The sequence below is a fragment of the Caloenas nicobarica genome, chromosome 18 (genome assembly GCF_036013445.1).
Source record: "Caloenas nicobarica isolate bCalNic1 chromosome 18, bCalNic1.hap1, whole genome shotgun sequence".
NCBI classification, from domain to species: domain Eukaryota; kingdom Metazoa; phylum Chordata; class Aves; order Columbiformes; family Columbidae; genus Caloenas; species Caloenas nicobarica.
The window spans coordinates 1,575,502-1,718,039 of NC_088262.1; the positions used below are offsets into that span (position 1 = coordinate 1,575,502).

Here is a 142,538-nt window from a genome sequence, read left to right on the forward strand (position 1 = left end):
GGGCGTTTTAACTTGTTTCCTTTCGGCGGAGGAAACATGACTCTTCCCATTGATGGAATTCATGTCCCGCTCCGATCGTGCCATCGCTCTGGCCTGGGCTGGGTAGCCCTTTTTGGGGCCATCTGCATGACAATGCGCCGGTCTGTGCTACCATTAGGTGCCCTTTTGCTATTAGTACCTAATGAAAATGTAACCATATTTAACCCCCCACGGTCCGAGATTAGCGAGAAAGGGGCCTAAGTGGATTTAACTCTTTTGTATGGCGAGCATCAAACTCTCCATTTTGGTTGCTCTGTCCCCTCTTCCCCTCTCCAGCGGGAGAGGGAGGTAGGAAAGCTGTGTAAGGCTAACTCTATCCTCTCAGCTGTCCCCGGCACAATGGGCAAAGTATCTTTTGTGGCATTAACGGCTTTGGCGGGGGCTGGGGGGAGCCGGGGAGGAGAACAATGTGTGAGAAGCTGAGACTGTGGGTTTCCCACACGGCCCAATATGTCTCCCCGCACCCCCCTCTGGGACAAGCAGACCTGCAGCAGCCCAGCCCACAGCTGATCCCGCCTTGATTGGCTTTTTTTTCCCTTTTTTTTATTTTTTCTCTCTTTTTTTTTTTCCCCTCCTTCCTTCCCCCCTCATTGTGCTCTCGAGAGATGAAAATCCTTTCCTGGCGTGAAAGGAGAGGCGTGCCTTAAATCCCCTCCCTCGGACGGACCGGCCATGTCATATGATGGCCAAATCCCCCGGATTAGTGTGTGTGTGTGTCTGCGTGCGTGTCCTGCCGGAGCCGGGGGGCGGGATGCCCGATATCTATATTCCTTCCCTTCCCCCCTCTCCCCATCCTGATTTCTGCCGGGATATTTATTCATTGCACCTGCTGGCCGCCCGCCTCCCGCTGCCCCGCGGCATTTTGCTGCGGTTCTGAGGATCCAACCTTGGGGCAGGGGAGCAAAGTTAAATTCTTGACCCTTTTCTCGTCTCCCATCCCCTTGTGTTTTCCCAAATCTGAAGCTGGGGGTGGGATGAAGGAGCCATCGCTTTGGCTCTGTGCAATGGAAGGGTCTTTGTGTGAAGGGATGGGACCTCTCCAAGGAAGGGTGGTGGGGCTGGGGGAATGGGCTTGGGGCTGGGTGGATATTAGGAACGATTTCTTCCCCGAAGGGCTGTCGGGCATTGGAACAGGCTGCCCAGGGCAGTGCTGGAGCCACCATCCCTGGAGGGGTTGGACAGACGGACATGAGGTTCTCAGGGGCATGGGGCAGTGCCAGGGGTGGGGAATGCTTGGACTCCATGATCTTGAGGGTCTTTTCCGATAAAACCATTCAGTGATGGCACAGCCCATGGGCAGGTGTTGGGCTTTGGGCCGGGGGCTTGTTCTGCTCTACCTGGAGGCTCTGCAGGAGCAGGACCACAGCCTGGCCCCCAACCCCACCTTGGTGGAGACCCCCAGGTCCTCCAGCCGGTCACAGCTCCGGACGAGCCGGGTGCGGTGGGAGGATGGTCCCATCACGTTTGTCATTTCTTGTGGGAACCCTGATGGGAAGGATTTGTGCTTGTGGGAAGTGACCACTCACAGGGTCACCTCCTCCTCCTGCACGGGAAGAACTGAGGCAGAGAGCTCTTAATCGACAAAGCCAACGTCATGAGCAAAGTCATATGCAGAGCCAAGAACAGCATTTACTACCATTTAATTCCTGCCTCTGCGTTTTTCATGTCCCAAATCCACAACCGTCTTGGTTTCCCTTCAGGTTTTTTGACTTGCACTGCGTCACTTTGTGCTGGAATTCCTGCTTTTTTTCCAAGAAACAAGTTTTTTACAGACCCCACCAGCCAAACCAACATCTCCATCCCACCCGCAGCGTGAGAACTTGTGTCCTCGTGGAGGAAACCTGCCTTGCTTGAGCAGAGTTTAGCAACTGGGTTTGCAGCCTCTAATCTGTTTCTGTGTGCACAAAGTCTGGCTTAAGTAGGGAAGTAAAACCTCTGTGGAGCAAGCACAGGGCTGAGGGTGTGGGTGATGCTTGGGGTCAGTGTCGGGGGGTCCAGCAAGTGTCAGTGTCTTTGTAACTAAAGTGCAATGGTGCAAGAACTTGGTGGCCCCTCCTCGCAGGTGTTTAGGTCTTGCTGCAGGTGAGGTTTGCTCTATGGGTTGTTGGGCATTGGAACAGGCTGCCCAGGGCAGTGGTGGAGTCACCATCCCTGGAGGGGTTGAACAGACGGAGATGAGGCTCTCAGGGACATGGGGCAATGCCAGGGCTGGGGGAACGGTTGGACTTGATGATTTTGAGGGTCTCTTCCAACCAAATGATTCTATGTGCCTGCCGCCTCCACGCCAGGGATGCTGTGGTCCCCAGCGGGATGCAGAGGTGACGTGCTGCAGGCTGGGGCGCGAGGAGGAGCGTGCGAGTGGTGGGGGATGGAGGGGGCTGCTGCTTGTGTGAATGTGCCCCCGCTCATTGTTCTGCGGCTTTATTCTCCGGGCCTCGATGGGACTGATTTAGAAATCCTAATCAGGGAGCAGTCTCCGTGCCTCCCGAGTGTGACACAACTCGAGCTGCTCCGGGGTGCCTTTGTTCCCTAATGACAGCTGACTTCATGCAGCAGTGGGAACAGTTTGAGCATAACTCTGCACTGCCGGGCTGGCAGCTGCGGCATTAACTCTTTCTTGCCCACCTGCACGGCACTGCAGGACGGGGACGGGGGGTCCTGGGAGGATGCGCAGCCAAAATGAACGTAACCCGTGCAAGGATGCTCGGCTTCATCTCTGGCATCTCTCCTGAGAGTGACTGCGGCGAAGGGGGACTGGAGAGGATAAAGCTGCAGGTGGGGTGGAAGAACCAAGGTCATTTTCCAGGGGTTGTTGCTGCTGCGTGGCTATTTGGAGTGTCTGCTGCAGATATTAATTGGGAAACAACTCAAACCCAAGCCAGGGTACCGTTTGCCGCTGCCTTAGAGGCTGAATTTCAGAAACTGCGCATCCAGTTCTGTTAATGCATTGAGTGTTGCAGAATGTCTGCAGCCCCGGGTGACCGTGAAGCTCTTCCACGCTGGCTGCGGGGCATTTACATCACTCGCATTGAAAGTAAAAGGCATTGAGTCACTCCAAGATGTTCCCGGAAGAGATTTCTGGCTCTGCCAGCAAAGGGCTCGCGAGCAAGCATCATTCTCCCTCTCTTGGCCTTGGTTTCTTCCCTGGCGAAGTGGGGCTCGTGATACAATGTCCAGCACAGAGCTGTGTTATTTAGCATTGGAAATGTCCTTGGTGATGCTTGTTGGGCCAGTGCTAGCAACAGCTAAACCCTTTCCCCCCCGCCTGTCTGTTTGTTGTCAAACCACTGCTCGGACTTGGGAAAATACTTCTGGAAAATGACCTTTATTAAAGGGGGACAACCCGGGAGGGGCAGAGCTGCTGGGTGGCAGTCGGGGCTGGGTGAGCCCAGGGCGGCTCTGCCCTCATCAGCAGGTGCAATTAGCAGATGGGTCCGGACTGGTTTCCCAGCACCTGTGTCCCCTCCGCTGTCCCCGAATCGCGGCTGCCCATGCTTGGCCAGGGTCTCCCTGGCAACGGGGCCACGGGATGCTGTGCAGTCCATTTGTCACCAATTGTCACTGTTTTGTTCTGCCTTGTATGCGCGCTCGATTGTGTCACGGGGGAGGTGAGGAGGAGCAATCAGGCCTTGTCTAATGGGCTGTGGGCTCCCGCTGCGGGGAAAAGCCGAGGCCCTGCTGGTCGAGGGAAGGGAAGGGGACAGGGAGAGGCGGACGCTGCTGGGAGCATCCCGGGTACCACCGGGATGGCTGCGGGGCAGGCAAAGATCCCTGGATCGAGTGGGTGAGAATTTAGGTGAAGGATAAATTTGTCTTTTTGCTGTGTGGCTGTATCCCTGCAAAGGGGGTGTCAGCCCCCCTTCTCCTTATAGTGCTGGCAGGGCAGCCCAATGCCCCCCGTCACCTGCCATGGGGACGTTCACCCCCTGCCACACTTGTGTGTGGTTTTGGGATGGGGTTTGCTCTCCCTGGGCCTCTCCTCATCCGAAAGGAGTTGGGTTTCTTCTGGGACAAGCCCACCCAAGGGTACCCCAACCAGTGAGGCTTGGGAGCTGCAGTGCCCGGGGGGTCTGGCTTCCCAGGTGAGGCTCTGGTATGATTCGGATGGATTAACATCTCGTTCAGACCCAGCTTTTGAGCAACTCTTATTTCCCACAAGTGCGTTGCTGAAAGGGGTTTGATGTATTACGGATTTTGGTACACCTCTGTTAGCATATGTCAGTTTTTGGCTGAAGAAGTGACCTCATACTAAACTATATACGTTTATTTTTTTTCTCTGCCCTGTCATCCCCAGCTTACTCAAAGTGACATGATTCATCTCTCCCTACTTGGCTCCATCAGCCCCATTTTTATTTTTTTTTCTTTTTAGTCTTCCAACTTGAAGAGCCACCAGGACAAGCCCAAAGCAGAGCCACAGCCAACCCCAAGCCTCAGCACCCACACTCAGGTTTTTCTCTAACCCCTTAATTCAGACCAGACTGACCAGAACATTTATGGGAATTCAGAGAAGCTGTTCAGCACAGCCATGAGCAGGCTGGAAAAACTTGAGTAGTTAACCCCAAACCAGGCGAGCTGAGGCAGTTCCAGTTTGGCTTCCAGGCCTGGAGCTCGGAGTGAAATACCGCAGAGGGAAGGGAAGAGGGGGTGTCCTTGGCAAAGCATCAGTGAGGCGGCTGCAACTGCTGAGCTTTTCCAGCCCGTGGTGCTTGGCTGGTTTCTCTCCTTGCTCCCTGGTGTCCATCGGTCCACGTCTCCAAACCACCGTGTGGTTCAGCTCACTTGGCTACACGAGTCAGGGGAGACTTGGGGATGGCTGTACGGTGGTACCATGGATCCCTGCGCTGCTTTTGGGTGGTTTTTGGGGGGTTTTGTGCCAGTCGCCCACCCAGCCTTTGCCATCGCTGAGCCTGGCAGGAAGCTGCTGCTTGAACAGCCCTTTGTGGTGGTTGGGTACGGCTGAGATGCGGCCAGGAGAGCGGGTTCTGGCCGGGAAAATTGGTGCCAGTGCTGCTGACAGAGGAGAGGATACGCAGGGAAGGGTTAGGAGGCTAAGGTGAGGTTGGCTGAAGGGTCAGGGGGAGGCTTGTGAGATTTTTAGGGATCCCCCTGACCTCCCCGTCCACCACCACAGCGGTGCGGTGAGAGCACCACGGGGCAGCCCCTCATCGCAGAGCTGCTGCGGTCCCTGTGCTGGCAACGGGCACAAAGGTCCAGGAGCCTCTGCAGAAAACCAGTATTTTCTCTTTTATGTTGTAACTGCACAAAGCAGCAGAACAAGTCAGGGAAGGATGTCCAAGCAGGGAGCATTAGAGTCCCAAGCAACTGTATTTCTTTAGTCCTGGGCTTCTCCCTGAAGGAACTGGGGTGGGATTGCTCCCCAGGAAGAGGTTTTTGGGAGGTTGACGCTTGCCTGGGAGGGGTTTTATCAGCCTGCTTTGCAGTGACAGTCCCCACATCCATCTGTCTTGCCAATGCACCCACCCTCACCCCATCCCCACACCCTGAAATTCACCCCCGCACGGCAGAGCTTTTCCTTCAGAGCACAAACCACGGACCCTGGTGCATGCGCCGTCTCCAGGGAGTTGTTTTTAGCATTTATTTCTCGCAGGGGAGGGCACGGGGAGCTGCTCCTTTCCTGCACCCAGCTGTGGTGGAAGGGGAAAGAGCACGTAACCCTCTGCCCCAGGGGAGGTTTATCTCCCTTTTGCTCTGGGGTGAGCAAGGTGTGGGGCAGGAGAAAACCAGGCTCCATCTCTCCTCCCTATCTAAACCATCGCTGAATGGGAACAGCTCTGCAAGCGGAAAGTCGAGCTGAGAGGTGTGACTTGTCAGTAAGTGCATCGGTGTCTCCAGGGTGTCTGGAAGGTCCCCAGATCTGAGTTACAGCACGGGTGTTGTATTAATTGCGTACTTTGGGGTGTCCTCTGGTTGCTCGGGATGGAAGGACCCTCTCCTCCCCGCTGCTTTGTCCTCTGGCATATTGCAAATGTGACTTGGGGCCTTTTTCTTTAACGTTTTGGACAGTTTGGGGAAAGTGGAGTTTGGCTGTGGTCAGGTTCAACAGGGAGAAAACAGGATTCATGTGGGCTTTTAAAATTTATTATTTTAACAAAGGGAACAATGCTGATGGTGAGCCATGCCAGCCTGGCAACCCAGGCTGAAATTTCTAGCAGGCGGGTCTTCTTTTTCAGCCCTTTTTTCTCCCAGGTGCAGAACTGGGACACTTGCTGCTCCCTTCCCCGCGGTACCTGGCTCCCCGCTGCTTTCCAGGATCCCCAAAAGCCCCGGGTGATGCCTGTCCCACGGCCGGCATGGCTCTCCATCCCTCTGGGCTCGCTGTTTCTGCCAAAGATGGCTGTTTGTCAAATTCCTCCTCCGAGCACGGGCGGGTCCGTTCTCACAATACCTCGTCTGCGAGAGGAAGCGTCGGAGATGATGCAAATGGTTTTTTGTCGAAATATTTTTGGAGGGAATAAAAATAGCTCTTAGACTCAAATCTATATCTCTTCCCAGGAAGGGAGGGCTTGTCATGACTGTTTTCTGCAGGTGCTGTCAGAGCAGGGCTGGAACCTGGAAATGCTCGGTTCTGCCTTGCTTTTCGGATGAAAATCAGTTGGTTTCCCACAATGGCAGAAAAAGTGTAGCCAGCTCACAGAAAAGATTCTCGGCATGGGCTGATTCAGGGGAGGCTGAAGCTCTGTGTGACCATAGTCCCAGCTCTACAACATCCTGAGATGGGGTCTGGTGGAGACAAACAGGCTGCGATGTCTGTTTGGGGGAGCTGGACAAGTGGCTTGGCCAGAGGTCTGAGAATCACTTTTATGCCACAAGTGTATTACCCTGAAATATATTGACCTTTGGGACAGAACGCAGATGTTTTCTGCCCATTACGGAGCACGAAGTGAAGGAGGAGGTAATATTAGGGTTTGGGGAGCTCACAACAGATCGATGCTTCACAAGAACCAATATTTCCCTCGATGCCATGAGGGTTTGCAGCTGGGGCGGAGGGAGGTTTGAGGCTGGAGGAGATGGATTTGCATTTCCAGCTGTGGGTTTTATGTGCAAGTGGGAACCCGGCTCTGGAGCACACGGGTGCTGCCGGGAGAGCCCGGGTCTGTGCACGGGAATGATGGCAAAAGGGGGTCCCAAGGAACGGGGGTCCTGCAGGACGGGGGCTGCCAGCTTTGTGCAGCTGCTCTCCGGAGCGCCGGCTCCAGGGATCTGTGTTTGCTTTGGCCATGCAATTTGCGCAGGAACGGTAGTAACGCCGTGCTCCGGGAGGAAGGAGGGGAGAGAGAGGAGGAGAGGTCCTGCCTCTTTCCAAACACCATAAAGCACGTCAGCCACGTGGAGCCGGAGCTTTTGGGCCGCCCTCCCGCAGGGACGCAGCTCGGGATGTGGACCTTGTGGACCATCCTTGAGCAAAAGGCTTGCACCTTATTTTAATCGACCTGGTTGGATTTTTTTCAGCTTAATTATTTCTTTCCTAAAACCTAATTTTTTGTGTGTGTGTGTGGAGAAAAGTTTGGATTTAAATTTTCTGATTTTTCTGCTGTGAAAATGGTTTGTCCTCCATCCTTCCCTCTTCCTTGTGGTTTCCCTTTTACTTCTTCATTCCTTTTCCCTTCTGTCATCTCAGTAAAGGGGAAAAATAATCCCAAGAACTGAAAAGCAAAAACCAAGAAGCTAGAGAGGTTTGAAATTTATGTGGTTTCTTATCGAAGATGAGAAATATTCCTTCATTTGAAGATCTGGCAGAGTTTGATTCCTGTGCAGAACAACCCCGACCTGTTGCTGCTCCTGGTTTTGCTCAACAGTCCGGTGGACCTGGCAAAGTGGGTGCAGCTGGGCTGAAGCAACCCCAGCCTGGGTTAAGCCCGGTTCTGGGAGTCTGCACATCGCAAAAGTATTAAAACTGGTAATTGAACCCAGTTTGTTGTCTTGATTTCCAACCTCCTGACTCCTCCGTGGCATCATTCTTCCCTTGGAGACTCCTTGGGCTGGGCTTAGCTGGTTGCTGACCCCTCCAGCCACTTTCCTTGTTCGGTGCCAGTCTCCAGGAGCAAGAAAGGAGGGAAACCGTAAATGAAATAGGGAAAGCTTTTACTCCTCGTTTTTCAATGGTATTTTTATGTCTGGTGCCCTGTAGGAGCAAAGAAAATGGTGGCCCATCTGTTTCTAGCACCATTAAAGGCATTTGACTGCATGTGGCCCTCAAAAATAAAATAAAAATAGGACCCTTTGGTCTAAAAATGTCAAACGCTCTTTCATCTTAGATGACCCCCAACCGAGACCATATCCTCCCAAAGCTGAGAAGCAGGAGTGGGTTCCCACCGGTCTTCATCCCAGCAAAGGCATCTGCCCCCTTCCCCTCCCCGCTCTGGTTTTTTTTTGCAAGAGAAGGAAGTTGAGCACTTGGGGTTCACGCTGGTGGTGACCTCTGAGGGCCTGGGCCTCTTCTCCAGCTTCTTCCCTACTCAGCAGACTTCTTCAGGACTCGGGAGCGAAGAGGTTAAAGCCTCTTTAACAAGCATTCGGAGGAGGGAAGAGCGTTTGACGTGTTTGAGGACCAGACTAGGAGAGGGCTGTGCCAGCAGGACGGGATTAATGGCTGGGAAGAAGGGATCGCTACAACCTGGGGCTGCTTTCTCCTCACCCCTGTCTTTCTCGCCACTCAGATCCGTAGTCTGCAATGGGAGCCCGCGTGGACTGAGGGAGACTCGGCTCCCCAGGATGTGCTGTAAGAAATCAGGATGGTGTTACCGCGGCTAATTCGGCAACGGTGCACCCACGTGAAGGAAGCTCGGGTGTAACTTCAGGCTTTGGAAACTCTTGCTAATTAAAAGAACATTTTAAAGGTTGCTCGAGATACCTGCATAAATACACAGCCTTTTTTGAGATGAAAGCTCTTTTTATGTATCAGACTTGGGGACGGTGTAAGCCCTGCTGTGTTGGAAAAGGGGAGAAAAGGACTTTAATGTTAGAGAAAAAGGCTCATTATTGCCTTCATAAAATCTTTGAAGTTTTTCTGTATAATTTTTGCCATCCACTGGGGGTTAATGTTGACAGGAGGTACTTTGGCTCGGGCTGTTTCCAAGGCGTGCGGAGGAGCTGGATCGCTGCGGGGGGCGGGTGCCGCGGTGACGGCTTTTGGGACAGAACCGGGGCCAGGTGTGCCAACCTGCCCCGGTCCGAGGGACGAGCCGGGGCTGCAGGTGACGACTTGGGGACAGGGTGGGGCAGCTCCAGCTTCTCTGGGCAGAGGACCTGGGGAGGAAGGTGTCAGAGGTGACTCTGTCAGTGGAAACCCTTGAGAGAAGATTTTTCGAGTGTCTTTGTGTCTCATCTGCAGAGGATTCGGGTCTCTTCCCTGAAGCCAGGTCAGAACCATTTGGCAGCTCGCTGTATTAATTCTGGAGGTATTCAGACCGTTATTTGGGGTTACCAGCTAAGGTGACAACCATGACATTACCAGGACATGATGCTCTTGCAGAAGAGTGGGGATGGTTGTTGTGTCGCCCCCGTCAAAAAGTGCAAACCCAGAGACCTGTTTCTGATGCTTTTCCTATCCAAAAAGGTGCAGATGTGTTGGGTGAAATGGCTCCTGGCCCAGCGTTGGCTTGGTGGGACGCGGAGACCCTCGGAAGGCAGCTGTGTAGGTAGCTGTGTTTCTCCAACCTAATTTTTAAGTAGGAAGAGCAAGTCAACTGCTTCAGGTATAACAAAAATTGTTATAATTAAGTTATTCTCCCCAATATTTGCAGCAGAACACTTTGAGGGCTTGTGAAGTTCGGAGGAGCTTTGCCTGCCCCTTCATCCAGCTTGTGTGTGCGCTCCCCTGCTCCTGGGTCCCGTCCAGCTCTCAAACCAGCTCTTGGACCGCGGGGCCGGTTCCAGCTGAGGACTCGTGCAGGGTGCACGTGTGGCCCGTGTGCCGGGGCTGCCGTTCTGTTGGGCTCCTTACCTCATGCCTTGGTTTGGCCCCGGTGCACGGCTGGGCGGGTGGGTCCGGGAAGCGTGGCCGCAGCCGGGGAGGCACCGGGAGCCGCTCCCCCGGGATGCTCCGGCTGATTGGAAACAGCCCTTTGAGCCGGGGAAGCGCGTTCTCCTGCTTTGAGCATTCAGACTTGGAGATTTAGGTCCAGCTGAGCCACGGCCACCCATTATGGCACCGGGGGGCTCGTTTGGCTGCTCTGTGCTGCACCTCCCAGCCTGAGGAGGACAGTCCTTCCTCCTCCTCCTCCTCCTCCCTGTGCTCCCGCGGGGCTGGGCGGCTCCTGTCCCTCCATGTGGGGCTGGTATGTCCAGGGCTTGATCTTGGTAAAATCCCTTGGTGCTATTGGCGGTGTATAAATAAGTGGAAAAACCACTTGTTCTCCCTGGAGATGTGCTTCGGGTAGGTTTGTTGGTTTTTTGGGTTTTTTTTTTTTTTTTGGCTAACCAGGCCTACACAACAGCTGTTGAGCAATCGTTCGTCCTCTAAAAACAAATAAGGAGCAAGTCTGGTGGCCAAATGTTGCAGGCGCGTTGTAATGACTGTTGGCAAATTGTGTTTACAGCCTGGGGCTGCTGAACAAAACAGCTGCTGGGTTTGATTCTCCTTCTTCTGTGTCACATTAGTTGGTGCTGAACGGGGAGAGGGGGCTATTGCGGAGCAGGATGACGCTTGTGGTACAAAGACATCGTGTTGGCCACCATGTTCTTTAATGCTAAAGGTTCAAGTTTTGTATCCCGTGAGTGGAGGCTGCTTTGCTCCCACCCCATCTTCATGCAGCTTAATGGCTCCTGGGGTTTCTGCATCTGGCGAGTGGCAGCGAAGTGTCTGTGTCCTGTCCCAGTCCCCGTGCTGGAGGTGACACAGGGACAGCTGCACCGTGTCACGTCTCCTCCTCCTCACCTGCCTGAGCATCGCTCTGAGCTTCAGCTCTCTGCTTACATGAAGTGCTTCCCAGGGTAGCCAGTTTGAGTGTTGCTCACTGCTGCTACGAAACAATCCTCTATTTGCTGGTTCACTCCAAAATAAAAATAAAATCCCCACCAAAGTTTGAAAATGAGCCTGGGTCTCATGAGAATTCTTGGTGTAACACCTGACATCTGGGTTGAGATGGAAAGTCTTTCCCAAGATAACTCTGCTACATGTGGTTATGAAAATGTCCTTAGCCATTTTCCCCTGGTTATTTTCATTCTTGTTATTATTTACTGGCATTTTTTCAGCTGGGATAATGGAGAAAAGCTGGTTTCACTGTTGTAATTTGTAGCCCACTGTGCTGTTTTGGTCCAGCCTGCTAACAAGATGCTTCGTGGCTTTGCAGATCTGCAGGAGATACAGGATTGGTAGTGAAAACAGTTTCTGCTAGTTAGATCTGCTGGAAGCCCTTCTCAGTTGTGAAAACTACTTGATTACAGTGTTTACAAACATTTTTACTATTCAGTAAAAAAAAAAAAAAAAAAGGAGGAAAATAAATGCAAAAAAATCCATCTTTCAGTCCCCTTCCCTGGCTGGGGTGCATCCCTTAAGCTCTCCAAGTGCGTTCTCCGCCTGTCGGATTTGTTCCACACCCTTTATCCATTTTGCTTATTTAGACTGGAAAATAGTTAAAAACTGAATGTTGCTTCCCAGATCCCAGTTTTCAGCTTGTCCGTGCTGGGTGTGCTGCTCGTGCAAAATGCCATCAGTAGCAAAGCAAATGATTTCGTGCACCGAAGAGGAGCTTGGAGAGGTCCTTGCGGGCTGGTCTTTCTCCAGGAACGAGCAGTGTTCCGAGGTCTCCTGGTGGATGTTCCTCTCGGGGGTTGCAGCTAATTTCCCTCATAATAATGCTTTGCATGAGCCTCCCACGTGATGCTAATTAGCGCCAAGCCTGTCTCGGTACAAGCAGCATTATAGGTAATGATGATTGCAGCCGCTCAATCTCTCGGTGTAATTATTCAGCTCCCAGCAGCGATTTATTTTGGAGCGATCCACAGCCGGGACCTTGTGCAGGAGCAAGTTATGGAATCATGGAGTCATTTTGGTTGGAAGAGACACTCAAGATCAAGTTGTGAGAGGGGAGCGATTGTACAAGCGTGGGCTGATGCTGGGCGTTTGACTCGTGTGGTGGCTGGTCACCTCCAGAGGTGAGGTGGGAATGACTCCAGGTCACCCACCAATAAAGGGGGACACGGCATCACTGTGGTACCCAGCGCCAGGGGCTTGCTGGAGGAGGAGGTGGTGGCTCTTGGCTCCCAACCTGAGCGCTGGGTACCTGCAACGGGACATCCATTGCTCGGAGGTGTTGGCCTGAGCTTGGATCCTTTGAGTCTCGTGGCCCGTGTTCAATCCGGTGATGCAGACGCGTGTTTGCCCATCTCCGTCTCCAAACACTTCTCTTACGCAAGGCGGGTTCTCCGCGTTTCCGCCCTGGGCAGGAGCAGCTCTGCCAAGCCTGACCTAACTAACCCAGGTCCTGGAGACTGGGAGGTTGGAGCTGAAACATTGCGTTGCTGCAGCCAGGGACAGTATCACGGTGGCATTTGTTTAGGCTTTTGCTACTAATCTTAATACTGAGGTTTGGTTTTTTCCTCTTCAAATTATTCCTTTGACTGTTGCTTGGTTTCTTGCAAACGATGACGTTAGAAGCCCCAAATTGTCCTGTTTTTGGTTGTCCAATTTCCAGCAAGCCTTCAGCATGCTGTGATGAGAACACCCTTAGTCAGGTGCCCATCATTTCTAGGCCAGCACAATTTTTTTTAAGCTCAACGTGAGGCTTGCATAAGGCTCTTAAAATTAGTGTTGCCTTTCAAGCCAAAGGGCCGGAATAAGGTTTACAAGCCATAAAAGCCTCTTATCAAAGTTGATTTCCTCCAACGCACCTTTCATCTTTTATAGTATTTACTTTTCAAATCCTTGAACTTAAAAGGATTAAACAGGTTAAAAGAAAAAAGGAGGGGGGAGAGAAAACAAATAAGAAGGAAGATGGATTGAGTATGGATTATGAGAGGCCCATATAAAATATGAATTAGGAGAAAGTCTAAACAAAGAGTTGTCATTTTCTGAACTGCTGAAAGTTAAAGTGTGCTGGAGGTTTAACTGTAGGGAATATTTAATTTCTTTGGGTTATTTTTTTCACTTAACCAAAATTAGTGGAGAGCAGCTGACTGGGAGGATGTGGGGAATTTGTGGCGTTCTGCTCTGTCCTCCAGCCTCTTTCTGTGCTGCGCTGGGATGACCGTGTGTGATCTACCCCAGTGAGCTCATGTCCTGCTGCACAGAAACCTCGCAGGAAGAAAATCCGAAGATTTTGCTGGCAAACTGCTGCTAAAATAGCACAAGTTGTGGAAGGGATCAGCGATCTCTTCTCCCGTCAGGGAGCTGGGAAAGCGTCCGGCTGAACTGGAGACATTTCCAGGACAATTCCCCGGCCCCCATCTCCCCTGGGGAACCGGGACGTCTGGGCAGCAAACCTGGCTCTGCTCCGTGGCTTTGCTGCCGGCTTGTCTTTAGTCTCCATCCCCAGAGAGGTGTGTGACCCCGGTCCCCAGCGTGGCCTTGTCCCCTCCGTTGTCACTCCGTGCCCCTTCCCCAGCTGTCGGCAATGCCCCCATGCCGGGCTGCCGCGCTGGCTGAATTCACACCTAGAAAACGCTCCGAGGTTTGCACCCGGACACCGTGCCCCTCTGCGCCACCGTTCTTTCCGTGGCTTCGCAGAAGGATCTTGTCAACCAAACCCCCCAGACCCAGAGGGGCAGCGCTGCTGGCAGCTCCTCTTGGCGTGCCCCCCATCCCCGAGGAGACTGTTAAACCTGCCGCCCCTCCAGACGGTTGCGATCAGGGTCGGGCTGGTTCTGGGTCAGCGGCCGGGTCGGCCGCGGCTCTGCCGGCCTGGCCGGGGCAGCTTTGGGGGCAGGCAAAGCAAACACGCCGGGGAGCGGGGCCTGGAGCGCCGCCCGACCCCCGGCATCGCCGAGCTGGGGGTTCCCGTGGCGCCGTGGGCACCGCGGTGCTGCCTGCGTGTGGCGAGCGGAGCACAAAGCTGCTGGAGACGGCCGAGCCGAACGATGCCCCCTTCAAAGCTGGTCTGTCTCTCTCTGTTTTGTCGGTGCATTGTGGCTGAGGCGGTTTCCGTGCCGCTGCTCTAGTACCGTGTCCAACGTGTGCATCAACCCAGCGGCTCCGCTGTCGGCCCCGCCATTCACCCGTCAATCAGCATTAGGCTGGTCACAGCGTCCCCTCGGCTGAGCTCTCGTTGGTTTAGGGTGGGTGGGAGCAGGAGAGGACACGGGGAGGGACACACGGGTGTTTGTACCACCCTCGGCTCCTGCGCTGCAGTTTTCCCTCAGTTCCCTGTCGGGGTCACACGGGGGGAGGTTACACGGACACACACGCAGCCCTGCGGGACTGTTAATGGGAACCAGATCCTTTAATGACCCACCGATGTACAGGGTGGCCCTCAGATGTATTTTTGGTTGAAATCACGCGTTTCGTGGCTGGGTCAGCCAGCCAGAATGGGGGTGTTGGCATCCCCGTCCTCCCGCAGCTGCATTTTAAATGCTGCTGCTTTGGGCTCTGCTTTAGGGGAGGGTGAATTCCCAGGGTGAAACCAAAGAGCAGAGCTTGGAGTGTAATGGTTTAACCCCGAACACCTCAGAAATGTCCCCGGTACCTCCCGCAGGACCACAACTGCTGGGAGCCAACCTGCTGCAGGGGGATGCTGAGCCAGGGCTGGAGGGTCCTTGGCATCACGAGGGAAGCTCTGGGATGCTGGAGTAGAGCAGGGTCCTGTCTGTCATGTCTTGGGAAGCCTCCTGGGGTGTGTATGTATGAGGCTGGCAACCCTGTCCTTCGCTGAGCAGTGCTTAGTGTGAGGAAAGGCGAAGAACGGCAAAAATAATAACCAGAAGCGGTTCACAGCAGATGCTGGCCTTCCCCGCAGCCCCCGTTTCCCACGGGTTTTCTCCAAAATTTCTGTATCTAAAACATTTTTGTTACTGTTACGGAAGATGTTGGCAAGGCACGTCAAGGGATATGAAAAGACATTGAGGCCTCGGTGCCAAAACGCAGGTCAGGCGGTGGAGGAGCTGGCGGTCGGGAGGAACGCGCTCGCAGGGTGCTGCTCCCAGCGAGGATTAGACCTGCCAGGCGTGTTAATCTCCGACCTTCCCAGGAGCGTCCCAAATTGTTTCAACACATTTCAATTACCCGGCTGCGCTGCCCAGAACTGCTCTGAGCTCAGCTGCTTCTTCACCTTTTGGTGGCTCTTTGTTGGTGTGGGGTTTTTTTGTGGTTTTGGTTGTTTTTTTTTTAATAAGATCTCAAGGAAGCAGCAGGAAACCCAGTCTGGGATGTATTTACCTGCTTCTGATCAGCCCCTGTTATGACATGGTCCCCCCAAACCCCTATGAGCCGCGGTGCTCACTGGAGGTGTGGACGCTCCAGGGCAAATTACTGATGCTTTGGGAGCAGATGCAGAGCCAGGATTTTGGGCTTGCTTTGTTCCGTTTCATGGGTCTGGAGGAGCCCCTTTGCCACTTCGGTGGCTGTCGATCTGGCAGGGGGATGAGCAGTTTGGGACCCTGGGTGCTGTCCCGGACAAACAGAAACAAGGGATTCCTGGCTGGAGGCATGGCCTGTGCGGCAGGAGGGAGCAGACACGGTGTGTTTTTGCAGTGAATGTTTTGGGGGGGTGATTAAATGCTTCTAAATGTTCTCCCTTGGAGCAAAGTCCTCCAACTGGAGGCTCTTAAACTCTTTGCAAAAGTGACTGCTGCATGTGGCGTGCAAATCCCGCTGCGAGTGAATGGGACTTTGCCCGTTAGGAAGTTAAATCCCTTCTGAAAAATGGGACTTAGGTATTTCTTAGAGCCTGCTTATAATTTTACCTTTATTCTCCCTTTATGAGCTGATCTTGTGCTCATATAGTGAATGTGGCGGCTTTCCATGGCGTAGGTGGATAGGGATGTTTTCCCCCCGCTCTGCTGAAGGTATTTGAAAACCTGCTCATGATTTATAGCATTTCTGACCCTTGGGAACATGCGGCTCCTCTGTCCTCGTGCCTTTTACATGCGCCCACCAGCTCACATCTGCTGCCCAAGGAGCAGAGGCAGGTTTGGCTGAGCAGGGCTCAGCATCATCCCGTCTCCTCCGCTGAGTTGTCCTGGACCAGCTCACCCACCTTCCCCCAACCATTGTTACGCTGCATGAACTCACCCAAGGGACACCCCCAGTGTCCAGCTAGAGCAAGCTGACCCATGGAGCCAGAAGAAGACCCCTGAAGAGGCTGACATAGCAGCAGAAAAAGCTTTTGGAGCCGTTTTGGCTGCACGGGGAGAGCAGTGAGGACAGAGCCCGTCAGACACGTTGCTGTGGTGGAAATGCTGATTGAGTCGTCCCTTGTGGCTGGTGGGAAATTATTCTGTGGCTGCCTGGGGTGGGGCTTTTAATTTCTTTTAATGAGCTAACAGTATTGCACAGCCGCGTGAAGCCCTTGGCTGGATGGGTGCACCCATGGGTGGCTGGGGCGCTTTCCTCGTGCGGCAGCGGGAGCCCAGCACCCATCGGTTAATTAAAATCTCAAACCCGTCCGCAGTCCAGTTTGCCTTGGCTAAAACCAGTGTGAGAAACTTCCTCGCTGCATTTCTGCGTCGTCCGGGCTGAAGTGTTGTCATCCGAGGCTGCTTTGCATGACAATGCCTTGGGCTCTAATTATGCACAAGGATGCTAATGGGCACGGAGCGGGCTGGATCTCCATGGGAAAACTATCTGTTTGTGAGGGGTGGGAGGAGAAAAGAAAAAGCAAATCCACCCAAACAAAATAAACCATGACAGTTCAGGAAGGGAGGAGGACTTGGGGGCGAGGAAAGAGGACGGGAGGCAGCAGAGGGGTTGGGGAAGGCAAGTGTGAAGTAAATAAGGTTCAGTTTTGGCTTTTTACTGGGGTCTTTTCTCAGTGGTAAGAGACGCGCCTGTGCTGAACCTCGGTGGATTCTGGTGACTGAAATTGCTTCTGCAGTGCCGGTATCTGCACCGATCTTGTGCAAAATCACCTCTCTCTGATTTCCAAGCGTTAAATGAGAGCAGTTCTCTGCAGCTGGATCTTGGGTGGGCAAGTGGGGAGAAACTGAGGCACAGAAGAGGCTGGATTTGCCTGGATGCCAGACGTGTGCATGGGAAGGTTTGGGGGACCCAGTCTTGCTTTTCTTGTGTTCCCAGAGCCGTGTGCTCCAGCACTCCCTTGTCCTCCTTGTTTTATTGCTCTTGCACAGCTACGAGGAGCATTCGCTATTTCACAGCTGAAGAAAAGGCAGCTGGAAATGAAGGTTTTTGCCCACATCTGTGTTCAGAGGCTGATCTTGCCAAGTGTAGTTGGGTTCTTTTCCAGGGTGCCCTGTTGGCTTTTCCTTCCTATGTCTGCTGAGAGCATTTCATGAAGAGGGGATATGGGAGGAAGACAGCATAATTTTCTACTTTTCTCTCCTACTTTGAGAAGGATGAGGTGGCTTTGCAATGAGGAATGTTTGAAACATTGGGTTTCCAGGTCTATAAAGTGACATGGATGCTAACTGTCCATCCAAGGGAGTGTGGGACCTAGAAACCCACATTTTACATTGGGGTCTGTTGCCAGCTCGTGGTAGGACCAACTGGGTCATGAGGCACTTGGTTTGGCATTTTCAGAAAAGCAGACAGAATTCCTGGTGCTCTGAAGGTGACCGGGCACCTGGCACCTGCTCGGGGTTGTGAGAGAATGTGTGACAGACACATGGATGGAGGCTGCTCAGTGTCCTAATTAACCCTCATTGAAACGCTCTCTCACTTAGGGGAAATGAAGAACATTAAAGAGCCAGGTGCAGGAGTCTTAGGAGCTTAAACCTTTCCCTCCCTGGCTTTAATGATGCTGGCGTTACCTGCTCTGTTGGTGTTTAGAACGGGGGATGTATTTTTAATACCTAGCTTGCAGGAATTACTTCTGCATTGTTTCTTTCTAACCTGGGCCAAGCAACTGTCTGCTGAGTGTGGCAGGGGCGGACCAGCATGAACCACGCTGGCTCTGCCAGGGCAGGACTCCCGGGGCGTTTCTGCTCCTCGTGCCGATGGCTCAGGCCATCAGAGCTGGATCTGGAGGTTTTTCCCCTGCTTTGACGTGCAGGTGTCCCTCCTTGCTTCAGACACATGGGGTTTGTCTTCCCTGTCCTTCAGCATGGTCTCCAAACGCTGTTGACACTGGTGCTGCTTGTTCCCATGAGACATCTCACTGGGGAAGGGCTGGAGCGATGGGATTGCCCAGGTGCTGGGACAGGTAACGGGGATGACAAACATCTGCCCACCCTCACCCAGTTCAGACCAGTAGGATCTGCTGGCTGGGAGGGACTCTGGGCCATCAAGTGTTCCCCGTGCCATCACAGGGATGCTGGGCCGAGAGGAGCCACCTGCTTCTTCAAAATCACCCTCCTGCTATCAGTACCAGCACATAATCCTTCCCCCCTGCTAAACTGAGTGCATGCCAGCCCAATGCTAATGAGCTTAATTGCTCCCCCTTGTTTTACATTGCGTCACCCAGAGGAAAATCTGAGCCTGGTTTGCTCCAAATCGTTGGGGTTTTGGGGGAGGGAGAGGAGGATGTAAACATCCAGGGTGGAAAAATAATCATCCGCGAATGAAAAACTCTGGGGTTTACCCTGAGAAAAAGGGGGATAGACAGACTGACAGACCTGATGACAGACCAAGCCCGAAAGCACCCTGGCCCCACAGTGCGGAGAGATGCCTTATTGTTTGATCTGGCTGTGAGACAGATTAGCAGCCCCAGGTGGAAAGTCATAATCTGCATTTAAATGGGCCGGTTATAAAAGGTAGGGAGCCCAGGAGCCCGCAGCATTATGCTGTGTCTTTAGGACTCCGTAATCTCTCTTTATTTTCTCCGCAGTCTGACCTGGGGGCACAGTTTCTAATTACCAGGTCACCCTGCTAATATTGTCATTTCCAGCCAGTGGGTGTGAAACCATAGCAACGCCACATTTGCTTCCAAGTTTCTAGAGGAATAAAATTTGCCTTTTAATCACAGAAAATGACTGGGTGTCTCCCTACACCCCTAACTTACTCCTTACTAATGCAATTCACTATCGGGGTGGCGGGGGGGGCGGAGGGAGGTTAAAAGATATTTCAGATGGGACCTTTTTGAAACAACTTCGCCTCGTGGCTGTCGCCAAAGACAAGGGATCTGTATCTTGGTCTGTGAGGCGGTAGGCTCCAAGTAGGCTGTTTGGATGCCAAAGCTTCACTAAATGCCGTTCACCAAAGAAACTCTGTACTTTGTTCATAGTATGCTTTTTATCTTTAAAGAGTTGTAAGTGAGCTGTTGAAACAGGGAGAAGAGGGCACCAGACACAAGTGAGTCGCAGGGATGTGGCCCGTTGTTGCGCTGTTGGGATGTCCATGTGTACCTGGTTAGCTTGGCTCTCTTGGGAGGCCACCACGAGGATGGTGGCTCCAGCTCATGGATTTCACCTCCCAGTTTGGACACCTTGGAAAAAGCCCCTGGAGAATCAGGAGGCGCCAGGGCTGGTGTGGTGGGCACGTCAGATGCTCCGTGGCACAATGATGTTGGGTCATCTTCCCCTATGCATCTCTGGTAGCTTGGGGCTTCAACAAGTACATTGTCTTCTCGCTCACCTGCATCGCTAGTGCAAAACCAAAGGTGTGTTGAGCCAAGTTTTTGTGCTCTTGGAGCAGGTGATAGAAACTTGACTGAGATGAGTCCAAAGAGTTTCAGAACTTGGGGAGGTTGGTTTCCAGCTTCCAAGGGCTGCGCTGCCGAAAATCTGCCCCAACGTTGGGAGAAATCCAGGTCAGGTCTGTGCTGACACTGTCCCTCGGACCTGCCTCCCAGCTCTGCATGGTGCGTTTACTGGGTTTCAGAAGCCATTTCTAACTCGAAGTGAGTCAGACGTGAACTGGAATCACATTGTAAGGTGATTTTCCAGCTGACAGGAGTAGGTTAATTGTAAACTGTCTACTGAAGCTTTAAAACTCCTGTCCAGCCTTATTATTAGCAGTTTAAAATTTATGGAGTGAGACTTTGCTTGGTGATAGTTGGTTTGTGCCCAGACGACGTGTGTAATTAACCCCACGGTGGGGGAAGGAAAATCGAATGTAAAGCTTTTTTTTTTTTTTCCTCTTTTTTTCTTTTTTTTTTTTTTTTTTTCTTTTCCCCCCACTTTCCCTCTGACAGATTTCAGGGTGTGCAGGAGACCCGAGGGGCGGCTGGGCAGAAACACTGTCCTACTCGTGCTGAGCTGGATGGTGACATCCAAGTTGTCACCTCGAGCACCGAGGGTTAAATCCTTTCCAGTAGTGAGAAACTTCGCTTTGTCTTGAAGGAAACTCCAGGCTGGGGACCGACCCAGTCCCCTGAAACACTGGGGAATCGCACTGCGGATCTGGAGTCTGCGGCTGGAGATCCCAACGGGATTTTTAAGGAGGATGATGGAGGCGATGCCAGATGCAGGGGATGGGGCCGGGTTGCTCTCACCGGTACCTCTGCAGCTCCGGCTCTGCGCGCGTGTTTTCTGCACGTGGTCGTCTTGGGACAGCCACATGTTATTCACCCTGTGGGTTTCCTCAAGTCACAGCTCAGACCTTGTTAAAAATTGACTTATTTCCAGGCTTAATAGCTGCGTCTGTCTGGGCTGGGCAGCCCTTGGACCCGGGGCCGCCCGTCTGTGTCGGGCTGCGGGGCTGTTATTGCGTCTGCGTGCCCGGACGCGGCGGTCGTGGTGCTCCTGAGCTGCACAGACCCAGCTCAGAACTTCTCCCCGTAAAATGCTTTAGTCACTGAAAACTGAGAGCAGCTCCCAGGCAGGTAATTAATTAGAAATGTGAATTTGGAGGCTTGTTTCCTTTCCCTGTGTATAGTTGCTGTTATTTCTTATTTCAGGAGATTTTTATTGAGCCTCTTATGAACGTGACTCTGTTTTAATGAAGAAATAGCTCCCTGCCCCAGCTTGACAAATAACGCGTCTCAAAGCTCAAGCTGCTCGCCATGGATGGTCTCAGCCTCTCTGTGCACACACGTACACACGCAGGAGCACTCGAACACGCACACATGCAGAATTAAAGGGGAATTTCCCGGCCGCGGGGTCGGCCAAGCAGCTCTGATCCCGCTCCCCGCGCGTGGGCCAAGCTCCTGTTGGCTTCAGGAGAGTCTTGCCCGGTTTATGAGCCTTGCAAGCGCAGCCCCGAGCAGGGGCCGCTTGTATAACGGCTATTGCGTGATTACTGTTCGTATTACAATAGCGCTTCAGGACCCCAGTTGCAGCTCAGCGCCCCATTAGAGTAGTCCTTGTACAAACACGTTGTAAAGAGGTGGGCTCTGACCCAAAGAACTAACAATCGAGGTCTTTATGGGCCCCGAGGCACCTTAGGATCAATTATTTATATTACAGTAGCACTTACGGCATGTCTGTGCCCGCGCTGATGTGGGTGGCTGTGGTGGCTGTGGTCTGTTCTTGGGAATTTTGGGGTCTGCGGGACGGGTGGGTGACACTGGGCTTTGCTGCCGGAGCCATGAATGGCCACTTGATGATGACTTGTTCCTGCTCCGGAGGGTTAATTCTGCAACGGGGGTGGCTTTGCCTTTAATTCTGCAATGGGGGTGGCTCTGCCTTCCCCTCTGGAGGCAGATTGCTGGGGAGCAGGGCGTCCTGCGGGACCCTTTATCCTCCCCATGCCATGCGATGGATGCTGTGCAACCGCTTGCTCCGGCTGCATCCAGCCGTCTGCCCTCGCGCCGTTGGAGCTGGTGCCGCAAACCCGGGGCGTGTGGGTGCAGGAGCAATCCTGGGGGTGGGTGCAGCCCCTGGGCGACGGGGAGCAGCCTGGCTGGGGCCAGCGGTGGCTCGCTGACCTGCAGCATCGCACGGTGCATCCTCGGCACCCGCATCCCGAGCCGCGAGCTGCTCCGATCCCACTTGGGTATCCCCATCCGGCCCTGTTCTGATCATGCGAGAGGCAGGAGGCTTGTGCTAGACAGATGTTTAAAGAGTTTTTCAAATCTTCTCTGATTCCTTGGACCTGTTGGTGTTTGCGTCTCTAAGCTCTCCTCTCTCCCCACCCTTTCCGGATGGGTTTATCTGTGTGGCATCGAATCCAAGCATCATAGTCAAATTTTGCTGGTGTCAGCAGAGAAAGGGGGACTTGTGTTCGTCCCCCCATTCGTGAGACACCTCTCGTGGGGTGGCAGCGATTCCCTGCCGGGGGCCAGGGTGTCCCAGCTGAGCGTGTCTGGGCGGGAGCCCAACGCTGGGATGTGGGGGGAACCCGGCTTGCTCTTTTCACTTTGACATATAAATCTCCATTTCATTTAACCACCTGACTCCTGGAACTGGGCCCTGAAAAAGGAAAAGAGAAACCCTAGCAAATCTCCCTTGACTCGCAGCGAGCCCGGCTCTGCTGTGATATATTGTTGTTACACATCCCAAGCGCGGCAGCTGGGCAGGAGCCGCAGCCGATCCCAGGATCCCGGCGCACAGCTGGCTGCGATCTTGCTGCCTCTCTTGGAGAAAGCCCCGGCTTTAATAAGATGTCAACATGAACAGCTGGCTGAGGAAATGCAAATTGAAGCTAAATTTCGGAGCAGCTGCCACCGCTGCAGGCGGCCGGTGCGCAGAGCTGTGTGTGGCTGGAGCCGGGCGCAGAGCCCCGCGCGACGGGGCGTTACAGGGACCCGGGTGGGAGACGGGCTGCGCCGCTGGCTTTCCAGGGCTGCTTTGGAAATTTCTCACCCATTCCTTTAAAAAAAAAAAAAAAAAAAAAATCGGTGATTTTTTTTCTAAACTGTGTCACGGCAGCCCTGGTGCACATCTGTCCCTGCACCCGCGCTTATCTGCACCACCTCAAACCTGCCCTGCAGCATTGTCAGAGTTCCCTTCAATTCTTTTTTTTTTTTTTTTTTCCCCAGCCCTCCTGCTCTGCTTTCTAGCACAAGGTGCCCTGAAGCTTTGCAGATTTTTCAGCATTTTTTTCTCTCTCTTAGTGTCCCCTTCTCCTCCCCGAGCAGAGCGCAGAGCAGGAATCTCGGAGCTGCCCGGGGACCCGCGTCCAGCTCGCTTTTCCCGAATGGAGGCCAAGAGCATTAAAGCCCACACCATAAGTAAACAGTGCAGAAATCATAGGTCCAGGGTTGGGTCAGGAGGTTTGCTCTTTTGGTTTCTTGCGGGGAAGATATCCCCGAGATGCTTCCGGCTGGAAGGTGGAGCCGGTGGGGAGCTGAGCACGGCTGCTTTGGGGCAGAAACGGCACCGCAGAGCCCGGGAGCAGCCGGGGCTGAGCCCCGGTTCACGGCAGCGCCGCTTTATCGGGATCATCCCAGCCCTGCCCCGCTCCCACCCGCCGCTTCTCGCTGCGCAAAGTGCAAACTGGGGGGGATGCGGAGGGTCCCTCCCTGCCCAGACCCCCGGAGAGGCAGGCGGGCAAAGGCTGTCCCGTTTTTGGGATGTTTTCCAGCTTGTTGCTGGGTAACAGCCCAACCCACCCACACGAGCATCAGGAAGACATGAAGCGGTTTATTGAATTGTTTGTCTGCAGCCGCGGCGCTCGGCGGTGCCGTGCCAGCCCTGGGCCAAGCGCTCGCTGGGGCTGCCGGGCGCTTCCTCGCCATAACGCCGGTAGCTGCGTTTGTTCTTCTCTCCAAAGGAGCAGCAAAGCCAGAACTTGCAGCGGGCAAAGTCCGATCGGGGCAGGGGAGACCCACCACGTGCTGCGGGAAGATGGCTGGGACCGAAGCGTTCCCACCAGCCGCGGTGGCTGACTGCACAGGGAAATAGTGACAGTGACCCTAAGTAATGCACAAAGTGAATGAATCCCTTTCAGTTAATTGGCTTAAGTGTTACTTGTAGTGAGAGTAAATATTTTACAACCCGTGTGGAGGCTTTGCAGGGCAGTGGTGAGCTCTTTGTGCTCTGTCTGGGGCTGCAGCGTCCCTGCCCCGAGGTGCCCGTGCTGGGTGCACCTCCGGGGGTCAGAGGTGGGTTTTTTGGCCAGGGAAAGAGTCTGGAGATAAGAAACTGTTGGCAAAATAGTGTTTGATCAGATGAGTCTCTGTGCTGTGCCCGGGGGGCACCCTGAGCTGCCCCGCGATGCTCTCGGTTCGCAGCGTGGGGCTGCTGGGTGCTGAGCCTGGGTCAAGTTGTGGTGTTTTTGCAGTTTTCCGATGTGAATAACTGTGCCCTTGGAGGGGAGGGGACCCGCGGCCCCTGCGGTGATGCCAGCAGTGGGTGCGCGCTTCTCGGTGTCAGGAGCCAGCGGGGCAGGGAACGCACACGGCTCGTCGCAGCCGTGCCCAGGGCGGGGTGGGATGGGGTGGGATTGCCCAGAACACCGTGAGCTGCTCCCGAGGAGCCGCGGGTCAGAAACCATGAGCTTGGAGCAGAGATTGACCCTGGGATGGGTTCGATAGGAAAAGCGATGCCGGGCTGGCGGGTCTGTCCTTGCCGAGGTGCTCGTGCTGCATCTCTGGGGCTGTAGGAGAGCAGGGGACGAGCAGTGACACGGCTCTTTGGGGGTGACACGCGCCCCGCTTGGTTGTTTAGGGGATTTCAGCTCTTTTGGGAGAATTTCAGTGGTTTGGGGAGAATGGCCTGAAAGCCCAAACCCCCTCGGCAGCTCCTCTTCCCGATTCGCACTTGTTGTCCCCAAAAACTCGGGGCAGCTGACCCGCGGGTGACAGCGCGGAGTTCACACCCTGAATTGCCGCCTGGTTTGGTCCCATCTCTGAATCCCGTGGTTTCCCCAGCTCCGCTGTCTCTTTTGGGGAGGACACCCCAAACCCCGCCAGTGAAACCAAAACCACCCCGGGGGCTTCAGCGTGACCCTGGCGTGGCTTGGAGGCTCTTAATGAATCAGAGACCGGTGGGGCGTTTAACTTTTAATACAATGTATATTTATTGCAAACAATAATATACAAAAAAAAAAAGGTAAGTTTCACAAAGAGAAGGATCTTGCAAACAAAACAAAACAAAAACTTACCTAAAGACAAAATATGATTTAAATGACAGGTCTTTTAAGTTACAGAAATACTTTAAAAAGATCTGCTTTTATACAGAAATAGAAAGATGCCATATTATAAGAGTGCTTTAAGATTTTTTTTCTTCTACTGAATCCCTAAAAAAAAAAAAAAAAAAATTGTTAACAAATATATCATTTTTTTTTTAAATAAAAAAAGTTTGCTGTCTTTTTTAAAAAGCAATCCTTAACTGTTCAGCCACAGCCTCACCCAGGCCGGTTTTGGGGGTGGAAGCCTGAAAACGGTGCCAGGGCGCTGGGTCTCGTCCTCGCACGAGCTCGTGTGTCCCCGAGAGCTGAGGCACAAAACAAGGCAAATGATTCAGTGATACGCTACATTTGCAATCTTTAGTTTGTACAATTTTTTTTTCCAGTTTATCCTTAAGACAAAAGAAAAAAAAAAAAAAGGAAGAGCACAAGTTTGTGCAAACCCAGGACACAGATTCCAAAAAGAATAATAATAATAATAATAAAAAAGAATTAAAGAGATAAATAAAGGACTGGTTACAGTTTAGACCATAATTTAACAGGCACGGTTACCTTCCAAATAATGCTCCAAATGCAAATGCTTTTGAAAGGACTTAAAATAGAAGGGAGACTCAAAAAAAAAAAAAAAAAAGAAAAAAAAAAAGGTGATTAAAAACTGCTCTTCTCACGAAATAAATAATTTAAAGTATCTGTGATGTCCCGCAAGCAGAGAGGAGCCTCTGGGTGGGTTTTGCATCAGGCCTGGGGCAGATGGGGGGGGTTGATCGGAGGGGGTCGAGCTCCCCCCCAGCCCCAGGGATGGGCAGAGCTGGGGACAGGGGATTATCACAGGGCTGCTCTTAAGGCTTCTCAACAGCACTTTGGGCTGTTCTTATTTCTTTTTTTTTTTAAAAAAAAAAACTTTTTGTTTTTCTTTCTTAAGGCTTGAGGTTATTAAAAAATAAAATTAAAAATCTCCTCCTGGCTGGTTTTGCTATTAGTTAGAAAAATAAAGCCTCTCCCGTGCTCGCTCCCCGCTCAATCCCGCGCTGCGGAGCTGACCTGACGCCGGCCACTAACAGAGCGTCATGCCCAGTTAAAACCACGCTGGGTTGCTGCTTTATTTTTAGAGAAAAAGACACTTATCTATACAAAAATATCTCTGGCTGCAAGAAAACCTAGGACTGCTCCACTAAGTGTCAGGTTTTTTTTTTTTTTAGCTGTTGGAAAAATAAGAGCATTTTAAAAAATCTCTAAAAAATATGTATAAATCCCCTCGAATTGGTGATGGATCATACACAGTACATACTAAAAAATATTTAAAATAGAGAATATTCCTCACAGAGGACTCTTGAGTTTTCTCTTCCCCACCCCCCATTTTTTTTTTTTTAATTACTGCTAAAAAAAAAAAATCATTACAAAAGTCCAGAGAACAAGACAGCTGAGCTGGTTGGTTAGAAGTGTCATTTCCACGCTGCGCCTTGGAAGTGGATTAAAGTCCAGTCCTTGGCAAAGCCCGTCCCGAGTTCTGGGGTGCTCTGGAGGGCGCCCCAGTGCAGGAGGCTCCAGGCGCCCTCTTCTCCCTGCCAGCTTCAAATGTAGCGTCTTTGTTTTTTTTTTTTTTTAATATTTTAATTTCAAAGAAGGAAAATAGTCTGAGGGAGTTCTCCGTTCTTGCTGCTGCTTCTGTGATTTTTTTTTTTTCTTTTTTCGTTGTCGATTTTTTAAAATTTATTTTTTATTATTATTTTTTTTTTTTTTTAAATGGCTTTAGGGCCTGGTGAGCTGCGTGTAGACGGGCTGTTCCCAGTGCTGCGGGCTGTGGGTCTGGGGGATGGAGGGCACCCCCGAAGTGTCTGCAATGGGGGTGTACATGGGGCGCTGCGTGGGGCTCATGTAGCTGAAGGTGGAGTAGAGGCCGCCGCTCTGCCCCCCGGCGTGGCTGTAGTAGGAGCCGGAGTTCTGGTGGTCGCTGTAGTCGTACTGGGAGCGGGTGATGGGGGGGTAGGAGGAGCCGTAGTGCTGGAGGTTGAAGGAGCCGTAGCCGAGCTGCTGCGGGGAGTGCTGCTGCTGCTCGCTGTAGTGGCTGGGGCTGAGCTGCTCCGTCTTGATGTGCGGCCGCTGCTGCTGCGCGGGGCCCTGCTCGCCGCTCAGCGCCGCCAGCCCGTGCTGCGGCTGCGCCGGCGGCTGCGGCGGCGGCTGCGGCTGCTGCTTCGACATCCAGACGTGGCCGGCGCCGCTCGGCGAACCCGACGTGCTGCTGATGCCGTAGCTGCCGGTGTAGGTGACCTGGCCGGGCTGGCCGTGGGTGGCCGGGACCCCCGGGTGGCCGTTGGGGGGCAGGTACTGGTCGAACTCGTTGACGTCGAAGGTCTCGATGTTGGAGATGACGTCGCTGCTGAGCTCGCCGATGTCCACGTCTCGGAAGTCGATGTGGGGCGGCTGCCGGCCGCCTTCTTGCAGGGGGCGACCCCCCTCGCGCTTCAGGTCCTGCTTGCCCGGCTGCGCGTCCGTCTTGGGGGTGGTGGGTGGCGTGGGGGGGCCCTGCGATTGCCCTGCGGAAGGAAGGGAGAGGCACGGGCGTGACGGGGGTGTCGCTCGTGGGGCGGCGGGCAGTGCCGCGGGGCGCGATACGGCGGTTAATGGTTAACCCGCGGGCGCAGAGCGGCGCGGCGCTTCTGAACGCGGTTGCGTAGGGCAACACAAACATCGCCAGGTGCGAGGAACACGGACGAGCCCTATCGGTACCCATCTATCGCGCCGGGTAACATAACCCAGCCTTCAGACGTGAGCTGCGAGAGCGGGGCTGTCTTTTGGTTTATTTTAAAAAAAAGTATGAATTAGTGTTTCTCACAGGGTGGAAGTGGCCGCAGGGCCGGCACGCACGGGTGAGCGTTTGCGGGCAGCTCCCCTGGTGCAGCCGACCCCTTCTCACCGCGTTTCTGGGTCCCTCTCCTGTTTCCCCCCACCTTACCCAATCCCAGTGCCAGACTAGTTTGGGAGGCAACTTTTCTTAGGTGGTTGTGACTTAACCTCCCCGCCCCATAACACCTCGTGGGGCCGTGAGTACCTACCCGAGTGCTCCCCGGGGGAGTGCACCTCGCTGATGCTGGAGGACGACTGCGGCGAGTCCGCCTGCAGCGCCTTGAAGATGGCGTTGGGGGAGATGTGGGTTTGCTCGGAGCCCTCCTCCTGCTCCGACTGCCCGTTCTTCACCGACTTTCTCCTCCGCGGCTGGTACTTGTAGTCGGGATGGTCCTTCTTGTGCTGCACCCGCAGCCGCTCGGCCTCCTCCACGAAGGGACGTTTCTCACTCTCGTTCAGCAGCCTGGGGGGGGATGTGAGGGTTGAGAGGCTGCAGCTCCTGGGGGGCAATACCGGCTCCCCCCACTATGGCGTTAACAGCAGCACAAACCTCTCGTCTCTGTCCCCCGAGTGGCCGTGCAAAGCCCCTCGCGATGTTGAACCCCTCATCTGGGGCACACGCTGGTTGTCAACCCCTTCCTGTCCCCTCCAGCCAAATAGCCAGATTGCTTTGGTGGCTGAACAGGAGGTGGGAAACTGGTGATGGGGTCTGGCCCTTGTCCCCCCCCCAGCCACCCCTGCAAGGGTGTACATCCTGCACCCAGGGTGCTATAGGTGACGGCCCCGTCACTGCCTGCCAGGGCCAGGTTTGCTCGCTGCTTTCTCCTCCTGCCATAAGAGTAGCCACAAATTTAGGATTCATCCCCCACCCCTTCTGCAGTCACAGAGGCAGCCAGGTGACTCACTTTCCTTCTGTTTTTCTCCCCTCCCTGCCTTATTTTGGCAGTCGGAGGGCACCCAGCCACGCAGCACTCATCGCACCCACCCCCCAGCCGGGGCTTGGCACAGCGTGGCCAGCGCTCGCCCTGCGCCGGCTCCTGCCGCCCCCTCCTCTCGCATCGCTTCTCCTCCCGGGCCAAGCTGATGCAATCCAGAAAACCATCATTTCCTCTGGACAAGAGCACAAACAAACGCCAAGGCAGGCCCCGCTCGCCCAGCCGCGGGGGGCTCTGCCAGTCCCCCCCAACCCGGCGGGTCCAGCTTCCATCCAGGGCATTGCTCAAGAAACCACTTGCAAAACCCAGAAGGCAGCCTTGGGGAAGTACTTTCCCTGCTTTTCCCCTATTATTCTGGCTTCTCCCACGCCAAACAAGTTTGCCAGCACATGCAAAAGTTTTCAGTGAGTTTTCCAGGCTTGAGACCATCCTCTCCCTCCTCTTCCACCTCTTCTGAGTGCTGGTACAGGCTCGAGCGGACTTTGCAGGCTGCAGCCTCCCCCCAGCATCCCCCCGCTGCCCCGTCCCGGGCTTCGCACTCACCTCCAGAGCTTGCCCAGGGTTTTGCTGAGCTCTGCGTTGTGCAGATGCGGGTACTGGTCAGCCAGCTTCCTCCGGGCCGCCTGCGCCCACACCATGAACGCGTTCATGGGTCTCTTCACGTGGGGCTTGTTTTTGCTGGATCCGTTCACCCGGACCGGCATAGGCACCAAGGTCCAGTCGTAGCCCTTGAGCACTTGGCTCACCGCCTCTCGGATGCACACCGGGAACTTGTCCTCGTCGCTCTCCTTCTTCAGGTCTGTGTCACCCTTGGGGAAGGTGTTTTCTTGGGGTCTGGTGTTCTCCGTGTCCGAGCCGGATCCAGAGGGGCAGGGGGACCCGGCGGAGTCATCCGACATGGTGGGGCTGGGGGCATCGGAGATACATTTGTCCTGTTCTTCTGTCATTTTCATGAAGGGGTCTAGGAGATTCATGCGAGAAAGTGGCAGAGGGGGTACAGGGGGCGAAAAAATAGAAATTAAAAAAAAAAAATCAGGTGGCTAAGGGGCAGGGAAGACTTAAAAAAGTAAAAATAGGAGAGACAAAGTCTCCACCGGCTTGGAAGAGCAGGGAGAAAGCTGGAAAAAAGTTTGCAAAAGTTTATTATTATTTTACCCTACCCTTCAAAGTAAAAAAAAAAAAAAAAAAAAAAAAAAAGAGGGCGAGGGGAGAAACTTTTGCAAGTTGGAGGAGAGAAAGGACGGGAGCAAGGGGGGAGGCCGGGGTGGCCGTGGGTGGCAGCGCGGGGCCGTGGGTGGCGGACGGGCCCGGGTGCCCCGCCGGTCTCCAGCGCGGCTCTGCGGCCCGCGCCGCGGCGCGGGAATAAATACCCTCCGCGGCGATTTCGGCTCGGGAGCGCTCCGCCAATGGGAGGGCGGCCCCCGGGGGCTGGCGCGCACGCCATTGGCTGAGCCGCCGCCGCGGGGCGGGGCCGGCGGGCGCGCAGCGCCGCTCAGCGCCGCGCTGGGGGCGGGCGGACGGGGCGCTGCGGGCGGGGCGCGGTGCACGGAGCCCCTTGCGCGGGTGCGGAGCGGCGGTGGGTCCCGCACTCCGTTCCCCTCGGCGCCGTTCCGCCCGCCGCGGCGCCTTCTGCTTTGCCGGGAGTTGAGGAATGAGCGTTGCGAGCGCGGGGGGAGGTTCGCTGCGAGTTTCCCCCACGGGCTGCTCTCCGCGGCCGCGGAGCGGCGATGGAGGAGCGCGGCGGCGCCCGGGGGCCCCGCGGGTCAGAGCGCGGCGCGGCGGGACCCGCGGCCGGTGCGCGCCGCCGTCCAGAGGGGGCGCCAAAGGCCCAGGAACGGCGCGGGGAGCGCGGGGGCGGGGAGCGCTGCGCACCCGCGGGGTGGGGGGGTGTCCGCGCCCCCCGCGCTGGGGCTGTGCGGGGGCGGACACGGGGGGTGCGTGGAACCCAAAATATCCCAAATCTTTTTTTTTTTTTTTTTTTCGGGGGGGGGGGCGGTGCACCGGCGCGTCCCCCGCGCCCATCCCGCCGCGCTGTAAATCCGCCCCCTTATCACCCCCTTTTATTTCTCTAACATTATGTTTCGGCTCCGCTGCGTCTGGTGAAGCTGCTGCTGCAGCTCTGCAAGGGGAAGGAGCTGACCCCCCCGTATCCACCTCCCCAGAAAGTTTTGCCGGGTTTACCAACTCTTACCATCAAAACAAAACAACAAAGTAGCAAACAAATAAGCACTGGGAGCTTTCCAGGGTTATCCCCAGATAAACGCAGATATTTCTCTTTATAGCAAACCATACTGTGTTTGCTTTTTTTTATCAGCAAACTGCTTTCCGTACACATAAGAATTAAATATCAGGGATGCTGGCGGGAGAGTCGTCATTATCAGAAAAAAAAAGCAGATTTCATGGTGCAAGGTTTAAAGGAGAGGGGGTGTTTGCTGAGAACCGAATTTCCAGCCACACTCTTTCCCCTGCATGCTGGGCTCCACCAGCGGGTTTTGGGGGGAGACGTTTCGCCAGTTCTGCCTTCACCAAACTCGCACGGGGTGATTTTTCATCTCAACTCCAGCATTAAAGTTGGTGCTTTATGCTTTATTTGCTGCCTTGTCCTGCCGGACAGTCTGTGGGGCAGCGGCCGCTCGGGAGCCGTGGATCCCTTATCGCCATTGTCACCGTTCCGTTAAATAAGTGTGTTTTAAAGGTATTGGAAATGGCACATGAAAAAAAAGTTTAAAAAAAAAAAAGGGGGGGAAAAGGCAGCGGGGGAAGGAGCTCTGAATAAATGCGATTGAAAGCAACCTCACTGGTAGACCCTGCTTCTCTTTTGCTATCTTTCCCTGCGACTTTTGTTGTTTTGTTGGGGTTTTTTTTTCCACTTGCAAACTTCTGGAAAGTAGTTTTCTTTGGGGGAGTTGAAAGGTAAGTGTCCGTCCTGTTTCCAGAGCCTTTGTCTGACAGAACAGGGGGGCTGAGAGCAGAGGGGACTTTACTTCATGAGCATTTGGGGTTTCTCGTGCCTGTGACACCGAACGCGGTTTTCACAGCATTACGTAGCTTTACTTTGCTAAGCGTGCAGTAGTCCAAGAGAAGATACGCTGCATTTCTTATCATTATTTGCAGTGGAAAAGGTAAACTTATAGTAAATGTTAAAGGAGATAATTTTGAAATATTTTCCCTTGGCAATTTCGGCTCTAGGCTGGTGCACGAGTGGAATTTAGCTCAACAAATCTCTTTTAATATATGTATTTGTTATAGGAGCATCAAAGAAAACTCAGGCACTAGATTGTTCTTATCTCAGCTGGAGCTGCTGTAGCAAAAATCTGAACAAATGTACCTGGAGGAGAAAAATATGGTGACAACAGATTGTTCCGTGGCTTTACTGCTGATTGGCAGAGATAAACACAAAAACAATTTGGGAGGATAATTGATTTAATGAAAAGTGTAATAATTAGAGCATTTTTCATTCTGAAAGTCCATCTGCTGAAAGGGGCTCTGCCTTTTCGCTGCAAAAGAATCTGTTTTAACAAAAGAAAGTGGTTTGACAAGTTTGAACAATAAACAAAAGAGAAATGGAAAAGAGCTTTCCAGTTATGTTATCATGTGTAATTTTATAATTTTTGAATTATTATTTCTAATTCCTGCTCTATGGACTATTTGGACAATATGGACAAGTTGATTAATCACAGTCATTTTGCGAGGTTGAAAGTTTCCTTTAAAGTGACAAGCTGTTGCTGCTTTTATGTCAGGATGGAAGTTTTCTTTTCTTTTGAGAGAATTAACATTGTTTTACAGTAAGCGGCAAGCTCAGATATCAGGAAAGGTTTTTAGAAGCAGCGTGTGGATTGTAGCCCTCGTTCGGTGATTTTTTCTGCCTTGTGCTAAATCAAACCACCGGTTTTTAGGCAACTCCCTGAGCAGAGAGCGAAGGAGGCAGGAGCTTTGGTAGCAAAGGGAATAGCACCCGTGTCAGGAATTTGGGGAGATTTTTCTCTCAAATACAGTATTTATGTGTATCAGAGCGGTTGTACTGAAATAAATTGTATTTTACGGGTGTTCTGTGGGAGCTGGAGGGGGTCGATCCAGCTCCCCCTTTGTGCCCGGTGAGGTTTGCTCTGTCCTAAAGCGTCCGTGTGTTGGGGTGTGATGTCACCAGGGATGCTGTGACGTCACCAGGGATGCTGTGATGTCACCTGTCCCCTCTGACATCATGCTGGGACGGTGGCGCCTCCTGCTCCAGCACCAATGGGTCCCTCCGCTTGGTGACAAACCCAAGGAGGAGCTGGCGCCGCCTCCCCATCCACAGAAACGCTTTCCTGCTCGTGTTTGCCACGGTGCAAAATAGGGGCAAAACTGGGGGATTTGGGTTCTAGCGGAATTCTCTAAAAACAAAGGTGTTCCCGCACCAGATCTCTTAAATTTGATATCAAAACTGTATCGATCGTTGATCGATGGCACAAAACGTGAATGCCAGCTACGATCGTGCCTTTGAATTTATCGGGCATCGTCTGCTCCGGTGTTTTTTGGATGGCAGCTTTTGGCGGGCAGGTCCTGGGGGTGGTGCAGGGTGGTTAATTGCAATGTAATTATCGCTCGCCTCCTATAAAAATTCTTCCGTTATTAAAAATGAGAGTTGTGGTGCATCCCACCAAGCACAAAACAACTCCAGCAGCCGAGCAGGCTCTCGGGGTTTTCCAAAAACCCTTGGTCCTTGGTCCATTTTCCTGCACAGCACAAGATGTTGACACTTTAGTTAATCTTTTGTCCATCACCTTTTGTCAGCCGTGGTCGGTCTGCAGGGTGCACATCCTACACCTTTCCAATCTGGGTGTTCTTGTGTAAAGCGACGTGTATTTCCCGTCTCAAAAGCGTTTCTGGTGCAGGGATGGAACTTGTGCGTTGGTTTATTGTCACCTGCCCCAGAGCTGGGGGACCAGCCGCGCGCTCCTTTTGTACTAGATTTTTTTAATTTTTTCAATAAACAGCATTTCTCAGGCACATTCTGATGTGTCCTTATCAGGAGGTCGTTGTACAGTTAAAAAAAAAGGTGGTAGCTGAGTGGTGATGTACTGGGGGCAGAATTGCCGTTAATTTTGTAAATTTAGGTCAGAATTCCTTAATATGGTTTATTTACTTTGTTGTATTAATTTTAAAAAATCTGTTTCTCTAGCCTGTTGTGATAACATGCCACCCTCCAACATTGCTACGGGTTGAGCTGGAGACAACACTGGGCGTTGATTTAAGTTTGGCAAACGCTGACCTGGGAATGGGTGAGAAACCTGGAGGAAAAGTATTTTTTCCCCCTTTTTCAGCGTGTAAGATAACAGGGAGCTTGAAGACTCCAAGGCGAGTGCCTGAGAGATATTTGCTTTTACTGTGTTTTAATTCGTGCCTGAAAATATCACCTTGCTGGACTTTCTACATAGAATAAAATGAAAGAAATTCAGAAGTTTCAGAAGAATAGTCTTAGTGCCCCAGTGAAATTATTCTGATTATTTCCAAGGGCCGAGCAGTGTTAATTTGGCCACGTCTGTCTGTTTTAGCTATTAAATAACTGCACACTCATTATGGCTGGTGAAATAGCATCACTTTAAATAGCGTTGAGATTTTACCGCTTAAAAAATAACCCTGGGAACTCAAAGTTGCCGGGGGCCAGATCCTGCCGGGGGCAGTGGGGATTAGGCTGAGTAAAGGCGTTACGGTCTTTCGGATCAGAGAAAAGCTTTTTCCCCGTGGAAAAGACCTTTTTAAGTGCTAAAAATATCAAGAATCTGCGAAGAGGAGAGGGAAAGATGGGGATTTTTCACTAATAAGAAATACCGGTGCTGATCGGCAGCTCCCCGGTTTGCGGAGCTGCTCCCCCGCAGGAAGATGCAGCCGCGGGTTTGTGATACTGTTCCGTTTCGGAGTCGGGATCCCGAGCGGAGGGGTTTGGGCAGCGCCAGCCCTGCCGTGCTCCATGGCCACAACTTGCCGGCCTTTCCTGCTCTCGCTCCCACAGTTGGAAACCGCCGCGCAGAACCTCGTCCTTCACAAACGCTCTTTTCTGGAGATGAAAGCGCTACGTTTTCGGGTCGGTTATTTATTTATTTGCTCGCAGCGTTTGGCTCGAAGCTCTGCAAACTTGGGTAAACGGAAAATTTATCAGGCTCAGCTAAAGTGGAATGGAAATACCCTCCTGAAAGTGCTGAGTTTTTCCTCGTAGGAGAAAAGAGATTTTTTTTTTTTTTAATTTCCAAGGTGCACCTCTAGCTGCTGCGCTGCGTTCGGCCTGCTCAGCAGTATCTGCTGCTCGGGGTTGTGGATTTGCCGTGTTTGCTGCTCACAGCATCTTCTGAGCATCCCCTGGAGCTGGACGCAGTTCTCCATCCCACACTGATACACATCAATCTGGTTCCAATCTCTCGGGGTAAAGTGATCAAAGCCAACAGCAGAGCTCCGGTAACGAGGGCAGAAGACGTAGTTTTCATTCGTAACAATACCGAGCTCTCCAGAAACGGAAAGGTGCCCTCGAGCGAATGCTGGCAACAAGTGCTCAGCATCATCTTTTGTTTTTTTCCGTTTTTGTTATAAAAGGGTGGCTGCCCTGCTGTCGGTGTCACTGTCTGCGGTCGCCGCGGCTTCAGCCACACCGCGCGTCCCCACATTGCTCAGCCTGGCTCTCTGAGCGAGGTTAAAGAGAAGTCGGATTGCTTTGGGAGATATAAAAGCTGCTTATAAATCATAATTAAAAAAAAAATCTCTGAACTCTATTATAAGTCCTGGTGGACTCTAGTTAGTATATTTTTTTTTATTTTTTATTTTGATCCATTTGTTCCGTACAGAACGCTCCTAGAAATGGGAGTTTGGTTCTAGTGTGGAGGTGAACTAACACGCTGTGCAGATCGTACACGGTGTTTCATAGTCACATACACATAAATAAATGGCCGTAACTTTAAACCGGCCCTATTATGTTTTCCAAGCAATAGTTCAAATTACACAGCCCAGCAACAGCTTACAAGAAATCCATCAGAACTGGAAGGGGGAATAAAACTGCTATTCTCTCTACCTGTTTGTGCAGCTCCTCGCTAAGGCAGGGAGAGCCCGACTGTTTATTTGGAGAAGTAAAGTTGTGGAAATATCCTTGGAGGGTGTAATGTGGCCAGCACGTGTTGCTGGAGCTACCTGAAGTCTGTGTCCTAATGGCTTGCAGATGTCCCCGGGTCACCGCTTTCCTCTGGGCCAGCGAGCTCAGCACCGCCCGCCCCTCCGCCCTTCAAATTAAAAAAAAAAATTAAAAAAAGAAGGATGGTGGATGTAGGATGGGGGCGTTCGGCTTCTGGAACTTGTAAAATTGTTTGTTTGGGTTGTTTCCAGCTCCCGTCCCACCGCTGCTCCTGAGCGAGTTGGAAATCGTAGCTGCCAGGTCCATGTTCGGGTGGAACGATGATTTATTTGAAAAATAGAGAAATCTGCTATGGGATCGCTTTTAGTTTGCACAGGGTGGGGAGTTTATTTACACTGGGATTATTTATGTAAAAAACCTGCAGTTTTCTCTACTGAGTAATAAACAGGGATTTGTTTTAGTTTTTTATATATATCTAAACACAGACTCACGTATGCATGTGCTCATATATACTGAAAATATGTATATCTGTGTCTTGCTGTTCCTCTTTTATGCCAAGTGCACAGCTATGTGCCCCAGCACTATATAAATATTTTATTTTACGTATAACATAAATCTTAAGATGTGTCCTAAGAACGTAGATAAAAAGTATTTTGTGTTTTGCATTATATTTTCTTTTCTGAGTTATGCGAAGCAGGAAAAGCAAAGGGTGTGCTCAGCATCCCCAGAAGATGCTGAGACCGAAGTGATCTGGGGTTTCTTGCTTAAATTTGGGCACTTTTTGCCCCAGTCTCTGTGCCATGGGATGCGGCTCTGTGTCGGAGCGGGATGTGACCGGGAGCGAGCGCTGAGTGTTTTCCAAGCCCCGAGGATGCTGCTGAGCCCAGGACGTGGTTTTCCTGGTCCCCATGGATGCTGAGGGTGCTCTGTCCCAGGAAGCACCGATCTTTCCCGTGGAAAAAGCATTTAGAGGCATTGTTAAGTGCCTGTTTGTGGCGGCTGGTCAGCGTTGCCGGGTACCCGGGACTCGGCGCTGGCGCGATGCTCCTGCCAGCCCTGCATCCCTGAGATGCTCATGGTGCCTTCACACATTTCCTCCCTTTTTTGCCCGATGCTGATAATTAAGGGAGTTTCCTGGGGCAGGGCGAAGACTGTGCGCCTTCTCCAAAAGGTGCTGAAGTTAAAGGCTGATTTTAAATCCCTGCCCTGGGGCTGAACCGAGGTCCAGGTCTCTGTATGGAGCCTCCAATGGGCAGGACAGCCCGGCAGCCAAGCCAGAGGTGCTGCTGCCAGTTCTCTCTGCATCACTACTTACTCCATTAACAGAATTGCTTATTATTTATGTATTTATTTATTTACATTTAACAATGAAACTTTGCAGAGGGCTATCATTTATTCAGTTTTCCTTTTATTTTTGTTTACCTAATCTACGTACCAAAACAGAAGGAATGGCTGTTGCAGGAGCAGCGTGATTATAATTGAAAAAAAAAAAGTAGCACAACACTCATCGCATTAAAAGTAATATAGAAAAGCGGAGTATGATAGAAAACCAAGGATCAGGAGGGCAGGGAGTACTGGTTTTCCTGCGTCTGTCTATCTGCCTCTCCTATCTGTGACAGATTAGAAATGTGCACTGGCCATTTAGCTTGGCAAAAGTCATACTTTTTTTGCATGAACACGAGAAAAAAAATCATCCTGCTGCTAAGTGGGAAAAGCTTATTCGGAGAATAACACCATCCAGCTCCCAGTTTTTTACCGAGAAATGTTTGCTGTGTCTTAATAATAACACAGAAAGTCTCAGACTCCGTGACAGAATATCATTATATTTTCTGGTTTTAGGAAAAAACGTATTATAAATATGTCTCCGAATGGTGTATATATACCTTGGCTTGCAGTTTAATTTGCTGTCAGTCTGAAACCACTCTTTATCGTAATCCTGGGTTCCTACTCATAACATACAAAACGATTTTTGACTTTGAAGAAAAGGATAAAAACAGGTGCTGCCTTCAGAAAAGAGACAAGACGCCACTTTCCCAGCTGGGGTGAGATTCTGCAGCTCTCTGGGAAACCCCAGCAAAAAAAGACATCCCCAATTTTATTTTATTTTATTTTTTTTAACATTTAATTCTGAAACCCACACTTGAGAATTTAGGGCTACAAATTCTACTCGCCGCACTTCTCCAAAATAAACTCTGGCTGAAGAATAATATTTTAGTGGAGTAAATGAAACAGCCGCAAAAGAAGCGTCGTGAAAACGTACCTTGGTGTGGAGCATGAGTGTCGGCTTAGTCCCGCCTGGCTAAGCGCTGTCTTTTACAGCCACTTAGGCTGGAGAGACTCTACTGGGCGTTCAGGGGGGTCCGGGGAGGGAGGTGAGTTTTAATGGGGTGGTTTTAAATGTAGCCCAGGTGCTCAAAGCGACTGTTGGGATCCCCCCCCCGGCCCGTCCTCAGGTAGTTCGCATTCACCAAAATGTTGCTGGCGGTTCCTCTCCCGCCAGCTCTTATCTGAGTGGGCTCGAGCGGGACTTTGGCAGCGCCTGAAAGGAGGTATTGTTACCTTACAGAAAGAAAAGAGAAAAAAAAAAAAAGGAAAAAAAGAAAAGAAAGGAAAAAGGAAAAAAAAAACCCAACCCCAAAGCAAAGAAAACTCAAAGAGCCAAGTTGAGAAACAAAGGAAGGTTTTGGATCAGCTCTGGGATGGGACCATCCTCCGACCAGCGGCCCCAGGGCCTGGCAGTGGGGAGTGTTTGCTCTTCGTAAAACAGTTGCTTTTTTCTTTTTTTTTTTTTTTTTCCCCCAATCTCCTCTTAACGAAGTTTCTCAGCATCCCTGTAGTGTGCCTGAACTCAGAGCAAACATAATACGTGGATGTATACGTGTGTCTCCTCCTCCCTCACCAGTGCCCTGCGTCCTGCTTTGGAACTCCTGCTCCGATTTCAGCCCAGCTCGACAATGAGGACGTTGAAGAAATCAGAGGTTTTGGTAATTTGGGAAGATAGAGTAAAACAGTGCTGAGAAAATGAACAGCAACATGAGCTTGCCCTGTATGAGACCTCAGGGAACGCACAGATGCTGAGGACAAGCCCTGGGAAGGCAGGTTCCTTCTGCTGCCCATACGACTCCTCACGGCTTTTTATTTAGTTATTTCCTTGTCTGTCACCTTATCATTTGTCCTAAGTTGGCTCGAAGAATGACCTTCAGGTCCAGAATCAGATTCTAAATCTTTTGGGGTCTAACAGTCCAGGTTTGGTGTCCAAACCAAATCGTTTCCAAGAGATCTGTTTCTCTGAGAAGGTGACAAATCTGAGCTCTCCAAAATACCCGAAACTACATAGGTAACACCCACATTTTTTCTGTATTACTGGGGTAGGAGGGATATATTTTGGGACAGGGAAAAAAAAAAAAAAATGCCCCGAAGAAAATCAAATCCAGTCTTACTGGTCTGGCAGCATTTGTGAAAGAAAAATCCAACAACTGGGCTGACCGGGGAGCATGTCCGTGTGTGAGAGGAGACCCCTCTGGCTGCATGGGGCTGTTAGGGCAGGAATATGTAATATCAGGAGTTATTGGGTTGTTTCAGGGGAATCTGATGAATTGGGCTAAGGAAGCTCTGGCCCGTTAACTCCCTGTTCGGTGCTGCCACCCTCCATCGCAGCCCTTGGGGGAATCGGTGCGTCCCTCCTGTGCAGTCAGCAGGATCAACCTCGTACGACAATTAGCCCTCGGAGCTTGGGCTGCAGGACGCCGGGTGCTTTTGGCTGATGCCGCGGCGGGTCGTGACCGCTCGGGGCTCCGTGGGACCTTCTGCCGTGGGTCGTGGTGGCTCCGGGAACGTTTTTTTTTTTTGCAGAGCATTCGGGGTCCTCGCTTCAGCAGAGAGAACGAGGCCGTTCGCTCCCACCACGTGCCACATCCCCCATCGAGCAGTTCCCTGTCAACGCCAGGCGCTGGTGAATTTTCAGCGTCTTGTGCCTGACTTGCCTGATCTCAGCCCGTCGACTCAGAAGACAGGAAAGGTCAGTTTGATTTAAGGTCCAACGCAAACAGGCGCGGGGCGGGATGCGGGCTGGCCGGGGATGGTTCCCGCGTGGAGACAGGGCAGGTCTGGGCGCTGTGTCACCCTGGTGACATCCCAGGGCTGTCACCCCGTCCGACAGCGGGAGGGGAAAGGCGTGGAAACCCTCACGGGTTGAAAAACCAGGGACCTTTTTTTTTGCAGAGGGGTTGTTTCGGTTAATTAGAAAAGGGAGGGAGAGCGTGATCTGCTGAAATCCAGAAGGAAAGCCGTGTTGTTTGCAGTGAAAGATTCTGGTTTCTCCTCTCCTTTGCACGAGGTGGGACAAGACCCGTGGCTGTGGCTTGGGGAGTGTTTTCTGTCCCAGCACAGCATGGCTGGCGATGGGCTTGCAGGTCTGCAGAAAAAAGGGGTTTTTTCCCGATGCAACTGCTAATGCAGTGCCTCGGAAAGGATTGCAGCGTTGCACAGCCGCGTTTGACCCGGTGCAGAAAAGGGCTGGAGGAAAAAATACATCCACGTTCCTTGGGTTGGGAACTTGGCCATGGCCTGGTGAACACGGAGGTGACCGAGTCGCTGCCGTAACTGTGTGGTGTTCGGATGTGGAAAGGGATCCTGCGTTTCCACAGTAATTCCAGTTAGCGCTCCCCTGTGCCTCCCACCACCTCCAGATTATATTTCTAAATGATCTAGGACTTTAGAGCAAAATCAGTAGCTGATTAGCCAGGCTACTTGGCTGCAATCACACCTTTCAATATTAATTACCCGCTCTTTGAATCTGACGACGTTGGGCGGCCGCAGTGAGGGCTGCTCGGTGTTTGGTGTCGTTGGCCAAAGACATGGATTTAAAGGGACAAAGTGCCCGCGCTCGCCCGGCCAGCGGGAAATGAGCGCTCGTTTGCAAACGTGATTGAGGAACATAATCAGCTCTTCTGGTGGTCTTATTTTTTTTTTAAAAATTGTAAATTTAAATTTAGAGTACCATGTTGGAAGGGACCTCAAGGATCACCTGGTCCAACCTTTCCTAGCCCGGAGGCAGCCGTTCTGCTCACAGCGATCTGGCTGTGCACGCTGGAGACCACGAGGGAGGTTTTGCGTTGCAAGGAGAGACAGAGGAGAAGCAAAGTGTTCCACCGAGGGGTTGGGGCCGGGCTCCGAGCAGTTGGCGTTGCAGAAACGCTGCTCGTCTGGGTGCTTTTCTATGGAACACAGAGGTGTTTGTGGGTGTGAAGATGGTCAGTGGATCCACTGGAGCCCCAGGGGCCCAATGGGTGAGGCACTGGGCTCCTAAACCAGGTGTTGCGGGTTCGAGTCCCAGCTGCGGTGACTCCCCGCCCTCCTCGCAGGTGCCTATGAGGCCCCGCATGGGAAATGCAGCAACTTGAGCAGCAGGAGGCACTGGCAGCACCTGCTGCCCAGCCTAGGAGGAGGAGGAGGAGGAGGAGGAGGGTCCCTGATTGGACTTGAACCTCCTGCATAGGTGCAAGGCCTGGCCAGCAGAACCAAACTGCAACATTGAGGGAGGTGGTAAGAGGTGACACGGTCACCCTGCATCAAAAACAGCTACTGCAAAGCAAAAAAAAAAGTGACAACAAAAAGGGTCATCCTGCATCAAAACCAGCTCCTGCAAAGCAAAAAAGAAAAGAAAAAAAAAAAGGTGGGTTGTAGCAGGTGACTCCTTTCTAAAGGGAGCAGAAGGCTTAACCGACTTGCTGCTTTGCTGGGGCCAAGGTTAAAGATGTAAAACACTTACCGCCCTGGTTAAAGCCTCCAACCATTTAGGACGTGGTTTAGTGCTAGGGTTAGGTTGTGGTTGGCCTCGATGATCCTGAGGGTCGCTTCCAACCAAAATGATTCCATGATGCTGAAGCTGGTGCTTCTGTTGGAAGTCAGGTTGGAAAGAGAAGCTCCGGTGGGTCCTCTCCAGGCTCCAGCCTTTCTTCTTTCTTTTGTAGGCCAAAGCAACATCTTATTTTTGTGCTATTTTGGTCCTTCTGCTACTAAACAAGCTGCAAAAATCGGGCAGCGTAAGAAGAAGAGCTAAACAACCCATATTCGCAAAGTTTTTCCCCAAAGCCCAACAAGATTGGCATAGGCAGACTGGAGCTAGCGTGGGCTGAGCTGAATTGATTTGGTGTCCGACCTTCTGGCTGGTGAAATTTCTTCCCTTGCAGAAGACCAAGAGCCAGCCCTGGGCTCGTGGCCACCGCAGGGGACGAGCCCGGCCGGCGGTGCTCACGGCAAAGGTGCAGGAGGCTGAGCTGCTGGTTTTGTGCAGCCGGGAGGGGGGATTTGAGGTGAATTCCTGCAGTCTTGGGCCAGAGGCTGGTGCGTTTGTCTGCCAAACCTGCACGTGGTGTGTTCCACCATGGAGTTCAGGCAGAGTTTGGCGCTGGACACAATGCAAATCCCACCTGCTCCTCCAGCTGCGCGTCCCGTCCTGGTCTAACCGCTCGTCTGCCTATCACAATGAGCCTCAGAGCTCCCGCATAAAAATAACACTTTATTATTATTATTAATAACAATAAGTAGAGGTAATTTGTGATTCTTGAAACTAGCCCAAGCCACCAAACTCAGATCGAGATCTGAGTTTAACCTCCTGAATGTGGGGGTTTGGGCTGGTCCCCGTGTGCGCGCGGGACCGGTTGTGCAATCCAGCGTTGGGATCCTCGTCCTCCTGCCCCTGAGCTCCCAGAGCTGCGGTCTGGCTCCAGGCCAGCCTTCAACCATTATGAGAACCTCTCTAGGTAAGGGTGTGCCACCCGTCTCTCTCTTTTTTTTTTGAAATTATGATCTTCAGGAGGGTGAATTGCCTTAATGAGATCTGCCGGTAGCTGCCGAGCGATGGGTCGGGTTTGCTGCGGTGGAGAAAACTGTAGGGGCTGGTGAGTCTATGTGAAGGGCACGGTGTGACCTCCTTGGTCTTTATGGCTGTTTTTGATGCTTTGCCTGCCGGAGAGTCCCAGAGTCCCAGATTTGCAGCGGCAAACAGCAAGTGGAAGAGGTTACAGCTCTTTGGGGGAGCTGAGCGCTGGGTGCAGCACAGACCGTGCTCCGGTGCTGTTGCACATCTGGCTCATGAGGACCAGAAGTAAATTGCTCCCGTCCTATAAATCTTGTTCCAAAGGTAGGGTGAAGGTAGGAGAAACTCTTATTCTGTTAGCAGGACAGATGGGTGGAGGCTTTTCCCATTACTGAGGCATTCACAAAAGCGTTCTCTGGGTAAATTCTCTGATGCCCAATGCATCTGTGTGACAGTCACCACATCCACAGGCTTCCCTGCTCTCCCTGGCCACCTTCTGCCACATTGCTCCATCCTTTAATTAAATAACTTTTGAAGCTGTCAGGCTGACAGATCCACAGATAGAGGGAAATTACGTAACTGTCCTTTAGGAAAAACAAGTGAAAATTAGAGATGCTGAGGTTGCACTTTTGTGTGTGGCAGCTCTCGGGTTGGGTATCCGGCACACTTCTTGGGTCATCTTGGGTTTTTTTAAGATGAAAGCAGAAACAGGCCAGGAGAGAGCTGAAAGGGGCTCTTGGGGTCATGCAGCAGGTCTGTCCTGGGGGCAGCCCAGCGAGTTCTCCATCCTCACCCAAAACCCGGGCAGACCATGGGTCAGTCCTCTGCAGAAAGCAAACTCCGCTGCTTGCAAAACCGACCGGTGGTAGATGACTTTTTTGTAACACAGGAGGGTTTGTGTCATACAAAACCAATTTTTTTTTTTTTTTTTTTTTTAAAAAAAAGCTCTGACTAGCCGATTGGCATTTTTATTAATAGTTTTTAAAGCTGCAGGCGTACAGCCTCTCCCTTGTTCCAACAAGGGTGGGTGGGAGAGGCTTTGCAGCCCAGGTGGGCGAGCGGCTGCGGCTGGTGCTGGCCGGGCCCCGGCCGCCCTCCAGCTCCGCTTCCCGGGCCGAGGACACGCCAAGCCAGTGGGAACGCTCCCCAGCATCGTTTTCTGTCATTCGCAGTAACTTTTATTTATATGTTTGCTTTTTTTCACATGCAGATGGCCAGCATCGGTGGCTCAGAGCGGTGGTTTGCATTGCGGAGCCAAGCAAGTCGTTTTGTCCTGGCTCAGCCTCCAAGCGAGCTGGCTCGCCCAGCTCTACCTGGGCTGTTGCTATCTGCGAAGTGGGTAGTTTGTTCCACAAGCTTCCAGCAGTAGGTTTGCATCATAAACCGGTGTTTAAAGTGTGGTTATGGTCAGAGAAGAGCCAGAGAGCAACTGTAAAACTGACATCCTAGTCTTTTTTTTTTTTTTTTTTAAGTATTTATCCCTTGTCAATGGCTGTCCGTATCGAATTTGCTCCGTTTATGAGTCGCGGTGAGATTTCCCCCTCTCAAATTCAGTGTGGCAGCTGGAAGCTGCTTTTAGTCTTTGCTTTGGAGAGCATTGGAAAGCAAAGGGACATGCAGCCAGCGTTGCCCCGAGTCACACGGGCTTCCAGGGCGTGCGCTGGACCCAGCTTAGAGCGACGCACACTCAACCGTGCCTGGTCTCCGTTTATGTGGACTAAGTGACCGGGAGGACGTTGCCTGTGTGTGGACTTGATCTTTGAATGAGCAGGGTTCTGGGCAGCCCTTGAGGGGGCTACAAGGTGGTGGGTGCCCTAAAAGAAGACTTAAACCCGCCCTGAGCTGGCAGCAGAGATCTGCCCATCGTGTTTCCAGAGAGAAGTGGCTTTTCCCCAGGAGGAATCCGGCCGGTGAACATCCCGCAGCAGGGACGGTCCAACCACGAGGGCTCTGCTGTGGGAGCTCTGGCTCGGAGCAGCGGAGACTTGGACTCCGCTCCACCATCAATGGATTTTATTGTCCTGCGAGGTTTTGCTCCAGCACTTAATTCAGCAGCTCCATTCATTTGGATTGGTACGTACGTATATACCTTGGCACTTGCCTGCCAGGACAGGCCAAACGGTATTAGGCAGCCCCGGCCAAAAAGCACAGGGTGAGGTAGGGAGGTTGCAGAAAAATTCCTCCCTTGCTTGGGTGAAGTTCCTAGAATCTGCAGGGAGGTACAGGGCGCGGGTTGGCACCGGCGTGACGGCCCCGCCGCCTTGGACAAGGGCTTGAGAAACTTCTCAGCTTGACTTCGAACCACTCCGTAAAAAATTCAGAGCAAACGTTGGAGGTAAACTGCTAAATCATGTCTTAAATCCCTTCCTCCGGAGTCAGATTCCACTCCCGGCCGCTTGCCCCGCACATCTGGAGAGGGGATGAGAAAGTCTGAAATTCCCTCTGAACACCCCTCCTTTCCCTTCCCACCTCCTCCCCCTGACCCGAGACCTCCTTGAGGGACGGGGGGGACACCCGGTGTAATTACTGTCCCAAACGCGGGTGAGTGACGGCCGCCGAGCACACGGGGCCGGGTTTGTGTGCAGCGGGGTGTGGGCATCGCTCTTTCCTCACAAAGGTGAGACCTCCAGGTTTTGAAGCTGGAAAAAGCCCCAGTCCAGCTCCTGAGCTCCTCCCTTAGATTTTTTCCCCCTAAGGTTTGTATTTTTGTAATGGAAGGATTTGTACAGAGGAAATCGCTAGGTGGGCGTTGGGTGGTGGTGGGACCACGTGGCTGAATTTGGCGTCTGCCTGGGACCAGCGCTGTGCAGAAGAGCTCTGGTAAAGAAGTGAGTTTGGCATTTGGTGCTAATCAGGGCAAAACCGGTGACAGAAATGCCATATCTGGTGAAACCTTGTCGGTGGTGCACGTTTGCATAGTTTTGGTGGGTTTTCCTCGTGTAGCGGTGCTGGATGTGCGCAGGTGAGGGACGTCCAAGCGTCTTGTTTGCAGTTCGCTTTTAGGCTGGTGCCTAAACTTGAAACGTGCGCCCAACCGTCTTGGACAGAACTGGGGGGAGATGGAGGTTCAGCCTGGGCCGGTGTCACCTCCGGCCAAGGACCGACCATGGGCATCTCTGGTGCGGCGAGATCAGCTTCTCTCTGCAAAGATCACAGGCTTTATCATTTTCCCAGTTCGGTTTGGAAGAGACCTTGGGAAATCACAAAAGAAAAGCAACTCCTTGTGCAGTTAAGAGTGCTCAGAAATCCAAGGAATCCTTATTTTCCGTCTCTTTAGAAACTGGAATTTTTCGGCGCCGTTGCCCGTGCTGTTTCACACACGCAGTGATGCAATGAGGTTCCCGAGGACCTGCCATCTCGTCTCTAGACAGAAAAAAAAAGAATCACAGATACAGCATTGCTCTGTGGGGAAGGAGCAGATGGGCAAAGCGCTTTCTGCAGGTTTCTCTCTGTGACTGTGAAGAGAAAGTGGTTCGTTATTGTAGGTCTGCAAAAAATTAGATCCATCATATTTCCTAGTCTGCCCGAGGTTCTGAAGTCACAAATTAATTTTTCTTTGGTGTAGGGCGAATTGTTGGCCTCCCGGGGCTCCCTTTGGACAGGCTACTGATGGGGACAGTAACCGAATATGACAGGGCCGCATGTTGCATTTCCATTTTCTTTACTGAGCCCCACTTCCTTAAAATTAGCTAAGATTGATGATTTCTTCTTTGATGCACCAGCCAATAAGGAAAAGTATCTTTAGCCCAACTTAAAAAAAAAAAAAAATAAAGAAAGAAAATATATTTTTTTAGTAGAGAAGTTCCACTTTATATAGTATGTCTGTACTGAAGAGCGCACTGAGGGTGGGATGTCCTGGCCTCCGTGTCCTGGGGAGTGAAGAAAAAGGTTTTGGGGACCTTCCTCTCTGTCCGTAGGACGGCAGAATCTCTCCAGTGCCACCCCACGAGGCCAGAGAGGCACCTTTGGCACCGTTAGAACGTCCTTGACGTCTCTTGTCACAACACTGATAAAAAAGGATCACGGAAAGCGTGGGAAAGTCAGCAGGGTTGGCCGAGCCCGCCCATGTGCCCCCCAGCACCGCCACCCCCCGGCTCCCCTGTTTGCTTCCAGCGGTGAAAGTCCACGTGAAAAATGAGAGGAATCCGGCGGGTTTGGGTCCCGGGATCCAGTGGGGTTTTGGATCCTCCCGCGCTGCCCAGGGCAGGAGCACCCGGGGCGCGTGGTTGTTTTGGGGTCACATCTTCAAAAACTCCGTTTTTCACCAGTTCCCTGAAGGGCTGTAAGGTTGGTGGCTTGAAAATGGAAGCACCCTCTATCGTGTGTTACTGAAAAATATCTTTATTTATAAGCCTTCTCTCTGTTCTTGGTCCAGAACAGTTTGTCCATCTCATCAGGGTCTTAAAAGTACTAGGCAGGAATCCCAAATGAATGGCAAAAAGCTGTGAAGTCCAGGTGCAAGGCGTCTTATTTTGGGGCTATATGTTTTTAAATCAAAGTTCTTTCAATGTTCGTATCTGCCCGTGGTTAATGGGTTACAGATGCAAATTGGCACTTCCAGCTCCTGACCCGAGGTGACCCGGCCGGGTCTCATGGCTGAATCAAACAGGGCCAAGAAATATCGACAGGCTGGAAAAGCAGCGGGCTCCCCAGGCTGAGGAGATTTTCCTTAAAACTCCAGCTCCCAGAACCGCATCAATCCTGGCTTTTCCCACCCGAAAGCTAAATTTCGGTGGAGGGAGCCACTTTCCTTAGTGAACATGAACGACGTGAAAGCCAAATGCCCTTTTTGTTTGTTTATTTATTTCTTTCCATTTAATGAGTAATTTAATTATCATTTGAAGAGACTGATTGATGAAGTTTGGGGACTCTTCTTGCTTGTAACAGCTGGTTTGCGTCGCCTCCAGCCCTGCAGCACCAGCCCGAGCCCAAATCCTTGGCACTGTTTATCCATCCGCATCCCACGAGGGGATGCTCAATGTCTCGAATTGCCCAGGGCTGTGTCCCACTGCGGGGTACAAGGTAAAGTTCCTTCTGAAAACAGGTGCAGTGAATCTCATGTATTTTGAAGGGGATGCTGGGCAGGGCACGGTTGGGGTGTGCCGTGTCCCTGCTGCATCGTCTCCATGTCGCATGGCTTTGCAGAGAACAGGTTGTGGAGGAGCTAAAGGTCGTCCATGGGGTTTAGCAGGAAACAATGTGAAAACGCGAGATTTTTTTTCCTCCTGATTTTACCAAAGTCAATCCAAGATGGGGTCTGTTAGCTTTACAGCAGACCAAAGCAAGCTTGCATCCATGTGCAAACTCATTCTTGTCTAACTAAAGTGACCAAATGGGCATAAACTCCCAAGCCACTTGTTCTTTGTGAGCAGCTTATTTCAGTTTGGCTTCAGCCCGATCCCAGCCAGGCGATGCCGAGGAGCATCCCCGGAGCCGGTGGCACCAGCTCACCCCGCACGGGTCAGCGTCACAGGCGGGTTTAGTGTGCTCTGACGCTTCTGTGTTCAGACCGGTGTAAACCATCACGTTTTGGGGCACGGTTGCGAGGATCATGTCTAGCTGGAGCACTCGGTACCTGGCTGGCGGTGGCAGCGATTTCCACCCCCTGATCCCCACCTGCCCCTTCCTTCCCCTCCCTTTGAGCAGAACTCGGGCTCCCCCATGCAAACCTTTGCCGGCTCCTCTTGTAACCGTGCTCACAAGGAAATCTTCAAAGGCTCAGTCCTATCAATTTTCCCAGCCACATGTTCTCATTAAAAAATTTATTGTGCACTTTATCTTAGGATTATTCGCCATCAATTAATAAAACATGTTGCAAGCTTCAAATGAACATTCTCCCCTCCCCACTTGCCTTTAACGAGGAAAAGACAGAGAAATATGAAAAAAAAATTGCAGTCACAGATGGCGGTTTTTACCCTTTGTTTTGCCTAATCTGGAAAAAAAATAAGTCCTCAGAATATTGACATGGGTTTTTAGTTATGAGTTACATTGCTTGAAGGCCTAATCTGAAGCTTAGTGAGCTCAGAGGACAGACTGCCAGCCCGAAATACGTTCGGATGTTAAGGCGTGTGGATGCTGACACTCCAGAGCGGGGTGCCGGGGTTTGGGACCGTGGGGTGACAATGTGTGTGGCTCGGGAGCGGGTCCCCCCTCTCCTCCCAGCGCCGGGACGGGCAGGGAAAGCTGCAGAACCCGCTCCTGGACACGGCCGGTGGGGAAGTGCTGCGGCCAGCAGAGCATCGCTTGTTGGCAGCCAAAATGTCACGCTGTCCTTGGCGGGAGGTGTCTGGCCGTGTCGGTAACGGTGGGCTGTGGCCGAGGTTTCACAAAGAGGCACGTTGGGGTTTTTAAAGAGTTCCCGAAAGGAGAGCACCTCCGTGCCGTGCCCATTCTCCTGGGGAGTGTCATCCCCGATTTAAGGGTAGGAAGGTGACGTGGAGGGACCCCGAGGAGCCCCCAAGCCAACGCGTGACCCTCCCTCTCCTTTCCCACTCGATGCGATCAGGACTGTGGGTTTTTTTCCTCCTGTTATTTGCATTTTTGGGCCAGCTGAGAGGAGCCCATTCCCGGGGCTGGTGGGGGGGAGATGGGGAGGGAGGAAAAGCAAATAAAACATGCAGCAGCCGTCCCTGCGGATGCTGCGGGGCTGGGACACCCCGTACCCTGCCCAGCGTTTGCTTTATGTCTGTGCCTGCCCGGGGAAAATAAACACAAAAATAATGCACACAGAGGGGTTTCTTGTATAAATAAATGTCTGGGGAGAGACCTGGCTGTGGGTAACCTGCTGGGAAGGTCCTGGTCAGCTGGGGATTGTAGAGTTAAACCCGCCAGTCTCCCTTGGATGTGTCTCGGCTTTGATTTATACTTCTGATTGGATGTTTGCCTGGCCTGATCAGAGAGTTTGGGCAGCGGCTCATGTTGACACTTGGTGTTTAGCTCTGGGTAAAGTTTAAACAGGACTTATCATGGCTCTGACACCTCGCGAAGGCTTCCCTGGTTTAATAGCGTGCTTCGTGCCATCTCTTGCGTAGGTTTTTCACTGCGTTGCTGTCCTAGATATTCAAAAAGAAAAAACTTGCAAAATAAATTAATGGAATAGCTTATTCGAAGCCTCTTCTAAACATAGAATAACCTCGTTGCCCTCTAATCGCGTGGCCGTTTCTCCGCTCGCTGACGCTGGCAGAATATAAAGCCAGGAGAAGTGATCTGAGGTCAGATCCGGCCGTTCAGAAAGTGTTGGTAACAACTGTGTTGCCCATCTTGCTGGTGTTTGCCCCATTGGGCTCTGCTGGGACTAAATGAGCCTCGCATGGGAGGATAGGCTGGGCTTGGGGCTCCGGGATTGCAACCAGACTGCGGCTGGAGTGGGGCAAAATGCGAACTCTGATTTGGAACTATCTCTTTTTTTTTCCCCCCCCAGACTGTAATGGATTCTTCCTCTTTTATCAGAAATGGCTCAAATTAACAGCTGCCAGGTTTGTTCCTCCCTTTTTCTCCCGTCTGGAAGTGGAGTTTAACACGAGCTCTGGCTTTGGACAAAGCTCGTGCTAAATAACGTTAAACTAATTTGATTTTATGCTTTGTTTTTTAAGAGTAACAATTAATAAAAAAATCAGTGCAACTTAATTACAGCACTTTGAAGTGCAGCATTACTGGGCCAAAGACTAAAGTGAGGTTACGATATGACAGCCTTTTATCTTGGATCTGATAGGGGTGTTATTCTTTGTATTAAAAGTTTGCCAAGAGAGGCTTCACTGAAAATTCACCTGTGTTGTCACAGTGAGTAATATCCTGGTTTTATCATGTGGAATAAATAAATTAACACGGACTTTATGCTTTTGCTTAATGAGGTTACACTGAGTGCAGAGCAAGGAAACAGTGTTAACTCCAGTGCAAGAAAACAGCGATTAAGACGAGATGAAACTGGAACAGAAAATGCCCCCAGTTTTCTTGCATAATGGCAGAGCTTGTATTACTATTAATTATATTATGCAATGGGGGTGGGATGGAATTTGGCTCTATCTAGAAACCGATTGGAGCGAAAAGCTCTTTGCAAACATCTCTCTGATTTCTCAGGAAAATTCCAGTTCCGTGATGCTCCCGACATCGTTTTCTCACCTTGACCAGTTGCGGTTGTTTGGCTTTGAGCCACCCTGAGGAAAAAAAACCATTTGGCTCAGCCCAGGGACCCTTTTCCACCAGACCTTGCTGGTGCTTTTCCCACCTGGTTCCCCAACCTGCTGCTCAGCACCGCAGGACCAGCAATTCCAGACTCAAAGGGATGCGGAGTGTTGGCAGCACTGATGGGGAAAAACTCCAAATTGGAATCACAGGACATCTCAGATTGGGTAGGACTCGTAAGGACCGTCGAGTCCAGCTCCCAGCTTGTGAGAGCTCAGGTCTGCTTGGCCACGGCACGTGGTCCTGGCTTGTTTGAGCATGTGTGATCGGCCAAAAATGCTGCATGGGGAATTGATGGTATTTCTTTTGGTGAATAATTAAACCTTACAGAACAGGATTTAGCTCAGGCTATACATGAGGAAGAAATTTTTTGCAATGAGGGTGCTAAAATACTGGAACAAGTTGCCCAGAGAGGTGGTGGATGCCCCATCCCTGGAGACATCCCAGGCCAGGCTGGATGGGGCTCTGAGCAACCTGAGCTGGTGCAGATGTCCCTGCTCACGGCAGGGGGGGCACTGGGGGGGCTGGGAGGGCCTTCCCAACCGAAATTATTCTGTGATTCTGTGCCTGTGATGCTGGTGGGAACGGGGCCGGAAAAGCATGTGAAGCCAAGGGAAGGAGCGGGCTGGCATCTGCCCGGCCGCCGCGCCGCCGTGCTTGGGGACATCCCGTCCTACGGCACGTGCTGCCGGGGATGGAGGAGACGCTCGCTCGTGCTGCAAGCCCGGGTTTGGGGATCAATTGGCCTGATTAAGAGAGGTGAATAGCCTGATCCTGGACTTCATTAACCGAGAGCCTGAAATAGTTTCACGTGAACAAAAAGATCATCCGGGACGTTAATCCCTTGCACCTGTTGAGCTTTGTTCAAGCTCGCTCTGCCCTGGCCGGGTTGCGTCAGCAGCCGCAGCACCGCAGGCAAGAAACCAGCCGCGGCAGCAGAATGAACCGTGCTTTTCAGTCAACGCGCTCACGAGACAGAACCGAGCTGTGCCGGATGGGTTTGAACTCCAGAGTTGGCACGGGAGAGTCTCGATGCCTCCCGGGCACCCCGAGCCCATGGGCTGCAGTGGGCTGGAGGAGGGGGACAGGGTGCCCATGTCCCCAGGGGTGCCCGTGTCCCCAGGGATCCCTGTGTCCCCAGGGATCCCCGTGTCCCCAGGGGTGCCCATGTCCCCAGGGATCTCTGTGTCCCCAGGGATCCCCGTGTCCCCAGGGGTGCCCATGTCCCCAGGGGTGCCCATGTCCCCAGGGATCCCTGTGTCCCCAGGGGTGCCCATGTCCCCAGGGATCCCCGTGTCCCCAGGGGTGCCCATGTCCCCAGGGATCTCTGTGTCCCCAGGGATGCCCATGTCCCCAGGGATCTCTGTGTCCCCAGGGATCCCCATGTCCCCAGGGGTGCCCATGTCCCCAGGGGTGCCCATGTCCGCAGGGATCCCTGTGTCCCCAGGGGTGCCCATGTCCCCAGGGATCTCTGTGTCCCCAGGGATGCCCATGTCCCCAGGGGTGCCCATGTCCCCAGGGATCCCTGTGTCCCCAGGGGTGCCCATGTCCCCAGGGGTGCCCATGTCCCCAGGGATCTCTGTGTCCCCAGGGGTGCCCGTGTCCCCAGGGATCCCTGTGTCCCCAGGGATCCCTGTGTCCCCAGGGGTGCCCGTGTCCCCAGGGGTGCCCATCCCATTGCCACCGCTGGGTGCAGAAAGCACCCGGGCTTGGCGCCGCTCCCGGCTCTGGCTGCACCCAGCTTTCCCTTCCAAAAAGGAAATTTTTCCTCCTCCTCCAAAATAATTATGCTGAAGAACTTAAAAAACAAACCGCTTGTCCCTTCGTGCCAGTGGATGTTAATAATACCAGGAATACTATTATCCTCTGAGCTATCATCATCTGTAATACCTCCAGAAATTGCTTGGGTAGTTTTAATTATGTTTGTGCCTTTTCTTTCAGCCCTCGTTATCTCCCAGGTTCCTCTGGGCTGGGGGAAGGGTCACAGCACCGAAGTCGCTTCTCTAAAGCGCCTTTGTTTTCCCTGCGCAGGTATTAAGTTGATGGCACAACCATCCCTGAGTACATTAGATTCGCTCTCCTGCCCTCCCCGGCCTGAACGCAAAGCTTGTGCCGCCCCCGTGCCCGAGCGAGCCCGGCAGGGCAGCCCCAGCACCGACCCGCAGGAATGCGGTGAACAGAGCCAAATTGTTCCAGCCACCAGAAAAAGGGAAGAGAGAGGGAGAAGGAGAGAAAGGAAAAGCAAAGGAGAGAAGAAAGAGCTGGGAACGGGGGCGGGGGGGAAAAAAAAAAAGTCCTTCTCCGTGCGTGGTGGAATTTCTCTGGAGATACTTGCAAGGTAGTGCAGTTAAAAAATAATGCTTAGCAAAAAAAAAAAAATTATAATAATATATCTATTTTAATTATTATTTCCCTAACAGCTACATGTTAGGGAAAAGTCTCCTGTTGGTTTTATTTAAAAAAAAGAGAAAGAAGGAGATGCAAAGGATGCATCTGACACCACGTCTGCTAAAATATCACACGCGGCACCAAGCTGAGAAATCATCTGTCGTCACACTCCCCATACTTAAAATCTACTCGGGCCATACGCTCTTCAGGGCAGAAATATGTTCTCTGTTTGGTGCTACTTCTGGAGCGTGATGCATCGCAACTGCTCGGCATGTCAGGCCGAGGAGAAAGAGTGATGAGCACGGGACGGGGATGGCGGGGCCAGGGGCTGCCAGCTGTGCGGGAGGAGGGATGACCTTCCCACGGGGAGCAGACCTTGGCAGGAGCTTGTTTTTCCCTGTATACAACAGTGGGCATCCCTCACCTGACGCTCTCTCAGTGGGTTTCGTTCTCACAGCACCTGGTAAAGTTAAAACAACCTTTTTCTGTTTTGCAGGGAAGAAGCCGAGTCAGAGCGGCTGCTGTGGGACTTGTGCAAAGCCCCGTGGAAAACGGGAGAGACCACGGAAGGGAGAAAACCCACCGGGCTCCACTTCAGTCCCTATTTTTCCCCTTTATAGCCAGAGGGATGAAGAAAACCAGCGGAGAGCCCGTCTGTCCTGCCGCTCATCCTTGTCGCAGCCCGAGCAGCTCCGCGGCTGAAACAGGTTGGACCCACGTGGGGTGTGTGGGGTGGGTGCAGCGGGGACCTGGGGACTCGTGCTGGCTCGTTGCCATTTTCTGTTGGCCAATAACTCCAGTGTTCTTCTGCTGTAGTGCATTTATTTACTTTTTTCTTTCCAGTGGAGAACAGGCAGCACAGTGAGAGCTGGAGTTGCTGTGGTGCGGGCTGGGTGGCGAGGGGAACCTGGCTGGCGGTAGCCCGGGGTTATCGTAAAAGAAACTGAAATGGGAGTGTTAATGCTATAGCTGAGTTATGGAGAAATGGTTTTACTGTTCAGAAAGAAATTGTGAGAGTAACAAGTCTGGGAGGGCCTGGGAGCAAGTGCTGGCTGGAAGGACCCTTGGGAACACTGGGGAGTATGGGCAGAGATGCAGAAATACGGATAATTTCAGCTGGAAAAGACCCTGCAGGGCTCCAGTCCAGCCAGAGCCACCCACACTGGGTTGCTTGGGGCATGTCCTGTCGAGCTCTGAAAATCCGCAAGGATGGAGGTCCCACAAATTCTCTGAGTCCCTGTTCTAGTGTCTGACGACGCTGATGGTGAAAACAGTTTGTCCTATTGCTCCGTGTCCCTCCTTGTGACCACTGTCCCTTGTCCTGTGCGAGAGCAGCCTGGCTCTGTCTTCTCTGTACCCTCAAATTAGGCAGCTGAAGACAGAAAAAGCTTCGCCCTGTCCTTTTTAAGGCTGATCAAACCCAGGAAAGGAGATGTCCTCTAGTTTAGGTTTCTCAGTCCACATGGTCATTCAGCTGGTGCCTTCCTGCACAAGAGACACTTGGGCTGTTTGGCTTTGGTGTCCTTGTCCTGTTCCTGATGTCTTTAGAGCATCTTCAGCCAGCGTGGTCCTCTGCTGGCAAGAGGCAGATCAACTCCGCTGAAGTCAAAAGCACCAAGAACAACAATCTGCTGGGAATGATGAATAAATGCGAATAGTGTTTGTTTGATTTATTTTTCAGGTCTGGCCAGGAAACCTTCAAGTAGCAGCACTTTCCCTTTTAAGCAGGTAAGTGCTTTTTTGAAACGTACACGGGAATGTCTGTGCTCCTCTGTTTATCGCTATAAATCTTTCCATGCCTGAGCTTTTAAACAGCAATTCACATGGTAACTTCATGCTCGTGAAATCCGTGAATGCGAGGAGGTGATGGATGGAGTGGCCGTGGGGCGTGGTGGGACATCTCCAAAATGAGGAGGGGACAAAACCCACGGGCGTGTGGGGATCGGGGCTGGGGAGACCCGGACAAGCAGCAGGTGATGGTCGAGTCTCTGGCCCAGGCTGGGGCTGGTGGGACGACGGTCCCAGCACGTGGGACGTGGGGATGTTGCTTCAGGGGAGAGTTTTTTCATCCGGGGAATCTGATCTGTTGGAGTGAATGGGAATGCAAGCAAATTATCTGAGAAGAGGTGGTGAATGATCAAATCAGCTGAGATTTTTGGCTTAAATATTTTGTTTTTAAGTTCTATAGTAAAAAAAAAAAAAGTTTTCTTAGTTTTAGCATTCATTTTCTCAACGTTTTTCCACGAAAGACAGAAACTTTTTCAGGGGAGGGGGAAGTGTAATCTAACCTCCAATTTTCTGTCCCAAACCAGTTTTCACCAGCCATACCAACGATGTCATCATCAGAGTTGTTGTGTTTTTTTTCCCCTCCTTAGCAAACAGCAGGCCAAGTATCATTTTAAAAAAAAAAGTCACCAAAAAAAAAAAAATCACAGCGTTTTGCCATACATGGCTGGTGTATTTTTCCTTTGGAAGGTGGCCACCCCCGGCACACACAGGGCTCTGTGTGCGCCTTCCTCACCCTCCAAGAACGAGCAGGAGAGAAAAACTCCCTGCGACTTGGATGGGTTCCTCATGGCGGGGAAGGGGGCGAGCGCGAGGCAGCGTTTTGAACCAAGTTCCTTTTTCTATTTTATTTAGATTAGGTTCTGCTCAGCGGGGTGATTTCTTAATTAGAGCAGCCCCAATCTCCCAGGCCGGTCGCTCCAGACCCCTGCTCTGCCTTCTTAAGTTTCACGAGGGAAGTTGTCGTGCCTGATTTCCTGAGCTCTAATATTCCAGCAGCGTGCGGTGATTTCAGTGGGAGGAAAAGACATGTAATTTAATCATCTTTATTAGATTTTGGGCAAAGGAGGGGGCCAAGCAGTAGGAACCGTGTCCTCTGCTTGTCTCTTGACTTTTTCTTCTGCTTCTTAGTGGCCAGAGATGAGATTTCGTGGGAGATGCAGCAGAAAAGTGGTGATCCTAAACGGCCATGTAGTGGTGGACTCCTTGTCCTAAGATGACGAAGTTTTCCTGAGCAGTAGCTCTTATCTCAGTCTCAGATGGATCCATGACCCTGCATGGATCTGTCATGGGCTTATTAATGACTAGCTGTGATTTAAAATGTTGATTTTTTTTAAAAAAAGTGATTAAATTTAAATCGCTGCCTGCACATACCCACCATATGCCCAATCTTAACATCAATCAATGCTAATCCATTGATGCCAATGGAGCCAGGCTGTTTTAGCCATCGAGAGCCCAGCCTTCTGTGCCGCACACACTCAGCTGGGACTTTGTAGCTTAAATATTAAGCAACACTCTGGGGAGCACGTTCACATTTAATTCAAATGAAATAAAATTCTGGATTTTTTTAATAAATCCATTTTATGGCTGGAACAAAAGCGAAAGAAACAAATGTTTGTTACGTGGAGAGACTGTATTCTCTCCCTCTCACCACATGGGTCTGAGTTATTATTTCTCTAGCTGGCCCTATGAAAGGCTCCTGTGGAGGATGGGAGAGGTTTATAACTCAGCAATAAGCTTCTCGCCTCGAAGCGGTTCCAGTCGCTCTCAGCTGGGTCGGGATGTGATGGTTTCCATTCCGTAATTCCGTGCATCCCCTTTGCAGCGGGCAGCAAACAGGGCGATGCTGAGGCACGGAGGAGCTGGAGCACACGTGGCTGCTGGTCCAGGCGATGCTCGGGGAGAAAACCATCTCCCGCATCACCTGACTTCGGTGGGCACTTAAAAAAATGATTTTATTTTATTTTTCCCCATCCTTTGCCCTGCGTGGGAGCCAGCACGAAGTTGCCCCGTGGAGCAGCGATGCTTTTGTACAAGGTGCTGCTTGAAAAGCCCGTCATGCACCGAACCCAGGCAGATGGGCTGTGAAAGCGGCTGCAGGTGCCAGGGAAAACTTCTGCTCGTACATCCTACCGGTGTGTTTGCATCACGGAGGGAGTGAAAAAAAAGCCGCTACTGCGGGCAAAAGAAGCTGCTTCTGTTGTAAAGTGTGTTTTGGGGGGAAGCTGCAGCAGCTTGGAGCTTGGTTTCTGGAAAGCAGCTTGCCTTATGAGAGAGGGAGAAAGAAATGTCAAATTAAAACCAGAAAGCCCCTTTTCCCTCCATCTCTTGATGTCTTGATTCAAGGTGTGCATAATTATAATCACCATTTTTAAGGGCAGCCCCCCCTCCACCTCCCAGGGTCTGTGTTGTCTCTAGAACCACCCTCTGACTTTTGATTGCAAAAATGACACTGGAAAGAAACTCAATCTACTGAGAGGGAGGCAGCTCCAACCCCTCCTCCTGCTCCCCGAGAGCATCCGAGCTGCAGGGGTAGGAAAGGAAGAGGAGGGAGGGATGAAGGTCGCCTTCCGCTGCCCCGGGAAGGTAACGAACCCCACGCAAAGGCCCAGGTCGAGCTCTCCAGAGTCATTATCGCAACAGGCTGCGAAAGGTTAGGGAGGAAAGAGCTTTTCGGAAGTCTTTGCCCACTAATTGATTGCGAAGAGCGGAAGGAAGGATGTATCGAAAAAAAAGAAAAAAAGCCCCTGCGCCGTTTGTAACCCCCCTCCTCCCCTTCCCCGCGCGCGCCGGGGCAGGAGGCGGCAGGTTGTAGTTTTAGCTGTAAAGGAGCAGAAGGGAAATCAGCTTCAACAGCACCAGGGTCTCCTTTCAGCCTCATGGCAGATGTTGGAAAATGTTTTCCAGCATCGTTAGGAAGGGTGAATAGCTCCGAAGGCTGGGCTGTGCCCCGGCCCTGCCCGGCGAGGGTGTCCCGGCGATGGCTGTGCTGGCAGGTAGTGGGACGTGTCCCCTCCTCGTCCTGCCTGGACCACCCGCCACCACGCTGGGACACAACCTCCAGCCCCCCGGACCATACAGGGTGGTCCTTTGGGATAACAGTCCCACCCTGAGCAGATGCTGCAGCCTGGGACACTGCTGTGGTAAAACCCCCTTTGAGAAGAAAAATGCTGGTTTTTTGCGTGAGTGGGTGGGAGTCGTGCCCCAGCGTTTGCAGCCAGCCCGGAGCCAGGATGAAGCCCTGAAATGCCAGTTTGACCCACACGCAGACAAAATGCGCTGGGGTTGAGCCCAAAGCAGCTCTGGCCATTGGTGACTCTTAAGGACATGGGTTAGTGCCAGGGCTGGGTTAATGGCTGGACTCGATCTTGAGAGTCTCTTCCAACCAAAAAGATTCTATGATTCTGTGACACCCATCCATGGGCTGAAACACAAGGAGATTGGTACAGGGCTTTCCTACGAATTCTGCTTCCCTACAGTGCACCAGCCCGTGTGTTTCTGTAGCCTTGAGAACAGGCTGTGGACAAGGTCTTGAGATGTTTCCCAGGGAAAACCAAAGTCCCAAACGCTCCCCAGGGCTGGACCGCATTGCACGGACTGGACAGGGGCTGGAGAGGAGGTTTCTCCTTCTGATTGAGCCATAGAGAAGCTGCTGGGCTCTGTGCGCTGGAGGGGACTGGTTGAGATGGAAGTCCTCGCCATGATCGTGGCTTTTCTGGCCCAGAAATGAAAGGTGGCTGCAGAATTTGCCTCCTCCCAAGACTGGATGAAACCAGAGCACTTAAAGATGACACAAGTGCAAGAGTTAATCTGCGCAAGTGGCGCCAAAGGATTGTCTAAGTATGTTGAGTATCTCCTGGAACACTGTGTCTGTATCTGCACCAGGCAGTGTAATTTCATATTTCCTAATGAAGTATTTGAAAATGAAACAATTATGCCATCTTCTATCTGCTACTTCTCCTTAACCTTTCAGTCTGGCTTCCGGACCCAGGAGAAAACGTGGTAGAAGAGATGAGCTGCTCTTGTGGGGAGCGACTTCTTGGTCAATGCTAATGAGTGAATCCTGGTGAATCCTCAGGTCAGTAGTTATCATCACAGTTGTACTGGTAAGGAAGGAAGGGAGGAAAAAAAAAAGGGTTTTATAGCTGACAGCATTTGCCCAAGTCACCTGGATAAAACTGGGAACACTCCCTGACCGATCAGGAACAGACTGAGACTGGAAACCAGTTGCCTTGATGCCTTGCTCTAACCACTAGACGACCCACCCTGTATGAGCAAACGGAATAAAATTTGAAAGAAAACAAAAATCTGACTTGAAAAATGTGTTCCGCATAGAACCAGAATGTTCAGCGGAGAAAAAAGGATGCAGTCCAAAGTTTTACTTCCAGGCAAACATTTCAAAATGGACTTATAATGTACCCTTTCATTTAGATTTTATATTAAGGTTTTACTTGAACTTGTAATGAAGATGGAAAAATCCAAGGTTACCATGGCTACTGGCACTTTGCATAATACACTCAAATCTTTTTCCCCTAATAAAATAGATTTCAGACCCCCCTCCCTATAAAAAGGGAAGAGTTAAAGACCCTATAAACAACTGGAGAATGAAGAATATTATTCCATGCAAAGCAGGTTCTGAACATCATGGAGAGGTAATTATGTTCATTCTTTTTTTTCTCCTCCACAATTAGGTCTCCAAAACCCAGAGTCCTGCTCTGGATGTTCTGCTGCCATGACTGGGAGAATGTCAGGAGGAAGCAAACGGGGTGGTGCTGAGCAAGGTGCGTGGTGCTCTTTCCGACATGTCCTCTTGTTGGCTGGAAATGCATCTGCCTGGTCTTGCAGGAAGAATCTTGGTTGTTTTGGAGGCTCTGGCAGACTGCAGCTCCATCCCAGGGCTGATGGACCTTCTCGGGCAGGCGTTGCAGCCGCCCTAGGTTCTGCTCAGCGCTCGTGCCAGCAAAATTCAAGGTAGCTCAGGGTCCCTGGTGCTGTACAGTTGCCACTTGTTAGATGATGCATACTTGACCTAAATCAAGGTGTTTTTTGGTTAGCATGGATGTTTTTCAGGTCTGGGTCGGGACCGGGAGCTGAGCTGATGCACAGGTGGGATGTCACCGGCAGAAAGCAGCTGGGCAGGGCTGGAAGAGGCACCTTGTGCCGTCTCCTCCCTGGATCCAGCGATGCTCTTCAGCTTCGGCTGCTTCTTCCTCATGTCCCTGCAGGGACGCGTTCTTTGTTCACGGGAGCAGAGAGGACTCTGGCCATTCCTGTGTCCTTCCCAGGGTCATTGTCTTGTTTGCCTGATGAATTCGGGTGAGACCGGGGCTTTTGTAGCTTTTCTCCTCGCAGTTTCTCCTGGAGATCTTGGTGGGAGCTGATTTGGGCCACGCAAGAGAGAGGTCGGGCTTTGAGGTCGAGAAGAGCAGACTGAGCGTGCTGAAGTTTTGGGGATGGATGGGCAGAGTGTGCGCGCACAGAAATCACAAGGGGCGGCCGAAAAATGGTTGTGACATTCGTGTGGGTAGGAGAGAGCACAGACCATGGAGAGGCACAATAAAACCCCCGGGACTTGTCCTGGCCCCGGGAACTGCTGATGCTCTTGTTCTCTTCAGGCTTTCGGGTGATCCTTCTAATGCGACGGCTCTTTGGCTTTTAAAAGCGGTGGCTGTCTGCCAGCCCGATTGATTTTAAACATGTGTTTCTGATTTGAGAATGTCCAGATCTCAAAATCTTTAATCTTCTCACACCTAGGGATTTTTTGTTGTGTTTTGCTTTTGTAAAAGGCTGAACCACGTGCACAGCATAACGGTTAGAAAGCAATACAAACTGTTTAAAAAAAAAAAAGAAGAAGAAGAAGAAAGAGAAACAGTAGAAAAAAAAAAATCCAGCTGGCACTCTTCTGTTATCAAAGCGAGATGCAGCGTGGAGACTCGCGGATGCCAACAAATAAGGCTTTTGTTTGTCTCACCCCCATAATCGCTGATGAAATCCCCGGAACTTAGTGCTGAAAAAGATCCTAAGAGATCCCTCCCAGATGAAAAAGGAAGAACCAGACCAGAGTATTTGTCAGGCTGAAACAGGTTGTCTTCCTGTCCGTTTAAATCCAGTCGAGCTCTGGTGTAAGTCTGGACGGGTCGGGTCCCCCCGCTGCCCAGGGCTCAGCGGGGCGGGAAGGCTTTTCTCTGGTTTTCCTCCTTGACCCGGGATTTGGGCAGGTCACTCGATCTTCCCGGTGTGTGGAGGGGAGAGGGGGTCAGGTCAGCCCGGGAAACCTCTCCTGGGGAGGGGACAGGAAGGACGGGGACATGAATCACCGCGAGGACTTCAAAGGAGGTTGCTCCCCTCCCAAAGGCAGGAGGAGCAGCTCGGGATGAGCCCCGCTCCACGCAGAGAGAGTCCCCAGGACATTTCGCATTAGGAGCCTGTGACGGAAATCCAAACTGACAGATTTAAAATGTGCAAGGGGAAAAAAAACTTTTTTATAGCAACCTACAATTAACGTGCGGCTCCAAGGGGCTATATATACAAACGTCTGACCGAAGACGCTGCAGAAAGATGTTTTATTCTGGGCGTATGGCTTATTTAAAATCTAAACAAGTGATTTAACTTTTAGCTCTGCAGAGATGCTCATCACTTGCTAAACTGCACTGGAGCGGCGTTAGCAGCTGCAGAGCGAGGTGACCGGGCGCCTGTGCGGGTTCCCTCCTGCTGCCTTCTCCTGCATTTTCCTGGTGCAAAGGTCTGGGCAGAGCAGAGATTAATTCAAAGCACGTCTGACAGATGGTGTCAACAGCCGCCTCGTGTTCGCCGCTCTGCCATCCAGAAACATCCCCCGAGGCACGTCGCCCTGTCCTGCCACCGCAGGTATATATGCGTGTATAAATATATATATATACACACATGGTTGGTATAGAGGGATGCTGAGAAAAGATGAGCACGAGGTGCCGTTGTACCTTTGGTGGTACCGCAGTGCATCCCCTGTTAACGCAGCAGCATCTTCCCGTACATCTCCCAAGGATAATGTGCCATTAGAAACGGGGATGGGAGGAGAGACCCGTGTCCCCGTCACCCCCACGACACACGTCTCCCTCCCGTCCCACCGCGGCTCTCCTCGGAGAAGAAGGGCTTTAAATGTCTCCTTGTGCACCAAGAGTTAAGGGGACTGTGCGGCTCTGAAGATAAGAAACAGATGATAAAGGTTAGAGGAGGGATCGCATTTCCATTCTGCAGCCTGTAAATGCAAACTAATTAGAATGCAGCCTTGTTTCTGAGAAAATGCGAAGGAAGGAAAAAACCAAAAAAAAAATTCCCCCTTTCTTCCCCAGGAAAGAAGCCGAGTGAGCACCAGAGGCCTGAGAATATGGAATTAACTCAGCTTTGCTGCTTAGATGTGCTTAGAGATGGAAAATAGACACTGGCCCACGTGCATGTGTGAGGTCGTTCCTGAGCCGTTCCTGGGGGTGCCGGGGGTGCGGAGCTGCTGGGCTGTCCTGGCCTCCTGGAAAACACTTGGGGTTTTACCCAATTCCAGGTTTTTACCCTATTCCGTCTGTCCTGCGGGACTGGCAGCAGCTGGTCCCCGCCTAAGTCGGACCCAATTCTTCATTGTGTTGGTCTAATGCTCAGCTGCAGGATGGGAATTAAAGCAAACCCAGTGTTTTTATGGTATAATATGAGATTTTAAAGCACCAAATGAAGGAGTCTAGCACAGCTTCAACAGAGTTATCTCCATTTAAAAAGAAAGCGTGTAGGTGTGTGATAAAGGTAGGCGTGTTTATCGCTATTTACACCGACACAGGTACCTGCTGGGCTCTTGTCTGACCAAGGCAGAAGGGAATCACGCCTCTAAAATTTTTGCTGACCTGGTGCCTAGGGTTTTATTGGCAAAAAGGGTCTAAATGCCGATTATTTCTGGGACTTTAACGCCACCTATCCTTAAGCGTTCCCCGAGAAAGGAGGGCTGGTCCTTATCTGGTGACTTGGACAAGCTGCCGTTTCCCTCTGCGGATCAGCTGGGTGCGGATGTCTGACCAACATTGAGTTTCATTGTTTTTCTTTTGTTTTCATTTTCTTTTAAACTTTATTTTTCTCTCCTCTGCAGTTCATTAGCATCTTCCCTTTCCTTGCTTGCTTTCCCCGCCTCGCTTTCTTCTGGAACCCAGAAGTATTTCACTGTGCCTTGCCAAATGATTTCTATCTTGGTGAAAAAGAACTTGCTATTTCCTGAAAGCCTACCACTGTTTTCTCTCTCTCTCTCTCTCTGTCCCTTTCTCTAATACATTCTGAGTATTGAAACAAATCCAGGTAACTTGATAAGAAGTTAATGAAAACAAATGAATTCTGTTTTGCAAAGGTGCATTGAGGAGAAGGGCAGCAGTGTTTGGAAGGGAGGGAATTGTCTCTGCTGAAAAGACATTTCAAGGGACATCTGGCTTCAAAATCTCCTCGTGCCAAATTTTGCAGAGGGGTAATGGCAAAAGAAGAGGCTCTGTAGTTTTCCCCTTGTGCGTGTTTTTTGTGATTTTAGATGTTGTCTGTGAGGAGCCGCTGGGATGACGCGGTTTGGTCGATAGGATGTGGTGGGCTTTGGGCGGCGGCTGTTTTGCATGGGGGGCACGAGGGGCTGCGGCCACCTCGAGCTCCCCTCGCACCCCGTAACCCCCGGGTAGAACCGTGGCCGTTGCTGCTAACGCCACTAAAAACCCCCGTTTAGCCATTATCCCGTGAGCCGAGCTGGGGGCACGCAGCACCGCTGCCATGGAGATGTCACCATCTCAGGGCCGTTTCGGTAAGATTTTATATTTTATTTTCCATGAAGCTCTCTTACGAACTGCACTGGAGCACACTGGGAAACAAAAAAATCTTCATTTAACGAGCTGATTCTTTTGTTAGGCTGATTTTCAGCTGCATTTTACCTTGCAGCACACGGGAAGTTTAGCTTTTAAGAAGTTTATTTCTCTATCGTGCATTCATTTCCGAAGGCTTCGCTGTACTTCAGGGTAGATTTCTGTTTGGTTTGGGACTTGGAGAAATGAGCCTTTGAACCGATCAGTTGTGGGATAAGGTTCTCTGTTTGTTAGATGGGTTTCTGTGTTGCATAACAGCCAAATATCATCCAGCATTTAACAAAATGGGTGATATTTTTTTTTTCTTCACGCCCTCCCCTCTTTAGCCCTCCCCATCTTCTGTGTGATTTTTTATGGTCCATGATTGGAAGCAAAAGGTCTAAAAGAGAGAGGAAATCAAGCCCGTCAATAAATGCTAAAAATATTTAGTGTGGCAGCCTCTGTATTTTCTTTTTTGTGAAACGCTGATTAATATTCAGTGGTTGAAGGTTAATACCCCATTCATTTTATTCCCTTTACATCCTCTGCACAGCAGTTGCTGCTCCAATTTCGACTTCTAATTCATGCAAATCTGGTTCCAATCAGGATATTAGTAACTCACTGCATAAGCAGGAGGAGAGTTTAAAAAAAGGAAGAAATCACACTTATCTTTCGGTACAAGCCTATGCACACACATGGACACCCCAAATCCACAAAGTTGCTGTAATGAAAAGGTGTTTATTGTGCATTTCTCTCCTTTAAAATACAGAGAGAACATCGATGCAGAAGTTTTTTGGCAGGTTTGGCAGGTTTAGCCAGAAGTTATTGTTTTGGTACCACAGCGAAAGTCTCTGGTCTGGGTTACAAAGGAGATGGATGATGATAATAACTCAGGCTGAGCTGAAAACCTGAGATTCCATACAGGGACAGCAGGGATCCGCTCTCAGGTGAGGTTATCCAGCCCAGCTTGGTGCATGAAATGTCTTGGTGCATGAGCGGTTTAGAAAAACAAAAAGTTGTTTCCTCTCCCTGCTTTTTTAAAAGAATTTTTCTTGTGGGTGCAAAGCGGTTTTCACCAGTGCAGTGGCTGTTTCCAGCGCTCTGGTGTTGTGTGTGGGTGCCTGTGCCCAGTGTTTCCATCCTCTTTGCAGGGTGATGGGTTCTGCATCGCTTTCTGGAGAACGGGGGCTGGATGGGGGTCCCCAGGTCCTGCGAAGTGACCCCGGCTTCGCCCCCCTGATCACACTGCCATGAGCAGTTGTGATGTCCTCGAGCGCCTCTCCGAAGCAGGAGTGGAGAGGGAAGCCTGGTTGTGATTTGATTTAGATGGGATATAATGAAATGTTTAATGAGGAGGGTGTTGAGACACTGGAACGGGTTGCCCAGAGAAGTGGTGGATGCCCCATCATTGGAAGTGGTCAAGGTCAAGTTGGACGGGGCTTTGAGCATCCTGGTTTGGTGGAAGATGTCCCTGCTCATGGCAGGGGTTGGACTGGATGGTCTTTGAAGGCCCCTTCAAGCCCAGCCGTCCCATGATGTATGGCTGGCCTTAGCCGGTGAGCAGGAGGAGGAGGCAGTCCCAGCTCTGGTCCTCACCCGTGCGTTGCTGGACCAGGACGCAGCATGCGTGCGATGATCCCCCGGGAGCAGCTGCGCTCCCTCCGGAAGATGCTGCTCCAACGGCGTCTTCCTCAAAGGAAAAAGCATTTTCTCCCTCCATGGATCACCGGTGCCTTCAAATTTTAAAAATAAGCGGAGGCTCCAGCACAGCCCTGCACGCGGTGTCTAGCCAAAATGCAAAACTTTACCACAGTGCACAAGCGGGCTGTGTTTTTCCAACCAGGGAACAACGTTAGGGCCCTTTCATCACCTTTCTTTTGCACTTCTTTTAAAAATGATTTAAATTGGAGGCAATAGTATTGAACCTCTGACACTCAGACAGGACTCTCTGAATCACACGCTTAAACTGCATCCATTTTCTACAGCCACTTTGCTCGCAGCCCTTGTGGTTTGTTTTATTTTTTCTCTTAAGTATTTGTTCTTTCCACTCTGTTTGCTATTTGTGCCATCTCCGTGAGATTCCATTTCATCTTCTGCCTTGATATAGGAAAGAGCCGGTGACCGCTGGGGGTTCATTTCTCGGTCCTAATGCTGATGCACTCCAAAACCCAAGGCTTGCTGCCAGCCCCGGTGGAGCAGCAGCATTAAAAACGTTGTGCTGAGCCCTCTGTCCCCACGTCTGCTGCCGAGGAAAACGCACAGCGGAGGAAAGTCAAATTCCAGATTGCTCAGCAGAAAGGCAAAACCAGGTTGGAAGCCCCTCTGGAAAGGGGCCAAGCAATAATCTCACGCCGTGTGGGTGAGAACGGCAGCGTCCCCCTTGGACTTCGACGGAGCGAGAGCCGCTCGCGCCCACTCAGCATCCAGCCCACTGCATTTACAGCCCCGATTTTGAAACAGCTGAATGAAAATACTTGTGGGCAGCAAAAATAGCCAGCGTTGAAAACCTGTGTCTACAGAGGGTGGAAATTGCTGGGAGTTCCTCGGTGGCTGCAGCCCATCATTATAACCTGTGTCATAAATAAGCTGCCGGCACGGAGCCCGTGCACCCCGGCTCCGAGGGTGCTGGTGCATGGGTCAGAGAGAAATAGGCCTTTTCTTGGGGCAGAAAAAATATGCATCGTGCATTTTTCCATTGCATCAGCACAGTGTGCAGTGTGATGGAGGAGTTTTTCACCCCGAACTTTAATATAACTTCTACTCCCTCCCTGGGAGCCCAACCCTTCGTCTCGTGATGCCAAGGTAGGAGGCGGGTTATGCGGAGCCACTGGGGTTACTGCATTACTGAGAGTCGGACTAGATGACCTTTGAAGGTCCCTTCCAACCCAAACTGTTCGATGATCCTATGACCCGAGTCCTATATCAGCACTGGCAGAGTGAGCACTGAGCTCTGGGAGCCTCTTTCCGTGGGGAGGACAAGTGGCTGTTCCCAGGGTTTATTTCCCAGGAGCGCGAACGGGTTTTGGAATTTCCAGGTGGTTGTGGGATTTTGCAGTTGTCAGGAAGCCCTTTGCCTCTCAGCTCAGTAGACGCTGTCTCGTGCAAGAGGTGCTGATGCCACCACCGGCGGTTTGGTCGGTGGAGCCCAGTGCCAGTGAACTGGGTGATGTGGGACATGTTCCAGTGTCATCTCCTCCTGTCCCCCGCGCTGGGAGGGAGGAGGGACAGGGACACATTTCCTGTGCACACAGCAGCTGGGGCTGCTGCCAGCGCTGCTTTGGCTTAGCAGTCCCCAGGAGCAAGATGAGCCTTTAGCTTAAATGTCTCTGGAGTCGTTGGATGGACGGTGCTGGGGGGCACAGCCTGGCACGGCCACACCAGGAGCTGCACTGGTTGCAGGGGCTGCCTGGGCTCTGCGGCACAGCAGGAGCACTGGCCGCCAGCTCTTGGTGCCTCTGTACCGACTCGTTTGTTTTTTGGTGCTGCCAGGGCCGGCTCTCAGAGCCCATGTGGAAACGCTTGAGCAGCCGTTGTGACCTTTGGGCCGCAGTAATGAGCCTCACATGGCAGCTGATCGGCAACATGTGGCCCAGGCCATTACTTCGCTTTAGCTGCTTGTTAGGCCCTAATCTCTGCTTGATTTCAAGGTGAAACCGATTGGAGTTTCCTGAGGTTTCTCAGAGGAGCTGCAGGGGTGCTGCCCCTTCCATCCCGCTTGTCTCCCGCAGCCGATCCTGTGTCTGGACGGAGGAAGGAGTCGGAGACCAAACTGCTGGACCCGCCGTCCCCATCACCGCGATGCTCCCGGGAAGGGAGGTGACATCTGATTACATTCGGTCCCTACTGCTCTGGAGAATCCGTGGGCTCACTGGGGAGCAGGTGAGTCCCTCATCACGTCTGTGTCCTGCCTGCACGTTCCTCGGTGTGTACGTTGTAAATTAGCCACTTGTTGTTGCAGATGTTTGAAGCTTTCCATGTCAGCTTTGCATTTGGTTTCCCCTCTGCCCTAATTGAGACCAGAAATCCAATTAGACAATAATCCTGCCCTTGTTTTGAAGTCCCTGGCTGCGGCGTCATGTAATCTTGAGACAGTGGATGTTGTGCTGGTGATGGGACCGACTGGCCGCAGTGAAATCCTTCCCCGGTGCAGATGATGAAATGCATTTTTAAGATCCCTCCGTGGCGTGTGCTGCGCTTTGCCGTTCCCGTTAGGGACAGCAGATGTTGGGACGAGGGGCTGTGACTTGCACGGCCCAATCGCGGCTGCTGGAAGTGGCTCGCGTTTATTTGCACAGATGTGCTGGGTGAAGGGAGGGGGCAGGTATTGGAGCGAGGCCCCTTTAGGCAAGCTGCCCCAAAGAAGTTTGTTTATAAGTGGCATTTCCTTGATTTGGAGACTTTTAGGGGCCACTATGAGCAGCCCCCGCGTTCATATGGGGTGGAGAATTACTGTCACCAAGTCTGGTACGAGCCTGCGATGCCTGTCTGAGGAGCTGGGCACCAGTCTTTGGAGTGTTACTGTCAAGTAGTTGGCTTCTTAAAATATAATAGTGCCGTGGAAATTGCTGTCCTTAAGTGCATTCAACATATGTCTATGTTACATATGTACTCATGTTAAGAATATATATGCAGTGTGTGTGTATTCGGTGTGTACACATACGTGTGCATACGTTCTTGGTTTAGGGTGTGTTTTGCAGAGATTTTGGGGAGTTAAGATTTGTTATCATTGTGTTTGGAGGATAACGATGAAGTTAATGCTCAGGTATCAGGTTTAAGCCTTGCAGGCTCGGTGGTTTCTGAGCCCGAGGGATGTCACCGATGGCCATGCAGAGCTGGCAGGGGCTGGCGCAAGCTCCGAGCTGCCTGAGCAGCCGTGTCCATGCTGCAAAACCAAATTGCAGCCGTGTCCATGCTGCAAAACCAAATTGCAGCCGTGTCCATGCTGCAAAACCAAATTGCCAAGCAATCGAATTGAACCCCGTCCCTTGGCTTTCAATTGCCAGAGCCAGCTGGTAGTTTGTGTATCTGTTGCCTTGCGGTAGACAAGCCACTTTGGGCTTGCTATTAACCACAGGCTTGAGCTGGAGTTCTGAGCATGCTGAGCTGAGCTTTGCAGCCCAGGAGCACAAGGGCTGAGCTTGAGCAGCTCAGATTTGCTGCATCTCCCTTTTCTCCTTCTATCTGCTGCAGAAAAACAGGAAACTGCACCAAATTAGCTCGGCAGCTGAGCCTCCTGAAAGCCACAGCACGGCAATTGTAGACACCACTCAGTTGCTTTTTTCAAACCCTGCAACAGCCCTGCGTTAGGCCAGCAACTGGATTTGGTGTCTCAGCCTCCTAGTGTGGAAGAAAGCAAGAAGGAAAAAAAAAAAAGGGGAGAGTTTTTAAACTCAGGGCTTCCCATTGCATTGTTTTTATCTTTTTCCCATCCTGGAAAAAGAATCAAAAATAGCTCAAACCCAATTTTTCTGCAGGATTAAATGAGACTGAAGAGATGACAGGAGCAGCACTGTCCGGCTCTCGATGCTTTTACGCCTCGTTGGGCTGGGCAGAGCGGTGTCAGGTTTGGGGATGTGAGTGTTGTGGTGGATTTGGGTCCGGCCGCAGCCCCGGGGGGCTCGGGCTGAGTTTTCTGCCCGTGGCTTCCCCGGGGGCGCAGCCCTGGCCAGTGGTGCCTCCCCTGGCTCGGCACGTCCCGCGGCGTGATGCGAGTTTTCAGTGGGAAGATGGACCTGTTAAAAGCGCAGTTGTCCTCAGTTTAATTTAAAGTCATTTTGGCAAGGCTGGTAGGCCAGACAACGGTGACACAGAGGGATTCAGCATTTATTTTACCAAAAAATTTTGTTTTGTTTTGTTCTCTCTCCTGCTCTTCCATTGTTTCCCAGCCTGCCAGTTCCTTCAGCCTTGCCTTAGAGCTGGCAAAATTCCCCATACGCCTGCGATTTGACCCATTATTTGACTTATTTGCTTTTGTCTGTTCTCCAAATATGCCTTGCTCCCAGATGTGTCCCTTTGTGGATGCTTTGGATCGAAAGCCAACTATGTGTATCGATGATGTATAACCTCTACTATTTTTTTTTTTGGGGCGGGGGGGAGAAAAAGAAATAGATTGCAGCCAGCAAAAGGGCTGGACCTTGGTGTGCTGGCGGATTGGGTGAGTTGGGGCTCATGCAGCTTTTCCCTCCAATGGGACCTGCTGCTGGTTCAGTCCTCAGCCTTTCAATGAGCTGCTCCCCTTGGCTCCCATCAGAGCGCAGCCGCAGGCTGTCCCGGTTGCGTTTTCCCCTGGCCAGCGCCGCCTCCCCGAGCATCTGTCCGTGTGGTTTAGGCTGGAACCTCTCTCGGTGCCAACGGCCACACCTCTCCGCAAAGAACATGTAATTGCAAACTTTTTTTTTTTTTCCTCCCCTCCTATTTAACGTAAAACAAGCAGACACCCGTCACCATCCTCTGCTTCGGCTCTGATGCAAGCTTTTTCCACCTGGCCAAGTTAGGCGTTTAAAAATATAAATAAATCTGAAAAGAAAAGGGAGGGGGGGAAAAGAGGCCGTCAGTAGAGATATTTTTAAACACATGACACAGAGGAGTGTGACACACTCGGTGTTCTCAGTGGGTGGGTGCAGTGTTATTTCATGTTATTCTTGTCGCTGGGCCCAGCATTACAAGTGTTCACGTTATTAGTGGCGTCTGATAATAGCGTGTGGCACGACCGGCTGGTCCTGGGGGCTCTTGGGGGGTTGGAGGGGTGTCCCATTGCAGCCCCGTGCCGATGGTCAGGGGGCGTTCATGCCGCTGAGCATCGTCAGGACGGGGAGGCTGCAAATAAAGGGCATTTCATCGCCTTGCTTGGACCCTGTTTTGCTTGGTCATGTCCATCTGTGCTGGTGTTGCTGCAGTTCCATCTGTCCATGGCCACTTGTCCATCTGAGGGGTGCTGGTCCTCAGGTGGCGGTTTTGGAGGTGATGGAGGGAGCAGGGAGGTGGCGATGAAGGTGGCACGGGCTGATGCCGGCCAACATCTGACCGGCTCGTGGTTTTATAGCCCTATAAAAGGCAGCTGACAGAAGAGGTTCTGATTTTGGAGGCTCCAGCTGAGCTGGGAGGAGCCGGCCTCGTCTCCTGGAGCCGCCTCTGCTGGTGCGGAGCCGCAGCCGTGATGTCGGGGATGAGACCTGGGAGTCCCGGGGTGCCGGAGCCGGGCACTCGCCCTGCCGAGCCGCTGCCGCCCTGGCTCCTCTGCCCCAGCCCCTGTGCAATGCTGGGAAGGGACTTTCTAACCCCTTGCTCCGCAGCACGGGCACGTTTCCCCCCTTCTCTGGGTTTGCTGCCGGTGGTTGCTTTGCAGGTATGGGGGATGTTACAGGGAAGGATGAGGCCAGCTGAGCTCCCGGGTTTCTGTTCATCTCCAGCGTGTGTCCACCAACATGATGGGCAGAGCTGGTGCCAAGCAACGCAGCTCCGTGGCTGGTCCGTGGCTGCTCCATGGCTGCTCCATGGCTGCTCCGTGGCTGGTCCGTGGCTGGCCTCTCTAACGTGGCGTCTTTACCCGCGGGTTTGCTTTCTCTTCCCTGCCCGCTTCTCGCCACCTCCACTCACGCATCTCATTTGTTAGACGCCTAAATACCTCGCGGGAGCCGGGCCAGGGACTTGGCTCGGGTCCCTTCTCACGCTGCTTCCTCGCGGATCGCTGAGCCCTCGGCAGGACCGTGCCAGCGATGGAGCAGCACGGGCACAAAGCAGCTTTACAGAAGATCCCCTTACTTGAAGCCCTGGAGGTTTCAAATCAGGGCTGGGGATGCAGCTTCTCTTCCCGGTTGTACTCGGGAGCATCACAGAAAGTTTGCTCTGGTTGCGACATGTGCTGGTGCGAAGGTTTAATGTTGGGCTGGGGGATGGTCCCTCTTAACCAGACTTTAGCCCTGAGTTACCAGCTCAGAAACCAGGGAAATGTCCTCATCCCAAAGCAAAGGCTGTGAGGAGGAGCTAGGGACTCGGAAAAAGGAGAATTAACCTTTTAAAGAAGTTGAATTTCTGTTTTAAAGAAGTTGAATTTCTGTTAAATCCTAGAAGACATGGATAAAAGGAGAAGCTAACCCCTTGGCATTGTTTGATTTGCACAGGTTTGTTCTGTGAAACTAGAAACAGGAGGAAATTTGTCTTTTGGCCTATTACCATAAGAAAGGTGGAGAACCTCACTGTAAAACTCGGCATATGGGATGTCCTGGTGCATCACCTGTTTGTGTGCAGATGCGGGGCTGGCTCGGAGGTCCCTGCGCTCGGCTGGGTGCTGCATCCCTGGGAACCAGGGAAAGAAAACGCAAAGCGAAGCCCTGAGCGTTCCCTTTCTCCTGCTCAGAGATCTCCCTGGTGCTCCTGTGCCTTGATCCCCCACCACGACCAAGGGATCCTGGCTCTTTTTTTATGGAGACTCCCCACCGAGGTAGACGCTAGTTAAAAGGTTACTACCCAGCTGTGAAATATGTAGACAGGGTAACAGCTCAATGGCGGAGTGACCTCATATCTCATATTTATTGACTAAACGTGGCTTGAACTAGTCACCACTAGTAAAATAAACCACAGCCTCAAGTACTGCAGGAATATTCCATGGCAGACGGACTCCTGGTTCCTTGTCACGCACTTTCTTTCACTTAAGAAGAAAAAAAAAAAAAAGGCAAAAACTTTGTTTCTAATCTCATTTCATTTACAAGGTAGGTCCTGCAGAAACCCTTTCAGTGCAAACTTGCTTTTTCCTTTGAGAAGAGCTGGGATTCTCTTTGGATTTGCACATAAAGAGAGGGAGCGAATGAGCCTCCGGATGATGTTTTTGCCAACATCCACCTCAAGACAAAGCTTGATCAGACTAGGACAGGCTTTAACAGAGAGAGCTGGGGTCAGGCGGATTTTTTGTGACATCTATGTCCATGTCACACTTGCTATGTCAGGGAAGAGAAATAGCTCTGAAAAAAACCAGGAGACTGCCTTAGTTTTTGTCTTTTCCGTGTGGTTAAACAGATGTGCGATGAGGTTCTCAGGGACACGGGTTAGTGCAGAGTCGGGTTATGTTTGGACACGATGCCCACACAGGATCGCCTTCCCCGATCCCCCAAAATCACACCGGGTGACCCGTTTCTCATCACCTCCCGACCCAAAAGCCTGCGGGGTGCTGTAAATCGTCTGCGTTGTGGCTTATTAGCTCATGGCCGTCGGGGGGTCCTGGGGGGTGGTGGAAGCCACAATAATCGTAATCTGGGCTGCAGGTGTTGCTATAACGTACTGCCCGGGATTACCTTGTTGGTCAAAACCCATGATGCAGTGTTCCCCTTGGGAGGTTTACATGCACGTGGTGGAAGGGGGGGATGCAGAGTGTTGGAAAAAAGGTGAACTTGGCACTGGGATGGGATACAGATGTTACAGCTGTGAGCCCACGTCAGCGTGGGCTGTACACTGCAGGCTCCGAGCCCAGCAGATCGTTGCGGCTACTTTTCGATACGCTAATGATGCAGAAATCCCCTCCCCACCCCCATTTCTCAGCTAAACTATTAAAGAGACTCAAAATTCAAGGGCTGAATGAGAATCATTATTACTAGTGATATCCAGTGTTGATACCAAAAGTCGTCTTGGTCCCGTCACCTGGGATCTTATGCTAATTGTTATTATGGTTAGTTTTTCCAAGCTAATATGCAGATAGATAAATGAGGGTCAGAGAAAGGAGAAGAAATAGCCTCGTTAATGCTCTGTAGAGATAATAATTCCTGCTTCTGGCTGGGGGGGAACTTTGCTAGCAGAGAACAACTGAAAAACATCTTTCGCGACTGATGTGACACTTGTTCTTCCCTAGAAAATGGGGTTACTGAGGTTGAAACCCTCTTTCCTTTTTTTTTTTTTTTTTTTTTTTTTTTTAGGTAGGAAAAAATTGTCTCCTACTGACTATGATAATATTTTGATGGGGGAATAAATATTAAAAAGCCATTAGAAATGTCCTGAAATACCACAGCACTATTGCAGAATTCTGCATTTAGGGAAGCGCTGTTCACGAACAGTGAAGCTAGTGAATTGCTACTTTTCAATCAGAAAAAATAACTTTATTGCTTGCTTGCCCTTATTATTCTTTGATTTGTTGAATTTCCTGTCTCCGACTTGAGCAGGACACTGGTTTGATTTGTGTGTCAGCTGCGTTTACTCAGCACATGATGAACAGGGTCTGCAGACCTTGTTGGGATGTGTTTGTGCTGTTTAATTCCATTTTTGCTCCTGGCTGTCCTAGTTCCTCAGCACCAAGCACAGACACCAGGGCTGGGGCACCCGACCATCCTCCGGTTTGGGGCCGAACCCGACGTGTGTCATGGTTTCCACCTGAGGTCATAAATCACGCCGGGGTTGGATTAAAGCTTAGGTTGGATTCACTGGCAGTTTTGCTATTTTCACTGAACCTTGCAGTGATTTGGACGTGAGCTGAAGATTTATGTGTATTTGCGGAGCCCTCGGTTCCAGGTCAGAGCTTGGAGTGAGGCATTACCAGGGAATCATCGCTTCCCCAAACATCTTTGGTGGCCTCATCCAGAGCAAGAGACGTTGCCAGGAAAACGTACCCAGCGCTTATCTCCCTGCTGAGTGTCCTCCTGAGAAGTGAGAGGCTCAATAAAATAAGCCCAAAAAATTCCGATATCGACATTACTCAGGAAAAATGTGATCTGCCCTCATTGTTCTTAACTTGGGCAATATCAGGGTCTGCAAGTAACGATGCTGGGAAGGACATATGGGCAGATCAAAGGCAGAAAATTATAGACTGGAATACAGGTTTTATTTTCCTTTTCTAATCTCAATGCATGCAAACAGGAGGCATAGATGGATGGGATATCTCAGGGAAGCCCTGTCTCTGTGTCCCTGACATCAAAATAAATGGGCTGACATGATACCAGTGCTTGAACCAGGGTGAAAACATCCAAAACGTCCCATCTCCTTGGGAAAGGTGACTCGGGTGACCTGTCACATCTCTTCCCTCTGGACTTCACTGAGCGGTTCCCAGACATGATGCACATCGTCTTGTAACTGTGGCCTTCGTGTTCCTTTCTGTATTCACCGGGACATGGTTGTCAGAGCTCGGACCACAGGTGGGACCTTGTTTTGAGCTGCGGGTGGGGGCACCGGGGGATCGTGCTTTGTGTGCTCCCCCGGGATGCTGAGACATCTCACAGCTCCCACGGACCAACCCAACGTGCGCCCGCGGTCCCTCGCCGGCCGGTCTCCAGCTCTGTTCTGGAGGAATTGGAGCCATAACAATACGGCAGTAAAAAATAATGAAATGCCATCATAAAAAAAAAAAAAAAGGTGAAAAAGCAATTATTTATTTATACCTAGGGAACTAGGAATAATACACCTGTTTCATGGGGATGGCTGGCACAAAGCTGGCATTGCATAGTGGTACTTAATAATTTTTTACCGCACTTTATAGGCTCTTTCCTGCAATTAATGCTAAATAAAATCAACGTTTCTCCAACTTGTGTTTCTGGCTCTCATTAACTCCCTTCTTACCATTCACCACCTCTTTCCCTCTCAGTATCTTTTCTTCTTTTGTAATTTTGTAAATTTTTCTTTGCTCTTCACTTCTTGTAAGCTCTGCTCTGTGGCAGCTTCAAAGAGCAGGACCTGCTCTCTAACTGGATTAGCTGAGATTTCCCAGCCCAGCGCGGGATCGCTGCAAACCACAGGGCTCAGCAAGGGCTGCTCCAGGTGCAGTGCAAGAGGAAGGCTGGAAATTGAGACCGTCATCTGCTCAAGTGAATTAGTAGATAAATGAATGTGCGAAGCAAAATGCCATTGGTGGTGCTGGGAGCTGATTTTGGGGACAAAACTTGTCCTGAGCTCTGCACTGAATAAATTGTCTTTCTCTGTTTTTTAGGAAGGAGAAACTTCAAGGACTTGCAGCAACTGGGAGGCACCTAGAAGTGCTGGAAGCTCTTGGTCCTGCAACATTTGTCTGGGTCTCAGGAGATGCGAGTCCTCTCGCTCTCCTGCTCTTGGCCCCCTCCCCAACGTTCCAGCACGTTTCAAATTATGGGATTTCAGCGTTTTCCTTTGTTGTGAACCCAGGGGCCAATACTCACTGCCAGCAATGCTGACAACAGGTAGGATGGAAATTATGAAGAAATAGAAATCTTCTTAATGGTCCGTTTCAGACTTTTTACATGTTCATGTTACGAATATCAGGCAGAAATGTCTGACAGTAAAAATGTCTCCAGTATGGTTGATACTTTACCTGTTACTGCACTTGATCAGGCAGTTTTTCTTTCAACTGCTTCCCACCCCCACGTCCCAAATAACTTCTATTAATTCCTGCCACAAAAAGAGGGAGAATTTTTGCTTTCATTAATCCTCCCTCCTGATTTTAAAACTGCAGATTTTCTGGCTTTAATTTCTGTTCTTTTAAACAAGAAAACCTCTTGATTTTTCACACTGAAAAATATTTTGGATTGAACTCTTTCCCTCTCAAAATCTCCTACCCCCAAATGCATGGATTTATTCCTAATGCCACTGAAATTATTTAATGCATTTAATATTTGTTTAAGTAGATAAAGTGAGCCGGGAGACTAATTAAAAGGCAGGATTTTCCTTGAGAGTAGTAAAAGATTTGGGAACAGATCCCTCACTAGTCTAATGGCCGCAACCCCGACAGAGAAACGGCCCCAAAACCAGGAACCGGAGTCAGCCCGGGCACCTTGCGATGGCGCGGGGAACCCTCCCCAGATGGCGTTCCTTATGTCCACAGGGTTCATTCTTGTTTTCTTTTAAATCAAGAGCAGTTGCAAACACGCCTCAGCTCGTGGGACGGCTTCATCTGCTGTCTCGTTCGGATGCGGGGTGGGAACAGGACCCACGTGTTATCAGCCGATATATGAAATAGGATTATTAAGGAGGATAAAGACCACGGGGAAAAAGGAACCGAGATGCATCTCTCCTCCCAAGCCTGCGCTCCCTCCTCTCCCCGCTCCCCACAAAGCCCAGTTCAGTGATGAAAAGGCCGGTGTCAGGGCTTGGGGATTTATGTGGATAATGGCGCAGCGAGTCCTGGCATTAGAGAATTGGCTCCGCGTGTTGCTCCTGCGGGATGATCTATGGGCAGGTGTCTGGGGATCAGCACAAAAGTGAAATGCACCAGCAGCTCTCGGGCCGGCTCTCAGAGAGCTCGGGAGTCTCACCCTGGCTAAGACCGTTCTGAGCTTTTGCAGAGGTTGTGAAGCTCCATCCAGCAGCTCTGAGAAGGGCTGGATGTATTTCCACAATATTTCTGGCCGGGCACAACCACAGCCCCTCGTTTGCAGAAGCGCATCGGGGAAGGGGACAGGTTTGGTGTCAGCATCTCTGGCGATGCCCAGATTTGGTAGCACTGTTACATGTCTCTGGAATCTGACTAATGTCAACCTAGACATAATATTAATAATATTCTTCTGCATATAACATTTTCTCTTGCCTCCTACATAGCAAAGGGTTAGAGATTTGCCTCAAAGAATACTATTTTGCTGTTTTTCTACTCTGAGCTTTAATCTTCCCAGATTTTCCCACTGGAGGAAGAAAAGAAACAAGATCTTGTCAAAAACCAGGAGCCTCTCAACCTGTGACTGTCAGCCCTTCGCTGGAGCGGGTTCCCCCAGCGCTGGATTTGGGAGGTAAGTGGTTGCAGTGGCCTCTTTGAGTTCTGTCATCACTGGAACAGTCCTGTTCCTCCTGCTCTTCTCTAGCTTAAAGCACCCATGTGGGTCAGTCCGTCCTTGTCTGTCTGTCCTGGGCCATAATCCTGTTTCCGCCTCCTGGTCCATTGGTTGCCTTTCTCGGAAGGGCAGGTGACTGGTGACTCCTGCTTCACTGCAACATGCTCCAGTTTTTCAAGATGAAGCAAAACGCCGGCTCTTGGCATTGCTGGTTAGGAATTGTCTCGCTCGGACTCTGCTTGAGTTTCTTCATCTTCAAAATCGGGCTGACACTAATTGCCCATTTGCAATGTGTTTCCAGACACGTGGCTGAAAAGTGCTATATGAAAAAAAACAGGCATTGTTATTATAAAACCTTCAGGAAAAAAAATTAATACATCCATATAACTCCACGGTCATTAAAACAACCCTTATGTGGATGGAAGAGACCAGAACTGAATAAACCTTGAGCAAACACAATGAAACACAAACTGGTTTTAATCAGCAGAGCCAAATAAGTTTTATTTTCCGAGCTTTCTTTTTCGCCTATCTCCTTCTTTCAATATTAGCAATTGCAGAAGAGCACGTTGGCCTGATGAAAATAGGGGAACTCTGCCCAACTCCTGGTCTAAATGGATATAATTTTTAAAAAACACCAACAAAACGCGCTGCTTGGCCTGGCCAGCTCTCAACTTGGGGTCTCAGCCAGCCCTTCTGAGCGTGTTACCCGTGGCTAGAGCACTGCTGTTTGTCCATGGATTTTGGACAAAATTGGGTTAAAGCCCCATGGGACGGTAGGAGAGGGCAGGGAGGAGCGTAACCCAGTCCCCTTCTCTATTGCAGGAGCTCCAGCAGTGCCGGTCAGCGCCTACGGACGATCATCTCACCTGTTGATGTTTCTCCACGCGAACTTCTGAGCGTAAAGCATCGGCAGAACATCACCCCTGACAATTAACTGAGGCAGCCGATCACATCGAGTTATTACGTGCCGCATCCAGCGAGACTCCGGCGTTACTCACCGTGTTTATTTTCCACCCAACTCACCGCTCCGCGGCGCGGGACCAGTCGTGCCAGCGGACAGATGCCACCTGAACGGTGTGGACGGACTTCTCGATACGTCAGGACACGTAAGTCCCTCCCAAGGGGTGTAATTAAAGATCACGCCACCCGCCTTACGCACGCTGAGCTTGACGAGGTTTGTTGGGCTGCGAACCCCCCAGTAGCACCGGTGAACAGCTTTGCCGGGGGACTGGTGGTTCTGGTGCTGAATTCACCACCTGGAGATGCTCCTGGGTTTGCACAATTAGTTTGACCGTGAATGTTTTCTGTTTTAAAAAAATCAGTCCTTCCAAACTGAAGATTTTGCTTTTTTTTCCCATTGCTGCAGCTTCCTCCCGTTTTCCAGTTGCATAAATAGAAATTTAATATTAGAGTCTTATTTTATGAAAAGACCAAAAAACCCAAAAAAAACCCAAAGAGGTAAATGCATCTGGCAAAACCTTCACTTATTAAAAAAAAGAAGTCATCCAACTTGGAAGGACGTTTCCAAGAGAATATGTAAGATCAGCTCTGTTGGAAAAGGAATTGCTGTCTTTAATTGACGAGCAGCAGAGAGGAAACTGTTCTTAGTTAAACTCAGCCCAAACCTGCAGCTTAGAAACCTCTTCTTGAGCTCAGGTTTGTGGTCCCTGTTTCTTTTTTGCTTTGCAACTTCAAATCCGGGTGTTTTGTTGGGGTGTGTGTGTTTTGTGGTGTGGGGGGTTTTTTTGGTGTGGTGTGTTGGTTTGGTTTTCTGTGGGGTTTTTTGGTTGTTTGCGTTCGGTTTTTGTTGCGGGGCTTCTTTTGTTTGCGGGTTTGGTTTTTTTCCCTAGGTTTTGGTTGGGTTTTTTTCCCTTTCATCGTCATGCCTGACACCTCCCCATGTAGGAGATCAGCTTTTCAAAAGTCATCTTAGATCCAGTCAGTGTCCCCATATCAAGACATCTCAAGGTAATTGGGCTGTTTCAGCGCCCAGAGGCGGCAGTTGGTGCATCTTCCTCTGAAATAGCTGGTCCAGGCCACGCAGGTTCCTGCGCTGGTGTGAGCTGGAATTACCCGTGTTTGGGGTGAAATATCTCAGAAGAGCTCTGAGCCTCCAGACAGAAACCCCACAGCCTTCAGAAGGGGGAAAAAAATGTATTAGATAAATTATATTATATTAATTAATTATATAAAGATAAGTATAATAAAGAATTTTTAAAATAAAATAGCAGTAATATTAGATCACTGGCGCTAGCCTTGGTTTAAAGTATGGTATAGAAAAGAGGGATTTTTTTTTTTTTTAATGATGCACCCTTAAAACCATGTTTGTGTTACTCTTTTGCCATAATTAAGTTATTGCTCTTAAAAAAAAAAAAAAAAAAAAAAAAAAAAAAGCCCGCAGCAAGGAAGGCGCCCGTGGGGACGTGTCAGCAGATGAAGCCACCACGGGGAGGTGGGTTCGGAACGTCCCCGACTTGGTCCCCGTGTCCCCACACACCAGACATGGGATGGAAACGGTAATTCCAAGAAGGTGCCCCTGCCTCACTCCAGCAGGTTCATTATCCTAATTGACTTACGGCGCTCGGTTCTAAATTAGCCTGCTTGGAAATGTGATTGGCCCCCGTAATTTTCCACTTTATGGCACACTTTATACTAAATAATTTTTAAAAAATCATAAATAGCAGCAGTATTAGATCACTGGTGCTCAGGAGCTAGCCTGGGTTTAACAGATGGGATAGAAAAAAGGGATTTTATTTTTTTTGTGATGATGCATCCTTAAAACTGCATCTGTGTTACTCTTTTGCCATAATTAAATTATTGCTTGTAAGAACTTTTGCTCGATCAAAAAGAGAAAAAACTGTAACAATTATAATTATTCCATTTCAGTGTTTTCCATGAGCTCCTGGCCAAGTTGGCCAATAACTAAGGCAAAGAGCAGGGATAAAAAAAAAAGGTGTGTATTGTATACACAAAACTTGGCTAGAAATGACCTTTTATTGTCTAATTTTTTTTTTCCATGCCCAACTTGGCTACTGGAGGGAAACTCATTGCCAAGTTTCTATAGTGTGTTCTTTTCCTATGTGTTAAAAAACATTTTAAAAAGCTGCCCACCAAGTGTTGGACAGAGGTTTGACACGGCCGAGGGAGGAGGAGCCGGGTCTGACAGTCGCCACTGAAGATCCTGCTGGTAAGAAACTAGATACGTTTTGCTTGCTTGTTCTTGCCTTTGTGGCTTTTTTTTTTTTTCCTTTTTTAATTTTTCCTTTTCCTTTTTTCCCCTTTTCCCTTTTTTCCTTTTTTCCTCTTTCCTTTTTTATTTTTTAAAATTTTTTATTTTTTCTTTTTCCTTTTAAATTTTTTTCCCTATAGTTTCTTTTTTTCCTCTTTACTTTTTTCCTCTTTACTTTTTTCCTCTTTACTTTTTTCCTCTTTACTTTTTTCCTCTTTACTTTTTTCCTCTTTACTTTTTTCCTCTTTTTAAATTTTTTCCTCTTTACTTTTTTCCTCTTTTTAAATTTTTTCCTCTTTAAATTTTTTTTCTCTATTGTATCTATTTTTTATTTTTCCTTTTTTCCTTTTTTTTATTTTTCCCTTTTTAAATTTTTCTCTTTTTTTAAAAATTTTTCCTGTTTTATTTTTTTTTCCTTTTTATCCTTTTAAAAAAAATATTTTTTGCCTTTTATTTTCCTCTCTCTTTATTCCTGCTCCTGCCCCCGTGCAGCCCCGCACGCCGGGCTCTCCGCAGGGAGCTCATCCAGCCGCGGGATGTTCGTACAAATTCCAGGAGCTCGCCAGGCGTTGGTGTTGGCAGCGCCCGGCTCCGCTTGGCGCACAAAAACCCAAAAAAGGCGATTCTGGGTTACAAAAACCAGCCCCAACCCAGTTCCTGTGATTCTGGCTCATCCATAAGGTCCCAGCCATTGCGTGATACTTGAACAATGATAAAATAACAACGGCAGTTCTTGCCCCATTTGGAGGGTAATTTCTCTTTGAGTCCCTCATTAAAAACACCACACTGCAATAAATACAAAGACCAGGGGCTCAGGCATATTCTTTGGGATCCTTTCATTTTTAGAAAGGAAGAATAATAATTTTTAAGGTTTGATGCATTTTTTTTTTTTGTGCTCGTGCAGTTTAAGTTGGCATTTCATTGCACTTGCTTCAGAAACGTTTAATTTTTTTTCTTTTTTATATTTAACTTCATTTTCTATGTTTCTTTTTCCTGAAGATCTGCTGTGTGGGTTTTTTTTGTGGTGAGCTGCCATGGCGTTACCAATGCATCCGAAATATTACAGGCGGAAAGATGGCCACTTGGGAGCAATAACGAGGGTAAGCCTGTCCTACCTTTTATCTCCTATATGTATTTTGTCCTATATAAAGTTACACAAAAGGTAAAGCTTTCAGACCTCTTGATCCTGCAACTGCTTATAAATGTATTTAATTTTATTATCCAGCAGCACAACCTGAAAACATCTATAATAGAGAGGTATGAGCTCTAGCTTTTGAATGTGATTTAGAAATCCAGCTATAGAAAAAGAAATAGTGGAATTTTCAAATATACAAGTTTCTCTCTGCATCCTGTGCTACCAAACCCCACCTCACATGATTTAGGAGCACAAGTCCCACTAAATGAGACAGGAACATAAACTGGTCACATGTGGCAGAAAGTGATTATATTCCTGATGGGTCCTTTTCCATTTTATGGATTAGCCTATTTTTCACAAGCTTCTTTTTCACTCTTAGGTGGACACGCTCTTTGTTAGCATGTTGGTAGCTGAGTGCGTATTGAACTCTGTGCTCTGCTGGCGTTTGTTGTGTTACTTCACTGTAGGTCAAAGCAGCGAGGACGCAGAAGAAAAGCGACGGAGCCAAAACGGCGAGCGGGAAGGACGCGCGCGGCCCCACGCACACAGATGGCTCGATATCGCTGGGCCCATGCGGCACAATCCAAACTCATCCGACGGTCTGTTTCCATGACAGAAAACTCGTTTTGGGGAGCGCTGAACCTCTGCGAGCACGCGGGGGCGTTCTGCGGGATGTTCACACGTTGCTGACCTTGCAGACGCCTCGGAGTAGTTGCAGTTTCACAGCTCGTTCCGCAGACGAAGAGGTTTATTGGAATGCCGGCGGTGGGATGGAGATCCAGCCAAACATTTCGGTGTTTGACGGGTCACTCGACCCCGACTTGCCAGGTTTCTACAGGCTTCCAGAGAGCAGATGGAGGTTTTGTAGGTCCCACCTTACCTGGTGTCTCTGCAATTCCTTCCCAGAACCAAGCGGCTGAAAGATTTAGATTGGAACTAGATCCCCATGGAGGAGAAGGGGAATAAGACCTCCATCCCCTCCTAAATCCTCCAGGCCTGACCTTTCACAATCTCCATTTCCCGACCAGTGACTCCAAATAAAATAGAGCTGCTAGTGGGTATGTGGGCAAAACTTGTCAAAATACACCACCCCGCCTGGCAGCTGCCTGGGACAAGACCTCTACAGTAGTTTCCAGAAAGCCAGTGCAATTACTTACATTTTAAATTATCTTTAATTGTCGCGTGTGAGCTACAGAAACATTTTTCCCCACTCTGAAGCGAGACCTCGCTATTAAGAGTCACCCCGTAATTGCAGGTTTAATGGGGGACGCGGCGGGTCAGGCGCGGAGGGGAGCGCGGGCATAAGTGGAAGTGACACAGCACGGCTGTCCCATCAATTATGTGGGGGCAGTTTGGAGTGTAAACTTTTTAGTGAATCTAATTACCTCGCCAGATGTTTTAATCCAATCTCCTCATCCCTCCTCTGCTATCAAACACTGCAGCGTTTTGGGGTTTTTGTTTTGAGCTCCTGGTATGAAAAAGTCACTTATAGAATGTAGAATAAATGTGATGAGGGTTTGGGTTTCTTTTGCAGGAACTGAGCATCTTTTTTGCTGTCTGAGAGATTATTCAGGTCTATGTGTGACTGCGCTGAACCAGAATGAGTGCGCTCAGGAATTGATAAGGGTGTCACGGAGGGTGCAAGACATGAAAAATAGATGAGATGGTGCAAAATGTGCTCAAGAGCTGAATGACAACTGTTAGCTCGGCAATGCCGGATTTAAACAGGCCCTGGCAATAGTGTTAGAGATGCTGCACCAGATTTTCCAGGCCTGTTTGCAAATTGACCCCATGTTCCTGTTGGCACAAAAAACCTTGGAGTGCAGCTAAAAGCAGCATTGCTGAACTGATTTGCTTATATGTGAGCATGAAAGAAAATACTCGCCTATGCATCCAGAGTGGGGAAAAATAGTGAATTAATTGCACACACAGATACATGATATTACCTTGCAAAAGCGCAGAACAGGAACTTACCAGCATTGTGGGTTTTTTTGGTTTGGTGGGAAATCTGGGTTCATGCATGTGACACGTTGACCAGTCTTCAGCCTTGCCTTGCAGTGCATGAAAAAATCTCCACCTTTAACAAATTAAAACCCTAACATGAAAAAAAAAAAAAAAAGAAAGAAAAAAAAAGAAGAGTTTTAAATTGTTCTTTGTTAGAACTCCAGTTGAACAATTTGATAAGTTTCTCTTTTATCACATTAATAGTTGCTGTTCTTCCCTTTTCGCCCCATCCTGTTCCTCGGTGAGAGAACATTCAGCCGCCCGCTCGTGGGCTGCAAACCTGCAGAGCAAACAATGAAACGAGCTGTTTATAAAGCCTTCAACACATTAGGCAGTGGAGAAGAGCCCAAGTTTCCACGTAAAGGCCTGAATGGACAAAAATGACGTGAAACTCATGGAAAATATGGAAAATGTGGAATAAGTAATAAAGTTATAAATAAAACAAATACAATAAATTGGGAAGGCAGTTTTACTCGTAATGATTTGTGTTCCTAGTAACCCAAGACTCCCTTACCTTTGGAAAATTGCATGTTTTTCCAAGCAGGGAGCTGAATGCAGGTGACAGGGCTGACGCCGGATCACTGAACGGCTCCATCGTTGGGCAGGGGCTGCTGCAGCCTCACACAAGCCCTTCCTCCGACAATGACCCACATCATGATCTCAGGAAAAAAACAAACAAAAAAATCACTTAATCAAGCAGTGGTTAGTGTTAGTGCAGGAATTTTTGCCAGAAACAAATTTGGCTTGTTCTGACAGAGGGATTTGCCTGGCAGAGTTACCCAGATGCTTTGTGCTGGGTTTTTCTTTTTTCCCCCGGGGGTTTTCTTGGTTATCAGTGGCAGAACTTCACGCACTTGCCCCCGTGAGTCTGCTGTCCCCGTGATACCTGCGGGGGTGCTGGTGGGACGGGAACTCCGGTTTGTCGTTGCTGCCAAAGCTGGCAGGTACTTCTGGATCTCACCCCTCTGCTTTCATCGACCGCTCGTATAGACACTCTGGTTAACAGCTGCAGTGTCTTTTCAGCTCAAGAACCTAACTCTGAAAAAAAAACCCAAAACCAAACCCAGAAACCGGTGCTAGCCTGTTTTAACCACTCCTAGTGCTTTATCATTAGATTAACAATAGCTATCAATATCGAATAAGTTTATCAAATATAAGAAATATGGCTTGTACCCACAACTAGTCAAAGGTCTGTGGGAGCCCGAGGCCAGCAGGGCTAAGGGCACCTGTAGGAAAAGCCACTAGGACAGAAAGAGTGATGGGGCTGGACTCGGCTGCCTCTGACCCTTCGTCCCACTTTATTAGGTACCAAATTAGATGGAGTCCATCGGGAATAGCTTTGGCACAAGCCAAGCATAAAGCTTAAATTCATCACTTTCAGCTGGAAGAATTTCTGTCCAAACAGACCAAAGAAACTTACCCAAAGCCATCGTGAGAACCCAGGCGAGCTCCTGCAGACACAGCGCCGTGGTCTGAGACCATTAAATGCCGAGTTATACAAATGAGACTGGCCCTTTGCTGTATGTCAACAGCTTGGAAAAGTTTCCTTTGATACCACTGCGATGATTCATTTTGCTGTAAAAGAAAAAAAAAGGGGGGGGGAGTACAAGCAGCGTATGTATCACAGTTATTCTTTGAGGTGAAAGATCTGAATTTCCATCTCCCTGTGCCATTAGGACTGGTACGGGTCTGACTGGCCACTATATGGTGAAAAAGTCCCTCCCCGTGCCGGTATTGAAAACTGTTTGTGCATTAGTTGGAGTCTTTTCCAGTGAAATAATATCGTCCCCTTTGTTTATTATATTGAAACTCGATAAAAGAAAGTGTCGGAGTGGGGGGAAAAATAAGTTTGCGGTGTGAAATGAATGTTCTCGTCTGGGCTCCAGGATGCAGCCGTGAGTAACGTCTGTGGCATCGCCCGGCGTCCTGCTGCAAACCCAACGTATTGTGCTGCAGCTGGGGCTTTGCCGGGAGAGGGACAGTCCCTGCTGTACCAAGGGACCCCCACGGTCCACCCGTTGTGGGGACGGTTCCCTTTTTGGGGACGTTGCCTCCCAGGTGATGACGATGGCACAGACGACAACTCAAGTGCAGATGCAGATGCTCCACACTGTTATCCCCCAACAAAGCAGACCCATGCAAGCTTGTTTTCAAGCCCAGCATCATCTCGATACCCCAATATTCAGAATACATCCAAAGCTAACTTTGCTGCACTGAAAGATTAGCAGAAAAGACCCCAGCCGAAGGAAGTAACCTTGCAAATGATAAAGGCAGACTCTGCTTGTTGTTAATGTACTTGAACGCTGATGGAACCACTTTACAATGCAGTGGCAAGAAATTACTTTAAATTACAAAGTCAAAGCAAAGCCAAAACAAAACCAAACAACATCCCCACCCCCTCCTACAAGCCCACAAAGTCCCTGTACAAAAAAGGATATAAAAATCTCCCATGGCTGAAATGCTGCGAGATTCCAAAAGTATTAACCACCATCCATTTGTGAGGGGGAAGAAAAGCATTAGTCAGATGGCAGATGCTTTGGGCCAGCCCTCCCCGTTCTGTCTCACATCTGTAAGTGTCAGCACTGCGGGCTCCTGCTCCCTGACAGGGGACCCAGGTGTTAATGCAATAAGAACTGTAATAACAGCAACACCAACAACAATATCACCAGTAGAAATATTGGCCTCCACCTCACCCAGCTCAGCGCACACATCGCTGGGCTATCAGACTATATCGATTTTCACCTGGGCAGCTCTAAGGTGTGACTACCCGGATATATATAACATACCCAATACATCCACTACAGCAGAAAGGCCAAGGCAGCACAGAGCGGTGCGGCTGTTTCACCCCAGAGCCTGCGCTGCCACAGGGATCGGGGGAACGGCCCGTCCCCACCAAAGCTCTCGCATTTCTTGGGGTCCAGGACCAGTCCGGCATCTTCAATGTTACCAGCACGGTCTTTCCATAAATTGTTTTTCCATAAGACAGACATTGGCTAAATGAATGAAAATAAATAAATAAATAAATAAATAAATAAATAAAGGCTTATTTGAAAATGAGGAGCCTTCATATTTGGGGTTTTTTTTGACCTTTAGAGGCTATTTCAGATCATCGTTTCTGGTGTCTGTGTAACAAGAGCATTAGAAGCAGCTTGAGTTTAAGTGAAAGTTGAGGTTCACATGAGTCCAAAAGGCAGAGTTTTACAAAACAAGACAAATGAACATCCCTGCACTCCAGTTTACATCATGGCAGTTGGAAATACAGAAATAATCTTGCTTTCCTGAAATGCTGCAACAAGACAACCAGTCTCTTCACCTATGCTGCTCTGAAGGATGGGCGTCTATCCTTCTCCTCTTGAGATGAAGGCTGTGATAAAAGGATACCCTCTCAATTCAATATAAAAAATAAGGAATGCTAAAGAGAAAGAGCCTCTGCTGGCATCAGACAACTGCAGCTTGGTAAAGTTTGAGAGCTGGGCATCCTAAGGGTTAAAGGAAGAAACACTCTTCCCTTCTAAGAGCATGTGCGTGCACAAGAGCTCAAGCCGGCGTTTTTGTCTTCACCAGCAAAACACACACACAGACACACGGATCCCGGTCACCCCCATTTCAGGACACTTATTACCTTTACGGCGTTAATGGGAACCAGTCTCCAGCGCGGGGTGAACCAGGAGGCCGGGAGGGGGAGTTTGCTCTCCGAGGTGTCGAGTACCAAAAGTGGCAGCAACTTCTGACAGTTCCTAAAAACCAGCCTTCTGGTGGCTCCCTCGGTTTCTGGGCAGAGCTAGAGAGCGGCCCCGAATGCAGAAACCTGGAGAGCAGGATTTAAAAGATTAGCTCACTGGCTTTTACATGGAAAAGAAATACATTTACCCACCCTTTGAAAGGGGTTCGCAGGGGTGTTCGTCTCCTAACCTACAGCCCCTTAATGCGCAGCACAAGATGCTCCTGGGGAAGCACTGGTTGCTGTGCAAAGAGAGCCCGGAGGACAGATTCAAAGTTCTCACTCCAAACCCAGACAACTTCTGTGATTTTCCAGGTGTGACCTGGGGTTCCTCCCCACCCTTTGCACTGGCAGCTGCTGCCAAATCCCTGCAGGCAAACCCGCACCCTACCAGAGCTGCCCGAGCACGGCGACGCCGGGAGACTCATCCCGGAGCAGTTGTTTAATGCACCGAGCGCTGACTGGGGACAGTTATGGGGTAAGGCATGTGGCAAAACACTCACCTGCTATGCGGTGGCGTCTTTTTGCTTTTAAGCCTTTTTTGCTCCGACAGTCTTGCAATTAGCAGGACCTCCGAGGGGTTGCCAGTGCCATGTGCACGCTAGTCCTAAAAGCTAAACCTCCAGCAGTCACAAACAGCCTTATAGAATCATTGAAGCATTCTGGTTGGAAAAGACCTTTAAGATTATCGAATACGACCGTTGACACTGTCAAGTCCGCCACTAAAGCATGTCCTTAACGCGAAACAAGGGAATGTATGGCACGATGAACAAACCAGAGCAGGGCATCGTCCTTGCCTGCAGCCCTTGTACCCCAGAACTGCCACTCCAGGGCTGAGCTCTGCACACCCCCCACCTCCACCGACGCTTTTTCCCTTCCCCAGCATCCCGGGAAGGACGAGGGCTCCAGCTTCTGGAAGCAGCCGCCGGGGACTCGCCCTCGGCCGCAGCCACGTGGGAGCTTGTGTAATGTTCTAGCGCTATCAGTCACATCGCTCATATTTACTTCTTTTGGCCCGATTTTCCGCCCGCCAAATAAATTTGCAGCTGCAGAGGCCGAGCTCTAGGAGAAAGCTGAAGGATTTACTTCCAGCTATTGAAAGGTTTATAGCTGAGAAATGTGAAGTTGCACAGATTCTGCTGCTGGAGACGCGTCCTCCTCCTCTTCCTCCCCCAGATGCTGCTGGGTTAAAGGGAATATCGCATCATGGGCCACATCCAGCTGCTCCTCTCATCTGCAGAGGTGAATTCCACCTTAAACATCGTTTGAAAGCAATAATTCAGAGGCAGAACTTGTTGCTGGTGCTGGTTTATCGCTGTGTGCACGGCACAGACACCTCGTGGGCGCCGTTTGAAGATGAGCCGGGATGAAAAATTCCTCCACGCGTTATTCCCCGCCGTCCCTGTCGTCTCCGCTCCATTAACTCCGGGACTGGCCCAAACACCTTCACTATGAACACGAGTGTCTGGGGAAGGCTCAGCAGCGCCCGCCGCAGCGAGACGCTCTGGAGTGCTTTTTTTTGACTAAAAGGGGTCATTCTTTACACCTTTCAGACTCACAAAAGGGAAATTATGAATGCGCTTGTCTCTGATTTATTATCACTAGGGAGAGACTGTGCTTTTGCGGGTAGCTGAATCGAGCAGGACCAAGCCCTCGGATGAGACATTGCCTGCCCCGTGCTGTGCATTTAGCACTGGGTACTTGTGCTACTGGGACTGAGACAGGCCCTGGTTCATTGAATTGCCTTGTTCAGCTTGATGCTATTCGAAAAAACAAACAAACAACAAACCAAACCAACGCACAAAACCAGAGCAAGACAGCAGCACGGGCAGCAGAGAGGGGAGAGAAAAGGCGTCCGAAGAGCAAAGCAGTTTGCCAGAAGAGAGGACGAAGATGCATTTTCACCCAAGCCAGCCTCAGCATCACCACCTGCAAAGAAACGCCCCCAGTTTTGTCTCTCTGGGAGATCCGGGTAGGGTGAGAGGCAGGTTTTGTACCCCCAGTCTGTGCCTTCAGCTCTGTAGGGCTCCCAGTGCCGCTTTGTGCCTGGGACACCGCCAGACGACTTCTAACTTTAACCCCCGCGGCGCAGTAACATGTGGCAGAGATCCCCAAGAGCAGAAATCAAATCCCTGAGACGGTTTGTCCCGCTCCCTCTTCGGTGTCCCCCCAGCTGTCCCCTCCTGGCCGTGGGACTCTGGGGACACCTGGAGCCAGCGGCTCCCTTGGTTCCCCGTAGAGCCCGTCGCAGCCCAACGCCGCTGGACGTTCTCTCCATCCTTCGGGACACCAGCCCTCACTCGAGCTGCCTTTATTTAAGCAGTTGGTGCTTCACAGATTAATTCCAGGCCCCTCAAGGGTAGAAAGACTTTTACCTCCGCTGGCCCTGAGACTATTCCGACAGCTGTAACTATTTCATTTTTAATTTACTTGATACAACTTGTCTCTGCTTAATCCATCAGGACAACTTTGAGGGTTCCTGACCCATAAATCCAGAGTGAGGAGGGTGGTGGGGCTTGAGGGGGAGGGAAAAGAAGGGGGAAAAATAAAGGAAAAGAAAAAAATGCAAAGGACTTTTGAAAAGTTGTATCTAAATCATAGCCAAATGTATTTTCCCATCTTACTGCGAAGTGCACAACTAGACCAAGCAAAACAGCCAAGTCTCACCTTGGGGGTGAGGCAAGACCTTTGCTTTAATCATGGTGCCATACTCCACTATGCTTATGTTTTTCAATAACTTAAACCTCCTAAATTTGTCCAGAATGGAATTTCACTGCTATTCCTGCTAACCAGTTCCTTTTGTTTAACACAAACACTTGAAGAGGAAAAACTGCTTCGCATCTTCTGCACACAAACATAAACAGGTTTTATGTCATGAACTTTTAAAGGCAAAACATCCCCTCCTTCGGGTGCCACTTGCCCTCCCTTGCCCACCACCAGAGGCTCTGCTTTTTTCGGGTGGGTGGTAGGACCGCTCTGAATCAATCAGGTGACATTAGGCTAATGTCTAATTAGCTATGGGTGGGCATGTGCTTTGATTATAGGAAGAACCTCGGGCAATGACTTGTGTTTTTAAGGCCCACTTCTACACGTATCAATCATCTTTTGACATGCAGAGCGGGAGGGAAGAAAAATAAGCTGCAATTAAAAAAAAAAAAATATCCAAAGAAAGAATTCCAAAATATTAATGTATACATGAGGGTGTAGAACCATACGGCTACACTGCAGTTATGGCTGAAATGAAGAACACGCTCTTGTACCTTGGCATTAGTAACAAGAGTTTCTCTGCCTTAACTCCAAGAAATATTTTTTTCTTTTACCATCCTCTGTGGTTTTAAGCAAGGAGAGAAGTTTCCCTTTTTAGGGAAAGAAAGGGGAGATGCCTCACTCCTGGGGAACTGGTACTACTGAGGCTGTTTTAAGCAGAGTTAAACAGACATTTCCCACCAGTGGAACCTGTTCTTTGGGAGATGCAAACCCCGCTGCGTTACCTGTGCCCGCTGCTGTGTATCTCTCTTTCTCCTCTTCATGTCCGATCGCCTGGCTCTCCTGAGACCCAGTTCCTCTTGGGTTGCTGAGCATTTTTTTTCCGCCCTCAAATCAAGCCTTATTTTGCCGTTTCTCTGCTTTTTTTCATTGTGTGCGTGCTCCACGTGTTCGCTGCTCTCTCTAACAAGCTCCATCTCGCTTTCCTCGCAGTCACCATCTGCATCCGCATCCATCCCAGCAACGCTGCGGAGACAAAAGTGATGCGGAGGGAGAACATTTCAAGTTGGAGAATTTTTCTGCCTAAGGAAAAAAAAAAAAAAAAACCAACGACAAAAAACCAACCACAACCCAAAGCAAACAAACCCCCCCCCCAAAAAACCCAAACCTGACAAACGAAACAAAAAACAAACTGAGCAAACCCAAACCACCACCAACCACCACACCACACACCCTCTTCAAAACCCAACGTCTCTATTTGTCACTTGAATTGTTTCACCTCAGTCTGTGTAACAATGCTTCAGTTTATTGGGAAAGACAAGAGGGATTTTTTTTTAGAATTACACATTGGTATAGAAACCGTACAGGAAAGGTTCTAATTATAACTATTAAGCTCAGAGAATAAAGGGATACAGTACTCCTAGCTCGCTTGGCGGTTGGGAGTTATGCAATACTTTCTGGGCTTTAAAATGTGTGGTAAACAATGCGATTTTTTTTAAAGGAAGAATTATTTTTATATTATTAAACTTGCCCTCAACATTGTCCTGCTTTGGGTGATTGACTTTGCCTCTTTCCTGAAAATTTCTCTGCAGAGCAGATGGGGATGAGGTTTTTGTGAGACATGCCAGAGGTGTACTTTAAATAATAATAATGCTGGTAATGCCAATAATAATGAAACTCCTCTGATGTGCAAACTCTGATCGCTTTATCCCTTGCTCATCCTGTAATTCTCTGAGACCACATTTTAAAATTGGGTGATGATTATCCAGGGATTAGAGATTAGCATGGTGGTTTGACTGCCTGTCAAAGACTTGAAATAATATGCGGATTAAAATAATTCAATTTTCTCATCAATAATGAAGCAGACAATTTTAAAACCCATGGGAAAAAAAAAAAAAAAACCAACCCACACTGGGTAATTAGAAGGGACAGATTTTCTGAATGAGCTCATGATCTCTCTCTCTCAATCTTAGTTCGGTCTGATTTCTGCAGAGATTTAGTAAGATCTATAGCACTCAATTAAACTTCAGAAGCTCGTTAGGCTGGCAGTCTCATTTAGCATGCACATATATTGGGAATTCACAGCTAAATGTAAAACCTAAATATAATAGAGCTGATCACTCCAAGCAAGCAGCTTGCTCCCCCTCCAAAAACACCCACCCACTTTTGAAAGGGAACCTTTAACCAAACAAATGAAGCAAATCAAAGTTTTCCACTGACACTTACCCATCAAACCTTGAACTTCTCCCCAAATTGTGGCAACTGAAAGCAGCTGGAGACTGGGGCTGGAGGACGAGGAGCAGCTGGGGAAGGCAGCGCCTGGAAACAACACCTGTGTTTTCCTATGGGGAAAAAAAAATAAAATGTCACAAGAGGGAAGCACCAAAGCTGTAAGTGCTCTTAGCATTAAAAAAAAAAAAGGAGCGGAATAAAAAGGAAAATATGCTGAAAACACATGGCTGGAGACTGGCTTAGAAGACCTTGGTTTCTTGAGGGACTAACTACACATTGAAGGCAGAGAGAATGAAAAAACAACAACAAAAAGAGCACTGTAATTCCAGAGAAGCTGTGATACAGGGGAAAGGGTTCAGATGCTGTGGCAGTATCCCTCTGTGCAACAGTCACAGAACAGAGCATCAGTAACATATTCATATTGTATTATAATGTATTGTATTATTTTGTATTATATTATATTTTAGCATTCATGTCATATGTAGAAGAATTCCAACATAGCCCCAAGACTGAAGAAGAGACTGATCAGGAACACCACAAACAGATGACTACTTTTTCTTTTGATACGTTGCAAAGGAAGATCTTTTTTTGAAAAAGCACCATCACGCTGCTTTAAGCAATTACTTTGTGTTGCAGGGAGAACTCCCGCCCAGCAGTTCGTGTCTGGAAATGAGACTGAAGACACCTGGATTACGTTAATGGTCCCACCGCTGACTTACGGCTGACGGCGGGAGGACGGCGCTTCTAAGTGCTTCTTGTCAGAGGCTGAGTTACTGTTAAAGAGGTTTTCCCAACAAGGGTTTAAACCAAACTGAGAACAGAGAGGCTTTATCAGATGACAGTAAAATCCAGAAGGATGAGCTGGTGGTGGAATCCAGCTCGCACTTATCGTGTGTGTCCTCACCTATGGGGGAAGAGGAGGATGAGGTGATGACCACCCTACGGTAACGACCACCCTACGGGCATCTGGGAGACAGCAAAGGGGAATTTGTGGAGGCAGAAAAGAGAAACCAAGGATAACCACGAGTCACCATAGCCATGCGAGTGGCCCTGACTCTGTTCTGCACATTGATTCACAGCTTGGAAGAAGGTCCCAAACCACAAATCCTGCAGCGAACCGCTGTACCAAGCTCATTTACTCAGACTTCATGCAGGGAGTTAGGCTTTTTGTCCATTATTCTATTTATTACCAGACATGAAAATAATAACTCCTTCAGCCGAGGCTACACAACCACAATCAGTCAATTCAGTCCACGGCGTAGACGTTCTCCTGGACTCCCTTCCGAGTTCAAACTTTCACCAGACAGTTTCTGAGAACAAGTTTTCCTGTCTTTGCTCAGCTAGAAAACCCCATCTCATCCTGGCAGACAATGATCTGGATAAAATTTTTCACATTATAGGCCTCCAGCAATAAACACGTGTGGGGATGATGCCGTGAGAAGGCACAGAGCTGCAGTTGGAGCATCTATTTCAGCAGCCCAGGTGCTGGGAGGTACCACACTGCTGCTGTGATTTCCCCACGAATTGCAAAGTCTCTTTGAGGACGTTGGTCCCCATTGCAAAGCCTTTCACAGCACCTTTTCACTACTGCACCAGAGCCTCAGTAGACTGTAAATAAACCACCACCATCTCACACCAGCGGAGGCATCAGTAATCCTGCTCTTTCATTTCAAGAGAAAATTTGAGCCAGAGAACTCGGAGCCGTCCCATTCCAACAGTCTGATTCCTGTTTCCGCAGGCAAATGCTAACTAGGGGGTGCTGTGAGGAGCAGGGAGTTGGACTTGATGACCCTCGTGGGTTCCTCCCAACTTGAGATATTCCAAGAGGGTGTTGGAAACGCCGATAAGCTGGAGCGACCTTGCAGAGCTCAGCGAAACCTTCGCTGCGCCCACGTGTCCCCTCGGCAAGGGGACAGGAGAACCCACAACGGGAGGGACGTTTGTCACCAGTGTCACACCCCTCCTAGGCTACATAGGTGTCTAAATGTAAAGGAGGACGTGGCTCTGGGCAGGGTAACAGCTCTCAGTTTCTGATGCGTGGCAATAAGAATAAACCAGCCTAACCCGGCTCCTTGGCCACTTATCTGCTGGACGGAGCTTTTCTAAAGCCTGCTTGTCTCAGCCAGCAGGCGGCCATGCCAATCCTTAATCTCCCAGGTACAAAGTTGGTATTCAAAAACGCTGGCGGCTCATGGGGTTGCAAAATCTCCAAAAAAAGAAGAAAAAAAAAAAAAAAAAGGTTGAGGAGCTTTGGTACAGGAGTGACTGGGGATTTCAGGCATGGCCACAGAGGCAGATTGTGGTGGGGCTCTACCTGGTGGGCTGCAGCTGCCACATGCAGTTTAACGCATCCCATCACCAAGAAAACCGCTAATGCTGAAGTATCTAAAAAAAAAAAAAAGAAGGGCCTGTGTTTCACTGCTGCATAGGTTTCCTCTCAAGTTGCTAATTACAAATCCTACAGAACCAAGCAAAATGCATTTTTGGCTTTAAATGTGTCACAACTGTGAATTGCACCACAGAAAGTCCAGGTTACAGTTTTATTTCTCTTCCCAGATCTCATGTTTTCTCATTAATTAGTGCCAGTTTCAGTACATTAGATGACTTTTTAATGTTTCCCATGTAAAAAGAACATGAAGTTTTTTGGTTTTGTTTTTTTTCCCCTTTGCAAATGGAAAAGTAAAGAGACCTTTTTCATTTATATGCAGCTATTTTTTAATTTTCTTTTGAAAAAATGTTGCCAATACCCAGAAGTGTCAAATTCTAACACGCAGGGGGAATAATGTTGTTTTTTAGCTGGTAATAGTCTGTGTTTTTGTGGCTGACTATTGGGAAATTTTTAACATATTTCTTCATCCTGCACTTTCAGGAGACGAGATGACTTTTTAACGTTCCAGGGTAGAAAACCCATAAAGAAAGTGCATCTTTTTCTCAACAATGTTGAGGATATCTTTTACTTAGAAAGCAAAAATAATTACATACTTGGGCCTGTTTGTATATAAGTCTTTATGTTAACAACCAGAAACCAGATGATACAGGTTTTTGCATGAAATTCAACTACTTGTGTACTTTGCTTTGGATTCCCACGTTGTGTTTTCAATGCCTGGGACTTACAGCCTGTCACATGCACTGCACCTGCTATTTTTTGTGATTTTTGCAGTGTTGGATCACTTAGGAAGACCGTGGGCTTTGCTAGAGGTTGGGGAGGTTTTAGCCTTTCTAGCAAAGGAAACTCCGAATGTATTAGTCCCTGCACCTTCATACCGAGCTGGAAAAAATAACGAGTGAACTAAAGAATATCTCAAGGCATAGCCTTAAGGCAGCTTCTTTTTGGTAAGGGTAGCACGGGAGATTTATTTCATCCTCCAAAAGATGCATCTGCAGAGCATCGTGTGGGCACCCTGAGCCTCACACAGACTGCCTGTGCCACACCTCGATGCCAACTTCTGCGTGACCGAAGGGGAAAAGCTCATCAGATCCTGCCCAGAGCAGGATTTGGAGCTGAGTTGGGCTTGGATGGGGGAGATCTGCTCTGTGCTTTGAGAACCTGACTCCCAGCTCACAGGGTCTGACTTTGCGCAACCAGAAATTCAGAGCGAATTCCTAGAGCTCGTGAGCTCCTGTGCTGGTACTTCCCATCAACGCCGCAGCGTCTCGTCCTCCGCTGCGATGCTGGGGTCTGGTTCTGCTTTACTCTTAACCCAGCAAAGCCCAGGAAAAACCTCCGTAACTGCGCTGAGGTTTCTGCTTGGGGCACTGCTGTGAGCGGGGAATGAAACCACGGCAGCGTGAGCAGGCAGCAACCCTGCGAGCCAGAGATGCTCTTTCTGAGCGCTGATGTTAAACCTTGGACCAGCACACGACCTGGGATGCTGGGCAATGCCCTCGTTCCTCTGGCTCACCTCCCCGAGCATCTTCACCCTGGTGAGTGCTGCATCGCAGCCTGGGAGATCAAAGGGGCTGAGAAGCTGAAGGTGCTGAACACCGGACAGGGTTTCATCCCTTGTTTTCAAATCAGTGCATCATCTTATCAAAACCCAGAGCACCACCAAGCCCTGGACACGCAGCACCCGCCGTGTGCCGCCCCCTCCGTCCCTTCCCAGCCGGGCAGACGCCCCCCGCTGCTGCAGCTTTCGCCTGCTGCTCGGTGACATCTTTCAACATCTGCGTTATGTGGCCAAGGACACAAGTCCAGGCCTATTTCTCGATCCCACTGTGCCTATGAAACAAGCCTCTCTGGGCAGTTTCCTTCTGGGAGTAAACTGTCATTTTTCACCACATAAAATTTTATAAGTTTCAAGCAAATGGAAAATAGATTTTTTTTTCCTAGCCCCCGCCTCCCCCCTCCCCGAATGTTTTATGGCTGCAAAAACAGAATTTGTGGTTTGAACTGTTAAGGTTTGATGCAGAGGGCTATGGAACCTTTTATGTAACCCGCTGGCCTGAATAATTATCAAAATATTTTGCTTTCCACTCTTTCTAAGCCTCTGCATCAGAAAAAAAAAAAAAAAAAAAAGAGCGCATGCAACCTTTTGACCACAAAATAATACTAGTAAGAAAGCCCCCCTTCAGAAGCCGTGCTGGCGGGGCTGCGGTGGCCACAGCCCCGGGGGTCACCGGTCCTGGGGTGGGGACAGGGGACCCGGGGGATGCGGGAACGGACCTCACCTGAGAAGGACTTTGATGCAAAGCGGCTGATTTCAGAGGAGGAAACTGCTCTTTAGAGATGAGCGAGGTGCACAGGACAGCCACGTCTGGCTCCGAGACATCGGGGACAACTTTCGGGTTTTGAAAATGTAACATCATCTACAATTTATCTCTCTGCATCATATATAATCTACCTCTCTGAGAAGTACCTTGGATCTAGTTCATCTCCTCTGCCCTTCAGGTGAATGCTATTTCTATTATTATTATTAGCCTGACAGGAACATTTAAAATCCATCACAAAAGACGTGGCAAAAGCCAATATCTGCGGTAATGAAGCTTATATGGACAGACGAGCTCTGCACACACGAACACAGCATCAGAGACAGCGACAGTCCCCAAATCCAGTGCCCAAAACAATTTTCATAATCTAATTAACAAATATCAGCTCTGGGGAATTTGTTTCCGTGGTCAGGGCCGACGACAAGAGCCCCATTGCGGGGGGATGCAAAGCAATTTGTGGCCCGATCCTGCTCCTCTGTGCCGAGCTCACACCGACCCGCGGAGCAGCGCAATCCCGAGGCTTTTCCAGACCCCGCGGGAAGTGGGAACCTCTCCCCATCCCCAGCGCTCGGCTGTTGTTTTACGCCCAGAATGACCAGAGTCTCTTAAAGAAAAGCCATTGCACTTCCACTGCTCCCTGCAACTCTGCTTTGGACTGGTTTATATTTACTTATGCTTCTATATGTTTAAATATAGAATTTTAAATGCTTTTAGAGTTAAAGTGTGTGTTACGTATTTTTGTATAGCAAGCAGGGAGTTGTTATTTCCAATCTGACCCATTAATTTAATCTTTAAATGGAAAGTTAGGCGTTTGATCGCATTAATGGTTTTATTGCCTCTTTCCTATTTTTTTTCTTCCAAACTTTTTCAATTCTCGCGGCTTTTGGACAACATATTTTGATTGCTGAAAATCCAAGAGGTGTTAAAACAATTCCTTTTTAAAGTAAAACCAGCAAGAACGATGTCTGTCTTTCTGATGAGCTCACGCAGAGATACAGCAATCCCTTTTCCTAAAACGCAAAGATGCCAAAGGGGATTTTAAAAACTTGGGCAGAGTTCAACTCCTTGTGATGCAGTTTCAACATAAAAACTGAGGACAACCAAGACCATGCGGGTTACCGAAACCCTTTCCACACGTGTTGGACGGATGTTTGCTCTGCACCGAGGGTCTCCTGGGACACAGAGTCCTCGGCCACCTGGTCCCGCACACTCTGCCACATCTCCACAGCCCCTCGGTGCCACCCTCCCCTTCCACGTGCTCAAGGTGGGGAAATACGGGAGGGTCCGGTGCTGGGCGGCCCTCGGCACGTCCTACCTGGAGCAGGGTGAGAAGAGCTCAACCTTCTCTTGGTGTAAATCCGTACAACTCAGCCAAATTCATGGGACTGCAGGATTTGGGGTGAAACGACAGTTCAAGCCCAGATTCCACCCTCGCAGCCAGGGTCAGACTTTGGTCGTTCTGCATTCTGGCACTAATTAGACAAGGCTGTTAAGGAAAGGTGTTGGTGAGAGAAGAACTGGAAACTCGTCACTGATCTCATTCTTGCACCCAGAGCAGGATAAGGATGGACAGAAATCCCAATTAGGTGACTAATTTAGCTCCTTGAGCAGATTTTAGCCTTTAGCCCCAGAGCCAGAAGCAGCACTTATTGCTTCTGGGTTTGCCATGCTTGGCTGATTATTGGTTAATTGAGGCTTTTCACTGAAAGGCTTGGAAACACTGGCTAACCCGGAGGAATGTGTCTTATACCCCGGAGTCATCCTTGCTGGCTCTGCCTCCCTCCTGCTACTCCTAGAAGTTAAAATGAGCTGAAAAATGGCTGGGGAGAGGCCTGAGGGACCCCAGGGGAGGACCAGGGACTTCAAAAGGCCGATGCCACTGGGATGCTCCCTCCAAAACCACCCGGCCAGGCACAGCAGAAAGCGCTACTCAATCACCCAGGGCTTAATTAGAGCACTAAACGAGGCCACTGATGCCCCCAGCACAGCAATACCTGCGGGGGTTTCCAAGCCCCACACAGGCGATGCTGCATCACATCGCGTGCAGGGACGTGCAGGGTGACATTCCCGCTGTCCCCAAACAGGGTCTGGTGGGACCAGCTCCCACACATTCTCACAGCCCCTAAAACCAGCTTCCAAATCACCCTGGGAAAGCTCGTGTCTGTCCTCCCTCTCTCTGCAGGTCCCGAACACACAGTCACTATCCTCAAGTGTTTTGTGAGGTTTTGCTGAATCCTATTAAAAAAAAAAAAAAAAAATCTTTCCCTCTCGTTTCTGTAGGAAATCTTCTACAGAAATGGCTGGTTCTAGTTTCCTGGAGTTCAGGTACAAAACCCTGTGCCTTCCCTTCCTTTGCCTCCTAAATCACTCAAATACTAGAAGTGTTTCTTGCTGCAGAGGCAGAAATACATTACACCTTGGGCGATGTCCAGAATAAAAGCGTTTTCCTCCTTTACAGCACTAATTGAGAGGTTTATAGGCCTACAAAAAAATAATATTCCATAGCTCCTAGGGCTTCCTATAGCGCTGCACACCTTGAAGGTCTGTTTTCTGAAAACACTCAGTCATGCCCTGACTCAAAGCAAAATGGGGATTGGGGTGTAGCAGCAAGGGAAGGGGACAGGTCTCCTCTCCCAAACTCACCCCTGACCGAGCCGGGCTTTCCCTCCAAAGGATCCAGTACATTTATTTTTTTTGCACTTGTCTACCAGACCTGATTAAAACCTTCCCTTCCAGCCCCAAATGTGCTCAAGCCAGTCCCCAGCGTCCCCCAAATGAGGCTTCCTTGAACATCTCTAACATGACTAGTGATTTCAAACAATTGTTTTTTGTTTTACACTCAAAACCAAGCAGTCGTTGGTAACGTCAACCTTGATCAATGTTGCAGACGTTGAGAAGCAAGCTGAAAAATGCCAGCTTTTCTGAGAAGACGAGTGCAGCGTAAGTGATATTTTTCACAACTCGGAGCTTGCACACCTGATGCTCCTCAGCAGTCTGCACCTTGGGCCTGGAATTCATATTTTGACACCATTATGAATAATCATGAGGACCAGAAATAAGTTATTTTTATGGGCAAAGCCAAAAATCTTTCCACTATTGCCTACCTTCAGAGCAGGGACTTCCAATCATAACATGGCATGCTGGGAAGCTCGCGATCAATAACAAGTGCTGGAAATAAGGGTGTTCCTCCCTCTTCTTCACTGCGGTTCCATGTCAATCCCTGTGTGTCTAACAGCTTTGAGCAGGTACCTTGTAACAAAGTCGTCTTACAAGAGCAGACCTAAAAAAGCTCTGCTCCACAGGCTCCCAGTGTAACTTTTTTAGCCTGATTAGTTTTCTTTTTTAACCAGTGTAACTGGACTTCATCCCTACACAGCACTGCCCAGTTAGAAGTGGGTTGCAAAAATACCTCCTTTTGCCAAGATATCCTAAACACCATTTTTATAGGTAGAATATGCAATCCAGACCCTCAGCTGGTGGAATTTGGCTCCGCTCCAGCAGAGCCAGTGCAGGGACACTGATTTACACCCGCGCGGGAGCCAGCCCATGAATTTTCTCAGCCTATTTGGTTATCTCAGTCTTACTCCATCGCAGTGTTTGTTTGATCCCTACTGTAGAAAGCGAGCTGATTTGGAGCACTGACAGGGACTAATCTGCCTCTCTGTAGGATCCTATCATCATTTCAGGGACTCTGACGGTACTTTCAATCCCTATTTGCAAAGGAACAACCCCAAACTGCTAGAACTGGAAATCCCTGCCTTGCTCTTCTGCATCTTTCATGAACTTGCTGCTCTCCCTCTGCTGCCGGCAATAGGGAAAAGGATGAAGATGGGTTAAAAAAAAAAAAAAAAGCTTTCCTTTTTATGGAGAGACTTTACAGTATTTCAGGAAATAATGATCTCAGTAAAACCCAGACCTCACCGAATTGATGGACAGCCTCAGCAACAGGCAGGGAGGTGCCAGAGTCAGAATCCTAGAGAGAATAAGGCCTTCAATTACTGCAGTGATATAATTAATTAATTTATGACTGTAGCCAGACAGCAGCGACAGCAATATTGACTGACTTCACTGCAATCTGTGTTGCTGACTAATGCTCATATCAACACCTACAGCAACCAGCCACCAGTCCCTTTGCTGGCTGAAATTTAGCTTGATTTCTCCAGAGAGAACCTTTCCAGATCATTTGAACTAATTGAGGTAATGGAGAAATTGTTCTCATGCCAAAACACTTTTTTTTTTCCCCTCCTCCTCTTCTTTTGGTAAGATGATAATATTTTAAAAGCTTCTGGCTACTACTTCAAGGAGCAGGGCAGTATCTTTAGGAGCAGCTCAGAGCTTCGGTGCTGCAGTTTATCCTCCCCAAGGTTCCAGGAGCCAAATCGTACCCCAACATCTGCTAAAGCCTCTGGAAACACCCCTTTAGCAGGAGCACATTGCGCACTAATTGCGGCGATTATCAGCAGGCAGCATTTACAGCCTGTCCGGCCACGGGGGCTGCAGAATGTGGTTTCCATCAGGGCTGCCCTTCGCCTCCCACCTTGTGCAGAGGCTCTTGCTGGGACGGGGCTCCCCCCGCACCCCGCCTGGGCTGGGGGATGCTCTTCAGGTGCATCTTTAGACATCTGAACACCATTAAATACTCGTCCTTAATCAGTGCCTCAGTTTACCAGGTTCCCCCTTAGACTCAGCTGTGCACTGTAACTCAGTGACCACCTGATGTCCCCTGGGGCTTCCCACATCGCCCAAATCATCGTCACCAGTTGCGTAACTCTTAACACATCAAGAACTGGTTGTTCTGGGGCAGCACGTTGCGTGGAAGCTTAAAAATCCATCTGTGACTAGAAGAGCTGCTGCGCAAAATCTCCTCGGGTAGACGCTATGCAAGTTCAGCAGGACAGCACGTTTGGAGAACATGTTGCCTCTTGCAGGTTGGGTAACACAGGAATCGTTGCCAGGCAGCCTGGATTGATCCAGGTTAACAAACCGATTGCTCCCAGCAGCAGCCCCAGCCCTTGGAGAAATGCTCCGTAAGCAAAGCTTCCCGTGTGTCCAAGCCAGACTGCTCAGGTGCTGCAGGGGAGAACCAGGAAAATCTAGAAGAAAACCAGGGAGTGGATCACGCTGGGACTGCAAACTCCCCTTTGGAGCAGATCCCCCCGCCCAGGCAGGCAGCAGCAGGAAGGGCTTCCTAGAAAACAGAGCTGGGGGTTCAAAGGGGGAAACTTTTCCTGGCTACACGGGAACCAGCCTGAAGTCTCCAGGAGAAATGCTGGGATGGAAGCAAAGCCCGTGCTGGGGGCTCTGCCCCTCCAGTCCTTGGCCTCCAAGATGTGTGGGCTGGTGGAGTTAAAGGACAGAAATGCAAGACTGGGTGGGCCAGTCCGGGCTTTAATTTTTTTGCTATAACACAGATACAGAATGCTCATTTTCATGTTGCATAACTTTTTCTCATAGCACATTTTTGATACGTGCCCAAAGACGTAGCAACCCCCCAGTGAAGCCTGCTGCCTGTGCGTGCTTGTACGTGCACGGATGGCTGAGGTTAATCCTAATCTCTGCTGAGCCAGCTTCCCCCACTCATATTCTCCTGTAACCTGCCTGCTCACCAGGTACGTTATTAGAAATTGCACTGTGATGGAAAATATTTGGCGGGGGGGGAGTGAAAATAAAAATAGCTGAACATCAGTTCTGCTCTTTTGCTCCAAGTGAATAGTTATTACCCAGGACTGCCACAACTGGCATTAACCATACCAGAGCGTCTAGAGGCCTCTAGTGTCCAGAAGCCACAAGAAGCAGGCCAGCGCCTCCACACAGGCAGGGACATCACACTGAAATAACCTGGACAAGCAGGATGAGCTGGGGGGCCTAGAGATGCTGCATTATTAGCAGGAGGCCGATTGAAACTCATTGCTTTGCTACAACAGATGGCTTACTCAGGAAAAAAAAAAAAGTCATGGATAGGTGCTTTTTCAGTACTTGCACACAAAATAAATCATCCAATACAACACTAGAACTCCTCGATTACACATTCCTGCCAACACAAGCCAGCTGTGCCCCATTCCCACACGGGTGATCGGTGCAACCCACTGGATCAAGCAATGACCAAAAGCAGTTGCAACCAGAACAGCGCATGGACGGACAGTGTATGCAAAACCCACTGAAACTGCACACACTTGGTGTTATAATTACCATCCAAGGAAAGAGAAATCCATACTTGGGTCATACAGGAGTCCCCAAACACTTGGGGAGGTGGAGGCGTTTGACAGTAAAAAGAATTGGATGCCCACTGCTGGAGGTGCTTCCACCTGGGGAATGGGATTTTTTGGTTCCACGTTCAAATAACTCGGCTGTCAAAAATCTCTGTTACAGGAGACGGGCAGCAGACGTTCCCTCTCCTCCCATCTGCCCATCCCAACAAATTGTGCTCCTCCACCGGTCCCACTTTGCACATGGAAATGCAAATAACCAGAGGCCACTTTCTAAGAAGCAGAAAAGGCTCCAGCTTTGACAGTAAGTCAGAATAATGCAAATTTAAGAGAGAAGGTGGAGGAGGGGGCTCCAACAACTTATTGTTTTCCAGAACTGCTTCAATTAGCAAACATCCCATAAGGAGAGAGAGAGGGAGAAAGAAAAGAAATTTCATGCACTGACACAGCCCCAGTCAGTGGCAAACACTACCGCAAAAAACTTTCATCTCCCCTCGCTCCCTCTTGGCATTACATCACGCCAAGTGCATCCTGGGCAATATTGTTATGCTAATAAAGCCGCCCATGAGACTGGATTCTCCTGCACTGGGAGAGACATTCCCACCAGGTCCTGGCACTCCAGCTTATTCAGACCAGGCTGAATTGCCCCCAGAGAATAAAAGACGCAAGCTTAATTAACTACTGCTCTCCGTTCCCAATCCTGGCTTGATTGTTGTGCTGGCTGCTCCGGTTGCTAAAGACCCCGTGCCAGGCTGGTCGATACTGGGGCTGCTGGACCACAGCGGAGCCCAGGCTCTCTTCTCCTCTCCTCATTTTATGTATCGCTATTGTGCTGCTGCGGGTGCTGCTTTTCCGTGCCAGTGGCTTGCAATGCTCAAATCAGTCATGGAAAAATTCAGGACCCTTGTGCCAGTTTTATTCAGCTTTTCCTTGTTTTCACCATTAGGTGCCTGTCTTTTCCGGTTTGGATCTCTTTAAGAGCTTTTACGGCTGGACAAAAAAGAGCCAGCTTTTACATCCAACAGCATCTTTAATAGATTTTACTAGCTGCCTGTGCTGCCGATTTTGGAAAAAAAAGCTGCATGCTTTAAGGCAGAAAAGCAGCGAAGTAGCATCTGGCCTTCCCTGACCCGCTCCCCAGCCCTCCTAGAAGGGAAAAGCCAGCGGGAGCCGGGCAGGCGGTGCAGCCAGGACAGCCCCGAGCGCCGGGGGGAAGGAAGAACCCACAGGCTTCCGAGCCAGCAAACCAGCCTGGGCCGAGACCCTCCGGGCAAAGTCCCTTCCAGCAGCTCAGAAAAGCAGTTGCATTTCTGCAGGGTCCTCCCGGGAACAGTTCAGGGGGGGGATGGAGCTGCGGACGTGCATCTCCAAATTCCTTCAGAAAGGGCTGGAAGGGAGGGAATGGAGGGGGAGCAGCTGCTGAGACTTGGGGCTTTTTCTGCTGGTGAGGGTTTAGCACCAGGGAGCAAAGCAAACAGCCAAAAAAAACCACAACAGGGCAGAGATTTGCCATACGTGACTGCAACTCGGCTCCTGCTTGCTGCCTGTCCCCCAGCAGTCTCCACTTTTCCCCCACATCTTTAGACCCTTCGGAGGAAATAAGGCTTGAAGTCATTCCCCTTCCTAAGAACTGTGACTGGGTCACCACCTTCTCCCAGATCTGAACAACCAGGGATTGGAACTTGTCACGTCCTCGTGGGATGAATCTCTCACATCTGCACAGCCGGGGCCCTGCCCCGCCATTAATCGGCAATTAATGCTGGAGAGGGCACTTAATGGTGCTCTATATCAACTTATCTCAAATGGCAGATCGAGGAGGGGACCACTTTAGCCATGGAGCTGGTTTATCTCTTAGGGAGAAGTGGAATATTTCTTTCCCTGTTCTCTACCCCCATGATTTATACTGACCTGACATTCGCATTTACACCAGTAAACCAGGTTCTGACAAGAATCTCATTAAATGTTGCAATAAATCAGTTCCTCTGACAAGTATCTTTTTACTGCCTTTAGAAATGACAGATGTACACCTATTCCGGGACCTACTCACATGCATGTACACACACAGATGCACATACAAAAACACACTTTTAAAACCTTGGCTCAACATCCTGTCAGGCTTTCCAGGGATGAAATACTAGTCATGCTCAACAGCAGGGGAAAAATGCAAGTTAAGAGTTATAGACAAGGAAGGAGAGAAGCACTCAATACGAAATGAGATGGGTCACCTGCCAGGGGGATCCAGGGATCCCTTCCAGACCACAGAAGCTCCGCAGGCATCGGGCGATCGCACCCGCCGCGCTCACACTGTGTGAAAGCTGGGACGGGGCAGGAGCCAGATGGTATATGGATATGTATATTTATAAGAAAAGCTAGAATTAAACGTTTTAGAGATCACAGTCAGAAAGTACACAGATGTTAAAATGGGAAAGAAAAGCCAGTTAAAGTTGGTCAAAGTACAAAATTAAAAGAAAATAAACAGCTTAGAAGCAGCAGCTACAGCCCTCACAAGAGAATAACTCCATTTTTAAATCCTTGCAGACGTTATTCCAAAGACCAAGAGTAAAAGAGAGCCTGATTAAGGCTGATTATTATAGGTAAAAGCACAAAAAAACCCCTACTTACCAACTGTTGCCTGATACTAAAGACTTCTTCTAGTTCCAAGCAGATACACAGCCAGTGTTTGAAGTGAGCTGGATGCGCCCGTAACCCCGCTCCCCCAGAAGCGAGTCAGCATCTCACTCCAAGAGCCTCTGGAGACCCACAGCTGCTTAACGTTGGGTTCTTTCTACACCCAGCAGTTGTGCAAGGCACCGGCTTACCTTGACTTTGGTATCACGTAAACAACTGCCACCTTTACCCCCTTAAGGAGAAACATTGATTTCACCTGTGAAATTAAGCAGTTCAGCTGGAACGACCATTTTAAAGGGCTCCTGACCCTGGCACTGGAGGCTCTAATCCCAACTGTAAATCGCTACAGGTTGAGCTTTTGCCCAATATCAACATTTGGCCTTTCTAAGAGCTGTTGGAAGGTGAAAGACAAGAACGGGCATCAATTCTGTCTATGTATCAAGACTTTGGGCCTTGGAGGATATAGGTTCTCTATCTAGAAGTTTACCAAAGACAATGGGGACAAGAAACCTCCCTGCAGGACCTCAGACACAGGTGCCTCAAGTCCCAAATGACAATATCTTTTCACTTGCCAATCACACAGTGCCTCCTGACTAAATTAAAAGGTCATTTCCCCATTTTGCCATAACAATGTCGTCTAAAAATAAACTCTTGCCTTAAAAAATATCTCCATTGCCCTTAAAAAAAAGAGGGAGGGGAAAAAAGAGGAAAAAAATTGAGAGGGGGAGAGGGGAAGAAAAAAAAAGTCATAAGTTGTGCTGGTCTTCTTGCCAACATCCACAATCCCTCTTCCAAATAACCTCTCATTTACATGCATGTTTATTTAGTTTTCCTGGCTGTCTGGAAGTCAGAACTTTTTTCCCCCTTCTTGTCGAAGACAAAGATGCCGAAAGGTAGAGAAATGTAACCTCCATTAGTCAAACACATCACCACGACCAGCCACCATGGTTGGTTTTCTGACTGACCAAACAACCAACTCACATGTGCCGAGGGTTTCTGTACTGGGAAGGTGTTTTAAAAATGAGTGGATAAAAAACCAGAACAATGAAAGAGGGATACACATGAAAAACAGCCCTTCCAGCTCCCTCCTACCATCCACAGAAATGTTTCTGAGCTTTTTTAACCTGGCCTTGCTCTGGGGAAAGTGATCTTTCCCCTGGAAAGCTCTGCATTGGTTTCATTAGATTTCCTCAAATAAGTTATTTTGTCTTTATTCATTATATTGCGATTGTGCTAAATATCTCAGGGAGCCATTGGAGCAAGATGGTAAATGAACATAAGGTCAGGAAGTGTTCTAAAGACACATGCAAAACTCACGCTTACTGATAGAAAAGGCTTCACATAGCATTTAGAAGGACAAACTGCATTCGCTGAGGATCCAGAAGCTCTAAAACACAAGGTATCATTTTTTTCTGAGACCCCAACAAAATCTGCATTGGAGTATGAAATGGAGTAGGTGTAATTAAATATTGAATAGCCTATTGATGTTCTTTCCTGGTATTTAAATCATGCCCTGCGTGGCTCTCATTACCCAAACACACACATGCTTAACTTTGACCATGCAAATACGCTGAAGTGGAGGTAAGAGAAATGTGTCCACGCACAGGAAAAGCTGCAGGGTCATGTTCATGGGATCAGACGTGTCTCTAACTTGCTGCACCCTATTTCATCATAATCCTGGGGTATCAAATCTGGGCCTTGATTTATCCTTTAGCACTGGCCTAGATTTACAGACGGTGATCTTGACTGTTTGGGGATGCCGAATAAACAAACAATTTCTGGACTTCTTAGGAAACCCCTTCCTTCAATGTGTTTAAGCTCCGTCTGTGTCAGCCTGGGGAGTCAAAAAGTCTTTTGGTTATCGCTACCTACCTCTTTAAGGATCTTCTATGTAAAAGTTTATTCTCTATAGATGGCTAAAACTGTCTAATTTCCCTGATGTGGGTGAAGCTCTACTAATACAAAAACACTTACATTCATACGGCTTACTCCTGTATGAGAAAAGGGAACGAGCTTAGATGGTATAAGGCACCCTTATGCTGTCCACACTACAGGATGTGCTGCTATAACTGTATGGGTAAAATATCACAGCCTCAGCCAACATAATTATACCAGTACAAAAGATACTGTGTGTAGACCAGAGCTACATGTGCCGCTTTCTAATACTTTCATATGCCACTTTTGGCCCCTGTTGTACCCGAATTAAAAAACTTCATTCAGTCAGGTCCTTGTCAGATCCCAAGCAGCAGAGAAAAAACCGGCCAGTTTACGTGGGTCAACAGATATTTCTGACATGGAAAGGCAGAACCAGGGCAGTTGGCACAGGGCAGTCCGTTCATCAGAGAAAAGTGTCTCCCTCTCATTTTGCTGGTTGATGAATTTATGATCTAGGATTCAAGAGGGAGGTCGAGAGTAGAAAGCGAGAGGTGTCACAGGGCAAGAAAGCCAACCCATCTGAAAACTTGGGTCATTTTTTATTGTTTCTGGGGTCAGTTCTCTGCCTGACGTGTTGCATGTCAACCGCCATGTCAGCCATTATGGAAAATAAAGTTTTTCTTTGAATAAACATTTGAGAGCAAGTGCAAAGAGGAAAAGACCATGAGAGATGGAAGAGGAAGAAAACCTGCCCGTGCTGCTCCTCCATGGGTGGCAAATTCAGGACAGCTGGCACTGCTGAGGGGCTTTGTCTTTCTGGGAGAGGATGAGGGGCAACTTAGCATAAGTCTAAGCCAACTCAGGAATTACATGCCTCCATCAGACTCGGCGTGTGCTTTTGGGCTGTGCAGAACTTCTTGGGATGTCTCTCCCTGTGCCTCAGTTCAACTTCTTCAAAATGGAGACAGTAGTTCAGTGAATTGCTTGGATTTTGGCCAAACAGGCTGGAATACGCTGAACTCATCTAATCACGGAAGTTAAGTAGCCTTAGGCCCCTACAGCGCTTGGATGAAAGGCCAGGCCAAGCCAAGGGGTCATGGTGGAACATTAAACCAAATAAATCAAACCAGCTGGGAGACTCCATTTGCTCTCAGCTTTACTTTTGAGCTGATGGATGGGGAGAAAAAAAGAAAGGAGGAGTTCATTCGCTCGCTCTCGGGAAATGACAGCTGCTCGCCCAGCTGAGGAGGACAGAAAGCATGAAGATCAACTGCTGCTATCAATCAGTTGGTCATGGGGTGGGGAAAAGGCTGGAAAAAACATATCAGGGCCTGAGAGATGGAAAAAAGGAGTTGGAAAGGCCTGATGGGCACTCTCTGAAGAAGCCTCCAGAAGCGTCTAAACCACTCAGGGAAGAAAAGGTTTCTCAGAGAGAAATAAAAGAGTCTGAGGGCAAGGGCAGAAACAATTGCTAAACCGGATTTCATACAGGATATATTTATGGATACAAAAAAAGCGAAACTCTAGAAAAACAAACCTATTGGAAATGGTTCTGAAGAACCAGACAATGCTTTCGTTGGGAGGGTCGGGTACAGTTTGCATCATAAAAAATAATCCTGAAAGGACTGTAGTGGAAGTGAACCATGTGAGCTGGTAGAGCAGTCACAGCAGGAAATGTTGAGATAGCTCCTTTTCCCAGTCCCAAGTTGGCTTGTTGTTTGTCTAGGAGCTGCTGAAATTCTTCTTTGAAGATGTGCCTTAGGGATAACTTACTATTGTTCAATCCGAATGAGACAAAGCCATTGAAATCATAGTGCAAAGAACAGCTCTGTATTATTAGGATGAAGATATCCAGGCTTTTAAAAGACTTTCAGCTTCAAATGCCTTGTTGCATTTTGCCTTTAACTCCTCTATATGACGGCGGTAGTAACTCCATGTTCAAAGACACCTGTGGCTGAGAAAGCCAGGGCGCTTTCAATCTCCCCTCACTTTTGCTGAGTGTGTTTTGGGGGTTCTATATTTCTCTGTGCACAACAGAGAACTGCCATCATCACCAGGCTTGTTGCATGCACTGCACAAAGCACCTCCCACAGTGTATGAAGGAGGGAAAAAAATCGCTTTGTGTTAGCATACACTTCAAAAATTATTTTAGGCTCACCAGGAAAAAGTGAGTCTAGCCCATGTGCAGACATAGATACAGAAAAGTAACCCAGACTTAGAATTTCGTAAGTTATTAATGTGTCACATTTGCTAATTATTTCAATTGCTATTTTAAGTACCTAATGGCTGGATCACACATAGGAGCAGAGAAAAATACGAACACAGCATCTGCCTTGCCTACTACTGTGAGGATCTCGAGTGCAGAGTAATTAGACTTGGACTCCCCAAGTGTGGAATTAACAGTATGTTTGGGTTAAACTCTTAAGACAAATCAAGAGCCGGGACTTGTCTCAGCTTCCCTCTACCCCCACAGTGTAACCAGCCTCTGCTTTTAAGAATATTTTGGTCTCCAGTTCTGTTATTCTATCACTTCTTATTATTAGAAGTTTTTCTCATATCCCGATTGGTAGAAAATGTCATAATCGATTGCCAAGAATAACCTAATATTGTTTAAAAACATTATTGCTGGGGCTGACCCAGGGCATGTCGTGCTGTGAGCGGAGTAGACTTGGAATCACAAACTCCTTTCAGCTTATGGAAGCAACAAGGGCCGGTGTGTTCCATGTGCTCGCGGAGGGCAAGCTGGAGGAGAAGGTTACACCCGCTTCACGTTGGCACTTCCCGACAGCCAGCAAAGCAGCGTGTCCTGCGACGGCCGCGAACGCAGACGTTCGTCCTTCCCAAGGTGAGAACGGAAGGGCGAAAGAGGAAAGCAGCAAACCCGCGGGCGACGGAGGAATTCACACTTCTGTTTCGCCTCGTGTGTCATTGTCTCCGTCATGAGCGGTTCTCGCAGAGATGCCTGGCAAACTCCTTTGCAAAGAAAATAAAAGCATCTCACAACGTTTGCGTAAAACTCAAACCACATCTTGAGGGATTTTGAGAAGTACTGGACTGTATTAGGAAAGTTTTGCCATTATATTTCCCCCTCATCTCCAGTCACTTCTCACCTTTGCATAGCTCTGGACTAGGCTTGTGCTTTCTAGGATAGGAAACATCAAAACTGCTACTGCTCTTTAAATTCAACAAGACTTGCACCAGCTGTTTCTGATGGAGCCATCTAATGGTAGGTGCTAACCCCCTTCCTGCTGGTGTTTCATTGTGACCGAGGACGACACAGGACAGGAGGAAAGTGCTGTAATTATCTGTAATGATTTGTGGTTTACATGCCAGGCTGGAGCCATAGCGAGATGCAGTGGTTTGCCCAAGCACCCAGTAAATCAGTGGCAGAGCCAGAAGCCTTGAGAACGAGCCCTGTATTTGAACCACAATACCCTCCTACTGCCAATTCGAGAGGGCAGCAAGATGTTCTGGAGCCACTGATGTTGCATCATTTAAGAAAAGATGCCTGACAAAGACGGCATTAACTCCTACAAATAATTTACAGGACAGTAATAGCTACAGCAAATCGTTTGTCATCTGAGATGATGGTGAGACAGGAAAAAGCAAAGAAGAGAGTCGGGCCAAGGCTGGGAATTACAACACATATGCTCACAGTAAGAGCAGTTTGGGGTAACGGGATAATATCCCCCAGGGAACGCGCAAGAATTCATCACTGCAGAGATCCAGCAAAAGCGATTACACAGAGCATTACAGAGCTGCTCCGGACAAGGCAGCGCTCAGACGCGACGGCCCACGGGACCTTTTTCTACTCTACTGTTTACAATTCCATTAGCTGAGGTTGCCAGTGCCAGTCTGCTGCAATTTTGTTTAAGATCTTGCAGTTCGCAAACTGAAATGCATATCAAAAAGCAGCAAATTTGTATGCATGTGTAGTTTATAAACAGGAATTCCCCGAATTTGTTGCCTGGGATTCAGCGCTGTGGTGGGCCGCTCGTGCAGCTCCCCATCTTCAGGGACTCGCTGCCAAAGCTGCCACTGGAGAAGACATGTTTAACTGTCTGAAAGAGAGGATACAGCCACATCACTCTTCAAATTCCCCTTGCCAACTGTTCCATGGTCAAGCGATGCGATGGAAAAAGAGGCCCTTGCCAGCCCTAGAGGGAAACTTTAATGCTTCTTGCCAGGTGGATGGAAAGAGAATCATGCAGCTGGCACGAACATTTTACTTCTGATAGCGATAGAACAACATCTTGCACTTATTAGGTTTTTTTGCATTACCTGTTGATCAAAATTCCTTGCCTAAGTTCTCTCCCCTGACCTTGAACATGCTAATTGGACGCTTGCTGCCAAAACCAATGCATTGACTCAAATAAAATAATTCTATGTTGTGAAAGAGGGAGATGAGTGGGGAAAGCTCCCGGCTAAATCATATACAGTTGAGTGAAAGGACAAATTGTAAACCAAACTGGAAGCAAATGGAAAGACTGTATGGAGGAATCTGCTTGGAAAAGAGTTGCAGAGAGCAGAGGCTGAGGGTGGGCATCACTTTTGCTCAGGATCTGATCTCAGCTGGAAAGCAACTAATCCCGAATTACTCCATCAGTTTCAGTGGGTTTCAGCGTGGTGGGACTGAACAGACTCGGCCATAAACGCTTGGGGGATTAAACAAAAGCTGGAACTGAAGACCAAAGGCCACTAGTTGCTTAGATGCTACTGTGATTACCGAGAAATAATGTCTCAGAAATTGCAGTCTCTGAAGATCCATTTTTAATGAGCTCGGTTGTAAGTTTGGATTATTTCAGGATATTTCTTGTGTTCAGCAGATCTGCCCTAGTAACAAGGCTAATATTCTATCATATTCTCAATTTAGCCTGCTGTGTGACAAATGCTGGACCATACGTATGCTCAATCTTTTCCAGTGTCTGGAAAAAGTTTGACTTTCCTTATGTTCAACACAGTAACCTCAGTGTATGTGGCTTGTTTTTCTCTAGTGATGGACTGAGTGAAACTAAAACTCCCCAGTTACACACCGTTCCTTTAGCAAAGGGCCTGGGGTTGGTCGTGTCCACGTTCCGGGGAACTCAAGTCCTCACTCAGGATAACTGCAGAACAGAGATCTCTGGTTCCCAGCCATGCCTAAGCTGGGGAAGGAGGGGTAGATCCCAGTGCTGTAGGGGAAATAATGCTGGGGTTTGCTCACTGTTGTCCACGTTTTGTCTCTGCCTTTGCAAGGAGGATAATTCCCACGATTTATACACAACGGCTGCCCCACTTTGAATGATAATTAAACTAAGCGGACAGACTACTTGAGCCGGGCTCAAGCTTTGCCAACGGCACCGGCTGATCCGCAGCTCTGGGCACCCTCGCGTGGCCCTGACCTTGTCCCCCGAGCAGCCTCAGCAGGCAGATGTCTAACAACCACTGGCCTTGTACCAAACCAGAATAATAGAAACTGGACAGTTTTTATAAGAAAAAACCTTTCTGAAGCCATGGTAGTATCCTGGCAAGCCAAAAATGCAACACAACGTAATCCACAAACAGGGTCCTTGAATCAAAAGAAAACAGGGGCAGATAACAGCATGGGGCTACTTCCTTCAGTGCAAATTGATAATGAAACATTCCAAACAATGCCGCCGTCTCCCTTTAAGATGGTGGATTGCATTTGATTTCTGAAAATGCTGAGAGTAGCATTCTTTGAACAAATACACCGGTGAATATTATTTTCTTTCCCACTGGGAACAAAGTATCCCATCTAAGTCTCAATCAGTGGCAGGGAAAGGAAATCACCCAACGCTTTCCCAAGCTCCGTTTTTATTTTGTATTTGAAAACAGAAATTTCAACTGCCCTGCAATTATCTTGCAGAGGTTTGGTTATTTTCAAGCTCTGCTTAATCACTTTTTGCTTTCTGCATTGCATAGAAAGTATCAGAGATGGTTGTTTTTCCTGTAGCTTCAAGACTACAGATTCATATATATCTTCTAATCAGTGCTGTCGTTCTCGGAAATTCACCTCAATACAATTAAGGAGAAGGGAAGACATGGCTAAAAACGTGTGCAAGTATCTAAGACTTTGCGAGCAACTCATGCCAATAAACTCAACGGAATAAATGTGTGCAATTCAGGAAAATCTCTGTGCTAACAAAATTGAAGCCAATATTTAAACAGGCCAAAATAGTCATCAGACAGATTCTCAAGAAGATAAAAGGAGAAATATCTCCTATCAGCACTTTAATCCATTGCTTCCAGAGTGCTACTGTGCACTCTTGACCTGGGAAAGGAATGAATCCTGAAGGGGAATAGCAATCATTGCTGTGAAATTGGAGTTCACAACTCGAAGATGCTAATTTTGCTTGATCTCATTCAACCCACTTCAGAAAGTAACAAAATATTGAAAATAACACTTTCATTTAATAAAAAAAGATTGGCAGCTCCAAAGCTGAGAACCCCTGTGGCTCCATCACTGGCACAAAAAAAAGTGTGTGGGTCAGATAAGGGGATTAATCCAATTTAAGACTCCTGGGTGAGCTCAAGAAATGGCTGAATTGTCCTCATGCACCTCATGGCTTTCTCATGTGCCTAAAAACCTGAAAATCAATGTGAATCCTGAAGAGCACGTTGGCGTGAGAGTTTGCCTTTTGCAGACTCTTGTTTATAGACAAGGCACTCAAAGATAAAACCAGCTTGTGTGATTCAGGAAAATCATCTCCCTAATAAAAACATTGGCCCTTGGAGCACTCGTTATCTCTGGCTTATTTAGACGGTACGTTCTTTAGGGCAGAGAGTGGGTATTTTCATAACGCGGTTTAGTGAAAGAACTTGGAACAAAACAAAGTGAAGTCATCAGTAGCTGATGATTCTCCTCATTTTTTTGCTGATGTTGAATGTTAGAAAAACAAGACCGTTTCCTCTCCGACATTTTTCACTCGAAGCCTGAGGTTGCCCGCTGGCAGCCCACGCTTGGGGGTTCTGAGTGAAAGCTGTAGGCTGACTGTTAATTTTCATGCTAGTCAGTCCCTGCCGTGCCAGAGGACAAACATTCTGTTTGACCATCCCGGTCATCACGCAGCTGCAAGGAGAGGCACACACACCTGCCCCGAGCGCAGGAGCGACGCCTCCAGCTCGCCCAATTTTCACTCAATCTCTATCCAGCTGCTCGTGTCTCACCATGGATAAGCACTTAATGGGGAGAGGAAATGAAGAGCGGTGGAGCCGTCTTGGAATGAAGGCAGAAGAGAGTTGTTTAACAAAGAGCTTTCTGCGGCACGTCAGCTGAAGGGATCTGCCCGCCGCTATCTTCTTGGTTGCCCTAACTGGAACGCGATCTGATTACAGGGTGGCTGTCTGGCCGGGTTCCCTCCAGCTGACCACAAAGCAGCTGGCAGAAGAAAATGGCTTTAAACGACTCTCCTTGTCAAGCCACGAACAAGATGTTTGTTATGTAGGACCCAAACCTCAAACCAAATGAATTAAACAGCAAAAACAATGCTGCTGCCACAGGGCTACGGCTTTCCCCTTGTTCACAGCGAGCAACTGGGCACGGAGAGGCAAGGACAGCTCTGGCTTCCAGCAGCAGTCACGCAATTTAACAGCACACTTTAAACTACACCGAACATCAACCAATAACTCTTCGACTGCTAATTCATTTCCTTTTTGGTGTCCTACAACTCAAAGAACCACGGCGTGCAGACATCTTCATCCTTGATGCTCAGCCTCCCCCCAAAAATCCCTTCCCTTAAAGATATTTTATCCTTTGCAGCCAGATCTGCCTTCTGTTGCTTTTACTCAAATAATACCTTTGATTTATAGACACACGAAAATCATATAAAAGAAGTCTACCTGGGGCAGTTCTTGAAAGACTTTTTACAACGGCAGCACAAGCAACAATGATCATTTTTACTGCAGAGACAGATCTTAATAAAAATACCAAAATCTAGCTGTCAATACGTTCAGTGATTTTTATTCTCGTTTTAATATCCATACTATAGTAATACATCTTTATTTTAAAGCTGGTCTTTGTTAAGGAAAAGTTAGCTCTAAAAGTTAGATCCAAAGGAAATGAAAAGCAAGCCCTCCTCTGGAAATCCACCCCGGAGGAGACAGTCCACTTTTGTTTAGCGGCGCTTACAACACAGCTGCAGCTACATCTCGGCTTAAACCATTTTTTCCTGTGACATCTTAACAATTGCTTGTACGTCCCGAGCAGACTGCGGCGGGAGGAACAAGGTTGTCAGCGTGTGTGGTGCGGGGCGTGCGTGCGAAGGGCTCGGAGCGGCGCGGGGAGGCTCCAACCCGTCCCAGCCGTGCCGCAGTCCACTGCAAGCCTGATTCATTGCATACCGTGAAGTGACCCACGGTACACCGCCTGCTTGCGTTGGCTTGGCTGAAGAAACCACGATGCCTGCCCAACACGCCTACAGGAGAGGCAAAAAACCTCGGTAAATCCTTCTTCCCACACATATCCCTAGATTTTCCGCCGTCTGAACCTTTTTTAGGGGCGCCTGGGTCAGGGCGGACTCCTCCAGAGCAAAAGAACAATGTCATTTTAGAAGAACGGAAGATATGAAAAATCTACATCAGGTCTGGAAACTCTACTGACACGAGCGGTTCGTTGGGTGGTTGGCTGAGATCAGCTGGTTCCCTCAGCTCTGCAGTTCCCCCTTCCCTTGCTTCAAACCATCCAAACCCAGAGCAGCTTCCACTACAGGGAGCTCCCAGGTTAGGTGGCAGCATGGAGCAAAGCGTCTGTCCAGGCGCTCTTCCACACCTAACCCAGAGCCATAATTAAAGGTTCTGACGAGCTAAAGAACAAAAGACCCAAACCCGTAAATACATGTAACCGCTTTTCTCCAGCTAAAGCACAGATAACATGAGATAAGCAATGGGTTAGCGTGAGAACATCTCAGAGAAGACAGTTACTGCAGACAGAGTCCCACAATTTGCACCTTTCATATCAGCAAGAGCAGCGTCTAAGTCTAACAGGACAAACGTCTCTGGCTTGACTTGGCATCCCCAACTGTGACTGTGCCAGTCATTAGGCAGTACTGAGGTTTACTAATAGATAAAAATAATAATAAAAAAACCTAAGCTAATTTAACTAATTAGTTTTCTCATCAGGGTTCTTTTTTGATCCAAGACACATTATTCTTTCAACTCCAAGATGTCTTTACCAACATATGTAAGGAGAGACCCCCATCTGCCTTCCCTGGCTACTTCTAGGGCATTCGACCTCTCAGACAAACTGCTGCGTTCACATCTTTCCCTTCTTTGATCCCGAAGTCCATGGCTGCCCAAATACGCACTTCCACACGGAGGAACAGCGTTCCCCGTCCAAGTCAGCCCAGTGGGAAAACAAACAGTAAGGGAGCAAAACAAACCTATAGCATCAAAAAACATCAATCACCAAAGGTGTCAACTGCAGAGGCATTTGTACTCCCACCATCAAAGCCAAGCAATTGTTCTCCATCCAGCTAAGTTGGAAGGGTTATTTGTTTTACTATATAATTTAAGCAAATGTAGTAGTGAGACAGAGCTACTATGACGTAGATTTATCTTTTAAACATCTTGAGAATCCCACAACTTTGCTGCTAAATATTTACAAAAGATAAGAAAACAGGCACAGAATATGCGACCACATCTGGTGAGGGAGGTGGAGTTGGTTGACATTTCTGTGTGGGAGCACAAGAACCTTGCAGGTGTATCCATAAGCCTAAAAAAAGCACAGATAGCTCAAGTGACCACTATAAGACCCCAAAATCCAATCCCTATTTCCCTGTCCGTACTGGATTCTCTGTTTCCCATCACTGGTGGGACAGGTCCAATTTTCCTACATTTATTTATGATTCCCTGAGGTAATAACCGAAAATGGGAGATAACGGACATGCAGCCACAGCCCACGTCCCAGGTCACCTCCTCAGCCACCAAGATCCACGTTACTTCACGTAAGGGATGCGATAAGGAAGGTTTGCTTTCACTATAGTGACATTTGAGACTGAAGAAAAGAATTTCTTCAGGAAAGTTTGGCTCTTTGTTTTAGAGGAAGGGCTAAAACACAGCAGTTCCCAGTAGCTGGCTTCAGCTCGTACTTCCCATTGCTTCATGGAGATGGGAGACTGGGGGTTATCATCCTTTCAAACCCTTTTGCTTTTGATCAACACACTTTCCTCCTCTTGGAATTTCCTCACTTATAAAACACTATTTAAAGACTTAATCATGCCACAAAAGTATTGCAAGACCATCATGGCGGAACGAACGTGGTCAGTGCAAAATCTTATCAGTTTTATTATTTAGGATACAATTGCCAAAGCTGTTACCTGATTACATTATAGCAGACAAGGCTTTTCTTAACAGCGCAACGCCTGGGGAGGATGGAAATACATCCTATTTGAACCACCCTCCTCCATCCCAAGCTCCCGCGCCTGTGAGCGCTTTGCTGTCCCACACGGACCCGCACGATTTTGCCTTGTGGGGCATGGAGGGACGAGGAGCCGTGAACACAGGGACGTCCCCTGCCACCCCCAGTGCCCGTGACAAAAACATTTCCAGATTATACCCGAGGGAGAGGCAAGGAAGGAAAGGATATTGTTTGTTTCTCTTGCATCTCCCTCCTGCACTAGAAATTTTAAATTGGTTTATATGAGTTGCAGGCTAAGCTAAACATTTTAATGTGTCAATCAACCCGTGTTTGTTGACCTAAGATTGGCAGATATGGGAGACAGTTATTAGGAAAAAAAAAAAATGAGCACAGTGGAAAAAATCTTTTCTTGGGCTTTGTTTCAGCTATATCATCTTGGCATCAACTCTGAGTCTTTTTTTCTTACTCAGTTAAATAATGCTATAAAAATAAACACACACAATCATCTCCTTAAAGAGACACGTGTGTGTTTAATAACGTTTAACTTGTTTACTGCAAGGAACTCGCAACTCCTCACTTTATTTCACTGATTAAACCCTTCTTCGGAGCCAGTGGAAGTTAAGGAGGTTGGACATGTGCATTTTGTGGTGCCTTCAGCACACTCCAGCATAAACCATTTTTTCTCTGGGGGAGGGACCGGGCAGCTACTACTGGGGAGCTCTTTGCAATTACTTTGCAGGAGTTTTGTGTAAATCTGCCTGTCCATTCTGCTCCAGGAAGGTTTCACATAAATCTCAGGAATAAGCAAATTAAAGCAAGCAGAACCTCAGTATCTGCATTCTTCTTTCCAAATCAGCTGCTGACTTGCAGTCTAGAGGATCTGTTGGTTTGTGACAGTGAGACACCAAACCAAGGAGCTCCACATCAGCACCAAGCGTTGCCACAGACTCCTCAGCAGTCCAGGGCCTTTGCTGGCACTCCACATAATTTTCTCCAAGTTGCGCACAAGCCTCTGCAAGAGTTGACTAAGTAACCATGGGTGACCACGCGTGCTGGTCCACCGCAAACCCTGAGGCCACGCTACCGAACGCAGAGAAGTTCTCCTTGCCCTGGTTATTGTGTCTTCCAGCATGATGGCTTCTTGTGGTCCAGCCTCATGTTATAGAAGAAAATGGGAATAAAGCTCAGGGAAAGTGGTGGTAACCACAAAAGGCTGACTCTGCTGGGGGAAGGGGTGGAAATTCAGTGGGTATCATCATTTTGGGGGGGATTGCACAGAAATGCTGGGGAGTTGCTATTCCCTAAAATGCAACATTGCTAGTCTTCAGTTTTTGAAGCAGAAGGATAGGACAGAACCCCCAAAGCAGTGTAAAATTGATATAAATAAGACCACAACATTGCCAACAGCCCTTTCCTCCTTAAAAAAGAATTTAAGCTACCCTTTGCAATTTATTTAAACCCTGGGCCACCAGCAGAGCTGGTGTAGACCAGTGTGGTTCTGTTGAAGTCAATAAGGTTTATATCAGTTGACGATTCCCCCGCCTCGATCCTTAATTTCCAAACATTATTTCTTCTTCTGGCAGGCATTAAACTTGCATCATAGCTGGATCAAAATTGGCTTTAAGGTCTCAGACAGGCAATTCCCACAGGCCAGAGGTGTCATAAATGTGGTTGGATGTTTAGCAAAGGGCCACCGCTGGCAGGAGGCTTAGAAACGCCTTTCATACTTGGACACATACTGTGCATAAGTAGAAGATGACTCTACTGTTCGTGGTAACCGACCTCCACTGCATTCCTTCCACAAGACTTAGCAGCAGGTCAGTTCTTAAAAATCTAATAGCACTGGTAGTGAGAATGGGTCTGATCCATCTCTGCCATCAAAAGTCTGTCATAGATACCTGTGCAAAATATTTCCAGCTGAGAATGGCTGTGTATTAAAGATCACTGACATTATCGTAAATGATTGCAGCAGGTACCAGGTGGTGGAGGGTGAGGCTCAAGGCTTCGGTGTCGAGCAGAGTGCCTGAAGGTCACCTCATAGAGAGTGCTGATGTGTTAAAATACAGAGAAAGAAAGCGTGATCGAGTCTGCTTCTCGAAAATAGGCATTTCTGGCTTCCCAGCTGACATCTCACAGCACTTGTTACCCCATCGGCTGCAGGATGTCCTCAGTTTGCTTCTGTATCACACGTGCATCCTGGAGTCATATCTGGAGTCAGCGGGTAGAGACAGCCCTTGGCCACTGGAATTCAGCCAGAAATACAAAAGAGAACATCTCCTCCCTCCAGGTATTTGTCCTGCTAAGGTTTAGTTATGGAACATGTTTGCTATAGAGGCTGCCGAGATCCTCTAGCTAACAGAAGACACCTATTCCTTTAAAGCTGTCCATGGCAGAGAACATATTCTTCCTGTTATCCCAACACTGCATGGGTTTCCAGTTGGTGTTCAGGTGGTTATGCAGATCTGTAAAATCCCACATAGTCCAGCTTCTGAAATCTTAGGCATGTTCTGCAGACAACACTGTATTCACAAAACTCCAGCTCTGCCATTTAAACCTATGTCATTAACTACGGGATACACACACACACGTATAGGAGCTTAAGCCTGTATTTTGCTGGCTTGATCTGCACCAAAAGAGCCGAGGCCCAGCTGAAATAGAGATACATGCTATCATCCTCAACAGTGTCTGCTGAATTGCTCTTATTCCTCCCCAATTACAGTTAATGTTACTGAGCTTAGTCTTCAAGGAAAGCGTAAACAAGCGAACACAGCTGAATATACTCTTCTTGAAGTAATATTTGTGCATGTGCCCAAAGGCTTAAGGACAGGCACATTTTTGATATTGTAAAGATAAAATAATACAGGCCTTACAAAAATTTGAAAGTTTATGGGAAGTATGTGTTATTGCACATGGACATAATACTGTAAACAGCAGCAAGATATGGGGGGGGTTGTGGTTTGTTTGTTTTTTTTAAAAAAAGAATAGTGTTCAAGAGCATTTCAGACTCACATTTACCCTGACTTAAATGTTAATCCACAGTGCTGAAATTTTGATCCAGGAAGACAAGAGCTGGCTGATTCCATATCAGACAAGTGATTTCTGTGTAGGTCTGAGCTGAACTATATCCAGCCAAGGAGACCTTTGATGCACCACCAGGAACTGGTTTTGGTTCTTTCTTAATCAAAGTGCTACATTTTGAGAAGGTCAGATATTTGCTTCATTTCAGGATGCTTCTTCCAAGACAGAGAAGAGGCAAAAGTACAGTCCCAGCAAGGAAAGGAGACCAAAGGACAAGCATTTCAGCAGAACTACCTTAAGTTCTGATGAACTCCAACAAGCATCCCCCTTTCCGCTCAAACAGCCAAAGGACCAGAGGTGCTGTAATTACCCTGCAAACCCGTATGTCATTTGCTGGACCACAATATTTTTCTTGCTCACTGTGCTCTCTTTCTTAAAGACAAATTTGCTCTGTTGATGAAGACATGAATTATCCTGGTAGAGGCTTTCCAAAAAAACATTAAAAAAAAAAAAAGAGTGGGGAAAAGCCTAAACGATGCCAATGCAACCTATTTATTATGTTTTAGAGAGGTGGTGTCCCTCCTCTTTATGCCAGCGACATTTAGCTGCAATATATATATAAGGAGCCTGATGAAAGCCTCCATGTGTGAGGAGGAAGGTCACAAGGGAGATGAGTTTGCAGCCATGAGCCCTGGCTGCAATTGCAACTCCACCTCAGAGGTTAACACACCTTGTTACAGTGGGTTTTCAGAAGATGGACTGGAGGATTAAGTAACCCCTGGGTGGTCTTTCAGGGTCAGATGAAGGGATATTTCCACCAGCTATATGGCAAGAGGGCTGCTTTTAAAAGGGCTTCAGTTTCCACTGCTTCCCCCATCCTTTCCCACCAAGGCCACCCGCAGGGACAGGTCACAGCCCCACGGGACTCGGTGTCACCCAGAACAGCCCTCAAGGCACTTGGGGCAGATCCAAACCCCCCGGGTGCTCTGCAGCTTGGTGCTGAGCACAACCAGGACAGCAGAAGCCTTCGAGCTACCAGAAGCTGGGAGAGAAGATGAATGGAGGCAAATATTTAGACACCAGTGCACACAAACGGGCATTCTCTCAGCTCTTTCACACGGGGATACAATATTTAATCAAGCCCTGGGCAGAAAACAGTAGCTCTGAATTGAAGACTCATTATATAAAATATCCTACTGGCTTCTGGCTCTGGGAGGGAAAGCAGGTGCTGTATCAGGCAGACATTTCCAGCCTGTTTCTGGGTGTAGGTCTTCTGGGGTTTCCTTATTTCCTAAAATCTCCCACGTCACCACTTCGGTTACACAAAATCTCAGCTGACAAAACTGTAATGGTCTCTTCTCATCTCAGAAGCAAAACTGTTCTGCATAAGTTTTTTTAAACTATATGAGCTCTGAAGGGTCCCAAATGAGAGAGGATGCCTGTTGTCATGGTAGCGTCTTATTGAAGTGATAAGTGTAACTGAGACAAAGTCTCCTGTAATAGTTTTTGTTCCACTGGAGATGTAGCATGTGGCTTCAGCTGCCCCAGCCGGTCAGTAAAAGCGTCTCCCACAGGACAGAGAGCAGAAGGCTGAAGTCCGCTTTAGAAATAACAAGTTGTACAACTGTACTTTGGTTTGAAAGGACTCGCAGCACGTACCACCAGAAGAGCCATCTCCAGGAGGCCCTCGGTCAGTCTTGGCTTAGTGATGTGACATCTGCTCATGCATCACTCTCTTTGTACCCAAGATAGACCACTTGACCCAAAGGGTTCATTTCTGAAGGTATGGACTGCAAGCACCCTGGTCCTCCACACCCACCCCAGGTGTCTTCACCTCCTGCTACACATGGCAGCTTTTTTGTCTTCTCCTACAGCAGACAGGGCGAAGCCCAATGCTCAGTAGATCACCAGTGACACAGCTCATTTACAGGCAGCATCAGCTCATGCATGACCCAAATTGCTGGTTTGATTCAGCCGTGCTTGGAAGAACCACCCAGGGCCGACGTCGGGGGGAGCGCGCTCCATCCGGACGCTCCCCTTTGGCAGCAGTGGATGAAGATCAAACAAACCGGGCATGGGATCAGGTGGAGAGGCCATAAATCTCCAGGGTTTCTTAGAAATTGCCCTTTTTTGTTTGCTTTCTTCGTTTGTCTTCTCAATGCCTCTTTCCTGATGTTTGATTTAAAGGAGCAGCTCGAAAAGTCCCACCTCAGCCTGGGTGCTTGACTGACACAAACAGGAAACTCAAGCTGCTGGCAGCAAAAAGCATTCCCAGAGATGAGCATATTTTTCAATATTTTACAAGCACTCTGCTTGTACCTGCCCACACTTCACATCAGACAACCTTGATTTACAGCCGTAGACTCCACAATGAAGGTACCTTGGGAAACAACTGGTGACTCAGGTCGCTCAACCCTTTGCATCTCCTGCATGAACACTGGGATGCTGCGAGTTCACATGCAGGACCGGGAGCAGCAACGTTGGGGCTGAAGATCATGTTTAGGCTCATCCTGGAGCTGCAGAGCGTTTGCGTGAGTCTGTTTGCAGCCGGGAGGATACAGTCCAGCTCCAGGACGTGCTCTCTGGGCTGCAGGACAGCACTGCCCGATATCACTTTTGCAAATAAATCTGTCAGTCAATGCCAAAATTCCTCACCAATAGATGAATTCTGAGTAACATCACGTTAATGCTAATTGGCATGTAATAACGATGACTCATGCAGTCCTCAGATTGCTTTTAGACCACATAGAACCAAGAGGTGTGGGGGTTTTTAACCCCCAAACTGATTTTTGCCACTACAGGATATAGTATCTATAGGACACACAGACATAACACAACTGGGCTGCCCAGATGTGCAGAGACCCAGCGCTCAGCAGCACAAGAGAAGTGGGATTTTTTAAGGTCAAACTCTCCATATCCGCTCCTCCACGTTTTCTACCCAAGCCTGCCATCTCACTAGACTTAACAAAAAACTCTGACTTTATTTTGGCTGCAGAGCTTTCCTGCCCTTTGGGGACGAGGAGAGAAATTGTACTGTGTAGCCATTGTTTCTGACAGTTCATTTACTCGAATGAAACAATCCATTCATCACCGGGAGCCCATCAAACAGAAACTGTCTTCAGCTCTGCCTTGCATAATAAATATACAGTATTTCAGCACTATGGATTTACATTTAACAGCATGTATCCAATACAACACGCATTTGCCTTAGATCCCTGGATAATATATTCATGGCAGCGCTGGTTTTGCTACTGTACCTGCCTTTGAGTGGTTTTCGTTCAGCTCAATGCTGCCCCTTAGCCTGTTAGTCACACAATATCCCCTTTATCAGACCCAATTGCACTCTCCTGCTCCATTAAAAAAACGTTAGAGAAAATTGACAGCAACATTTCCCCCCTCCTCAAACAATTTCATCAGATATCAAGTTTAATTTCAGACTCACACTGATGAGACAGGCTCCATCTTATTTTTAGCTTGCTAAAAAAAGTTATGGGTCTAGTTTAAAATAGTTATCGCCAGTTGTTCCATAGTCAGTGGGGAGAGCGAGGGCTCTGCGGAGATCCCTGTGCCTGTTCCATGGCTGAAGTCAGCCAAGAACAAGAACTGTTACATGGAAGGAACGAGGAAAAAGGAATTCAAACAGGTAGGTATTTATCTGGTTTTTTCCTAGTTGTTGTTTGTGGGGTTTTTTTTGTTTGTTTTGGTTTTTTTTTTAATTAACCGTGAAAATTCATTCCTATTTGCAAAGTTAAACTGCCTAGCATTTGAATATTTTGATGAGAGGAATAATTATATCCAGTACAATGAAACAAAAAGATTATCAAGGAAGAATCTTGGGATGCACTGTTGAAAAATGAACTTATAAACACCTAAAGAAGTTGCCAAAGGGCAGTAAGAGCATGGTTTGAGAATTACAAGTTGATGGCTCTATTAGAATGATGACCTATAATCATGAACATTGATTTCAATATTACATTTGTTTGAAAAATAAAGTATAATGTGACTCTCAGTATCTACTCAAATAAGAAAAACATCATCTTTGTTTTCTGATGTAGGAAGAATTTTTTTTTTTTTTTTTAAAGATGGTAACATCATTCTTTCCCCTGGCAGGACAGCTACCTAGAAATAGAAAAAAATGTTAAAACCCAGAAACAGTTGCAATGTCTCTCCTCCACTGCTGCCTTCAGGCAGGAACGTTCCCTCGGGGCTGGGCTTCCAAATCACTGCCCTGGGCTTCCAAATCACTGCCCTGGGCTTCATTGCTGCTGCTGTCCCAGATAACTTATCTGCTTGTGCGCGGGTTGAAAAATGAGCATGCAGACCAAAAAAAAAAAAAAAATTCCCTACACAACAACAAACAGTTCCCTCAAAAGTCTTACTGTGTTTGTGAAAGTCCTTTCTGATGTGCTTACATTTCAAAAATTATTACTGAGCATGGAAGCAGTTTCCTGAGAGACGTGTCCTGCTGTGGTGGGTGGATTTGGAAGAAAAAAAACCCAACAAAACAAAAAGGTCTTGAAATTGAAATTAAATTGCTTTTCAAGCCAAGATGAGAAGGCAAAACTGCGGAGGAAGTATGGTGGGATCAAACTGTGATGAGGCTGGACATTTAATTAAGAAGAAACAAATTGATCATTACAGGAGGGGGTTTCATTCCTTTTCTTTCATCTTTTTGGGCTGTGCTCTTGTGCGGCATGAGAACACAGCCCACCAATAACACTTCAAGCCCTGAAGCAACAACATGCACCCGACACCCACACATCTGGGCTCCTCCATCAAGCATCCAGTCAGCTGGTTCACTTCCATCAACTTCTCAGCTCTGAAGACACACACGAGCTTTGGTTATCTCCTTCCAGGCCAACTGTGTCCTCCCAACAAGCAGCCACACACATGCACAGGAGCAACGCAAAACGGGCTTCGGGTTCCAGAAACAACACAGGTAGAGGAGCCCTGGGCAGCAGACAGCGGGACGGGCGGCCCAGCAGAACACAAATAATCGCTGTTGTTCTTGTGTTGCCTCCAACTCCCTCAAAATGCGGGTTGTTAAGGGGAGAGGCAGAGGGAGGGAAAAGCCGCCTCACAAATCACCCCAACGAGGCCCCGGAGTGAAAAATGGAGTCTGCTCACAATTGCTAATGAGGTGTCAAGCAATTTGTTTCTTCTTCTACTGTGTGTTTTATTTCGAGAGGAGATAAGTTCTGACCAGAGACTATTTGGCTGGATTGAACTGAGCCGGGTTGTGAGCCTGGGGCACCAGGCTCGACCCCACCGGCTTTTGCTTTTTGAAGCGGACGGTCCATTCTGCTGACAGCGGGAGGTGGGAGTTTGCAGACCCTTGTCCCTGGTCTCCATGGGACTCCAAAAGCTCGTGCAGTGGAGCCGTAATGTCCATTTGTCCAGGGGAGCCTTCAGCCCTGGGCTTCCTAGAAGCTCAGGACAGCTGGACATGGCGCTGGAAGACATCTCTGAATTCCTGAGGCTCCACGGAGTAGAAAACTGTTTTGGTCTCAGCAGGTTCTCTTTATTGAGCTTGAAAAAAGGAACATCAGCATGTTCTTCAAGAGTCCTCCTCAAGCCATAAGGAGTTTCACTTCAGATAAGTTTGATGCTTATCCAAATGGTGAATCTCTCAGAGGTCTGAAAACTCAACTATATACCCAGTGCCCCAGAGAGAAAAAGCACCAGAGCAGCAAAATCTGAAAACTTTGTCACTTTTGCTTCCAATTGCAGCAAAATGAGAGGGCTACTGGATGAATTTAGAGCTCAGCAAAGCTGGTGGGAGCCTTTACCCAAAGCTCCACAGGGCAGGAGCTGCAAGAGTCAGGACTGAGTCAGGCTGCTGAACAGCAGCAGCCTTTGATTGATAAAGTCCCCAGTGAGCTTTTGAAAAAGGGCACAATGAAAGAAATATACAATGAATCTGATTTTAAAAAATAATTTAAAACCAAGTCCTTCTGGCATGTTCTTCCCTTTCGGCTGTGTGGAGCGAAATGGAGCAAAGGGGAGGAAACATGTTAATCCTGAATCTAGAATGAAAGATATGGGCTAGAATAACATTACCTTCATACAGAACCAAAATAACGGGGTTTGACCTGAACACCCTGGCCAATCCACGCACGAGTCTTGCTCCCAGAGTCAAACATCCCAATACTTCGGGGTGTTTGGATCAGCCTTTGCTGTCACTGAGGAAGGCAGAGGTAATGAACGCAGGAGCCTGGGCTAACTGCGCCAACATAAAGGAAAAAACCAAAACCAGCTTTTGATGAAGTGAACTGTCACAGGAAGATCCAGCTCCAGAAGAGCTGCTGTAGCTCCGGGACACTCAAGCACTTGAGAGCATGATTAGACCAAACCATGTTCCCCTTTAACAAGCCCAGGCAAGAATCAATGTTCCACACGTCCTTCTCCAAACAGCCCCATCTGGATCTTGAGTGCCAGAGACAACAAGGAGACAGGAGTGGGGACAAAGAGTGGGAGTGGTGGGAATTTAAAAGCGCCAACTCTTTGCCATCCAGCACACCGAGAAGTTTAAAAAAGGAAAGATTTAAGAAGTGACACATTTGAAATCTCGCCAAAGCCAAACCATCAAAATGGGACACTGTCTCTTTAAGCACAGGGCTGCGCAAACGAAGGGAAATTAATTAAGCAGGGGAGGGTGGTGTGGTGCTGCAGAGAGAATGCACAATCTGGGACCCGCATGCCAAGCTGGGATGGAAAGGAAGGCGATCTGTCATTTTTCTACTGTTTTTTTAAGACAGAAAATATATTCTTGAGATTTGACTAAGCAATTATCCAAATTAAAGAAATTGGAAAAGCAAACAGTGGTAAAGACACTAATTTTTTTTTCTTTTTTGAAAAAGGGGGTGAAAGAGATAAGGATAAATTGGAGCTGATGTTTCAAGGTGCTCCTTATTAATATAACACACAAGACTATAAACCAGCAGCTCCCAACAACAGCAATTAACTCTTTCATGGCCCTGTCCCACCAGGAGGGGCTTCTCCACCCCAGTCCCTGCTGGAGGAACCCCGAGCGATCTCCTCCGCCCTTCGAGAGGACGAGGACGAAGCTGGAGGGGCCACCGCTGGGAGCATCGTCCCACCCGCCTCTCCCACACCAGCCCCCACGGGGCTGCTGTGGATCTGGAGGGCCCCACCACGGGCTCCATGGCACAGCTGGATTTAAACTGGGGAGAATCAGAGGGGGATTTGGCTCGCACCTTCCTGGCACACGCCGGCTGCCAACCGGCCCCGCCGCCCGGAGCCGGGGCCAGCTCTCGGTGCCAGCGCCGGGTGAACGGCTGCAGCCGGGGAAGCAAAAGGCACTGCCAGCCGCAAGAGAATTGCTGTGGAAAGGGTGATTTTCATGCCGGTGGGGTTTGTGATTCTCTGCAGGCAGCCCGTGGGGTTTGTGTGCACACACGGTGATGCTGGATGGAGCCAGGGACAAGAAGAGCTTAGTGCTGCTTCCCGGGGGACTTTGGGACTGGGACCAGCACAGGACTCCAGACATGGACTGGGAAGAGCATCCTGCTGGGACAAGCCAGTCTGGGAAACTCCCGAAGTTTGTTGAAAAGGAAAATGATGGGAATACTGGGAAGCCAGGGCTCTGCTTGGCTTTATCACCGACCAGTCTGAGCCCAGTGTCCAAACTGGACACTGTCACTGCAGAGCTCTGGGATACTGGTGCACATCCTCTCCCCTCTGCCCTAAAGGGCTTTTATCTCTTTCTGCTGCTACTGAAAATTTAAACTTATAACATCCAGTGTGCTGGCTTGTCACTTTGGAGAGAGATTCTAACCCTAACTAGATAGGAGAAAACAGAGGGACCGTTGATTTCTTTCATCTAATCCCATTTTGCAAACTGGGTTTAAAATACTCAAACACCAGTATACAGCCTTCCCAAATGTTGCTGCTTTTTTATTATTTTTTTCTCTCTGTTATGTGCAAGACATTCTGCAAAAAAAAAGGCTTCAAAGTCATAAGCTGGGGCCAGCTCACACAAAGGGGCTGCATTTGGCATTGTAATACTCAGACATTTGTTTAAAAACACACAGATTGTTTATAAACCTCCGCGGCAGAAAAAAAGCCTCCTTGTTTTCTTTTATGGATGGGTGACTGCTTCTACAGATTAATTTTAATGCTGATTCCAGGACAGATGTTTCAATGTTGCATTTAGTTTTGTTTTGCTTGTCTCAAATTTGTCACTCTCAAATGCTTCTTAACCATTTTCTTGCAGAATACATAGAATCTAGGGAAAAACCTTCCCTCAAAACAAGAGCTATACAGAAAACAAACTTGTAAAAGCTCTGTAAATATCAGGAATACTTTTTTTCTGAATGGGGTTACAATGAATTAGGGTCTTGAGACAGAACTAATACCAGTGGAGTGGATCTAAGAGAAGGAGAAATGCGTCACAAAACATTTTCCTTGTGTGCATTTATTTAGAACGCTGGACACAGAAATGCCAGTGATTTTTTTGCATGTCCATGAAGAGTCCATGGGTGTGAGGTAGATACGATTCCATATGATCCCATATGATTCCAGAGCACAGACGCTGCTCCAGCCTTTGCCTTTTGTTAAGCTCACACCAGCCAAACCAGCATCAATTCCTTGTTGGCTCATCCTTATTTCTGAGGCTGCATCTGTCATGACAGGTCCTCCCCCCATGCTAAAGTGTGGTGGTTGTTTTTTTTTCTTTTGCAAGTATCTTAAAGCAGAATGTGTCTCCCACTCCATAGCCTTGGCAATAAGAAAAGTTTCTAATGAGTTACAGAACTGCATTTAGTGATAACCAGAAGCCTCCGAGAGCCAGCGCACCTGCAAACAGCCAGGCAGGAACAGAGAGCCAGCAGAAAATCCTGCCGTGGTGCCAGATAAAGAGAAGACTTAATTCACCCAACGGCAGCAGTGCTTTTGCCTTGGAAAATCTGGTTTAGCGGTCTCTTGCCGATCTGTGTTTAACGATGGGCTAATCCAGGCAAAGCCAGATCAATACAGCTTGAGCACAGATGAGCTCAGTCTGGGCTCTGGAGACATGACTCAGAATCCAGTGAGGATGAGAACATCTTACAGGTCATGGATGCAAGGGAGGATAACGCTTTGGACACAATTAGCTCTACTGCCTGGGGCTTTCCAGTCCAGCTCTCCATCAATTTGCACCCAGGAGCAGAGAGGATTTCCAGGCCCTCTGCAAGGAAAATGCTGTGGCAGGGATGTAGCAGAGGACAAAGCACTGAGGTCCCTCTTGGACCTGCCTCCCCTCCAGCTGAAGGGTGATGGGAGTGGAGAGTCCAGAGCTCAGACCACAGCCTGAGATCCCCAGGAGCTCAAATCCTGGCCCCTGGGCACTTCAGGACCAGGTCAAGATGCTGCCTTGGAAATGTCTCCTTAACCTGTTGTGCTCAGGGACAACTTTGTGCTAAGCAACAAGACACAGAAGGTGGCAGTTGCTGTACACAAAAAAACCCACCTCATGCAAGAAGCATGTGGGGGGGTCCCTGCACTGGATGCAAAAACCATTATTAAAAGAGAAACAGGAGGAAAAAAGAAAAGCTGTGATTCGTGTTTGGCTGATACCGAGAGCAGCAGACGGGAGCAGCCTGACACACAAACAGTTGTCACCAGCTCCAGGAGCTGAGATCTTACCCCCACATGGCAAATGCCACATTTCCCATGAGCTTCTGTCTGGCCAGGACAGGGAACCCCAGCCAGGGGGATAAAGGCGGCTTTGCAATGAAACACCGTTTGCAGATTTCAGGGATGTATTTAAGCCGTGAGCTGAGCGGCGGGGGCTTTGCTTTTCCCTGGGATGCACTGGGGAAGAAAAGTTCAGGACAATTATGGAGAGTCCCCTTCATACCCTGTCCCATCCCGCTGCCTCTCCAAAAAAATTAACTGCACTGTGTTGTAATGAGCCATGCTCAAACTACTGTTTGCCGGCCCCATGTTTATTTTATTTCCTTATTGTAATGGAACTCAGATGGCTGCTGTTTACACTAACACAGCACAGCAAGAGTGTGCTTGACTCAGTCTAATTAGCTGCAAGTCGGTTTTGGAATTAGGGCAGAGGAAAGAACAAATTTTTAGTAACTGCTTTAAAATTGAAGCCTTCATTTATTTTCATTACGGCTGGACAAAAGCAATATAATGCCCTTCCAAGCCCTTCTCCACGCAGGGTCTTTGCTTGGCTGCGTTTTGCTGGCAGAGCATCCCTCTGCTGCAGGGATGCAGGGGCTGCGCGTCTCCTGCGAGACAAGTTCGGATGGGACACGGGATAACAGCAACGGGGTTTCTGTATCAGACCCACCATAGTTCAAGTGTTACAAACCTTTATCAAGACAGTCAAAACTTATTTATTATATCTGACAAAGCATCACCTCAGCATGTATATAAACCCAAACTACCTCCAATCCCAACTGCACACAAGAACGCACAGCTAAGTAGTCACATACACACGTGCTTTCTCTCTATATAAACCAGCCCCAATCAAAATGCAAATAACCGCCACTGACCTCACAAAATCAAGATTTTCCATCTGTATGTGATACCATCACTAGATTATATATTCCAGTTACGTGTTACTACAGCAGAAGATAAAATATTCAAACCGTTCTAAACCCAGAAAAAGGCATCCTCAAAAGAGTTCTGTTGAGGAGCATTCAGAGGCACTGGTTTATATTTTATTTTTTAAAATATAGCTTTTCAGATACTGAAGTCTTCTTCCCAGGTCAAACAGTTTTTTAAAAAATATATTAGGTAACACATTTGTTAAAACTACTTTGAGCTAAAGCACGCTCAGATTAAGCTGCAATATATATTATTTACAATAGATCTATTTTCCAAAAGGGTTCCTGTGTGTTGGATGCAGTGTTGCCAACTGTCAGTAAATTTACGAACAGCTTGTAAATTTAAGTGCTTTCCAGAGAGCTATTGGTATGTGTGTAAAATACTCATTTTGTTCCTAAAACATGGCAAGACATTCTTTTTTTCTGTGCTTGAAAAATAAGGAAAAAACCCTCATAAATAATATCACTGAAGTGATGACGTATCATTTTCTAAGAAGAAACTGAAGTAACTCACTTGGCAAGCCAAAGTATCAGCTTTTTCTTCATTTTAGTGGCTCAGAAGATACTAATACCTTGATGCACTTTCAAGGCAAGAGGCCTCACAAAACCTAAGGGCTGCCTCATTCCTCCCATGGAGATATTATGTCCTTGTGCTCTTACAGTGAATAAAGTTTGACCACAGCAGTAAGGAAGAGACAGCAACTCACCGAGTCCCATTATTTAAGCTGACAATCGGATTTGGGAAGACTTCAATCAAAACCGGTGGCTTGATGCAAAAATAATTGAAAGAGGTGAAGGCCAGAAAAAGGAAGGTTTGTCCTGTCTGAACCCAGAGCTAAAATAATTTTAATTTCAAGAGGAACAGGTGCCCAGCCTGGACACTCCACGGCAATTCTAACAGAAAGCAGCTCTACAGCAGCCCCCCAGCAAAACCAGTCCAAGCGTGCTGTCCTGAGCCTGTTCCAAACCCAAACAGAAACAACCTCGTCCCGAGCCAGAACCGCTCCAGATCATTTCCTACAGACTTTGGACCCGTGGTCAACAGGAACATCTCCTTCCTCCTATGGAGCACCTACAAAATCGCCCTCAATTAGCAAATTAAAAGGTGTTTGCAGGTGTTTAAAGTGGAGGTGACAAGATCCTAGAGAAATAGCCCATTATGTTACCTTCGCAGGTTCTTCTGTCAACTAGTTGGGGAAAACAGATCTTTACACAGCTCCGAGCAAGGGCAGAGCACAGGACCGGGCAGTTTGTGCTGCCAGGACGCAAATCTGATCCCCGCTTTATCCCTGGGACGGCTGATAACTGGGCTCTTAACACCAAAATGGTTTCAAGCAACCTGAGATATTTGAAGTTTTCTCAGCCATTTTAGTGGCAGCTCAAAGGCCTGAACTCAGCAGCAGCTGGTAGAACAAGTAGAAAACTATTTGCAGCGCTCAGTTTAAAACACATTCGTGTTTAAGTTTTTATTCTATGCATCAGGCCAAGTTCAGCCATCAAACCAAACTGGACTTGGGTGGGAAAAGGCACAGACTCCGGATGATCTGAGGGCTTAGGCAGATGTTAAACTTTAATAAAAAAAGAAAATGAGAGTAAACCACTAAAGAAAACCTGGGCTCTGCTTTGAGGTCCTTTAATGGGTGTGCGATTGTCTTTGCAGACAGTGACCACGCAGGATGGGCCGGACCTGCTCGCAGGGTCTCCAGCCCCGGACCAGCCGCCCGGCTGGGTTTTACAGCCGTTTGAAAACTCTCACAATTACCCAAATATACATCTCGATGCAACAGCCACAGCACCTCAGCTCCGGAGAGGGGCCCTGTAACGCACTGTATAACACTAATAAACACAATTGTTATAAGAAGATACGGTTACAGGACATTACACTTTGCCAAGCTGCAGTTGACTGTAACTTTAAGTTTTGGCTGAGCAAAGAGCCAGCGAGATTTTAAAATTCAGCAGTAGTAGCTATTCAGAGGGTTGTTCTAGTACTCCTGCCAGGAAAAACTTGGAGTGAAAGGTCTAATTTATCACACGTTGGGGTTGCAAACCTGTGCTCTGGGTACCCAGGCAGCCGCTCGTCAGGTTTCAAACAAAGTCTGGAGGAATCCCCGGGTTCGGAAGTGGCGAGAATTCCAGTTCACTGTTCCGAGCAAGCGAGGGGAATGTGCCCTGTCCACGCACACACACAAAATGGATGGATTTGTCCCTGTGTTGCTTCGCCACCTTCCCCCAACAAATCACTAAATAAAGAATAGCCCATTTTGGAGGCAAAACTTAGGTTATCATAATGCTTTTTTATACAAAAACCTGGTACAGCGGCCCCCTGCTTTGACATGAAGGCAAAATGGTGCTGGGGAGAACACAACTTGAGAATCTGGTGAAGTTCCTATAGACTGAAATATTTAAACTGGGAGTCATTTTTTTTCCCCCCATCTATTTATTTACATTTCTTTTTCTCTCCCTGTAGTTATCTCCTTTATTTGCCACAGGAGGACTGCTCCGAGTTGCTTTTGACAGGAGCTTTTCCTCTTGTCACGTTTCTTTTATGCTGTCTGTGAATATAAAGCCTTTACGAACCGCTCCAGACACGACATTTTGATGGGAAAGTCAATGCACACCTTGCCCTGTGAACCTGAGGAGCTGTCACAAAACACACGGATATCGCTGAATAAAACCTCTTCCGTTTTAATGGGGCTGAGATCAGGTACATAACACCTGTTTAATTTGAACATCATAAATATCCCATACTGAGACAAATCCACTCATCTGAGATTAGATCTTCCATGGGAGTTTTTCTCGTCTGCTTGAGCAACGCAGCACACTTACTGCACAGAGTCCCAGCACTCAGGAACTTTGTACTTATTGATAAACAACGATACTCCCCAACCACTAAATCAACCTGAAAAAAGGGTTGAGAGACTCAAAAAAAACACCTCTTGCGTTTTTTTCCAGTCCCTTTTCCAATGACCTTATGACAGACTCTACCTCCTGTGCCAACTCCACAGTAAAACACACGTCCCGTTTCCCACCCCTGTGACAATATCACACCCGTCCGGGGCTGGGACTCGCCAAAAACACCAGTTTGCACACACATTCGCACTTTATTTTCCCTTTTTCCAGCTGGAGAAGGACGGTGTGTTTACAGAACACAAGCTAAACACCTACGGCTTAAGCAAAGCCAGTGGAATGCAGCCTGTCCTTCTAATCTTTTTGAGATCATAAGACACAAAATAATGTCGAGTCACACCCTTCAGCTTCCAGGAGAGCAAAATCTTCAGGCTCAGCCACAAAGGAATTAAAAAGAAGCAAAAAAAGAAGTTGCATTTCTCAGACTGCAGCAAACCTTTTCACCATAAAGGTCAGACGAGAAAACTTCTGACTAATCATCTGTTTGGGGATGGGATTAGAGAATTGCAGACGAGGCGGGGGGGGAGAAATATCAGGAGAGAAGGAAAAAACCCAGTAAATTAATGCAACCACGAATGAGACTTTTTGAGCCCCAGAATAGACGGGTTCCCTCCAAACTTGGGAGAACACGTCAGTGGGTCATTAAGCTCCGTCGTGCTGCCCGGCCCCGCTGGGACCACATTTAATGCCAAGTGTCCCTCTGGTCCCTTGGGCTCTGGGTCCTTCTTTGGAATCACCAACAGGGCTGCTAATGAGCACCAGACCGCGTTCTGCTGCCGTGGGCGAGCACGCTGGAGACCATCTCCACTCACAGAAATACTGTTATTTTATTTTTCGTTTAAATTTTTTCTCTCCAGGATACCTTGAGCTGTTTAGTGAAAGGAATCCTCCTAGGAGTTGTACAGGAATATATATACACCTATAGAAAAACACAAATGCACATCAGAGGCTAATTATAATTTCTCTGCAGATGCCAATCAGAACAAGTGAAAGCCATTGAAAAAAGGAGAAAAAAAAAAGCATCCGTGGTTTGCAAGGTAGGCGTACTTGACATGTCCTTTTATTAATTCTAATTATAGAGATTCCACAAATGGATGTCAAACATTTTCAGGGTGTTTTGCTAAAAAATTTCTGTGATGGAAAAAGGAAGAACTCCACCCCAGCAGATAGTTTCTTCTTGCTTGTTTTGCTATTTTCACTCTTTTCTTACTTTTAAGGTGACGAAGACAGAAAGCAAAAAGAAAAAGAAAATAATCCCTTCTGGCCTATGGTCAGTTGCTGTGCACCCCTCCGCTGAAACAAAGCGACCATGGCCAGAATCTGTGGAATTCAAACAACTGAACTGGTCAGCACCAGCTGAGTTAAATGGGAGCAAGAGGAATAATTCCAGGGCTGGACAGACAGGTCCCGACACCTTTTCCTTCAAAAAGGCACCTATAAGTGGAATCATCAGCTCCATCCATGGCCCTGATCACAGACTCGATTACTTGGTTAAGTGGATCAAACGTCACCCCCCTTTATTTTTTAAAAAAAAAAACCAAACACACAAAACACCACTAACATAAGTCAAGACAAAATTAGCATTAAAACAATCCTAATGGGCTATTCTGAAGTGTATACTTATGAGTTACTGCTCGTGACTGGCTAATAAATTATATTTTTATTTGCTAATAAAACAATAATTTTGATTATTCTACTTTCAGAAGAAATTGTTTCTTCCCTCATAAGTGTTGGCAAATGATAAAGTATGCTATAGAATATCAGATGATTCATGTATCAATGGAGAAGTAGTGGAAAAATGCCCTAAGCTGACGAAAGAGGCAAGAAGAAGTCGTAATTTGCATCTCTGAAATTCAGTATATTACAATTTGTTATCCATGAACAACCTGTTAGAGGCCATTGCAAAAAACGAGCATTTCCTGAACCACGTGGTAGGTGGAATTTACTGCATGCAGCCAGGAGAGAAGCAGCTGCAGGAGCACGAGAGTTTTGCCTTTGTCACAGGTAAGAGAAATGTTTCAGCAAACTACAGGAAACTTTGGAAGAACAAACAACGCCTTTTGGTAAGGTCACCCATCTGCTTTTGCAAACAGCAGCATTTACACTCTGCACAAGGAGAAAATACAACAAAAGTGTAAAAATAAATAGTTACCAGTGCAAGATGATACAGACAACCCCTTCCAAACGGTACCACAAGACCACGTCGTGTACAACTGGCAGCATCACCTACAGCTGAGGCCCCAGAGAAACCTCCTCAAATCCACATTTCCCCCATAGTGTGAATTAAGTGCAATAACCCCAAACCCCACAAGACAAACGTTCCTCTTCTGCAACAAGCAATAACAGAATTATCCTTTACCATCCAAGATGCTTTTCAACAGAAAGAGAATTTTTCCAGACCAGGCACAGATACAGATATTAACCTTTAGAAAGAGTGAGAGCAAAGGAACACAAAACCACAAATGTTACACCTGCCCACAATGGGAAAGAACAGGTATTGCATGACATACAGCTTTTTTGTCATAATGTTACATTGCTATTTAAATTTATATGCCCTGACTTCTCAATTAACAATCATAATCAGCTGGCTCTAATGAAAATAGTATTTACACTGAGGCTGTCACTTTCCCCACAACATCCTCAAAACATTTTACTAAGAGATAAGGTTCAGAAAACATTTACTGCAGGTATCAGTAAACTCACCTTTGCCCCATTAGATCCTGAAAAATCAGCAAGAGAAACTTCAGCTTTTATTATGTAATTTCCCCCCGCCCCACTCCTACAATATTTTCTGTTCAACACAGACAGTGGGGACCTTCCCATGGGAAGCTTTGAGCAGCTCCCGAGACAAAGCCCCCTCAGAAGCGACACGAACACACACACCAAACAGGTTACTTGGAAATATCAAGTGGTTTTTTTTTTTTTTTGTTCAGACAAGGGCGCTGAGCAAGCTGGAAGGAACAGCCAGAACCACATCACATGCCTCAAAACATCTGGTACACCCAGAGCTGCAAACCAACACACCCCAAAACTAAAAAACCTTCATCTGCATTAGCATCTCCCAGTGAGACAGAGCAACGGGTCTTATTGAAGAGATGGAGACAGAACAGCACATGGAACCTCTTACCTTCTGTCCATGGCACCAACTGCAGAGCCCCAGGGAGGAATTTGCTCCTTCACCACCCAAACTCACATCTTAAGCAGAGGGGAAATTCTTTGGAGCCTGACTTTTAGCACTGCCCCCTTTGCCCACCTTGGCCCATTTAATTTCCTGCAAAGTCTGTTTAGTTGGAAACACCTGGCAGGAGGACCCAGCCCAGAGCAGCATCTTCCACCCATCACCAGCTGGGACATGGATGGTTATTGGCGCTGCAGGGCTGGTAGAATTCACGAGTCTTTTGTTTTGTTTTGTTTTTCAAACCCTGCAAGCTATGACAACTTCTTGGATCTTCAGACATGATCAGGAAGCAGCATGTTATACCTTGGAGGGATAAAAAAATAAGTAAAATACAGCTGGAGAATTCCTGCTGGCAACACTTGCAAAATGAGCGATCCCAGGCTGAGAAATTAGATTTAGCAGTACCATTCTGGACAGGAGTGTTGGGGGTATCAGTATTTCAGCACTTTCCAATGGTGATAACTGACTAACTTGCCAAAAATAAGCTAATTATGTTCATCATCATGAAGTTTGGGATTGAGAAACTGTGCTTTTCCTCTGAGTACACGAGCTAATCAGAACACAATAGCCACCTGCAAGTCCCTCTGACTCCACAGATTTTGTAGCCATGGATTTCCAATCACTTGGAGATTGTGTTAGGGCTGAGGTTTCCCTCACAAATTTGCTTTCTCTTTCCTTCAGGGGTTTTAAAGAGGGAGAAGGGAGTATCTTTTTCCCCCTCTTATAGTGTGTTTTCTTGATGAATTTAGAGTCATACATAGATTTAAGGCTGTAAGATTAAACTTTTCTCTATTGCATTACATAAATGTGTTTCTGATAATTACAACCATAAGCCTCTTTGTTTGGGCTTTTGTGATCATGTTATCCAGTGAAAAACTATACGCTCACAAAGGTGTACTAAAATCCATATTTAAGTAACCACAGAATAAGTCACCTTGAAAAAAGTTCATGAGGTTGGTTCTCCGTTGCTCCTTCCCTCGCTCAGTCATTTATACCAATAGCAAGTGAGTTCAGAGCGATCACAAAATTGAACTGCTCTCATTTAGCAGCATTTTGAGACCCATATTGAAATTGGGAAGATAAGATGCAGTGCAAGAAAACAGAAAATCTCACAAGAGAGGTGATTTGATAATTTCCGTGTATTATACAATTAATCTTCTCCAAGGACTTTGGCAGAGTTATCGTAGCGTAGCAGTGGGAAACACCGAGATCCCCGTCTGTCTTTTGTGCCCATCTTCATGACTCCAAAAACTGAAGCACCGCAAAGGAACATGGCACGTGTGAGCAAATCCACGGACAGATTGTGACTCCACGTGAGTTGTTGAGCAGTAATTTCTTAATCCACAATAATTTAGAATGCTCGAGTTCTGCATTGCCAAATACAACCGATGTTGAAAGCTCTGGAATTGCCCAGACATCTGACTTTTTTGCTGCATAGTGACACATCTACCGGTCTGACCTTCCTTCCTTCTTCCTTTCCTACTCGATGCCCAGAAGTGCACATTTACAGCTCTCTTGTAGTAAATGATACTGCAGAAACTATAAATGGTTCCAGAAAGACGGTAACACAGGCCACGGAGTATTTTGGCTAAAAACATATGGAACCAGATTGTCATTTGGTGGATTGGCATCGGTCACAGGATGTTGTTGAAACTGTGCCAGTTCGTGCCAGCTGAGGAACCGATATGAGTATTTTTGTTGGGAACTAGGTAAAATAGAGCCAAATGTGATATTTTTTGTCCTGGAATTTTTAATGTTATCTTGAGGTTCTGGGGACAGGAAAAATAAAAATTAAAAAAAAGGCACTTCCCTCATGAGGTTTCTGTTTGTTTAAGAAACGCTTAATATAAAGAGAGACTCATATCTTACACACAGAAACTCCCCAAGCTCTTTTGAATGTTGAAAGCACACAGCCCTGAGCCAGGCTGCAACACTGATGGGCTTGTTCTATCAGCCTTTGCTAATTAGCTGAATTAAACAAATATGTTGTCGCCAAAGCAAGGATCGGGATAAAGAAATTTGTCCTAACTTTTTGGCACTGATTTCTAACCCTGCTGTTCCCGTGCTGGTACACACAGTTTCAGAACAGCTCGTTACCTGACACCTAATGAAGGAAAATAGGCACGTATAGGTGGTTATCCAAAGCCACAAACCTAAAACTAGAACTGAACAGACTGGGATTATGAAATTGCACCCAGTTTAGAGAAAAAACCCAAGGTGTCAGCCACTTTTTCAGGCTTTCTTGGGAGCCTGTTGTCTGTCCCAAAATACTGGAGGTATTCTCAGCAGGTCCCTTGCAGCCACAAAAACTCTACTTTCCTTCTATGAATTTCAGGTTTCATTCTTGCATCTACAAGAGAACAACAAATCTGTGGATAGATGGATCAAAACACACACACAGCCTTCAGATTTGGGGACTAAATTGGAGAGGGGAGGGCAGGGAACACTCCCATGTAACATTTGGGATCAGAACTCGGGTTTCGACTAGAATTTCAAAATAATCTTGAATTGTAATTGGCTGAAGCAAATTTATCGTGTCATAGGTAAACCCCAAGCCACAGTGAACCTCAGCTGATGCTCTGACCATACTGTCTCAAACAACTGATCACTAGGGCTAGGATTTAAAATATAACTTTCAAAGCAGCCCTTTTCTTTCTTTTTTAGTTTATTCCTGTATTCCTGTACATTCCTGGGAGGAATGACAACTGCACCGGCATCAGTGGCTTGGGATGGAGTCACTTGCCTCAAAGGTCCTTGACAATGTTTTGTGGCCAGCAGCCAGCCAAGAATGGCCACCACCTTTCTGCGGTACCGAACATTACCTTCCTTTTCCAACGCATCTTTTAATCTCTGGTTTCTCACTGCCCTCTACCAGCTGTCTGTGCCTGCAGTATCATACACCGCAGAATTGCTCCAGAATGGATTTAATTTGGCACAGAACAGCAGCTGTCCTGGGACAGAGCCTCAGTGTGGGCTCCTCTTCCAAAGACCAACGTAGGCGAGAGAATTTCACAGCAGATCAGGATTTTGCTGATCAAGAAAGCGAGGAGCTTTCATGGGGAGGCGGCTTCATTCAAAAGCTACACGACTTGGCAGCCCAAGGAGCCTTTTTCTTGCACGCTTGTCAGTTCTGCTGGCAGCACGTGGGTCGTCGGAGCTTGTGCTCCGCGGATTTCAGAGCCCTCCACGGCTTTGTACCCTGTGCCAAACAGGGAACAACAGCCCCGAAAACAAAGCCCATGCTATCATGCAACCTGGGAGGGATTTCGTCTCCATGTAAATGTTTCCAACCAGCAATTGTGCGAAGGTCACAATTTACATCACAGAGATTGCCCACGGCAGGAGGCACCAGCGTGGTTAACTTCCATCTCCATGTGCACCATCTCAGCAGAAACGGGATGGATTAGTGTTACATTGTCACTCCGCTCTTTGGGGATCCTGGTTTACAGTTCAGTTCTGGCTGGCAAACAATATTTTTGATTCTTCCGTGAGAGAACAGAGAAGACCATTTCAAACCAGGCAAGGAACAAAGCACTTGCATTTCAAAGCGTGGAAGAGACGATTTCTAGTGGATCCTCTCTATCCTCAGCAGCTCAGGGAATGCTCTTCGCTATGTATCCTTTGTTGAAGCCCTTTTGTGCACTCCTAACGCAAAGGGTGGGAGATCATTTTTGAGACTGACCTTTCTCTGTCCACACTGAGAAAAGCGTGACTGTCCGTTCCACTCCACCATCTCGCTCCTCAGCCTGCAGAGCAGCAGATGACAGAGGCAAAGGGCAAAATGCCGCCTCATGGTTTCTGATCTTTGAAGACCTTTCTGGAAAAAAAAAGTGTGGTTTTTTCAGTAGGTGAGTTTTAAGAAGCCGTTACCCAGCAGAACTGGTGCTACCCATCAAACCATCAGCTTGCAGCAGCCACGTCTTCCTTGTCGTTCTTTACCTTTGCTTCCGTAAACAACCTTTACATGCAGGAGCTGGCTGCACTGCAGAAATCTCCTTCGTTTTGAAATCCTTGGCTCTTTGAAGCGTTTTATTTTGCAGAAGCAGGCCTCTGGAAATCAATTACACAATCTGAGGGAAAAACTGCATTAGTTCAGAAGGTTTATGCCAGAGAGCTTCTGCATGACCTTTCTTCCCAGCCATGCCATCCCTCTTCCTTCCCCTCTTTAAGGACCGTTTCGACAGGCGCTATATTTAGACCCATCATTTTTGCAGACCTGGTAAACACGTCTTGCTACCAGCCGTGCGGCCTGAGTTTTTGAAGGAGATGGTGCAACGAGTTGTGTTTGGCTCAGCCTGAAGGGCTTCGAGCTCTGCGGGGAGCAGCAGCGACACGTGCCGCTGGGGACAGACACCCAGTCACGGCAGCGGCGATGGTGCTGGGATGTGCAGATGGCACCTGCCGCGGAAGCTCCTGGAGACAGGGACAACTTT

The 142,538-nt window shown here is 48.7% G+C and overlaps 1 protein-coding gene and 1 long non-coding RNA gene across 2 annotated transcripts; one reads left to right on the forward strand and one right to left on the reverse strand.

Moving 5' to 3' along the window:
- Nucleotides 1-25,717: 25,717 nt before the first annotated feature.
- On the reverse strand, nucleotides 25,718-29,979 carry SOX9 (SRY-box transcription factor 9). Its single transcript, XM_065647858.1, has 3 exons — nucleotides 29,380-29,979; nucleotides 28,111-28,364; nucleotides 25,718-27,591 (listed from the first exon to the last, which is right to left on the reverse strand). Exons 1-3 carry the CDS (start codon nucleotides 29,808-29,810, stop codon nucleotides 26,807-26,809), a joined length of 1,470 nt encoding a protein of 489 aa, XP_065503930.1. The 5' UTR covers nucleotides 29,811-29,979; the 3' UTR covers nucleotides 25,718-26,806.
- A 23,918-nt stretch (nucleotides 29,980-53,897) lies between these two features.
- On the forward strand, nucleotides 53,898-59,883 carry LOC135996320 (uncharacterized). The gene is made up of 4 exons (XR_010607251.1): nucleotides 53,898-54,028; nucleotides 55,003-55,049; nucleotides 59,080-59,184; nucleotides 59,798-59,883. It is a non-coding gene; the product is annotated as an uncharacterized LOC135996320 (long non-coding RNA).
- Nucleotides 59,884-142,538: the final 82,655 nt, after the last annotated feature.

Bases quoted from the DNA above. Each gene is read 5' to 3' on its own strand.
- SOX9 (XM_065647858.1), bottom strand. From the start codon at position 29,810: ATGAATCTCCTAGACCCCTTCATGAAAATGACAGAAGAACAGGACAAA. The intron at 28,365-29,379 runs GTGAGTGCGAAG...ATCCCCCCCCAG, and splicing joins ACCCTGGGCAAGCTCTGGAG to GCTGCTGAACGAGAGTGAGA. The intron at 27,592-28,110 runs GTAGGTACTCAC...TTCCTTCCGCAG, and splicing joins CTCCCCCGGGGAGCACTCGG to GGCAATCGCAGGGCCCCCCC.